General features: G+C 38.7%; 1 protein-coding gene across 3 annotated transcripts; it reads right to left on the bottom strand.

The window, feature by feature from the left end:
- Positions 1–83,926: 83,926 nt before the first annotated feature.
- On the bottom strand, positions 83,927–143,695 carry TRMT11 (tRNA methyltransferase 11 homolog). Of its 3 annotated transcripts, none has more exons than XM_058735181.1 (13): positions 143,567–143,695; positions 136,947–137,012; positions 135,317–135,390; positions 133,875–133,956; positions 133,693–133,785; positions 133,333–133,467; positions 132,473–132,629; positions 123,803–123,883; positions 120,592–120,756; positions 120,068–120,140; positions 119,827–119,958; positions 104,729–104,849; positions 83,927–84,495 (listed from the first exon to the last, which is right to left on the bottom strand). In XM_058735181.1, exons 1-13 carry the CDS (start codon positions 143,636–143,638, stop codon positions 84,364–84,366), a joined length of 1,383 nt encoding a protein of 460 aa, XP_058591164.1. In that variant the 5' UTR covers positions 143,639–143,695; the 3' UTR covers positions 83,927–84,363. The 3 variants fall into 3 exon arrangements, with proteins under 3 accessions (XP_058591164.1, XP_058591162.1, XP_058591165.1); XM_058735179.1 differs by lacking the exon at positions 143,567–143,695 and adding an exon at positions 143,308–143,545; XM_058735182.1 differs by lacking the exons at positions 133,693–133,785; positions 143,567–143,695 and adding an exon at positions 143,308–143,546.
- Positions 143,696–144,179: the final 484 nt, after the last annotated feature.

The following is a 144,179-nucleotide window of genomic DNA, read 5'->3' as shown; positions in this document are numbered from 1 at the left end:
TCTCTCTCTCTCAAAATAAAGTAAAAAAAAAAAAAAATTAAGAAATTTACAGTCTAATAGAAAATTGATGTAAAAAATACCAAACGTGTACAATGGAGGTTCAAAGTGGGGGGGAGATGACACTCTCTGAGGGCAGCAATAGAGGCTTTAAGGAATAGCTTCCACTTAATATTGGCCAAAAGAACATGAGAGGAGATAGGTGTGAAATGCATTGTGGGTGGAGAAAAGACCAGGAAAATGGCACCAAGAGAGCGAGCCCAGATCCCCTCGTCAAATGTGTCAGATATGTCTGAAACATGGAAATCAAACCAGACTTAGGAAAAAGAGTTTGATGACCCAAGTCTATGTCTAGTCAAGAAATAAAACTGTTACATGTATCTTTGGGCTGAGGGGGCTTCCCCTACCTCTTGTATGTGTTTGCCATTGTCCAATTCTAAAAAAGGGCTCAGAAAACATCTCCCTATGCAAAACTCCATCCTACTTGTTTTTATCTCAAATTCAGACACAGCAAGCTACAATACTATCCAAAATCAAACATCAGGTGCCAAATTTCATCTTTTGTAGACATCTTTATGTAGAATTAAAGCCCTTGAACATAAAGGACCCATACATAAGGAAAAGTCTGACAGATCTTTAATTATCCACTGGGAAATTGCTAAACAGCAATACTCAACCTCCTCAGAGGACACCCATATTTTAGGCTTATAACCTTCACACAAACGTTTACTCTTGGATGAGTTTTTAATAACATTTTTTCTGTATCTAAATGTAATAAATGACCACTGTGGAAAATATATAAAGGAATAAAGAAAAATAACCATTTATGGAAAGCCACTAATTAAAATTCTATTCTTTGGGGTGTCTGGGTGGCTCAGTTGGTTAAGTGTCCAATGTCGGCTCAGGTCATGATCTCACTGCTCATGGGTTCAAGCCCCGCTTCAGGGTCTGTGTTGACAGCTCAGAGCCTGGAGCCTGTTTTGGATTTTGTGTCTCCCTCTCTCTCTGCCCCTCCCCCACTCACACTCTGTCTCTTTCTCTCTGTCAAAAATAAACATTAAATTTTTTTTAAAATAATAAAATTCTATTTTTTTATCTACACATATATATTTTATATGCTTGAGATCATATTATTGGTATATTTTATATACTGTTTTAGTCAGTTTTATGGCATAAATTCATTCCCATAGTATTAATTCTCTTATTAATAAACATTTAACTTGTTTCATTATTTTTGCAATTATATATAATGTCCCAGTGAACATCTTTAGGCCCAAATTTGCTCATTGCTGATTATTCTTTTAGGGTAGAGTCCTGCAATTGAAATTATTGGTTCTTTCTATATAAGTACTCTTTATCAACTTAATAAATATTTCCAACTTGTTTTTCCAGAAAGATATTCTCCATTTACACTCAGCTAGAGGCTCATGGGAACATTCCAAAAGTTAACACAGTGCGTAGGCACATCAAATACTTACTCATAAATGGAACCAAGCTGACTCTCACTGGCACACTGGCACTTCATCTTCCATTATGTGCTTCCTTTTTCACCCTTTACCTGCCAATTCCTGAGTTTCCTCATTCTACTTTGTTTCTTTTGTCAAGGGATAAGGTATCTTACGAAGTCAAACACACCAAAGTATCAGGAACTTTCCCAGAGCTATGGCCATATTTTAAAGAGAATGGCTGGAAAGATTTAACCCATAGGAGTCATATGCTGTTAGTGAAAATATAGGGCTCAATAGGGAAAATATCTGGGACAAAAGGCTTAAGATATCTCATATCATACCACGCAGGCAGCTATGAACTTCTGAGGAGAATTGGGCCTGTTCTTATTATAAAGCACAAGCCTCTAGTTTGGGAGCTTTCATTTTGCAAATGGCCCACAGTCACATGCTTATCTTGTGACTAATTGCTTTGCTGAAAGTCTCATCACAAAGGATTCTCTTGGGCCAGGCTTCAGAGGGATCACACAACCAAATGTAGGAAGTGACTAACATACATTTTGACCTAGGAATTTGGATCCAGAACTCTGTGGAAGTAAAGCAAAAGTCTACTTCTATCAACTTGGCCCTTTGGGAAAGTGTATTAAAATCCCACCCACCTAAGGAAATGTTTATAAAGAGATTTGGCAGTCTAAATAGTTGTCATTCTGCTTATTAATGAATAGTGATCTATGCAATTTAGAACAGGGAAAAAGATGTCTCCACAGTGAATAGCTGTTGAAATATGATAACAAGATCTCCTCTGAGCTTTGCCTTATATACAAAGTAACTTCTATAATTTTTCATTTGGTAATTTCTTAGTAGTTGAGATTTCTATTATGGAAAGGAAAAGGAAGTTTTCAAACTCTCCTTAAAGAGTCAAAAGAAAATAAGAAATAAAGTCAGAAAACAATCCATTAGAGCCAAAATCAATTTTTGAGTCATATATTTGAGAGTTTGTCATTTATTTAAAAAACAGGAAGAAAAGAAGTAAATTCTTCCATCTCCCTAGGAGTCAATGTTCATTTTCTAAATGAGATTGCTTCATCAGCATTTTACCCAAACCTGCTAGACACCAACATGACTACAGCTCCATGACTAACACTCCATTCAGATGATAGGCTTCATTTTGACTGTGCATCCCTGTTTACTCCGCATTGTTTTGGAGGATTTTGTTGTGGGCAGGGCGATCTTTCTTTAAAATAAAGGATACACATTTTTTTCTCCTACCAGGAACATTTAGAACTCTTAGTAGATAAGGTAGCATCCCCTGAACTACTACAAACTACTAAGGACTGACAGCCACTTAGAGTGTTATCATTTTCTGAGAGGGCCTGCTGCTGGATCTGTGGGCACTATCTCCACAGTAGCAGGCACTTAGTTGTTCAATGTTATTTGAAGAGGTTTAAGAGGTGCTACAGTTGCTGCATCTCAGGGTTCTATTTTTAATTAGGATGAACTTAACTGGGGTCTTAATCTCTTCAAGAGAGACACTCTCAGGAAACATTTATGGTAAATCTACTGACAGCAGCAGAATATAAAGATAACTCAATAATCAAATTCTCTAAGAATAAAGCACTTTTCCAGAAAGTCAATGAACATCAATAAAAGAGTTGGGGGATTTCCAGGCTCTAAAGAGTTCGGTCTTTGGGGTGGATAAAATGCATATAAAAGTTACACTTTGCAGTACAGAGTGGGAAACTTGGGTTCAGAGAGGCTAAGTGATATGCTCATGGTCACAGAGTTAATAACAGGCAGTGTTTTGACAAGAATCTACATTTCTTGACTACATTTTCATTCATCTTTTCCCTATTCACTGCTTTCTGGTGACATAAATTTTGAAGGGTTTTCTTGTCATTATTTGTTTTGTTTTTCCAATCAGATGGTAGGGTTACAGGTAGCCAACCACATTCCTTTCTAAGTTAATGAGTGGATCTGGGTCCTACTGAATATCAGGTGGATGAAATTAAAATCATTTTTAGAGGTTCAACCTCTGTAAGTTCTTTGGGATCAGAGATATGTATGCATAAATCATCGCTGTATCTTTTGTGCCTCCTAGATTGTCTGGCACATAGTCAATATCCAATAGGTATGGATTTTATTCATTCAGTGGGTGGATGAATGAATGAACTCTATTTTTCTGTATCTAAATGTAATAAATGACCACTGTGGAAAATATATAAAGGAATAAAGAAAAATAACCATTTATGGAAAGCCACTAATTAAAATTCTATTCTTTGGGGTGTCTGGGTGGCTCAGTTGGTTAAGTGTCCAACTTCGGCTCAGGTCATAATCTCACTGCTCATGGGTTCGAGCCCCGCTTCGGGGTCTGTGTTGACAGCTCAGAATTCTATTTTGAATGAATTCTATTTTGGCTATGAAATCAATACAGTCTCCCATGCATATACTAACTTGAGCTTACATTCTTTAGAATCCCATAGAATTCAGATCCAGATTTCTTTATGATCAGCATTTACCTCTACATTCACAATGAAGCTAAAAACTATGAGGAGTAATTGCAAGCAATTCTCCCTCCAACCACCAAGGCAGAGTGGTACAGGAGACTTAGAATAATAAAATATGAGTTTTGATCTTTTTTTTTTTTCAGATATTTAATCAACTCCTTGGGGAGTTATTTTAAAACTCAAATGATTAAAGAAATAATGCTTTTAGCAACTCATACTATTGTCGAACTATTTACTAAAAACCACAATGGGCTGGGGCAAAAAACTGTTAACCCTATATTTTATGTACTCTGAAAAAGTACAAGCATTACTGCTGATGAAAAAGGTGAACCAGATCAAGAATCTATTCTACCGCCTCAACCACTCATGTAAAGCCAGCAATTCAAAAATTCTTGATAAATAGAAATATAATTGTCCCCAAATCAAACTAGTCTCATATATTGGTTCCTTGATTTATAAATAGGAAGACTACGCAATTTATCATCCAAACAGAAACACCATGAGTGAAAGAGAGCCCTGTTAATAAATTGAAACTGCCTGGGCCAATAGAGATAAATTGTGACTCTAGAGGAAGTCAAAATACTACAGCTTGCATCAGGTACATATGAGGCAAAACCACACCTCAAAGTCACTTTGTTTATACTTTAGTTATAGCACTTAGCACAGTGTACGTACCATGGTTGGTTGCTTAAATGCCCAGCTTCCCAACTGGAATGTGAGCTCCTAGAGGGCAGGGAGAGGGTTTCATCTGTCTCCAGCTACCAGCCTGCAGCCTGACCAGTTCCTCAGGTCCTAGGTTCAACAAGGGTGTATTGAATTGATTCAGTAGTCTAGAAACACACAACCTACCTCAATAATACGCTATCTGGGCTATAGCAGACACAGAAAAACAGAAGACATGAAGAGACACTGATGACTCTGTTTCTTGTCCACACCATTGAGAAGGGCATTAAGTCTCTAGTTTAGTGAAAAACCATAGTAAAAGCCAGTGGCTCAAAGAAACAGTGATATAGAGGAAAGTGGGAAGCTAGAGATCATTTGAGGATTTGTGGTAGAAATGACAGATGAGAGAATGCTAAGAAATAGTCTAGATGGAGTTGCCAGCAGCCAGACAGAAACACAGGATAATTAGTAAAGTTCAAGTTTTTAGACAACCAATTATGTACCCAGTGATTGTTATTATTACTACAACAAATGATCGTTGCAGATAGCAAGGCCAGACTATCTGTAATTTATCCCATAGCCAAAATATCCTGGAGGAACTCTTAGCTGGCATCTAGCCAAGCTGTGTCAGTTGAGGGAAGCTCCGTATCTCCACTATGTCAGAACAGAACTGGCTGTTTGAGGTGAAACAACATTCAAGTAGAAAACCCTTAGAATAAGAAGAAAGAAGAAAGAAGGAAGAAGGAAGAAGAGGACGATATGGAGGAAACAAAGAATTTATAGATCCAGGGACCCAAGTAGTTGATGTAACCACAGGAATTATTTCACATATCTACAGGGACAGACCACTCCTGCCATTCCTAATAAATACCAATAAAGGGTTGCTGAATGACATGAATTTATCCAAATCCAGTTCAGGGATCCACCAAATAGCCCACTTCTCCAATAAGTAGGTGGTGGCACTAGGTCCTTAACCAAGGAGAAATGGGAGGATAGGTTAACACTGAGCAGAAAGCAGCTCCAATAACTCAGCAAGTCCCCTGGCAGAATACAACCTAGTTTTAGATTTCTATTGTTTATAGCGAGGCTGGTATGAATGCCATCTCTTATGCCTTCTCATCTTAGTATATAGGAGTTTAGAAAAACATGAAATGGAGTGGAAAGAAACTAAGAACCATCATTCATTAGAAACTTACCCCATGCCAAGCAACATCTTGTATTACCTCACTTAAGATTCAGAACCACACTAGAAATTAGAACTCATTGCCTCTAATTTATATACAAAGAACCAAGAGGCAGAGAAATTACTTGCCTAAAATTTCATATTCTTAGGAAGTTGCTGTATCAGGTGTCTGAACTTGGGTCATTTTGGCCTCAAACTTCCATTCAAAGTTTCCCCAGTGGTCACATGGGTGGGTGATAGGGGAAAGCCTGACTCACTCCAGTCTATCTTTGGATGATGTGCCCTTCAACCCAGATGGCAAACTCCCTGTGTGAGATGCAGAAATACCACGTGATTACTTTGGAAACCTGCAGTTTATTATTTCTTTCTTACTCTTAAACACATGGTGGCCATGGCAGTTGGGAACAAATGGGAGGTGATCTGGTCCTGGGAAAGTGAGCAACCATGTAATTAGAAAAGTTAATATTGTGCAGTTTCCATAAATAATGCACAGCTTACTTTTGTTATTGAGACATTTAATATTGAAAAGTGTAGGGGGTATTGGGGGTAGAAAAAAAAGAGATGATCTGCGGCCCCTGTTAAGGGGGGGGGGGAGGAACTTATTCTAAGAAATTATATCTTTATTTTTGAATGACCTTTACATCCTTAAAAGAAAAATTCCCTCAGGGTTTCCCTCAAAGCTTGAAGGACTTGATTATTTGCTGCATTGGTTATGTGAGTGGTAGAGTAAAACTTCCACCTAAAAACTCGCCTACACTGAGGGCAGTTTGTTATTATTATCCAAGACAGGGAGCCTCCTCATCAAGATTCCTCCCCAAGGGGTCTGAGCTATGGCAGAGGAGGATTAAATGTTAGATCATCCAGCCTCTGCGGTCCCTCCCAGGGTTCTTGGAAATGGCTGCGAACTATCCCTAAGCTAGACACATAAGTCTTCTCACCCTTTCTGCATTCCTCACCACCTGGGTCAAACTCATTTTCTCCTTACCTCCCTTTTCTGGCAACGCATTAGTCAATATTTCTGTTTTAGAAGTATTATCTTTTACCATTTTGTGGCTTTGCTATCTAATTTCAAGCATAAATCCACTAAGCATAGTTGACATCTAATTCCAGGGTCTGTCCAGGGGACCAGAGACATGCAATAAATGTTAAATCATGATGACAAAACAATAGACTCAAATAGCAATATGATCACAATGAAATACTTCATTTTTCCAATTGCATGAGCTCAAAACAGCTTTATACACACACACATACACACATGCAAAAACACACACACATGTGTTTCTATGGTTTCTGTTACCATAGGAAGGGTTTCCATTCCACCCCATTGTATGTTTATATAACACCTCATTGCTATGATCTCTAGGAACATTGCTTAAATTAAACAAACATGTCTTGGGAGAAGAAAGGGATTACAATAGGAAGCTGAAAGGGAGCCGAATTACAGAGGGTAAGAATGGGTGATGATTTTTAAAGGCAATTATTTTGTAAAAAGTTTTATTCTGAAATAATTCTTTAACAATACATATTTTATTTTGCATTCTGATTGTCTCCTTCCACATCCACCCAACTCACTCACCCAATATGGAAAGGAAACCATATTTCTCAGTCTTATGTTATTTCTTGGAAGGGAAACCAGATCAAATCATGCTATGTGTTCTTTGGCCCCAGTAGTGTTGCAAAAGTGATACATGATTGAAGAACAGCTTTGGAAGAGAAAAATTTTCATAAAATGCCCACCTCCCCCCAAATAATAATGCAACCCTAAGGTGAGTGTGGCTTGGATGAGGTGAATATAACTACTCATGCTGATTGCATCACTGCTGATTATGAGCCTCCGATCTTTAACAGCATAAGCTGATCACACTTGATCCAGACCCTGTGCCCTGCCTCTCTCTCTCAGCTGGAATTCTTTGGTTCTCTCCTTCAGCCTCTAAGATCAGTCCAGATTTTATGCTAAAAATTTCACTAGTTCTCTAGTCTCACTCATAGGAGCTTCCATCAAGTCACACTTGGTACCAGCCAAGACCTGACCTGGTTTTATACTCTAATTCTTTATCTTCTGATTTTCTCCCCTGCAGTCCATGCATCTGCTTATTGCCCAGGCCCTTAGTGACTGGGTCCTCATCTGTCTTTCCTCTTCAAAATTTCTTCTTTATCTGCACCACCCCCACTTATGCATCTCCCCAACTCTCCATGATACACATAGCACACACAAGCACGCGTGTGCACGCACACACACACACACACTGATGGACTACTGGTGAATCCAACTGTCTGCTGCCTGGACATATGTCTCTGCCATCATTTAATGTAATCATCAAATATTCACAAACAACACTATTCCTCCACATGAAGAGAAGGATACAATTTCAGATGCCAACCCTTCCAACTTGACCCAATCCTGCTGCAAGGAATTGGGCCTCCAGACCAGATATGAGGTCATCTAGCTCCTTGTCCAATAACAGCACAAAGCTAATTTGACTGCACCCTCTATTCCCACCCCAAGAGTAATTGCTCTAGAAATGGCTCTGCTCACCCATAATTTCAATCTATGATAAAAATCATATTTTGTTTTGACATAGAAATATTTTGATATTCCATTTATCTCATTAAAGGTTCACCAACTATCAAGACATTTTCCCAAGTATAAACAGAATGACTACTTGGAGATTCTGGTGATAGAGATAAGACCTAGGTTATCATCACTTTCCACAGCATGGTCCTGAGGCTTACAGATCAGGAAGCTAGCTCTTTCAGAATACTCAAAGTTGCTTGTGTAATGGGCCTGCTTTGAACCAATTTCCCAGGCATCTGGCATCTAAGTCAAATTTTAACTTTAATCCACTGAAACACTTTAACTTTATAACAGAGAAACTTGTTAATAGTAGGAGTAATGAAATAAACTAGCATCATGTGCCTTCTGACATGATTCACTGAGAAAAACACAGCATTGCTTCAGTGTTCCTCCTACCCAAAGTGTATAACTTCAATGCAATCATGAGGAAACATCAGACAAATGCAAATTGAAAGGCAGTTTACAAAATAGCTGGCCTGTGCTCTTTAAACATGTCAAAATGATGGGTCGCCTGGATGACTCAGTCAGTTGAGTGACTTTGGCTCAGGTCATGATCTCATGGTTCGTGGGTTTGAGCCCCACATCAGGCTCACTGCTGTCAGCGCAGAGCCCACTTGGGATCCTCTGTCCACCTTGCTCTCCACCCCTCCCCAGTTCTCTCTCTCTCTCAAAAATAAATAAACATTTTAAAAAAACCTTTAAGTCAAAATGAAAAAAGACAAAGACACAAACTGTTACAGACTAAAAGACTAAAGAGAAATGGCAACCAAATGCAACATGTGATCCTAGATGGGTCCCTGAATATACACCTCCAAAAATATTTTCATTGGGATGATTGGTGAAATATAAATAAAATCTCTGGATTAGATATTAGTGCTAAATCAGTGTTAATTTTCTGAAGGTAATTATTATAATGTGGTTATGTAAGAGAACTTACTTATCCTTAGAAAATGAACACTAAAGGACCATTATGTCCACATTTATTTCTGAATGGTCCATAAAATAATGAGTATCTACTGAGAGAGAAAAATGACCCTCCCCCCCCAAAGTGTGGTCAAATATTAACAAGTAGGGAAGTCTGGGTGAAGATATATATATATGGGAGTTCTTTGTACTTTTCCATAACTTCTTTAAGAGTATCAATTATCTCAAAAAAATTTACCAAAAATATATCCATAATCTTCTGTAGTGAAAGATGGTCTTTTTGTAGGTCTCAGAATGCCACCCATATCATTTCCCATTAACAAGGCACCTAAGAAGCCAATTCAATTCAATTCCACAAGAGCCAATTGTGTGACCAAGATCCTCTCTGCTCCACTATTCACAAAACTCTGCTACTCCACTTTCTACATTTAACCTTCTTTCTTCTCATCTTCCCATCCTGCTCCTGAGTCTCCTGTGTTACACCCATGGTATCTAAGGCATCACGTTCAATGAACTGTAAGTCAATGTTGGAGAAACAGCAGTGCAGTGGTTAAAGCAGGTTGCTGGGATGTGATTCCTAGCTCTTCTGTTCAGTTAGTGAGTCCTGGGGCAACTCTTTTTTTTCGTCTCTAAAATGAAGGTGATAATAGTACTTACCTCATGATGTTATGATGATTAAATAAAATAAAAATGTGAGGTGCTTGCCACACAGTAAGCATTCAACAAATGTCAGCTATTATTCTTATTAGGTCAAATATATTGAGAACATTAAGGAAATAAGAAAATTGAAGTCTAATAAATAAATAAGTTGGCACTATCCATACATACATGTGTTCACATCACTAGGACACCATGAGCTAGAATTCAAAGGGAAATGTGGATTCGAGCAACTGTATAGCCATGACTGAATTAAGAAATGCCCCAAATTCAAAATAATAGAAGACATGAGCATAAATAAGCAACTTAATTCCATTTTAGGACTGTGACAAATCTAAAACAAAGTGGGAATTACAGGCAACAGCTTAGGGAAAAATGAAACCAAAAAACCGGCACTTTGCCTCCCAGTGGGAGGCTTTAAAAAGATAGGGAAGAATATTTGGTTATGAGACAAAAACATGTGTAACTTTCTCATTTCCTGCTCACGAGATGCTCTGGCTGCCATTATTTAAAATGCTGTGTTGAAGACATATAATAAGAGACTAAGCAGATATGAATGTTCAACAGGACGATTCTTTATGGTTCCTTGGCACCCCATGCCAAACACTAATAAGGTTTACGAGAAGCCAGTGAGCACTGTAAATTGCTCTCCTTCTAATTTGAATCATGCTGCAGACCTCGTTTGTTTCCTGCATGCTGATCTGACAATGAGAGATAAATCTGATAAAGTTCTCTAACTTGGAAAGAGATTTGTTTTCTGTCCAGGGAATCTATCTCTATGAGGAAAAGGTTATTGGGCCTGGAGCCACAGGCAATAATATGTGTACCTGAACCGCCCCTTTGATATCCGGAGTGTTGTCACACAGGATGCTTTGCTTATTCAGCCTTTTTAAAGGGTCCTGAAGGAATGTTTTTGTGCAACCCTCTCAGCCGCAAACTCGCCTGCAGTGAGGTGATTTAGGACTGAAATGTCATTAAGTGAACCATATTTTACCAGCAAGGGCTGGGTGGCCATTCCTTTAGATCCTCTGTCACCTCAAACTTCATTACTTACTTACATTTTTAATATTTAGTGGATAAATAGTTCCAAAACATATATTCTAGTTCATCCCTTGCCGGAGTATCCTGCAAACAGCTCCGAGAAAAGGAAACTGACTTCACCTTGATTTTCAAGTATTTGAGACTGTTTTGCATTCTGACCGTGGTGACAGTCTTGGTTCAATAGTAGTGTGTTACATGACAATTACATGTAGGCAAAGTCAAAACTGACAACTTCCAGGAAGGAAATTTCCCATCTCGTAAAAAGAAAGAGACACCAGACGCTTCTTACACGGCACTATCTTCTCATCCTCTCCTAAAAGCCTGGAATCGCAAAAACTATATTTCAGAGTAACGATATAGCCAAAGTGGTGAGGTTCTTTAGTAAGTATCAGTGACACACTTGTCTTTTAATGCAAGAAACTCAAAATTTACTGTGAAAATCTACAGAAATGGCTAAGTTAAAACTACAATAAATTTTACGTAGGATAATAGTTACAATGCCACAACAGAATCTGAATTTTAACACAAAGTAAACACTACAGCGATTACTGATATATACACCAATATAACTAATAATAATTAAAATAAGTCATAGCTACCATTTATTGAATATTTACTATACGCCAGCACTGGGCTAAGCAGTGGACATGGATGGCTTCTTTAAATCCTCACTTCTACCCTAGGAGATAAGTAAAGTATGACCCCTCATTCTATATATAAAGAGAGTAGAGCTTAGGTGGAGGGGAATATTCCTCCCAAAGTGACAGTGCATTTAAGATGTAGAGCCCAGGTCTCACTCCGGAGCTCAAGCTAATTCACTTTGCCATAACCACTGCCCCACCCCCACCATCCTCTAATTCTGGCCTGTTTCTCCAGCAGCAAACTTTATCTAAGACTGACTGCTAGGGATGCCATAAAGCTAGTTATTGTCTTAGAAAAGCCATCTGGGGGCGCCTGGGTGGCTCAGTCAGTTAAGCGTCTGACTTTGGCTCCGGTGGTGATCTCGCGTTTCATGAGTTCAAGCCCGCATCGGGCCCTGTGCTAACAGCTCAGAGCCTGGAGCCTGCTTTGGATTCTGTGTCTGCCCCTCCCCTGCTTGTGCTCTCTCTCTGTCCCTCAAAAAATGAATAAATGCTAAAAAAAATAAAAAGAAAGAAAACCCATCTGGAGTTTTAGTGAGGAAAAAACCACTAGGATACAAAAATAAAGATGTCAACTGGGCAAGGAATGGACACAGGGAAATTCCAACCTCCCAATGATAGCATGTAAGCCATTTGTTGGAAATTCAACAAATATGTATTAAGCACCTACTGTGTGTGTGGCACTGTTCTGGGCACTTCAATTTATGGGGTAACACACCTCTGGATTGTCTGTATTCATTCAATGCTTTTATCAGAAACCCAGGTATCAGGTTATGAACTAGGAATCCAAGACTCCCAATCCAGTGCAAACCTAGCAGGCAAAACTCAGGAGTGCTTTGGTCTTTACTACCATTGTGCTTTCTCTCCTTTCCCCTAAAAATGAAAATTAGTCATCCACATCCAAATTAGCATATTAAACCTTTGAGGTATATCCTGTTGGTTTCCTAACTACCCTTTAAAAGAAGCAACATGCCAAGAACCATCTTTAATCCACATAATTGGAATGTGTGAGAGCTCAAAGGAACCTTCAAGATTACCCATCTGAACCTATACGTGAGGAACCTGAGGCCTGTGTCTCACAGGAAACCACTGGCAGATCCATGGCTCTAATCATGTCATCTGGACTTTCTTCTTCCCCCAGTGCATCATGCTGACCTACCTCCTGTGTAATCAACCCATGCCCCTTTGCCTGCAGAAGAAAATGAAAAGTTTTATTGTTCCTAATTTTGGATAAGTTGCAATATTGTGGATTCATATAAATTTGCTCACAAATTATACTCAGTAAACCCCAGTGAGCAATTTAAAGGCATGATACCACCACCACCACCACCCCCTTGCTGGGAGGGCAAGGTGATGATGGAGCAGGAGGGAGGAGAATGGGGAAAGCTCATAAATTATGAGAAGCAAAGGAGTGATTTCATCAAAGTGCCAAGCTCAGTCCATGGAATGTTTCAATTGTATAAAATTTATAGTTTTCTGAGGGGGATGATTTACGGGCCCTAATTTTCCACAATAAAAAGCTCAGTGGGGATTCTGTGAATGAAATATCTTTTTAAAAATAAATAAAAAATGTAATTCGAAATGAGGGTCAATGGTGCCACGTCTGGAGAATAACTCCTTCTCGGATCAGCTCCAAAAATGAGTCATGGGAGACAGACCCCATAAAACATGTGTTATTTTAAAAGGCATAGGAAGTTGTATAATAAATAAGCAATACACAGAAAAGCATATTTGATCCAATTTGGTCAATTGGTAGAATTACATCTTTATCATTAGGTTTCAATGAGAAAAGAATAATTGGAAAGAAATCTAAGGATTCTAATGAAAGCTAAAGTATTTTAAAAATAGCAAAAGAAGAGAAAAGAAGATAGAAAAAGAGAAATCTTACTACAAATAACGAAAGAAATGTGCCTTTCATTCAGGAAAGAACAAAATGTAAATATGCATTACTTCTCATAAAGTTGATCAATATGGAATTAGAGCCTAGATTTCTTGAGATAATTCTCCATCCCTTTCCTCAGTGAAGCCTTTCACAAGGAGAACATTACGCCTTTCCTCGGCCCACAGATATAGACAAACGCCAGTGCAGTGAATGAGGGATGGGCATACTGAGTCTCAATCCGATTTCAACCCCACCTGCATGCCAGTCCATTCTTCATCGCTGTGGCTCCATCTCAGCTTCCTGCTAGCAGCCAAACACCCACTAACCTCTATCCCTGCCCTTCCAGGCTGGGGTCCTGACAAACTACCCGGACTTCTCCAACTCCTGTCTCTGAGGGACTGAAACCTAATACAGTCAGATTTTGCCACCCACTCTTGGCTAGATGGCCTTGCATCTAAGGTCAAGCAAGAGAAGTTTGAATTGACCACACCACTTTGGACAGTGACTACCCATAGCAAGTTATCTCCCTCAATACACACCCGAGTTGCTACATCCCAGGCTCAATCCCCACCAGCAAGAACTTGCTGTGTAGCCAAGGCCATCTCACTGTTGATGGTGATGATTTAGTAGTTAGGACAAAAAGATCAGAATCAAGTTTCTGAATTCTATTTCAAGTACTATTATTGATTTTCTAAATGAATTTAATAAAGTATCAAATATTTGTGCATTTCCTGCTCCTCTCTCTTTTGTGACGGATACACTCTAAGGTGGTCCCCTCATGATCCTGACTCTTGTTGTTCAAGCCCTTGTATAATTCTATCCCCTTGAAAGTAGGCAGGGCATGTGACTTGTTTTTAACTAATAGACTATAGCAAAGGTGATAAGATGTCACTGTCATGATTATGTTATATTATGTAGGATTCCACGTTACTAATAGACTCATTCTAAAGACCCTTTGTTGTTGACTTTAAGGAAGGAAGCTGCAATTTTAGAAGAAGGTCTATGAGAGAAAACTATGTAGCATGGAACTAGGGCAGCCTCTAGGAGCTGAGGGAAGCCTCCATTTGATACCCCACAAGAAGCCAGAGCCCTCACTTTTACATTCAGAAGGAAATGACTTCTGCCAACAACCTGAGTGAGCATGAAAGCAGATCCATCACCACTCAAGCCTCCAGATGAGAAGTGAGCCCCAGCTGACACCTCAATTGCAATTTTGCAGATGACCCAGTTAAGACCTGCCCAACTCCTGCCCCACAGAAATGATAAGATAATAAGGGTATTATTTTAAGCAGCAATAGTTACAACTTTAATTCAAATAAACACACAAAAAAATTGATCATAATGTGCATAGCCATGTATGCTATAGAAGACTTTTTTATTTTTTAAATGTTTATTTTTAAGAGAGACAGAGACAGAGTGTGAGTGGGGAAGAGGCAGACACACACACACACACACACACACACACACACACACAGACTCCAAAACAGACTCCAGTCTCTGAGCTGTCAGCACAGAGCCCGACACAGGGCTCGAACTCACAAACCATGAGATCGTGACCTGAGCTGAAGTCGGACACTTAACCAACTGAGCCATCCAGGTGCCCCTAGAAGACTTATTTTTAATCTCTAAGATAAATCCACCAACATGAATGATTTTACATTATGTAGAGAAGGATTAACATAAAGTTAAACACTACTGCATGATAAGTGAGAGTTAGCTAGGGCAGTTCATGTTTATCTGCCAAGTAAATGAGGTACATATAAGTGCTCTAGGTGCACTGTGAGAAGAAAGGTCACAGTGTCCCAGGAAGAGTTTAAGATGGAAATAGAGCCAGTCTCACAGTTCCTGCAGGATGGATAGGGCTTGCTTTGGCAGAGATAAGGAAAACACACTGTGATACAAGCACACCTCCACTAGAGAACAGTTCACATGTTCTAATCTTTGTAAATGAAACTGCCATTCTCTGAGGGACCAATAATTTTATGAACTTACAGTTATATGACCTAGGCAAGTTATTTTATCTTCTAAACCTCAGTTCTCTCTATTGTAATACAGGAATAAAAAATGGTATCTTTCCACAATAAGTTGTTTTAAAAGTCAAATGAGGGGCTCTTGGGTGGCTCAGTTGGTTGAGTGGCTGACTTTGTCTCAGATTATGATCTCACAGCTCTTGGATTCAAGCCCTGCATCAGGCTCTGTGCTGACAGCTTGGAGCCTGGAGCCTACTTTGGATTCTGTGTCTCTGGCTCTCTCTGTCCCTCCCCCATTCATTCATTCATTCTCTCTCTCTTTTTCTCTTTCAAAAATAAACACTAAAAAAAATTAAAAGTCAAATGAGAAAAAGAAGTAAAGCACTTGGCACATGTAAGCACCAGATAAATGTCTGCTATTATCACCAATGCCTCTGTTAGTACTTGCTAGAGGAAGAAAGTGTAGTTCCATAGAGAGCGCCCTGTTTGCCAGATCCCTTGGCCAGCTCAGAGGTAAGCTAAGAGTCTCAGCCTCTCTCCCAACACTGGGCCATTCCAAAGAAATGGTGCTTTCCATTCCTGCTTCCTGGCTTTCTTTCTTAGGCACTTTGATGACCATGGAGATTCCCTGTTCTAAACCATGAGTGATCTGAGGACAAAGGCCTGTCTATTTCATTCATCTTCTTAACTCTCACCAGGTCAAAAACCAAGCTTGGCAGGTATTAAGTCCTCCTGAAGTAGTTTTGGCTTGTGTTTTTGCTTTTTTTTTTTTTTTTTTTTTTTTTTTTTAATGAGGACCTCAGGAGGCTAGAGGGGAGAGAGAGGGAGTATGTGGAGATATTTCTCAAAATTCTAGCCTCCTGGGGTGCCTAAGTGGCTCAGTCAGTTAAGCACCCAACTCTTGATTTTGTCTTAAGTCATGATCTGCCAGTAGAGCCCCATGTTGGGCTCCTTGCTGGGTGTGGAGGCCGCTTAAGATTTCCTTTCTCCTTCTATTTCTGCCCTTCCCCCAGTGGTGCACTCCTTCTCTCAAAGGAATTTTCCTGGGCCAATTAATATAGGTGGTTCAACTTTTTTTTTTTTTTTTTTAACATATCTGTTACCTACCATTTACACATTCTTCTCTTCTTTTCTTTCAGGATCCATCTTGAGAAATGGTCCTTGCTTGAAAGATTCTCCACAGTAACCAACTGTCATGAACAATAATCACAGCACTAACCTGAGGAGATTCCATCAGGTTGTATTTTTGTAATCTGCCACTGTCTCCGTGGGGAGAACATACAATATCTCCATCATACTAAAAAGTCAAATTCAGAATACATTACATCTATTGTATATTTATAAATATGAGGCATATGTGAGTTAGCTGATGGAATTTATAGTCTTCCTGCTGTTCTGCACTGACACTGGAACATAAGTCCCCAGGAGTTTACTGGAATAGTCACATGTGGTCAAATATTACACATACATCTGGCATCTTAGTATATTTGAGAAGCAATGTGTCTATACACAGACAATTGGCATCTGGCTTGAATGTTGAAAAGTATGGAGGGAAGCAGAGATGCCAATATGAAATCAAAGGAAAAGAGGGGCATGGAGAATGGCTTTTCTCCCAACCAAAAGAGAAATGGAAACATTTCATCTCCATCAGATGATTGGTTGTCCAAGTCTGAAAATTTCGTGTGCCTTCAGGCTGCTTTTATTTAAAATTAATCCAGAATGTTGTTTCCTTTGAATAAATTTAAAAGACCTGAAAAACAGACTTGATTTGTTTTAAAAATTGAAGTCCCTAGAAGAAAGATATGGTAGAAAAGGCTTGAGTTCCATCTCTATAACTTACTAGCTGTGTGTCCTTGGGCAAACTGTGTAGCCTCTCCGTACATCAGTTTCCTCATCTATAACATGGCAAAAGGCATACATGCTGCTTGACTGCAAATAGTTGTGATGTAAAATATGATACTGTAACATATATACTCTTAGAAAATATTTGTATCATTAGCTTCATTGAACCATTTTGCAAGTAAGTGTAGTATAAGTTATAATTAATTTCAAAATCATTATTAATTGCAGTAAACATTGTTTTTGTCTGCCAAAGAGCATGTCTTCTTCTGGGAACTGTCACCTCGGTTCCCCTCACCTTCTCCCCCAGCCCAGACTTCACCGGTAGTGTGGGAGCCACCATGTTAGCATAGTACTGGTTTAGCCTGGTCACAGATTATTGGGACTCTGTTCCTGAGGGTTAGCCACATCTTCTCTCAGAATATGTGAAGTACACCCCCCAATATGGCACCACCCCCATAGAGCAAATTCCATTAGCAAAAAAAAAAATTTTTTTTTTGCTCAAGTTTATTCAAATTGGGGTTTTGTCAACTGCCAGAAAGAAAACTTTCTAAAACCAAATGGGAGACAATAATGAGTTAGGGTACAAAAAAATGGGAGGAGAATATTATCAAAAAGAAGGAAAAGTAATGGATAAGAAAGGAGACTGTCTGTGATATCCAATTATAGCTATGGAAATCACAGCATTGTGACTTACTAGTCATGTGGCATTGAGCAAATCACAATCTTAACCCTAATATCCATAAAATGGAATAGGTTTGAAATGCTCATACTACTTGGTACAAATGTGATCCTCTTATTTCACCAAAAATTAATTACAATTAACTCAAGAATCTTATACTGGCTTGGTCTTCCACTTTTCTTTCCCCTGTATCATCTGAGAACACCCAAGAGACTTAAGTAAACCAAAGAGGATGGTCACCTAACTTGAATCCAACAAATGTAAGAAGTGCTGTAGGTTGGCTTGGCCCCTGGAAAGCGGGGACAACTGCCAGCAGCACTATTCCCTTAGCACTCCACTCCACTCCACCCAGACTGCCCAGACTTGCCAGGCACATACTCAGGCAGCCTTTTCCAATCCCTAGTGCCCCACAGGCTCCATGCCCAGACTGGTACAGATGCCCAGCCCTTCCAGGCCCCACAACCACATCTCTCTTTCCAATCCCAAAGATCAGAAGTCTGATTGCTTTCCTTGTTCAATCTCTGGGATTTAAAAAAAAAAAAAAAAGTGCTATTCCACTTTTTCCTTCATTTTGGAGCTGCTGATGCACTACCTTCCCTCACCCTACCTCTTTCCCAGAGTAGCTACCTGGTCTGTCTTCCCTCTTCCCTCCTTGAATGCCTCTACTCTAAGCCTTATGCCTAATTATCCTCCCTCCCCTCTTCCTGGAGAGCAGGAATTGGAAACTGCCCTCATAGCTCAGATCTTGAGACCTGTTTCCCTTTTAGAAAGCTCCTTGAAAATTGGAAGAATATTTTTATTTTTTATGTGTCAAACCACACCCACCACCATCACCATCTAACACCTAGTAAAGTGTCAGGCACATACTTAGTGTTTCAAAGTGTTGAATTTGAACCCGCAAAATCTTTACCAGAGAAGAAAGCCCATTTGGATCTGACATTTCTCTAGCTACCTCCTAGGTCCTGCCACAGTGGGGCTCACTCTTCATGGGCAGGGATCAGGCCTCTTGTTGACCTTGAAGGGGTAAATTATGCTACATCTCCTTGCATTTTTGTTTCTGGCATCATGTGACAACAAAGAAGCATGAGACAGAGGGTGATTCACATGAAGAGCAATGTCTATTCATATCAGGATTTTCAAGTAGAAATAAAAAGGACAACTTCTACCTCCTTTTTGACAACATATTTTGCATTCAGGCTTGATGTTCCACATACCTATTTCATCCGCTACTCTTACCCAAGAAACTTCATTATCTTATCTTTGGCCTTTGTGTCTTCACTGTGAGCAAAGACTTAAGATAAAATATTGCATCACATAGATATTATAGGATCCTTTGGACCTGATATAATTATTCCACATTATTTTATATCTGTAGGTCACTATGGTTATGCTTCAGAAGTGAAAAATTCTGGAAACCTTAATATACACATAAATATAAATAATGTTTCGTTTTTCCTCTAAAACCACTCTTCAAAAATTAAAGAATCACTGTATACTGAAGCTTTCACAAAGCGTCTTCTAGTACAAGGCACTTTCTCAATTGTTTTACTTTGGACAATAAAGAAATATTGACTGAAATTGTATCAGATGATGTATTCACCTGAAAGAACTGATTTAAAAAAAAATGAGATAGGAAACAAAGGAAGTTAATACAGATTTAGCATTATAAGCAGGCCTTTTGAAAATAAGTTTAGTGTAAGTGGTTATAATACAAAAATTACTAATAAAATAAAGTTCCAGTGTCAGCATCATATACAAAATCAAACAATGCTATAACTCAAGTAGTTAGGCAGAGGTAAAGATGCTATTGTTTAAGAAAATTTGATAGGTGATTACAAAGCTCTTCTAGTGATAAAAAGCCACTAAGGTTGAAGATTTATGTGACTCCTTTAAGTGCAATTGTTTCATGAAATGTAGGGGTGGAAAAAAAGTACTTCTAAATCAATATACCATTTTATATATTATTTTCTATAAATATATTGATTCTAAAATCAATATATTATTTTATTTCAAATATGTATAGACAACCAATGAATCACATTATGTTATAGGTACAAATTATCTATTTTATCTATCCCTAAAAGGGTTTATACATCCAAATTGGCCACAAAACTGTTCTTATTATCTTCTCATTGGAGAAATGGAAAATGGCCTCATGGGGGGGTTGCTTCACATTCAGACAAACACAATATATCAAAATGAAGGAAGATTTGATAATATCTACTGTAGTTTTACTGAGGTCTAATCTCTGCTCCTGTCCTTTTTACACTCAGTGTTGCAAAGATGTGGAGAGGATTTCACGATCCTTATAGTGTTTCATTTTCTTTTCTCTTCTCAAAATATGTCCTCCCCCCAAATCTCTTATTATACCCATATTATGTCTCAGATGCCAAAGAAGAATCTGATTTTTCTAACATTCCCAAATATATCTTCTAAGTTTGACTTATCATTATTATTTAATCTAAGTTTCCTCAACTGCAAAATATGAAAAATAAATGAAGCCATCCTCATAGGGTTGGCATAGGATTAAATGAGATGCTTCATATAAAACCTGCCCAGTTGACTTCAATAAATTCTAACCACTATTCTTGTCAGGAAAGTACAGGGATCCAACCTGCCATCCATGAAATTAATCAGAATTATCTGGAAGATCTCAGCATTAAGTCAGTACACAGAAAAGTCTATTATCTGTCTCAATTAGCTCTTATATCAATACATAAGCATGTAGACAAATTTTGAGTAATGCATAAAATTTATTTTCATCTTAACAGGGGACATGCAGAGCAGGACATCGAGACAGAGTTTTGCTGAACAGGTGATGTGATCGGATATAGAAAATGTGCAAGTATAAGCTGAGAAATATAGTGTTAACACTGCACTAAAGAGTATGGCTTTATTGGGCGCCTGGGTGGCGCAGTCGGTTAAGCGTCCGACTTCAGCTAGGTCACGATCTCGCGGTCCGTGAGTTCGAGCCCCGCGTCGGGCTCTGGGCTGATGGCTCGGAGCCTGGAGCCTGTTTCCGATTCTGTGTCTCCCTCTCTCTCTGCCCCTCCCCCGTTCATGCTCTGTCTCTCTCTGTCCCAAAAATAAATAAAAAAAAAAAAAGTTGAAAAAAAAATTTAAAAATTAAAAAAAAAAAAAAAGAGTATGGCTTTATAGAAATCTGGGGAGCTTTTCCCTCCTGAATTTAAAACACAACACATTTGAAGCAGTATACACAAAACCAATATATTCCTGAAGGGCAAGCAAGTGGTAGATGATAAATATCAACAAGTTAAGAATGCCACCAAGTTTCTAGAAATGAGAGGTAACTCCCAAATGAGGGAGGTTGGAAAGCAACTCCTCAGTAGATTTAATCCTATGTGAACAGCTGCCTAACTTATTTATATACCAACTGTGTCTGGCACATAGCTGGTACATAATACATGTTTGAGCAGTTAATGAATGTTGGATGTCTACATTTTTTAAGTCAACTGGTAGTTTAAACCCATGATTTCTTATCCATTCTTTAAAAAATATATACTTTTTGAAACATCTTAAACTACTGACACATCAAAGAGCAAAATGCTATAGGTTTCTGTTTATGTAGGCTCATGAGACATATAGGGAAACTGATCCTCAAGTGATGGCTAGAGTGAAGGACTGACAGACAGATATTCATATTCTTTAGCAGGCTTCTATTAACCACACCATTTTCCAACCTGTCATGCCCTAACCCTTCTCTTCCAACCTTGTATTGAAGATTTCTAGTAAGAACAAAGAAAGGAAGTCACTGTGAGCATGTCCAGGAGAAAAGACATAGAATTGCTACTGGGGAGAGAAACAGGTTGGGGCAGGATGTAAAATGTTGTACAGTACCTGTGGCCTATATAGAGTGATACAAGGTACATTTTTAAGAAGCTCAGACCTTTATAGAACCCAAGGTAACCACCACTCATTTCTTTGCATCACGATCATGCATCTGAAGCATACACTTAATTTAAAGGTATATATATCTAAGAGAAATATACATGATCCACACTGAATAATTCAGAATTTAAGTAGCACCTGAGACAAGGAGACAAATTGCAATGAGGGTAGGGAAGTTTGGCATGGGTGGGATTAGCAGGAGGCTTTGTAGGGAGAGCTTGCCACAAGTATTCCTCACAAAGGAATACTTGTCCAAGGGCTGTGCTGCACCTGACTGAGGAAATAAAGCAGCAGCAAAGACATGGAGGGGAACAGAGATGGAGAGAAAGTGGAAACCAAATAATTCAAAAGACAATTGCCTTAAATTATAGGTTAGAGGACAGGGAAGGCAGTGGGAAGAAAAGAGAGATTTATCTGGCTTCTCGATGAGAGGAAAGAAGGGCATCTCCTCTGGGTGGCCAGCTGAGTCTAGAGGCATGACCCATCGAGAAAAGCAATGAGGAAACTCCAGACAGACCACATGCCCTTCCATTTAGTGTTCTGGAAGAAATTTTGAATAATTCCTCAGGTCATTAAAATCCAGGGAAAATTTCAGGGAAATTATCCTACCCAGCACTTTGTAAAACCACTTACCATAAGAATAAACACAGAGTTTGGAGATGTTTCGTTAAGAGGGTAAGAGGCATTTTTAAGTGCTTTTCTCCACTTCCTCTTCTTACTGCCCACACCCCCCAGCCTTTGCCCCAAGAACACACACATACTAAAATGCAAAGGAAAGGAAGAGTCAGAAATAAGGAGCTTAAACAAATTTTAGTCTTCATAAACCAACTAAGTCTCTAGAGGGAAAAGAAATGAAGATGAAATGAAGAAATCATTGTCTAAGTTCAGATTTTTATTTAATCTCAATTGATTAAAAAGTTTGAGAATACCCAAGATATTGGAAGGAAGGTAAGAAGGGAAGAAGGGAGGAAAGAATGAAGGAAAGAAGGAAAGAAGGAAAGAAGGAAGGAAGGAAGGAAGGAAGGAAGGAAGGAAGGAAGGAAGGAAGGAAGGAAAGCAGGATGGAAAGAAGGAAGGAAGGAAGGAAGGAAAGAAGGAAAGAAGAAAGGAACAAATGAACAAAGATTCCTGAATCATGCTTCAGAAACCATTAAAAATCAAGTTTCACACTCAATATGCATGCAATAAAATAAAGATTATGTCCTACTTTTCAGACAAACACCATAATAAACTATTGCCCTAAGGTAACAAAAGCTAAAATGATATAACTTGCCTCTTTTATTCATCAGCTTGACACATTGAAAACATATTCTCTGGGAGTTTGCTTTCCCTGGAGTATTACTTAAAATAATTAGCTTTTATACTATATGGTCTTCTTGATATACAATGTATCTCCTGTGATGTAAGCATTATTTACTGCTGCTTTTTAGTAGGGATACCAATAGTGTTAACAAAGACAGAGGCTGAGGCAGGGAGTTTACCTTCCCAAGAAGGAAAGTCATTTTCCAACCCAGGTATTCTATTAGAACCCGAAGTTAATAACTTTTCCTCTACCAATGCCATCAGAACATTCCCTTATTTCATAGTCATCACCATCAAATCACACATTTTGGGGAAAACATAAACCCATTCATTTCTATATCTAGTCACCTTTAGTTTTGATACATTAACATCAAAGTTTTATATTGAGAGGGGAAAACAGTCTACAAGTTGGAAAAGTCTGATGAAACTAGTAACATTCCCTGTAATTACAAATGATTCCAGCCATTAACTGTGGTTGTAAACCCCAAACTTATATCTGCAACAGTGACTCACTGCTTTGAATCCTGTTCTCTAAATTTTAGCCTTTCATAGTTCTGATATAATAAGCCTCTCCTTAAGGAAATTCTCCAAGAAAGTTGGATTAACTTAAATCAATTTTATATTAATGGCTAATGCAAAATAACAGGAGACAGATTCCAGATACAACACAAGAATTATTTATAGGATAAATATGATTGTGAAGTTATTGAGCAGTAAAAAGGTACTAAGCTCTTACCATATGCATAAGACCATTCTATGCGTGATGGGGTAATACAAAGACAAAGAAAACCCTTTCCAATTTACAGAGGTTTAAAGGCAAAGCCACCAACAGAAACAATGCCCTAATGCCTATTATCACCATGCTACCTAAAGTATATGATTCTCATGAGAAAGAAATTAAAATCTAGTTTATCTAGGCTTTTTAAATCAGGGAGAGCAGGATCCAATGGTGTAAGCAACTGGCTGGGACTGAGAGGATCAGAGTCCAACCTCAATCTGCTGCCAGCTGAGAGGTGGAGAGAAGCCGATTACAGATGTAGGTAACATCATAAAGGGATCCACAGGATAATATTCCATTATGTAGATCCAGAAAATACAGTTTTCTGGAATTACACAGAACAGTGCAGGCCCCAGAGAAGACTGAAACGAATAAGACTTTAGATAGACTGAATGGCAAACTATAATAACCATTTACCAATTTGCACTAGTGAATCAGGTTAGTTACCAATGAACCTAGAATTCTATAGGTCTACTGGCCTCTAAGAAAGGTGACACCAAAAATCAAAATACTCTACTCTGCCATCAAGAGTTAACTTCTAAGAGAACCAGAATTCTTTTACTGGTTAGACAGAGCAGACCTCTCTCTCTGCTGGCTCATCATTTTGTGCAGAAAAACCTTGGCCTGATAATCAAAGTAACTCAATGTCTTCTGTCAGCTTGACTCCAGTTTTATCTCTTTTTTCTCACATGTTTGCCCATTACCCAACCACCCCCCAAAAAAAAAACAATCTCTAGTCACACAAAAATCTGTGATTCTTTCCTCAACAAGCCATGCTTTCTCATGACTTCATGCCTTAATAAATGGCTGATTCCAGTTAGATAGTTCTCCCCTTATCTCCTCATACTGTAAGAGTTGGATTAAGTATTTTCTCCCATGTGAAAAATGTTCTGATTCCTTCCTCTTGCCCACTTAAACCTGCGCCCAGAAGTCTTAGTTGTTCCCATTACAATGTGTTCATATCTCTGTTATAGCAGGTATCCCACTCAAATTATTTTTGATGTTCAGTTTCTCTCCCCTTCCTCAACCCCTAGTAGACCATGGACCCCATAAGGACAAGAATAGAGACCACAATTCTCAACTCTGAATGTACAGACCTAGCACTTGCTATCTTTAACAAATGTTTGCTGACGGAATAAAGTGAGTCTACACTGAAAGCCAAGTTGGTATCAGAAGGTTACAAGGCAAACAAAGGGAAAAATGCAAGGGAATCAAATATTCCTAATGAACAAAGTCATCCAGCAATTCTAGTATTATGCAGTCAATTCCACTCTAGGACAATATTTCCCACAAGGACTAGGGTGGCCAGAGCTTCCTCTCCCTTAGACTATGTTTGCAACCTTGACAAGTTCCTGCAAATAATTCAACTCTTCATCATCTTCAGTAGACAATATAATGAAGAGATTAGTTTCCAGGTCTGTACTCCTCAGCAAAGACTTGATGCTTAAATGGTCACATAGGAGGGCCAGTCTATTCCAACACATGTCGATTATTAATAGTATCCATTTCCAAATATTACTAGTATGTGACATTCTAAGCACATTGTCCCTAAATTCTAGAAGTGAATGCTAGCTTAGAGGCAGCCCTAACACCTGGGAAAAGTGTGATCTTGAAGAAATAGCTTAACCTCTTTGTGTTTTATGAGTTTACATAGAGTGGAAATAATGTTTTACAATCATCTTATTTTAAACATGAGAAAAATGGGGCCATAAAAGTAGTTACTAGTATCTATGTCTGATTCTTAATCCAGGCTTCTTCACTATATCAAAAAGCAGAAATCACTGAGGATAAAATAAGGCAGAATGTATTGGCAGAGTAAATACACGTGAGAGTTCTTTGAAAAGCTTCTATATAATATACTTGTTATTAAGTAGAAAATAGACCACAGTTAATGTGACCTACAGTGTTCACCCCAAGAATGTTCTTGAACATTCAACTCACACCTACTAATTAAAAACTACAAAAAGGGACCATTGTCTCATTTCCTTCTACATTCAAACCCAGGCCAGGCCTAGATGAGATCCTTGGCATTCTCCATGCCCACCAACCAGGGAATAACCTTTCGTCTGACATGCCTATTATTTCCCCAAGTTTGGGCAGAAAGGCTTTGATTTTCTTTGGTTTTCTTTGGTTTTCCAGAGGTTTTCTTTTTCACAGTGGCCAAATTACAAGTATCAAATCTAGGTGACCAAAACAGTAGTTTTATTTATTTATTTATTTATTTATTTATTTATTTATTTGTTAATATATGAAATTTACTGTCAAATTGGTTTCCATACAACACCCAGTGCTCATCCCAAAAGGTGCCCTCCTCAATACCCATCACCCACCCTGCCCTCCCTCCCACCCCCCATCAACCCTCAGTTTGTTCTCAGTTTTTAACAGTCTCTTATGCTTTGGCTCTCTCCCACTCTAACCTCTTTTTTTTTTTTTTCCCCTTCCCCTCCCCCATGGGTTTCTGTTACGTTTCTCAGGATCCACATAAGAGTGAAACCATATGGTATCTGTCTTTCTCTGTATGGCTTATTTCACTTAGCATCACACTCTCCAGTTCCATCCACGTTGCTACAAAAGGCCATATTTCATTTTTTCTCATTGCCACGTAGTATTCCATTGTGTATATAAACCACAATTTCTTTATCCATTCATCAGTTGATGGACATTTAGGCTCTTTCCATAATTTGGCTATTGTTGAGAGTGCTGCTATAAACATTGGGGTACAAGTGCCCCTATGCATCAGTACTCCTGTATCCCTTGGATAAATTCCTAGCAGTGCTATTGCTGGGTCATAGGGTAGGTCTATTTTTAATTTTCTGAGGAACCTCCACACTGCTTTCCAGAGCGGCCGCACCAATTTGCATTCCCACCAACAGTGCAAGAGGGTTCCCGTCTCTCCACATCCTCTCCAGCATCTATAGTCTCCTGATTTGTTCATTTTGGCCACTCTGACTGGCGTGAGGTGGTATCTGAGTGTGGTTTTGATTTGTATTTCCCTGATGAGGAGCGACGTTGAACATCTTTTCATGTGCCTGTTGGCCATCCAGATGTCTTCTTTAGAGAAGTGTCTATTCATGTTTTCTGCCCATTTCTTCACTGGGTTATTTGTTTTTCGGGTGTGGAGTTTGGTGAGCTCTTTATAGATTTTGGATACTAGCCCTTTGTCCGATATGTCATTTGCAAATATCTTTTCCCATTCCGTTGGTTGCCTTTTAGTTTTGTTGGTTGTTTCCTTTGCTGTGCAGAAGCTTTTTATCTTCATAAGGTCCCAGTAATTCACTTTTGCTTTTAATTCCCTTGCCTTTGGGGATGTGCCGAGTAAGAGATTGCTACGGCTGAGGTCAAAGAGGTCTTTTCCTGCTTTCTCCTCTAAGGTTTTGATGGTTTCCTGTCTCACATTCAGGTCCTTTATCCATTTTGAGTTTATTTTTGTGAATGGTGTGAGAAAGTGGTCTAGTTTCAACCTTCTGCATGTTGCTGTCCAGTTCTCCCAGCACCATTTGTTAAAGAGACTGTCTTTTTTCCATTGGATGTTCTTTCCTGCTTTGTCAAAAATGAGTTGGCCATACGTTTGTGGGTCTAGTTCTGGGGTTTCTATTCGATTCCATTGGTCTATGTGTCTGTTTTTATGCCAATACCATGCTGTCTTGATGATGACAGCTTTGTAGTAGAGGCTAAAGTCTGGGATTGTGATGCCTCCTGCTTTGGTCTTCTTCTTCAAAATTACTTTGGCTATTTGGGGCCTTTTGTGGTTCCATATGAATTTTAGGATTGCTTGTTCTAGTTTCAAGAAGAATGCTGGTGCAATTTTGATTGGGATTGCATTGAATGTGTAGATAGCTTTGGGTAGTATTGACATTTTGACAATATTTATTCTTCCAATCCATGAGCAGGGAATGTCTTTCCATTTCTTTATATCTTCTTCAATTACCTGCATAAGCTTTCTATAGTTTTCAGCATACAGATCTTTTACATCTTTGGTTAGATTTATTCCTAGGTATTTTATGCTTCTTGGTGCAATTGTGAATGGGATCAGTTTCTTTATTTGTCTTTCTGTTGCTTCATTGTTAGTATATAAGAATGCAACTGATTTCTGTACATTGATTTTGTATCCTGCAACTTTGCTGAATTCATGTATCAGTTCTAGCAGACTTTTGGTGGAGTCTATCGGATTTTCCATGTATAATATCATGTCATCTGCAAAAAGCGAAAGCTTGACTTCATCTTTGCCAATTTTGATGCCTTTGATTTCCTTTTGTTGTCTGATTGCTGATGCTAGAACTTCCAGCACTATATTAAACAACAGCGGTGAGAGTGGGCATCCCTGTCGTGTTCCTGATCTCAGGGAAAAAGCTCTCAGTTTTTCCCCATTGAGGATGATGTTAGCTGTGGGCTTTTCATAAATGGCTTTTATGATCTTTAAGTATGTTCCTTCTATCCCGACTTTCTCAAGGGTTTTTATTAAGAAAGGGTGCTGGATTTTGTCAAAGGCCTTTTCTGCATCGATTGACAGGATCATATGGTTCTTCTCTTTTTTTTTGTTAATGTGATGTATCACGTTGATCGATTTGCGAATGTTGAACCAGCCCTGCATCCCAGGAATGAATCCCACTTGATCATGGTGAATAATTCTTTTTATATGCTGTTGAATTCGATTTGCTAGTATCTTATTGAGGATTTTTGCATCCATATTCATCAGGGATATTGGCCTGTAGTTCTCTTTTTTTACTGGGTCTCTGTCTGGTTTAGGAATCAAAGTAATACTGGCTTCATAGAATGAGTCTGGAAGTTTTCCTTCCCTTTCTATTTCTTGGAATAGCTTGAGAAGGATAGGTATTATCTCTGCTTTAAACGTCTGATAGAACTCCCCTGGGAAGCCATCTGGTCCTGGACTCTTATTTGTTGGGAGATTTTTGATAACCGATTCAATTTCTTCGCTGGTTATGGGTCTGTTCAAGCTTTCTATTTCCTCCTGATTGAGTTTTGGAAGAGTGTGGGTGTTTAGGAATTTGTCCATTTCTTCCAGGTTGTCCAATTTGTTGGCATATAATTTTTCATAGTATTCCCTGATAATTGTTTGTATCTCTGAGGGATTGGTTGTAATAATTCCATTTTCATTCATGATTTTATCTATTTGGATCATCTCCCTTTTCTTTTTGAGAAGCCTGGCTAGAGGTTTGTCAATTTTGTTTATTTTTTCAAAAAACCAACTCTTGGTTTCGTTGATCTGCTCTACAGTTTTTTTAGATTCTATATTGTTTATTTCTGCTCTGATCTTTATGATTTCTCTTCTTCTGCTGGGTTTAGGCTGCCTTTGCTGTTCTGCTTCTATTTCCTTTAGGTGTGCTGTTAGATTTTGTATTTGGGATTTTTCTTGTTTCTTGAGATAGGCCTGGATTGCAATGTATTTTCCTCTCAGGACTGCCTTCGCTGCGTCCCAAAGCGTTTGGATTGTTGTATTTTCATTTTCGTTTGTTTCCATATATTTTTTAATTTCTTCTCTAATTGCCTGGTTGACCCACTCATTCGTTAGTAGGGTGTTCTTTAACCTCCATGCTTTTGGAGGTTTTCCAGACTTTTTCCTGTGGTTGATTTCAAGCTTCATAGCATTGTGGTCTGAAAGTATGCATGGTATAATTTCAATTCTTGTAAACTTATGAAGGGCTGTTTTGTGACCCAGTATATGATCTATCTTGGAGAATGTTCCATGTGCACTCGAGAAGAAAGTATATTCTGTTGCTTTGGGATGCAGAGTTCTAAATATATCTGTCAAGTCCATCTGATCCAATGTATCATTCAGGGCCCTTGTTTCTTTATTGACTGTGTGTCTAGATGATCTATCCATTTCTGTAAGTGGGGTGTTAAAGTCCCCTGCAATGACCACATTCTTATCAATAAGGTTGCTTATGTTTATGAGTAACTGTTTTATATATCTGGGGGCTCCGGTATTTGGCGCATAGACATTTATAATTGTTAGCTCTTCCTGATGGATAGACCCTGTAATTATTATATAATGCCCTTCTTCATCTCTTGTTACAGCCTTTAATTTAAAGTCTAGTTTGTCTGATATAAGTATGGCTACTCCAGCTTTCTTTTGGCTTCCAGTAGCATGATAAATAGTTCTCCATCCCCTCACTCTCAATCTAAAGGTGTCCTCAGATCTCAAATGAGTCTCTTGTAGACAGCAAATAGATGGGTCTTGTTTTTTTATCCATTCTGATACCCTATGTCTTTTGGTTGGCGCATTTAATCCATTTACATTCAGTGTTATTATAGAAAGATACGGGTTTAGAGTCATTGTGATGTCTGTATGTTTTATGCTTGTAGTGATGTCTCTGGTACTTTGTCTCACAGGATCCCCCTTAGGATCTCTTGTAGGGCTGGTTTCGTGGTGACAAATTCCTTCAGTTTTTGTTTGTTTGGGAAGACCTTTATCTCTCCTTCTATTCTAAATGACAGACTTGCTGGATAAAGGATTCTCGGCTGCATATTTTTTCTGTTTAGCACACTGAAGATATCGTGCCAAGCCTTTCTGGCCTGCCAAGTTTCAAAGGAGAGATCAGTCACGAGTCTTATAGGTCTCCCTTTATATGTGAGGGCACGTTTATCCCTTGCTGCTTTCGGAATTTTCTCTTTATCCTTGTATTTTGCCAGTTTCACTATGATATGTCGTGCAGAAGATCGATTCAAGTTACGTCTGAAGGGAGTTCTCTGTACCTCTTGGATTTCAATGCCTTTTTCCTTCCCCAGTTCAGGGAAGTTCTCAGCTATAATTTCTTCAAGTACCCCTTCAGCACCTTTCCCTCTCTCTTCCTCCTCTGGGATACCAATTATGCGTAGATTATTTCTTTTTAGTGTATCACTTAGTTCTCTAATTTTCCCCTCATACTCCTGGATTTTTTTATCTCTCTTTCTTTCAGCTTCCTCTTTCTCCATAACTTTATCTTCTAGTTCACCTATTCTCTCCTCTGCCTCTTCAATCCGAGCCGTGGTGGTTTCCATTTTGTTTTGCATTTCGTTTAAAGCGTTTTTCAGCTCCTCGTGACTGTTCCTTAGTCCCTTGATCTCTGTAGCAAGAGATTCTCTGCTGTCCTGTATACTGTTTTCAAGCCCAGCGATTAATTTTATGACTATTATTCTAAATTCACTTTCTGTTATATTATTTAAATCCTTTTTGATCAGTTCATTAGCTGTTGTTATTTCCTGGAGATTCTTCTGAGGGGAATTCTTCCGTTTGGTCATTTTGGATAGTCCCTGGAGCGGTGAGGACCTGCAGGGCACTTCCCCCGTGCTGTGGTGTATAACTGGAGTTGGTGGGCGGGGCCGCAGTCCGACCTGATGTCTGCCCCCAGCCCACCGCTGGGGCCACAGTCAGACTGGTGTGTGCCTTCTCTTCCCCTCTCCTAGGGGCGGGATTCACTGTGGGGTGGTGTGGCCCGTCTGGTCTACTTGCACACTGCCAGGCTTGTGGTGCTGGGGAGCTGGCGTATTAGCTGGGTGGGTAGGCAAGGTGCACGGGGGCGGGAGGGGCAGGCTTAGCTCGCTTCTCCTTAGGTGATCCACTTCAGGAGGGGCCCTGTGGCAGCGGGAGGGAGTCAGATCCACTGCCGGAGGTTTGGCTCCGCAGAAGCACAGAGTTGGGTGTTTGCGCGGAGCGAGCAAGTTCCCTGGGAGGAACTGGTTCTCTTTGGGATTTTGGCTGGGGGATGGGCGGGGGAGATGGCGCTGGCGAGCGCCTTTGTTCCCCGCCAAGCTGAGCTCTGCCGTCCGGGGGCTCAGCAGCTCTCCCTCCCTTTGTCCTCCAGCCTTCCCGCTTTCTGAGCAGAGCTGTTAACTTATGACCTCCCAGACGCTAAGTCGCGCTTGCTGTCGGAACACAGTCCGTCCGGCCCCTCCGCTTTTGCCAGCCCGACTCGGGGGCTCTGCTTGGCCGGCGAGCCGCCCCTCCGCCCCGGCTCCCTCCCGCCAGTCCGTGGAGCGCGCACCGCCTCGCCGCCCTTCCTACCCTCTTCCGTGGGCCTCTCGTCTGCGCTTGGCTCCGGAGACTCCGTTCTGCTAATCCTCTGGCGGTTTTCTGGGTTCTTTAGGCAGGTGTAGGTGGAATCTAAGTGATCAGCAGGACGCGCGGTGAGCCCAGCGTCCTCCTACGCCGCCATCTTCCGGAACTTCTCCAAAACAGTAGTTTTAAAGCTCCTTGACTATGTGTCAACACCAACATGTAAGTTTGCCATATATAAAACAGTCCCAGATACAATGCAATAATTTTAAACAAGACACTTTCCCCTATAAAGGAACATCCCTTAGGGCACCTGGGTGACTCAGTCGGTTTAGCGTCCAACTCTTGATTTCAGCTCAGGTCATGATCTCACGAGTTTCACACTAACAGCTCAGAGCCTGCTTGGGATTCTCTCTCTCTTCCTCTCTCGGCCCTTCTCCTGCTCTCTCTCTTTCTCAAAATAAACTATAAAAAAATTAATAAAAAAAAATAAAGGAACATGCCTCTCCATCCTACTGGACTTATGTTCTTCTTTGACAAAATTTCTATGTCCACACAGGATTTAAGGACAACAGCATGTTCAAAATGACACTTGAGACTTTATTACTCTGAGAAGCACAAATAAAATTAAATGACTATGAATGTAAGAATACTTACCCTAGGCATATTTCACAAAAAAAAAAAAAAAAGTAGTCAGGGCCAAGTTCAATAAGACAGCACTACTATTTTGTTTGCTGATGTCCCAGGTATAACAATCACTTTTTCCATTCCACTACTTGGCTTAGATAACCATGAATCAAGAGCTAACTACTCAAGAGCATAACACCAAAGTCAGCTCAAGAATTGAGTTTCAGAAGCATTGAGTCCTCCTGCTGTTCACATGATACCTTGGAAAAACTCTAAAGATGAGTGAAACAACCTGGATAGTCTACTGATTCAGAAAATTGTCAGTTATTCCGTGCTAGTGTTTAGAAATGTAATTTATTTTTATATATTGACTTTATGTCCTACAAACCTGCTAAATTAACTTATCAGTTTTAGGAGATATATATGTCATACAGGTTTCAAGCTATTCAAGTGCCTGATTGAATGAATTCTCCCATTAACATGCGTTAATTCTATAATTTAAGTCTCTAAGAGAGTTAATCTTATTTTGTTTCTAAGTTCTTTTTTTTTAAAGTTTATTTATTTTGAGAGAGAGCATGTGCATGAATGGGGTAGGGGCATAGAGAGACAGGGAGAGAGAGAATCCCAAGCAGGCTTCACTCTGTCAGTGCACAGCCCAACTCAGAGCTCCATCCCACAAATCATGAGATCATGACCTGAGCCGAAATCAGGAGTTGGACACTCAACTGATGAGCCACCCAGGAGACCCTATTTCTAAGTTCTCAAGTAAGTTCCAGCACCCAACTGATCAGCCAGTACTAGGGCAAAAATATGTCCTATTACCCATATTAGGGTACGAAATGAAACAATCATGGCCAGTGTACTGAAGCAGCAGCACCCCTAGTTTGTATGGAACCCTAATACAGAAAGAAGCAATTACAAGTCCCTTCTAAAGGTCTGCAGACTTCACATCCTACGTATTTATGTTGGAATTAGCTATCGTTATACTCAATTTATCTTAACACTCCAAATACATAGCATGCAGAGAGTATGTAGTGAGGTATGAAATCTTCTGGTGTAGAAATCAAGAAAAGTCAAGTGTATTCTTCTGCCTTTCATGTGTCTCAAGTTCAAACTAAGCAATGTGATGGAGTCAACATGTTAGGAGAAATTACTAATTTGCTGTGTTTTTATTTTACCCACATACCTCAGATTTACAATTGAAGAAATGTGAAGATAACTTATTAAACTCTCAAAATTATACTTGGACTTATAAGGAAATAGTTTAATACCTTCCTAGGAAAATACCTCCCTCTTTCTGCCTCTATTAAATAAGCAATGTGGAAAATATTTCTTAAGAAACAATTCACAGGGAGGGGTTAAAATATAAAATTCCTTTTCACATAAACTCTAACATATAAGAGATTTGAGTGAAGGGTCCAGAGTACATTGACATAAACTTAGAAATTCTGCATGGTTTCTAGAACTGTGTCATTTGGCTCCAACAAGATTGGCAGAGCTCATATACTTTCTGAGTCACCATTTAAGAGTGTGTCATTTTTACTAATTTGTGAGAATTCCTGTATACAGTTGATCAGCTAGCAAATAAATCTTTGGAAGTAAGACCACTGGATTGGTCAATGATTTAGAAATTTCTAGAAATCACCAAGACAAATGCAAGAGTTCACAGTTGCCATGACTCCAAATATCATAACCAAAATAAAGACATAAACAGACATGGACCAACCACTGAGAAGAGTAAAAAGCTCCAGAGTGTTTTCACTGTGCTCTCTGGATCCCCCTTCTAACACATTTAGAAAACCAGTGTGGCACTTGAGTTAAAATTCAAACCAAAAGGGGAGGAGCCAAGATGGCAGAACAGCATGGAAGCTTTTTGTGTGTCTTGCATCCATGAAATACACCCAGACCAACACTAAACCATCCTACACACCTAGAAAGAAAACTGATTGGAGGATTAACACAACAATCTGCACAACCTGAACCACAGAATTCAGCAGGTACGGGCACGGAGAGGTGAACTTGGGAAGCAAGAAGCTGCGAAAGGTAGGGAACAGCTTTTGAGGGAGGAGAGAGGACAGAGACTGGGGAGGTGGGGAGAATACAGGAAAATCACCCCTCCCCAAAAGCAGCTGGAGAGAAAGTGGAAAATTGGAAACATCCGCGGGACTAAACTAAAAAGGGAGAAAGGAGAAAGGAGAGGGTTTAAATTCCATTGAGACCGTAAACAAGGGGAGCGCAAAGGCTGCAACCCCGCAGCTCGATACCTGGCGGTGCTCTGGTGGGAAGGGCGAATCCCCAAGAACAGAGTGGGGTCTGGGAGGTCCTCGGGCCACACGGGGAAAAGCGGTTCCACTGCTGGAAGGACATTTGGTAGAGACTGTTGAAGCCACCTGGTCCCAGCAGACCCCGGAAAGCAGCCACATTCGCTGGTGCTGGAGCAAGGTCGTTAAGGGTGAAGCCTGGTGCCAGATGTGTGTTGTGATTTTCCATAAACCCTGAGATGCTGCTGCTACACTGTCTCGCAAACATTTTCTGGGACGGACTGGAACCTGGCCGCAGTCTCAGGGCACTGGCAACAACAGAGTCCAGCGGGCGTACCTGGGTGCAGCCAATATTTGGCCATTGCGCAGGCAGACCTGCGCAGAGGGGTAGAGCGGGTCAAAGCCGCAGTCCTTCGGAAGTAAGGGGCCAGGGAAAACAGCCGCATCTCAGACAAAACTTGGGAGAGAGGTCTGCCTGGGGCCTGGTCACAGAGAGTGAAGAAGTGGGGAGTGGATGAGAGCTGAAGTCGGAGGATGGGCGCACGATTGCTGATTCGGGAGAACAGACTGAGTGGCTGGGTGGTGCCATTTTTACCGCACCCGCGCATGCGTATACGCACCTACGAACCCCGCTACAATCCACCTCAGTAGGCTAGCAGCGCCATCTAGTGGAGAGAGAGGTGTTACACTGAGCCCCGCCCAACTAGGCCAACATCGCTCTTCAGGAGCACATGTCTCACCGCAGGCTTGGTTTACGGACTATAGAGAGCTACACAGACTGACTTCTAGGGGAAAACTAAATAATTTCAGGCCTACTTCAATCTGTTGGCAGGTTCATCTGTTCAATTTTTTCTTTTTCCTTTTGCTCTTTTACAATTCTTTTCTTTTTCTTGATATAGAAAGATAAAAAATTCATTTTCATTTTCAATTTTTATTAAAAATATCTTTAATTTTTATTATTATATTTTTTACTTTTCTGTAAATTTTTTCAAATTCTACTTTATTGACATCATTTTATTTTAGTCTACTTCAGTGTACTCACCTTTTCAAATTTTCAAAAAATTTCCTTTTATTTCTTTTTTTTCTCTTTTTCATTTTTCTTTTTCTTGAATGCAGAAAGAGAAAAACTTCATTTTTACTTTCAATTTCTATTAAAAATATTTTTATTTAATTTTTATTACTATATTTTTGCTGCTATGTAAATGTTTTCAAATTCTATTCTACTTCCATCATTTTATTTTAGTCTACCACAGTGTATTCCCTTTTTCAAATTTTCAAATGATTTTTTTCTTTTTTTCTTTTCTTTTTATATCTTTTTTTAACCTCTTTTTCATTTTTTCTTTTTTCTTAAATACAGAAAATGAAAAAATGAAAAAAATCATTTATTTTTAATTTCTATTAAAAATATTTTTCTTTAATTTTTTCTACTATATTCTTTACTTTCGTGTATATTTTTTCAAATTCTATTTTGCCCCCATCATCTCATTTTAGTCTACTTCAGTGTATTCATTTTTTCAAATTCTCAAACGATTTATTTTTTTTTTCTACCCCCCTTTTTTTTCTCTAGTCTGTCAAACTACTTTCAACACCCAGACCAAAACACACCTATGATCTAGCATCATTTATTTGATTTGTGTGTGTGTGTGTGTGTGTGTGTGTAATTTTCAATTTTAATGTTTTTTTAATTTCAATTTCTTTTAATTTCGATTTTTCTACCTCATTAATTCCTTTTCTCCCTTCAAAATGACAAAACGAAGGAATTCACCCCAAAAGAAAGAGCACGAAGAAATGACAGCCAGGGATTTAACCAACACAGATACAAGCAAGATGTCTGAACCAGACTTTAGAATCACGATAATAAGAATACTAGCTGGAGTCGAAAACAGATTAGAATCCCTTTCTGCGGAGATTAAAGAAGTAAAAAATAGCCAGAATGAAATTAAAAATGCTACAACTGAGCTGCAATCACGGATGGATGCAGCGGTGGCAAGGATGGACGAGGCAGAACAGAGAATCAGTGATATAGAGGACAAACTTACAGAGAATAACGAAGCAGAAAAAAAGACGGAGATTAAGGCAAAAGAGCAGGATTTCAGAATTAGAGAAATCAGTGACTCATTAAAAAGGAACAACATCAGAATGATAGGGGTCCCAGAAGAGGAAGAGAGAGAAATAGGGATAGAAGGGTTATGTGAGCAAATCATAGCAGAAAATTTCCTAACCTGGGGAAAGACACACACATCAAAATCCAGGAAGCACAGAGGATGCCCCATTAGATTTAACAAAAACCGACCATCAACAAGGCATATCATAGTCAAATTCACAAAACACTCAGGCAAGGAGAGAATCATGAAAGCAGCAAGGGAAAAAAAGTCCCTAACACACAAGGGAAGACAGATCAGGTTTGCAGCAGACCTATCAACAGAAACTTGGGAGGTCAGAAGGGAGTGGTGGGATATATTCAGTGTGCTGAATCAGAAAAATATGCAGCCAAGAATTCTTTATCCAGCAAGGCTATCATTCAAAATAGAAGGAGAGATAAAAAGTTTCCCAGACAAACAAAAATTAAAGGAATTTGTGACCATTAAACCAGCCCTGCAAGAAATATTAAGGGGGACTTTCTGAGGGGAGAAAAGATGAAAATATGTATATATGAAAATAAATAAATACCAAAAGCAACAAAAGATTAGAAAGGACCAGAGAATATCACCAGAAACTCCAACTCTACAAGCATCAAAATGTCAATAAATTCATATCTTTCAGTACTCACTCTAAATGTCAATGGACTCAATGCTCCAATCAAAAGACATAGGGTAACAGAATGGATAAGAAAACAAGATCCATCTATATGCTGTTTACAAGAGACCCACTTTAGACCTAAAGACACCTTCAGATTGAAAGTAAGGGGATGGAGAACCATCTATCATGCTAATGGTCAACAAAAGAAAGCCAGAGTAGCCATACTTATATCAGACAATCTAGACTTTAAAATAAAGACTGTATCAAGGGATGCAGAAAGGCATCATATCATAATCAAGGGGTCTATAGACCAAGAAGACCTAACAATTGTAAACATTTATGCACCAAATGTGAGAACACCCAAATATATAAATCAATTAATCACAAAGATAAAGAAACTCATCGATAGTAATACCATATTAGTAGGAGACTTCAGCACCCCACTCACAGCAATGGACAGATCATCTAATCAAAAAATCAACACGGAAACAATGGCTTTGAATGACACACTGGTCCAGATGGACTTAGCAGATATATTTAGAACATTTCATCCTAAAGCAGCAGAATATACATTCTTCTCCAGTACACATGGAATGTTCTCCAGAATAGACCATATACTGGGACACAACTCAGCCCTAAGTAAGTACAAAAAGATCGAGATCATACCATGCATATTTTCAGACCACAACACTATGAAACTTGAAATCAACCACAAGAAAAAATTTGGAAAAGTAACAAATACTTGGAGACAGAATAACGTCCTACTAAGGAATTAATGGGCCAACCAAGCAGTTAAAGAGGAAATTAAAATGTATATGGAAGTCAGTGAAAATGATAACACCACAACCCAAAACCTCTGGGACGCAGCAAAGGCGGTCATAAGAGGAAAGTATATAGCAATCCAGGCCTTCCTAAAGAAGGAAGAAAGATCTCAGATACACAACCTAACCTTACACCTTAAGGAGCTGGAAAAAGAGCAAATAAAACCCAAAACCAGCATAAGACAGGAAATAATAAAGATTAGAACAGAAATTAATGCTATTGAAACCAAAAAAAACAGTAGAACAGATCAATGAAACCAGAAGCTGGTTCTTTGAAAGAATTAACAAAATTGATAAACCACTAGCCAGTTTGATCAAGAAGAAAAAGGAAAGGACCCAAATAAATAAAATCAAGAATGAAAGAGGAGAGATCAGAACCAACACAGCAGAAATAAAAACAATAATAAGAGAATATTATGAGCAATTATATGCCAATAAAATGGGCAATCTGGAAGAAATGGAAAAATTCCTAGAAATATATACACTACCAAAACTGAAACAGGAAGATATAGAAAATTTGAACAGACCTATAACCAGTAAGGAAATCGAATTAGTAATCAAAAATCTGCCAAAAAACAAGAGTCCAGGGCCAGATGGCTTTCCAGGGGAATCCTACCAAACATTTAAGGAAGAGTTAACACCTATTCTCTTGAAGGTGTTCCAAAAAATAGAAACGGAAGGAAAACTTCCAAACTCTTTCTATGAAGCCAGCATTACCTTGATTCCAAAACCAGACATAGACCCCACTAAAAAGGAGAACTATAGACCAATTTCTCTGATGAACATGGATGCAAAAATCCTCAACAACATATTAACCAACAGGATCCAACAATACATTTAAAAAACTATTCACCACGACCAAGTGGGATTTATACCTGGGATGCAGGGCTGGTTCAATATCTGCAAAATAATTAAGATGATTCATCACATCAATAAAAGAAAGGACAAGAACCATATGATCCTCTCAATAGATGCAGAGAAAGCATTTGACAAAATACAGCATCCTTTCTTGATAAAAACCCTCAGGAAAGTAGGGATAGAAGGAGCATACCTCAAGATCATAAAAGCCATATATGAACAACCCAATGCTAGTATCATCCTCAATGGGGAAAAACCAAGAGCTTTCCCCCTAAGGTCAGGAAGAAGACAGGGATGTCCACTCTCGCCACTGTTATTCAACATAGTATTGGAAGTGTTACCCTCTGCAATCAGACAACACAAAGAAATAAAAGGCATCCAAATCAGCCAGGAGGAGGTCAAACTTTCACTCTTCGTAGATGACAGGATACTCTATATGGAAAACCCAAAAGATTCCACCAAAAAACTACTAGAGTTGATTCATGAATTCAGCAAAGTTGCAGGGTATAAAATGAATGCACAGAAGTCGGTTGCATTCCTGTACACCAACAATGAAGTGACAGAAAGAGAAATCAAGAAATCTATCCAATTTACAGTTGCACAAAAAACCATAAAATACCTAGGAATAAATCTAATCAAAGAGGTAAAAAATCTATACACTGAAAACTATAGAAAGCTTATGAAAGAAATTGAAGAAGACACCAAAAAATGGAAAAAGATTGAATGCTCCTGGATAGGAAGAACAAATACTGTTAAAATGTCGATACTACCCAAAGCAATCTACATATTCAATGCAATCCCTATCAAAATAACACCAGCATTCTTCACAGAGCTAGAACAAATAATCCTAAAATTTGTATGGAACCAGAAAAGACCCCAAATAGCCAAAGCAATCTTGAAAAAGGAAACCAAAGCAGGAGGCATCACAATCCCAGACTTCAAGCTATACTGCAAAGCTGTAGTCATCAAGACAGTATGGTACTGGCACAAGAACAGACACATAAATCAATAGAACAGAATAGAGAACCCAGAAATGGACCCACAAATGTATGGCCAACTAATCTTTGACAAAGCAGAGAAGAATATCCAATGGAATAAAGACCATCTCTTCAGCAAGTGGTGCTGGGAAAACTGGACAGCGACATGCAGAAGAATGAACCTGGATCACTTTCTTACACCATACACAAAAATAAACTCAAAATGGATGAAAGATCTCAATGTAAGACAGGAAGCCATCAAAATCCTCAGGGAAGAAACAGGCAAAAACCTCTTTGATTGTACCCGCAGCATCTTCTTACTCAACACGTCTCTGGAGGCAAGGGAAACAAAAGCAAATATGAACTGCTGGGACCTCATCAAAATAAAAAGCTTCTGCACAGCGAAGGAAACAATCAGCAAAACTAAAAGGCAACCAACAGAATGGGAGAAGATTGCAAACGACATATCAGATAAAGGGTTAGTATCCAAAATCTATAAAGAACTTATCAAACTCAACACCAAAAAAACCCCAAATAATCCAGTGAAGAAATGGGCAAAAGATATGAATAGACACTTCTTCAAGGAAGACATCCAGGTGGCCAAACGACACATGAAAAAATGCTCAACATCACTCATCATCAGGAAAATACAAATTAAAACCAACATTATATACCACCTTACACTTGTCAGAATGGCTAACAGTAACAACTCAGGCAACAACAGATGTTGCCGAGGATGCAGAGAAAGAGGATCTCTTTTGCATTGTTGGTGGCAATGCGAGCTGGTACAGCCACTCTGGAAAACAGGATGGAGGTGCCTCAAAAAACTAAAAATAGAACTACCCTACGACCTAGCAATTGCACTACTAGGCATTTATCCACGGGATACAGGTGTGCTGTTTGAAAGGGACACATGCACCCCCATGTTTATAGCAGCACTATCAACAATAGCCAAAGTATGGAAAGAGCCCAAATGTCCAGCCCTGGATGAATGGATAAAGAAGAAGTGGTATATATATATATATATATATATATATATATATATATATATATATATATATACACACACACACACACACACACACACATACATACATACATACAATGGAGTATTACTCATTACTCATTACTCAGCAATCAAAAAGAATGAAATCTTGCCATTTGCAACTATGTGGATGGAACTGGAGGGTTTTATGCTAAATGAAATTAGTCAGACAAAGACAAATATCATATGACTTCACTCATATGAGGACTTTAAGAGACAAAACAAATGAACATAAGGAAAGGGAAACAAAACTAATATAAAAACAGGGAGGGAGACAAAACAGAAGAGACTCATAAATATGGAGAACAAACTGAGGGTTACTGGAAGGGTTGTGGGGGGGGGGATGGGCTAAATGGATAAGGGGCATTAAGGAATCTACTCCTCAAATCATTGTTTCACTAAATTAAAAAAAAAAAGTAATTTAACCACTACCATCAAAAAAAAATTCAAACTAAAACTAAATCTACACAGAGAATTAAACCACAATAAGCAAGTAATTAGGATTCATCATATCAAATAAAGTTTTCACCAGACTAAACCTGAATCAACTGAATAACTACTTTAACTGGCTATTTCCTATTTCTTGCACAGCTTCTTAAATTTTGAAATCCTATGGCTGCATATGACTTAAATGTTTTTAAGATTCATGAATGTAGGTGATGACTTATTTTTAACTCCTCTCTTCTGGGTAATTGAAACACATGGGAAATGTGTTAACTAAGAAGTCAGAATTTGAGCAAACTGAAAAGATCTCAAGAAATTGCATGAATTTCCATCTGATCATTTTAAGGCCAGAAAACACTGAAGGAAAGCAATCTGTGTGTTATCAAGATGCACAGCATTCTTTACACTGAGAGATAACGGTTTGAGTTTTACTATTTCAACACAAAAAAAAGGTAACTAGTGTTCCTCAGGCTTTTGTGCAAACCACCAAGTTGCCACTCTAGGTCACCATGCTCTTCAGCATGAGAGAAGAAATCTGTTTCCAAGAAAAGCTTTAAGACAGGAGGCTGGATTCAGTTGCCATTTCCCATATTAACCAACCAACACCTATACCTCACATGTATGGATTAATTCTTTCCCAAAGTGGTTCTTTTAGTCACAAACATCCCACAGATGAATGTCAGGATGAACCAATCTTATATACTAAACAGTGATATAAGGATTTCTTGGTATATCAAATTTTAATATTACATAAAACATCAACATTTTGAAAGAGGTAAACTGTCTACATAAGACTAACATCCATACATAAACATTGCTACCAATGGCACTGTAGATCAACTAACTGCTTTCACAGAAGACTTTCTCTTTGTTCAACAGTAAATGTGCTTATCTGCATATTTATACTTCCCTTAAAATTTTTTGGGGAGTGACAGGTTTTCTTTTTTTTTTTTTTAATGTTTATTTATTTTTGAGAGAGGAAGCACACATGAGAGAGCAGGGTAGGAGCAGAGAGGGGGGGAGACAGAGGATCCAAAGTGAGCTCTCTGCTGTCACTGCACCAGGCTTGAACTCGAAGCATGAGTTAATGATCTGAGCTGAAGTCAGATGCTTAACTGATTGAGCTACCCAGGCATTCCAGGGGCTGGGGAGCCGGGCGGGGCAACAAGGGGGGAGGGGGGTGACAGGTTTTCAAATGGAATAGAGACCTAATCAGATCAGGATGAAAGTTTTGCTCAACTTTCACAGCATGGGCTCTCAGGTAAATTTCAGTTTAATGATTCATTCAAAAATGCAATCAGCCATCTATTGAGCACATGCTATGTTCTAGGCACTGGGGATATAGGTTCAAGAAAGAGTCCTCCCCAAAGAAGCTTCTCACCACACAGGAGGGACAAGTGAGACAGGATTGTCACAAAAACTGTAGAAGCTAGAACAGAGAAAGTCATAAGGTACAGCCTAAAGTAGGGAGACATAGGGACAAAGTTATTTAGGGCCCAGGGTGGGAGGGAGATAGGGGTCATGAAAACTGTTCAACAAGAGGAAAAAGGCTTGAGCATCTTGAAGGATTAGCTGGAATTTGACAAGGAGACATGACCAAAAGGAGATGGAGGGGCATGTGGGTAGAGCAGACAGCATGTGCATATTCACAGAGGCAAAAACAGCCCAGCATGTTCAACCAACAGTTGAGCTGTCACTAGATTTAAACATAGAACAGTTGTGTCTAATTTCCTGACAATAAATAAATGATACATTGAAGCCACATTGCTGCTTCTTTCCCAGCCCCTAATATGAAGAAAAAAAAAAAATCCCATGAATTTTCTTTCAATTTCACAGGATCATCCAAAACACATTCTAGTGGAAAGTTACAAACACAATTACAGTAGAGAGCAGACGCAATTCATAAATGACGTACAGTTGAACTTAAATGAAGAGGAACCCCCTCCCTGCAATTTAGATCTTTTCCGTCACTCTTGGATTTCAGGTTAAGCATTTCACTTAGTGTTTTCCTCAGCAGCAGCAGGTGGTAGAAACCATTCCTGGAGCACAGTGTGGAGGTTAAAAGCTTTGAATCCCGCCTCTGTTTCTCAGTAGCGATGTGACTCTTGGTAAGTTACTTACCTTCTGGAGTCTCAATTTCTTTGCGTGTAAGACAGGTGTCATGCAAGCACATGTGTCAATCGGATAATCGGATAATTAAATGAGAATATATGTAAAGAGCTTTGCAGAGAGTACGGCATGTAGTAGGAGCTCAATAAATAATGTAAAAGTCAGAACAAAAAAATACAATGTTGGTCTGTAAGTGCAAGCAAAACTAGGAGTTTACGAAATTGCCCAAATAATCGATCATGCTAATTCTTGAGAAATAACTAGCTATTTTAGATATGAAATAATAATGTGGGTTTCAGATGCAGATAGTTTGAGGTTTGATTTTTCTGGCAAAGTAAGCCATTTCTCATCCCATAAGTGTATAGAAGCAACCTAAACTTCTGTTCTTACTAAGCTCCCTAAACTTCTTGGACTTGGGTTATTGGGTTTCAGTCTATAGTTACCAGTTGCTTATATTATTTATTATAAATAAACGAGTGAACTAAAAGCACCTATACACCACAGAAGGAGATACTGGATATCTGAGAAGCTGAAAAGCTCATAAAGAGCATGGTACACTTACTACTTAGAAGCCCACATAAGCAGTTTTCACGGATATCTTGATTGATTAGCATTGTGGATCGGCAGACTCAACAGCTGATAGGAAAGCACAGTGTTTTTCAACCCTGGCTGCATATTAAAATCACCTGGGGATGCTTTTACACTCCCTTGTGTTTTCTGGTTAAATGGGTCTTAGTAGCAGCCTTGGCATCTGTATTTTTAAAATTCTTCACGTGATTCAAATGTGCATACAGGATTGAAAACCACTAGTGTGGCATAATGCCCACTTATAATTTGGAAAACGAGAGAGAGAGAAGAAAATACTGGTTATATGTAGGACACTTGAGATGGTCACATTCTGATTTTTGTTTCTGTTAATAATTTTGCAAGGGGAAAATTATCTCTCTGCCATTAAGTGTCTTTTGTTTAATTCAAAGTAACTATAATGTTGACTGAGTGCTTGCTATGTATAGTCTACATTGTGCTAATAACTTATGTCAGGAATATTTTTTAAAAGTCAGTGACAGTTGTTGGCAGAGGGAAAAATCTGATTAGGGAGACAGTATTTACACACAAAACCATAATTAGTGATAACTACAATACAATAATATCAACAACAAAATGGGCAGGAAAAAATGGGCACAGTGGTCGAATCCTGGGGATTCGCAGAGAAGCGAATGTTCCCAGAGAAGCTGGGAACAACTGAGACAGGTTTTAAAGTGGTAAAATTTGTAAAAGCAGGAAAGGAAAAGGAATTTCAGCATTTCTTTTGGGGGATGTGTGCTGGGAAGAATCCAGTTTTCAACTCATCTTTCTAGCTGGGCCTATTTATCATCACCTAGTTTAAAAGCATGCCCAGCCTGCCCCTGACTTCCTAGGAGACTCTCCTTTCTTCATAATTTGGTGCTTGTATAGGATATGAACACACACCATGATAAAATGATAGCCGTAGCCTCTTTCTACAAAGGAAAGTCTCTGAGATCAACTTACAGGGAAAAACAAAAACAAAAACAATGAAGCAATCCTGTAAAAATGAGACATTTTTAAACTCCTAAATTTATTTCATTTTCAATCATTGCCCAAATGGGTTTCCTGATATTTTCTTTTCTTAGCTAATGTTCTTTCGTTTATCATTTGTCTTCATTCTACACTCTTGGTCCCTGGATTTGGTTGTGCCCTCTCTTTAACATGTTGTCAGTATGTACTTTAAACTAGATTTTAATATTGGTTGAAGATTTTTCTTCTTTAATTTGTGGTTGGGAAATGATCTGCTCTTTGTTTCAGGTTGTTTAATGTTTTCCAATATAATATTCCTTCTTGTATCCCAGTGGGTTCATTTACAAAACACTTAATGTCATTTGTGTCTTTGAAGAACAGTGTATTCAGTTAGAACAAAAGTGAGTTCCTGCATAGAACTTGTGACAGTTTATAATTGGTAAACTAACTTGACTAGGTTTGTGAACTAATAAACAGTAGGAAACTTTTGGATGTTTACTCTTTTCCTTTTATTCATTAATTTATTCCTTCAGCAAATGTTTATGGAAACATGCTTTCTGTGTCAGGCACCAGGCTAGGCACAAATAAGTCTCAACTCCTGTCTCCAAGTAATTTATAACTCTTTGGGGAGTGTAGAGGAGACAGAAAAATAAAGAGAGCTAAAACACAATGTGAATAATGTCATGACAAAGGTAAGCACAGGGAGCTATGGCAAGCCCAGAGGGAGAGTAGTCCCAATCCCAAGTGGTGCCTCTACTATGGTAAAATCAAAGGGTTTAACTGCACAAATAAGAGAGAAAAGGTCTCTGAAGGCAGAAAAAGAAGTTTATACAAAGGCCTAAAGCCAAGAGATTTCATGAAGATAGTGTATGGAAGAAGTAACTTAAGATAGGACCGAAGAGATGAACAAGAACTAAGTCTGGAAGATCTAGAATGTGGTCCCCAATAGTATGAACTTACCCATATACACAACATGGAATCACTGAAGCACTTTAAGTAAGAGATGAAGGATCTGGCTTAACATGGCTGTGATTTGGAAAACAGCGAGGCGAGGGAAAACAGATGAAGTAGACTCAGTAATCTGAGTGAGAAACAGTGAGACTATAGCTCATAGTCATAGAGATTCGTATGTTAACAAAGGGATGAACTTGAGAGTCAGTTGGAGGTAGAACTGACAGACACATGGAATGCTTTGATGAGGATGGAGAAAAGGCAGTGAAGGATGGCATCCAGGTTTCTAGCTTTAGCAACTACGTGGATGTGATGCCACTAACCAAACATTCCTCTCCTACACTCATTTGTGGCTCAAGTCGTTTTTGCCCAGAACTAAGTTAAATAAATATGCTTAAGTAATAATGGGAAATTAAGTAATAATGGGAAATTTAATTCATTCACAATTCAAGAATAAAGTGGCAAAATTTCATTTGTGGTTATATTTATATGATGTCTGAATTGAGCACGTCTTAATTTAAATCTGTCACTTTTAAGTCAGCACAGAAATTAGAGACTAGAAAATGTACCCTTTTACGATGGGCACTAAGGAGGACCCTTGTTATGATGAGCACCTGGCGTTGTATGTAAGTGATGAATCACTGAATTCTACTCCTGAAACCAACACTGCACTGTATGTTAACTAACTAGAATTTAAATAGAATTTTGAAAGAACAGGCAGACATCACCTTGAACACAGCCATGATGTAAACTGACTGAAGAATTCCACTGTATCAAGGATTGGCTTATTGTAACATACTGACGCCGTAGGCCTTCATGAGTACATGATACACTGAGGCATATTGAAAGTCACAGGGAACAGCTTTTCTCATATTAAATATGTTATGCTACTTCACATATCAAACATTTTTCTAATGTTTGATATGTTTAGAAGGTAAAGGAATTTGAAATGGCAAGAGACCAAAGAAAAATGGTAAAGGTCCTAGCCTTCTTATGAAATAAGAATGGGTAACTATCCATTTCATGAATAACTAAGAAGTCTAGAGCATTTCCTGACCATATGTTAACTGGTGTTCTATATCAGGAATGTGTAAGCTAGTGAAAAACACATTTAACCAATGATGAAAGGTTGCTGAAAATTCAGAAGAGGCAGGTACAGAGTACTATGGAAGTAAACAGCAGAGGACTTCACTTAAGGGATCAAATCTAGTGCAAAGGGTCATAGAAATATCCCAGAGCAAAAGATGTTTATACTTAGACCTAGGTCAACTGGGGTCAGGGAAAAGGGAGAGTGCTCCAGGAAGAAGGAAGGGTTAGAAACTACTGTTGATAAACTCAGTAATGGTGCCTTGGATTGCCTAATCAAGAGTAATGATGAATGGGATATCAGTTTGTCAAGGCCTGAAAGCACATCAGAAAAGCAAAGCTCCGAAAGAAGCTGAGGCTTCCAAAAGGAATGCTCAGCAAAAATCATGGTTAAAAACAAGAAGTGGTTAGGGGCACCTGGGTGGCTCAGTCAGTTAAACATCCAACTCTTGATATCAGCTCAGGTCATGATCCCATGGTTAGTAAGATTGAGCCACTGTCAGGCTCTGAGCTGACAGTGCAGAGCGTACCTGGGATTCTCTCTCTCCCTCTCTCTGTGCCCCTCTCCCACTCATCATGCACGTGTGCACACACTCTCTCTCTCTTAAAATAAAAAAACTTTAAAAAGAAAACAAGTCATTAAAGGAAAGTGATATCAAAGGATTAGGGTGAATCTTTGCACCTGCTTCTGCATTATCTGTTGAAAGCAGTGATCTTAACATTGAAAACTGGAAAATAATTTAAATAAGAGTATATGAAATTCTAAAATGTGAAAACTAAAATGAAATAAGCATCTCATGGTGCCTTTCTAGAACGATGAGAAACCTGCTATAAAGTAGATCAAAAATGACAACAGTTCAAGAATTTTGGAGAATAGACAACACGTTTAAAGACTTGTTTTCCAAATGAATGACAAATTATAAAAAGTGAACATGATAATGATTTAAAGCAAGATTCTACAGGGTGGCAACCAAGTCTTCAAATAAAAGAACACATAAGGAATGGTTAATTGATATTACATTATCACATGTATATTACATACACAATTGATATTAAATTACAATATATAATTGAAACTGCCATAAAATACACAACATATTGATTATATATTACAATACATTACACCACAATAACATTGTCTGTATTAACCAGGGTTCAGAGAAACGGAAGCAGTAGGATATATATATCCAGAATCACCTCTAAGTAGGGCTGTGGAGACGCAGCTATTTTCCGTGGTATCAGCATCATATGCAGAACCTTCTGTACAATAGGCTCAAGATTTTTCTTCCTTGTTCATTTGGTTGTAAGGAACTCCACTGGAGGTCATAGGACTGAATCAAGAGTGAGGAGGCAATGCAACAGGAGTCAACTGTGGAAGAGTCTGAACCACCTGCTAGAGCAACTTACAGATACCTTCTCGACCTGCCCAAATGTCTTATATATCATCTCCACTTGACGATAGATCATGCTGTACACGCCCAACCTTGTGGCTAAGTGGGTCAAACGACATCCGATTCACGAGAGGAAGCTCAAGTCACACAGTCCCTGGTAGACTGCCCATCTATTTCATCCCTAGGGACACCATCCATGATCAAAAGCCACCACCAGAGATCTCCGTAGTTACTTGGTGTCCCATCGCACTCCATCTCTACATGGTGCAGTAGTAAGCCAGAAGCTGTTTTCAGAAGAATAATTACTTGCAGAGGAAGGTATAGATTTGCAACCTAGAGATCTACTTGCCAGAAGCTCCATGCAGCATCCCTATTTGCTATGCACACAGTGTCACTGAATCTGCTGGAGCATAAGGGCAAGGTGGTAGAGCAGCAGGCACTACAGCTGGAATTGCTAGGGTCTTCTCTTCCTCTGGTTAACATTCAAAACTGGCTGCATCATGGGGTTAATTCTGCATGTAGCTAGAAGCAACATATTCAAATGTGGTACACATGAAATTGAAAAAAGTTTTTAAGCCTTCACACCAATCACTGTACCTCTTTTTCCATGGGAGATGACGCAAGGTGCAGGAACTTGTCTTTCACCTTACTCCGGACCACTGAACTCCTTGAAACTGCACTGATGTGGTGGGACTGAATTTCTGTGCACTGAATTTCTGTGGGACTTACGTCCTGCTCTCTTGTTTACATATTTCTTAGTAAGGCATATGATTTGCTACCTCCTGCTTATCAGATCCAATCAAGATAATATTATGGAGAGGACCAGTGTGATGTTTTGTACAATGTCACAACAATCAATTTCTCTTCAAACTACATTAGAGAAGAGAACAGAATTGGTGTGAAGGTCTTGTTGTCTATGTGTGAATAACTGTCGGCCTTGCCAGACAAAAGCAAACTGCTTCTGACGGTCTTGGCATATTGGTCTGGAGTAAAAGGGATTATTCAGGTCAGTAGCTGGATTTCAAGTTCCAGGGCCTTTGTTGATTTGGTCCAGTAAAAAGACCACATTTGCGAGAGCAGCTGCAATTGCAGTTACCAACTGTTTGATTCAGTCATTCTCCAAGATCCACTCAATGTCTTCACAGAATGATCATGTCAGTTCAATGGTCACGTGATAGGTATCATTCTGCACCATTCAAGTCTTTGACAATGGCACTAACCTCTGCAATTTCTATCAGGGATGTGATATTGCTTTTGGTTTACCACATGTGTAGGGATGGGAAGCTCCAGGAGTTTCAATTTTGTTCCTTCTCCCATAATGGCCCTTACTCCATGGGTCGGAGAGCCAATGTGCAGTTCCTGACTACTGGCTACTATAGATTCAGGAACTAGGAAAATAACCACAGCATGGTTCAATTGACCAAATGGGCTCACCATTAACTAAACTTGGGCTCAGACTTCATCTGTCTCCTGGCCACTGAAAATTCCCATTTTAACTGGTGGGCTACAGTAAATAGTTTAGGTCACCAGAATTAACATAATTCAGACCCAGTGTCTAGTAATTCCAAAACGATCTAGGTATTTCCTTTTCCACAGTGCACATTCTATCAAATGGCTTCCAGTTCCTTTTAGAAAAGACTAGCAGGAAGATTTATGGTATTTACTTGAGGCAATAGTGGTTTTTTTCCTAAAGGGGATCTGGCCTTTCCTTCAGTCCAGAGGCTCTCCATCTGTGAATTGGCTTGGGTCAGGAGACTCGGTAAATGCACCTTACCCTCCATTGTGGCAATTCAAGTCATGTTTTTGGCCACCAGAACTACAGCTTTTCTATGTTATATATCAAGCAATGCTCTAGTAGACTTCCCATCTATTTCATCCCTAGGGACACCATCCATAATCAATAGCCACCACCAGAGATCTCTGCAGCCCAATGCACTCTGATGATTACTATGCCCCTGTTGCTCTCTACAGAAACTTAGAACCTCAGTTAAAAGCAAAAAAACAGCAGACACACACACACACACACACACACACACACACACACACAATATCATGGCGGGGGGGGGGCGGGGATGGAATTTACCTATCTTGTCCTGGGATTTTCACGGTAAAAATGATTCTCTCTGGAGAAATTATAGCATAAGCCTACCTCATTCAGGTTTGAGGTTCTGATTTATTCTACCTTTATGGTCCAGGGACTCCCCCCGTTGAGAAATTAACAAGCAACTATACCTTTCTAAGGTCCTAGTTTGCTCACCTGAAGACACACATAATAATATTCACCTCTCTGAAAAGGTTATTTGACAACACATAAAAGGACATTGCATAACACAGAGCACGTATCAGCTGTCACTAGTATTTTAGGACAGAAGACTGTTACACACCACTTCTGCATGCTAACGTGCACCTCAGCCACCACACACTGTCCAGAGAAGCAGGTCAAGAGCACACGAACTTCAAAACGTCCCAAGGTCAGTTTCTGCCACTTGACTTCTCTGAAGCAGCTGTTCTCCCTCAAGTTGACTGAAGTCATGTACCTTTGGCTCCTCCACTGGGGCTACGTGCACACCCTTGATGCTGGCTGAGCTTGTCTTCAAAGCAGCTTGACTCTCTAACCTTAAGTCAACTTAGCAATCCAGGGCCTATGACAAATGCACGGTATGGACAATGTTACGGCAGAGGAGCCGCTTGATTTATTGTGCCTGATGAAATCGAAACCTCCTCACATCATGGGAATTAGTGATGGAATTTTGAAAAGAATAACAAAATGAAATCAGGAACAGAAGAAAAAAATGCCCCGGTCCAACTCAAAAAAAAAAAAAAAAAAAACAACAAAAAACTTTCTAATAAAAAATGCAAACCAGATGCAGTTAGAGATGACTGATAATTAAGGATGATAAATGACTAATGTTTTCTATTGAATTATCCAGTGCACACTATTGTTTCTACATGAGGGAACAATTTACATATGGCTGCTGGGCTATCTTTTTACCTAAATTTGATTTCACAGGCAATTCTCACAATCCCAAAGTGCTCTCTTCATCACTGAGTCCTGTACTTCCCTCAGGAAAGTGACTATCTTACCTTTTGGAGATCTCTTTTGTAAGAATAAGAAAGGATGGGATACATTATGGATAGACATTCTTTCCAATGAGCATAACACTTATGCAATAAAACCACAAAGTAGAACACAAACATTGTTTCCTCAGTGGGAACAACGCATTAGCGCGGAGCTACCCATATTCCCACACCACCAGTCTATCTTGGGACTAAGGGTGTGTGTTTTTCAAGCACATGTAAGGGGTGAGGGGCACAATCAGTGATTCAACTTTCTTAAATCCCAGAACAATCCCTCACTCTCGCCATCATTTATCATGACTGCAGCCTGTTTTCTGAGCTCCTAGAGAGTTTTAGTCTATACAACATTAACATACTATTAATAGGATACTGCTTTTTACTAGCAACCATTGTTTCATCTGTGCTAGATCATCTTACCAACTACAGTGTGAACAAGGTAGGGACATGATCTGTTGCTGCCATTCCCTTAATACCATGTGAGCACGAAGAGTATCCTCAACAGATACTCAGTAATTACTTGACAAAGGATATTTACTCCTTTATTAGGATTACACTGATATTCTTTTTTTTTTTTTAACTTTTATTTATTTTGAAAGAGAGAAAGAGCATGAGCAGGGGAGGGGCAGAGAGAGAGGAAGAGAGAGAGAGAATCCCAAGCAGGCTCCACACTGTCAGCACAGAGCCTGATGCAGGGCTCAAACTCACAAACCATGATATCATGACATGAGCCAAAATCAGTCACTTAACTGACTGAGCCACCCAAGGTGCCCCAGGATTACACTGCTATTCAGCTGAAACAACTAGCTTCAGCCCAGACTTGGTTTATGTCAACATCAGGATTTTTTAGACATGAGGTGATTGTGTTAATCACAGAAGGAGGGTCTTAATGAAGGACAGGCTAATAGTCAAATGATCAACCTCCTTCCAATCCTAGAGAATCCTACTTAAAGCTTAACATTAGCTTTTCCCAGCCAAAGTTGCTATATATCAATTACTGTCATTTGCAGTTGTCAACTGTGTTGTTATATCTTTGGTCTAATGCAGGGAAGAAAATAATGTTTTTATAGGTTGAAGGAAAATGAGCCCCAATCCGGGAAAAAAGTAAATATCTTCTAAGAGGAAATTTGATTGCTCCCACCCACCTCTCCAGGACCAGTAACTTTTTCTATCTAGTCAGTAAGAGGATTGGGGTTTAATATACCTTATTACCTGAGGATATTCTATGGGGAGGGATTTAGGGGATTTTTCATGTGGATTCTGATTCAGTTCATTTAATTATCATGGACAATAAAGCTTTCTTTACATTTGCTGCCTTGTTTATAAAAGAGGAGGAACTCTGCTTTCCAGATAGATGTTTCTAGCAAACTTTGACAGAATCAGATGAAAAGGAAAGTGATTTGTTGGAGTCCCTTATCTCATTTTGGATGTCCACATGTCCCATTTGATTTCCTAATCACACTCTTCAAAGCCCAGATGTTGCACATCTGGAACAGAGCAGGGTGGACACTGTGTTGGTGACAGTGTTAAAGAAGACACCCTTCAGTTCCATGTCAGACAGCTAAATGCTCTGTTAGTTTTAAATTTTAAAAATCGGCCCCATAGGCTCAATTTCTTTTGGCTCCTGATATAGAGCACTAAATAAAAGCAAATAATTAATCAGCCTATGGGGAAGAAAGTAAGCAAATATGTGATTTAGATACTGAAGTTACAACAGTTTGGATCACCAGAAAGTTGCTGTGTATCTTTTTTTTCAGAAGTGTTGGGTTAAATAGGACAATTAGGCCAAAGCCCTCCATGCACTCTGCAAAGGGATCTATACCCTTGAAGTGCCATGGCCACTGAAAACATTGCTCAGATTTATTTTAGATATTTGCAAAACCTTCTAGTGACAAATAATCTGAGTTTTGTTGAGACGATAAGGAATGAAGATGTGTTTCTCCTTTACTATTCTTGAAGCAGATTTAAATATTTGACTTGTTACGAGTGGAAATGATTAACTGGCAAAATTAAATCCATTGTTACTCAGATAGTAATCAGCCAACTGGTATTTATAAAAACTACTAATGGTTGAACTAGGATTAGAAGAAATGCATATAGGACAATTAGTCACTTCTTATTTATATGGTATCTATTTTTAAAAAAGTAACAATTCTTCAATGTTAATGTGAAGGTTACAATTATTAGTACTTTCTTAGGTAACTTCTAGTTATTCGGGTTAAAAGGTAACAGCTAGTTATTTGGGTGTAAGGATGCTGTTTTGAAGTTTTGTCATTATTTGGGTTTAAAGACAAAGGGGTATAAAGATGCAGGCTCTTCTCTCTTAGCTGCAAGTTACAGAAGCACAACTCATCCTAGCTCAGACTAAGGGAATACATGGCTTACATGACTAGGAAAGTCAAGGCATGAACTGGCACTGTTTGTTCCAGGCATTCAATCAAGGGCATCCAAATTCTTTTTTCTGTTGGCTTTAAAGCATCTTTTTTTTTTTTTTTTTTTTTTTTTTTTTTTTTTTTTTGGCTTCATTTTTAAGCAGACACATCCACTGGTGGTCCTATACTGGCACAGCTATTGACATTATAGGCATACATAGCCCTTAAAGCTAGGGAGATCTGAAGGAAGGGTTCTCCTGTGTCAAGGCCATCTCTGCTTGGCCAGGCTTGGGCGCATGCTCAACTCTGGAGGAAAAGGAAAGGTCAAGCCAAAACTATATGAACCAAAATTAGGAGACAGATGGTTCTCATGAGCAAATGTGGTTCTGCTACCAGAGGAAATAGTACATATCCACTACGTATGTCCTCTTGTCCTCAGTTTCTCCCCACCCTATCAACTTTGGTAGCACACTAAGCAGGCAGAAAAAGGGGGTGGATGGGATGTCATCTCCCAGGAGACTGTGGCAGAAGCAGTTAATGCTTGCCAACCATCCACATGTTCATATACATGCCTCAGCCTCTCCTGCAGTTATCTTGGGCCCTGTGATTAGATTTGGCCAACAGACTGAGCCACAGTGACATGTGTCACTTCTAGACCAAGACAATTAAGGGCCATGTGCTTTCTCCATCTTCCTCCTCCTTTGCAACAGTGACCTTGGCGACTCTGTGGTTCCAGTGGGATGACTGGCTACTAGATGGAAGAGGACTCTCCAGCCCAAACTGGATTCCATGCAAGCAAGAAACCAACTCTATTACATTAAGTCACTGAGACTTGGGGAGTTACCTGTTGGAGCTGGTAGAGGCAATTACCCTACAAATACATTACTATTTCTCAGCGTCTCTGTGGAGATAAGTAGTGGTTAAATAAAGTCTTATGGATCTCACATAGTCATTTACTCTCTGACTTCTTTAACATGGAAATTTGAAAGTTTCTTTTAAATAGAGACTGAGAAGCAGTCGTTTCAAGGTTGTCCTGCCTTGTGTCTCCATGATTAATTTGTTGACAGTAAGTGCTTTCTTTATACAGAGAACATAATTGGCATTTCAGACTTACTTTAAGAAGCTTGATTCCCTAAATAGGATATTCTGTTTGCATTAAAATGAGTTTTTGAAAAAGTTTTTGAATTTTTTGAATTTTTCTAAAATGTACTATTCGGGGCGCCTGGGTGGCTCAGTCAGTTAAGCGTCCGACTTCAGCTCAGGTCATGATCTCGCGGTCCGTGGGTTTGAGCCCCGCGTCGAGCTCTGTGCTGACAGCTCAGAGCCTGGAGCCTGTTTCAGATTCTGTGTCTCCCTCTTTCTCTGACCTTCCCCTGTTCATGCTTTCTGTCTGTCTCAAAAATAAATAAATGTCAAAAAAAAATTTTTTTAAGTGTACTATTCCTTTATCAGCCATTACTTTTTTTTCTAGTTAAGAATTTTTTTTTTAATTTTTAAAAAATATTTATTTATTTTTGAGAGATAGAGAGAGACAGAGCATGAGCAGGGAAGGGGCAGAGAGAGAGGGAGACACAGAATCTGAAGCAGGCTCCAGGCTCCAAGCTGTCAGCACAGAGCCCAACGCGGGGCTTGAGCCCATGAACTGTGAGATCATGACCTGAGCCGAAGTCGGACACTTAACAGACTGAGCCACCCAGAGCCCCTCTAGTTAAGAAATTTTTGATGATGGAACATTCCCATGAAGATCAATTATTTTTATATACTTAAATAAATGAAGAAATGGATTGAATGAATACTAATGTATGGATTTTTTCTGGCAGCCAGTCTTGAAAATAATTCTTTAAATATTTGTTCTTTGCTTTTGCTTCTTTCTCTAAAGTCTGGCTCAGGTGAGATCCAGTTAATTAAAGATTATACCTAATAAAGTTCCTACTTATCTATGTTTCATTGTAATATGAAATTGAGAAGTTGTCATTTTGGATGAATCTTCTCTCTGATTGAGGAAAGAATGTGTAAAAAATTAATTCTTAAAAAAAATCAATGAAAGACATTTTACATTGTAAAAAAAAAAACAGACATTGTCCCAGGGGCCTGACAGCAAAAAAATTCAGTGATAACTCCTGGACCCTAGTGTCTTTTTTCTCCACTTCTGCAAATTTCTTTTAGCTATAGGTAGTATTCAAAATACTTTAGCTTATATATTCCCATCCCCATCCCCAACCCAGAAGTCTACTTTGATGAGGAAAATCTAGATACCACTTATCCATTCAATAAATAGTATATTCTTATAATATAGAATGAAACTCATGCCCTGTGTTTAAGGAGGATGTGGTCCAATGGAGCATATGCTAATGGACATTTACGGTGTAATAAGGACTAAGTGCAATGTAAGCCACAAGCACAGGAGCACCCACAGCAAGAGCCTAGAGAAGGAGGAGAAGACGGCTCAGTTTCACGAAATGAGTACCAGGCAAGTTACATTTCCAAAGTGGTTGATGTTGTGACTTTATGATTCATATACCCATTTGAAATGGATAACAAGAGTGGGTGACTAATAATGTCTTATTAGAGGATTGCATTTATTAACTAAAGAGATAAACTAATTTGCCCTGACATTTAAAAATAAAAAAGTGAAATTATCAGGGGGCACCTGGGTGGCTCAGTCGGTTGGGCATCTGACTTCGGCTCAGGCCATGATCTCACAGTTTGTGAGTTTGAGCCCCGCATTGGGCTCTTCACTTACAACACAGCGCCTACTTGGGATTCTCTCTTTCCCTCTTTCTCTGCCCCTCCCCTACATGCACTCTTGCTCTCAAAATAAATAAACTTTTTTTAAAAAGAGCAATTAACAGTATGCATTTGGTGTGTTGAATCTAGTGATTCAGATTGCATTTTAAGAAAGAATAGCTTCAATCTCTCATTGGAGTCTTCATCAGGAGAATGGAACAGAGTGCTCTGGGAGAGCACTGTTCTCCTGTGCTCAGAGTAGGCAAAGCTCCCTCTGAGTTACTAATCAACTGGGGTCACAATGTCTCTGCTATGATACAAAACTGCTTTTTCAACTATATTCAGACCCAGTCATCAATGGCTACTGGGAAAATCCTTCCAAAATGACTTGGGGCCAGAAGTTACTCCTAAAAATCCTATCAAAGGAATACTAATAGTCTTCATGTAAGATCTCCCATCAGTACATTCAACATTTATAAAGATTGAGAAGGACAAATAATTTGTCCTCCAATTCTGTGTAAATCCTAAAGCACCTATAAAATGTATAAAACTGTGATTACTTCTATTTATTCAAAAGACACTATTTAATTTATGACTTCTTGGCACCAACTGTAAATTTAAAATTAAATGTTTCAGGGGCGCCTGGGTGACTCAGTCAGTTAAGTGTCCGACTTGAGCTCAGGTCACGATCTCGTGGCTCGTGGGTTCTAGACCCACATCCAGCTCTGTGTTGACAGCTCAGAGCCTGGAGCCTGCTTTGGATTCTGTGTCTCCCTCTCTCTCTGCCCCTCTTCCTCTCGTGCTCTGTGTGTCTCTCTCTCTCAAAAATAAATAAACATTAAAAAAATCTTCTCAATTAAATGTTTCATATTTTGATTTGCCATTTGATTTCTTGATTTCTTATTTGGGCCATTGTGCAGTAGTGTGTCGTTTAATATTTACGTATCAAATATTTAATATTTTTTAAAAGTATTAAATGTTTAATATTAATATACTAATAAAATAAATTTTCCAACTCAGCAAGCATTTTTTGAACATGTACTAAGTTCAAGACATTCTATTAGGCACTGTGGAATATACAGGCAAGAACACAAGTATGTGACTATCAGAAATAAGAGTGTTTTCTTTTCAGAATAAGTGCTGAATATAACTACTGGGCTTCCCTATGTTATGGCTTCTACATCTATATGAGGATCACTCTAAGAGGCATGCTTTGCATCCTGAAGAACAGCATTAGTTCTTCTTCAGAGCTCCCCAGAAACAGAAAATCCCCACCAATGCTTCAGGCAAAGCAGATCCCACTCAAACTGGAAGGGACAAAGAAATAAATATTTTTCTTAGCTGAGATCCCAGCAGACACTATTAGATATAACACGGTGGTTCCTAAACCTTCACTGAACTAGGTACAGGAGATTCATGGAAAAAAGACACTAAATAGTGCTCACGTCACATAGCTGGCTAGCACTGAGCTGGGGCTGCAAGTCAGACTCGAATTTTGGTACATGCCCCAGCAGCAACAGCAGCATCACCTGAGAACTTGTTGGCAGTGCAAATCTCAGGCCCCATCAAGACCTACTAAGTCAGAAAGTCTGGCCCAGGGCCCCACAATCTGAGCTGATACATGCTGAGGTTTGAGGAGCACTGATACGCCATGACATGGAGAACTTTAGCTAAGATGGGATTTTCCCAGCTGCAGCCATTATGTACTGAATCTGCCCCGATGCTATGGCTTAATACTGAAAGCCAATTATAGTGTGACTTCTAAGCCTATATATTTTCCCCTGACTCTTAGAAAAGCTCACTTTAGTTTCTGAGAAAAAAAAAAAAAAGAATTCTCCTTCACTGATCAGTATGCCAGCTTTTATTCTTAGAACCAGGCCTGCATTGAATTATTTGCAAAGATCTCAAAGATCTTTAATATCCTACCAACACATGGGAAAAGAAACCACTGACAATGTGTCAATGCTTTTTTTTTTTTTTTTTTTTTTTTTTTTTTTTTTTTTTTGCTTTGCTTTTCTGTGATTGAGTAACTGAAAACAATTCATAGCTTTTGCAATCCTGAGCTCTGTAGACTCACAGGAGATCTACTAAAAATGTCATAAACTCAAAGCAATTTGGTACAGGAAAATAAAAATTCAAGCTATCACACGAATACCAATGGCCCATTCGGTTTATGATTAAAACATGACGTGTACTTTCATTATTTTTACAGCTAATTAGAAAGATTTATCAGCAACCAAAAGAAGCCAGAGGAAACAGCACTGCACACTGTGATTAATGATAACCAGTCCCTACTTAGAGTGGAAAACTACTACACTCCAAACACTCATGTCTGGCAATGAGAATGACTGTAGCGGCTGAAAGCAAAGAACTGATCAGAGTTGAGGACATATTAAGGCCATAAATGATATTCATTTACCCATTTCTTCCATATATCCTTCACCAGTTCAAGCCCTATCAACCCCACAAAGCTTTCTTCGCTGGCATTTTATTTCCTTCTCTTACAACCCAAATTACTGTGGCCTGTGCGGTATGGGTAGGGCTGAATTATCAAAGTGGTGGAAGCCGGGCCAGCTTGGCCTTTCCACTTAGATGGGTGGCATTGGGCAAGATCTTAGTCTAAGCCTCGGCTTCCCTATCTGAAAAATGTGGTGAATAATACTACTAAGATCACAGAACTGTTTTAAGGATTAAATGTGACAAAAATTATAAAAATGCTCAGCATGTTGTTTAAGTGAATGCTGAATGAGTGGTAGTGTTATCTTGCATTATTGTTCAAATTTGGATTATGTGTGATGACGTCACCAACCAGAATATAAATTCCTGCAAGACAAGTACTAAGTCTATCACCTCTAGCAAAGAAGGTGGGAAGGAGAAAAGGGCAGAAGAGAAAACCATTCAAACTCTCCCACCAATTGGCCAGTTCCTAGAATTCTACCTTTAGAGCTTCATTCCTTTATTTTAGGTTTCTGACCTCATGAATCCATCTGATTTTGCAAACGCCTCTCCTTTAGGACAAATGCAAGATCTGAAAGTCATTTTTTATTCAAATTTCGGACAAAGAGAACATGTGAGAGTGCCAGGTATATAAAAGGGGACAAAAAAATAAAAAGAGAGTAGGTGTCTGTACCAAAAGGACAAGCCTCACATGCTTCCAACGTTCTCTAGACCCCAACCACTAGCAGCAAACTGGAAACCAACTTTCTCTAATTCTGAGATGGGAATCCTAGACAGAAAGCAAAAGAAGTGAAAGTCCCTTCATTCTCTGATGGGAAGCACATCTCCGTCACTGTCTCCAGAGATCAGTCTCTCTTTCCTGATTAAGTTTCTTTCCAGAGAATTCAGAAAAGGAAAGGGAGTCCATGGCCACTTAATATGTCATCTGTGTGTTTGGTTTTATTTTGATTCATATGGTTCTGCTTTGTAGGACCCTCTAATTGTCCCAAATTCCCCCAAAGAGACCAATTGGGAAGTAGCTATATCTTAACTCCTCTATTTGATTTTTTAAAAATGAAGGTAATTCGGGGTGCCTGGGTGGCTCGGTCAGGTAAGTGTCTGGCTTTGGCCCAGATCATAATTTCATGGTTCGTGAGTTCTAGCCCCACGGTGGGCTCTGTTCTGACAGCTCAGAGCCTGGAGCCTGTTTTCAGATTCTCTGTCCCTTCTCTCTCTGCCCCTACCCTGCTCACGCACTCTCTTTCAAAAATAAATAATTTTTTTAAAAAAATTTAAAAAAAAAACTTAAGATAGTTCTAACAGGGCATTTTGACAGCCTTTTTGCTTCAATGAAACCAGAAAGAAACCTCCTTCATCTACAGAAACCAAAGGTATCACTATTATCAATCTCTCCCCTCATATACACAATTATAGCCTTGATAAAACAAAAGAAAAACTGTTCTTTAGAAGTCTCCAATAACCAGAGAAGATGATGTATCTGAATGCCAGCAGGTCCTGGATGACAGGTTCTGAAACAAAGACACCCTGCTGGCAACAGCAGACGGATAGTTCCCATGATGAAACTGTTAAAAAAGGGGAGTCTGGGTAACGCACAGCTTTGCAGCTTGATAGCTGTCTCCAGTTGCAGGTCTTGGACAAAGGTCCAAAGCAACTAACCCATCAAGAATACCTAGGAAAAATTCAATATTGGAGTTTTGTTGCATTATTTCAGAAGTTTGTTTCATTTAGGAAAATAAATAGGAACCAGAGAAACCCAAGTGATTATAGCTTTGGGGATATTTTCAGAATTCTCTCAGAAATAGTAAAGCTAAAAACAAGGCACAGTCACACTTGGCATTTTAATGGCTGCTAACGGCTTTATCTCTATGGCGTCACAGACACATCTGCTCAAAAGAAATTCCCTCTCTCTGATCACAAACTACCAAGCCATTGGTCTACTGCCGCTTTAGCACACTGCCTAATGTCACAATCTAGTCCCGCTGTGTGTTCACCTTACAGGTGGTTAGGGCCAAGCAAGGGAAGGAGAAATGTAACTCATGTGCGTTTTCTGTGACTTGGCATTGTTTGGGGTAATAGAAACCCTTCACTTTTTCAGTCACCATGGAACCAGAATGACTGGATTTCTCCAGCTTCCAGGTATACACCTTGAAACCTTAAATTGCAATGACCCCAGTTTCTCCCTCCCCAAATCAGCAGACTCTTGTCTTTTCCAAAAATCCCCAGATATCCCCCAAGTGGCCCTGGAGCTCCCTTAGGTTAGGAACTCTGATGGCTCTCGAGCCTTGACAACTCTACAACTGCTGTTGCAGAGATTGGTTCCTACAAAAGCCAGTACCAGACTGCTGCCGCGGCCATCAAAGCTGCAGTGCACTTGAACTGGGTAGACCTAGAGTACTGTCTCTCACAAAGTGAGAAGAAATCATTCCTCTGGGATTCACTTCATAAAAATGGGGGGGGGGGGAAGGGAGAATGAAAAACGTCTTCTGGCCAAAATTCTAGCAGACCTTTTCGTGGAACCTGACAAGGTGATTTAAAAACTTACAGGGAGGGGTGTCTGGGTGCACCAGTTGGTTAAGCGTCCAACTTTTGAGTCTGGCTCAGGTCACGATCTCTCAGAGCAGGGAGCTCCATGCTGGGTGTGGAGTCTGTTTAAGATTCTCCCTCTCCCTCTTCCTGCCCCACTCCAAAAAAAAAAAAAAAAAAAAAAAAAAAGAAAGAAAAAGAAAAAAAAAAATTATAGGGAAATGCAAAGAGTTAAGAATAGCCAAGATGCTTTTGAACAAAATGAAAAAGAAAAATAGGATGACTTTATTTTCTAGACATAAAATATCAAATCACGAAGTGCCTGGGTGGCTCAGTCAGTTGAGCGTCTGACTTCAGCTCAGATCATGATCTCACGATCTGTGAGTTCGAGCCCCATGTCAGGCTCTGTGCTGACAGCTCGGAGCCTGGAGCCTACTTTGGATTCTTTGTCCCCCTCTCTCTCTGCCCCTCCCTAGCTCATGCTAGCTCACTCTCTCTCTCTCTCTCTCTCTCTCAAAAATAAACTTTAAAAAATTAATTAATTAATTGATTAATTAAAAATCAAATCACATTCTAAAAGTTAGTGATTAAGACAGTGTGGTATTGGCACAAACATATACGATTATATGAACAGAATAGAATAGAAAAGAAAGCCCTAAAACAGACCCATACATATATTGTTACTTGATTTGTGGCAACAGTGGCACTGCAGAGCAGTGGGGAGTCGATGATGTTTTTGATAAACAGTGCTAGGAAAACTGGATATCCTCATGGAATAAACATTAAATTTGACCTCCCTAACTCACACCATACATTAAAATCACTTCCAAGTGGATCAGAGATCTAAATGTCAAAGGCAAGATAACAGAGTTTCTAGAAAATAATATAGGAGAGTAATTTCATGACCTGAGGCAGGAAAACATGACATTCTTTTAACCGGACACATAAAGTTCTCACCATAAGGAAAAAAAAAAAATTGTTTAATTTACAACAAAAATGAAAACTTCTATTTACCAGACAGTAATATTAAATAAGTCAAGAGCCACCAATTGAAGAAAGACTCAAATTCAGAATATTTTTAAGGACTCCTATGAAGCAATAAAAAAAAAAAAAAAGATAGACAACCCAATAGAAAAATAAGGCAGAGACTTAAAAAGACACGTCACAAAGGAAGACAAATGATCCGAAAACATGGGAAGGAGTGGTCACCTATCAGAATCAGGAAAATAAAAATTATAAACAGTATGTGATGGATACACAAGTCTGATACACTAAAAGCCACTGAATTATACGTTCTAAAGGAGTGACTTATCTAGTATGTGAATTATATCAATACAACTGTTACTAAAAATTTTTTAACGCAACAAAATCAGTTACACACCTACCAAAATGACTAAATATTAAAGATTCTGTATTGGTGAGAATACGGAGCAATTAAAATTCTTAATCATGCCTGGTGGGGAACATAAATTAGTACCACCACTTTGGAAAGTAATCTGGCATAATCTATTAAAGTTAAAAATATTCATGCCTATGATCTAACAGGTCAACTCCAAGGTATAAACCTAACCAAATGCATGTAAATGATCACCAGGAGACTTGTAAAAGAATGTTCACAGAGGCATTATTCACAAACGCCAAAAACTGTAAATATTGCAAATGTCCATCCTCAGTAGGATTGATAAACACTGTAAACTATGGTATTATGCATACTTCCAAGCACATGAACAAACTTTAGCTACATGCAACAATATAGATGAATCTTACCAAAACAAAGGAAGCTACTAAACTATCATGTTTAAAGATGCACTCTTAGGCAGTAACACTATAAGGTAAGAATGAAGTGGTTCCTGGAAGTCAGGATGTTGATTACACTTGGCAGGCACCGTGGCAACAGGGTTGAGAAGGTGGTACATGGAGAGCTTCCTACTTGTGCAAGTTTCTCTTTCTTGTTTCAAGTGGCAGTTACATGTTTACTTTGTGACACTTTATTGAGCAATATATTTATGTTTTATGCATTTTGCTACGTATATTTTACAAAACAGTATTTTCTTTAATTGAAAAAGTGAAGTTGTAAAGGGAGTTGCCCAGGCACCCCAACATTCCCACCATTAGGCAGTGCACTCTCGTTTTTGCCGTGCTGGTGTAGCCGACGTCTTGGCTGTCCAGGGAGAGGGCACCTGGAGCAAGCCTTACCCTGCTGCACCTTGCCCTCTGCCTGCCCTCGGGGCACGCCTGGCAATTCATCTAGGGCTTCCAGCATCTCTAGGCCAGAGAACTGAGTATCCAGACAGCAGGATTATACTCCATCCACGAAGGCTTAAGCCTGGACCTATGATTCCCTCATAGGGTGAGGCTGGGGAGGGTGAGTTCTGGCCCCAGAGCACCCCTTCCTCACTCCAGCCTAGGACAGAGGCCAGCCTTGATCCTGGCCTGCAAAGTGCACTTCTTCCAGAGGTCCTGCTGTCGCAATCTGGCTCCCTGGAGCCATCAAACAAGAAAGGGGTTCAAATCTGAGCCCACTTCCCTCAGAGGTTCCCATTCCCATGTAAATGTCAACAGCTGTACAGGCACAGGGATCTATCTCCCCAACTCTGCCCAGCAGCCGGTAAGCTCCAGCCATCCACAATCCGAGCACCTATCTTGGCGTCTATCCCTTTATACCCCTGAGAAGCTCATGAAATAGGGACTATTATCCTCACTGTAAATAAAAGGAACAATTTCAGAGAAACAATGCAATTTGCTCATACTGTGTGGCTGAAGCAGAAGAAGAATTTCTATTATTATCTGTTGAATACGTACAGTGTGTCAGGCACCCTTCTAAGCACTTTATTAATTTTATAATGCTCACAATAACTCTATGAGACAGGTACTTTGATTATTTCTATTTCACAGTTAAGAACACTGAGACACAGAGAGGACCAAGTAATTTTCTCAAGGTGTGAATGCAGGCGTCACATTAATCCAAATTTGCCCCAGCCCCAGTTTAGCCAGCAGGTGCCCAGAATTCAAGGGTGAGCTAACCAGTGTTCATTTTTGGAATCTTCAAATGTATCAGGAGAAGAGTGCTACCAGTGAATGAAGAAACACTAACAGGAAATGGTTTACACCACCTGATGGCTGGGTTCCATGTGGGCACCTCAGGCCAGTGGGACTCAGCTCTGCTCCCACCCTGCCTCCACATTGGAACAGCCATGTAGCTTCCCCAGGTCCTTCACACCAGTTTAGCTAACAGATTCCCGTTATAATAGGTCATCTTGAGCTATTTATTAACAATTAAAAAGAGAAGCTCCTGATTCAATTACTCAGTTTTTTAGAGCTCTTTTCATGGGCACATTGTTCATGTTTTGATGCATGGGATGTTGTGGGTGGTTTCTGTCTTTACAAAGCACCCTCCCTAACCTTTTGCTTTCTCCTTTGGTATCTTCTTCCTCCTCTAATCTAAGTGATGACTCTGCACATCTCTGCTGGTGAGAATCTCAGCATGAATCTAGATGCTCCTGGACTTAAAGCTGGGGCCCCATGGCTGCCTGGGGGATCAGCCTCCACTTCTAAAGTAAAAAGCAAGTTCTGTTCTAGTATCAACTAATTACAGCTAATTATCCTTTTTAGCTACCCCTGCTCTGCACCAAAAGTACTAAACAAACATAAAACTAGGCTGTTAAACAAATGATTAAGAGACAGAACCTAAACCACCGGACCTCCTAACTTACATGATTTTCTTGGCCTGCAGAAACCATGTTTCTGACCTTGTGTTTGCTCTCAAAATAGAATTTGCACTTCACGGTTTATTGAGTATTATTATCTTGTCAGAGACTGTCACAGCTTATTAAATACACAGTTTCAAAAGATTGCTTCTAATCATTAATTGCAACTTCTATTGTATATGGAGGCAAGTCAATTCTTTCTTATGAGACTGCCTTTCCACCTGCAGAAAGCAAGTCAATTGGGAAACGAGATCTAACAGGTTCTGCCTCAGTTTCCCCCACACAAGATCAATCCAGAAGCCCACGGCTTTGAGCTACTACAGCAGCAGTGTACTGAAGGTATTCTCATTTCCATTTTGAGAAGAGGAAGAACTAATCCTCCTGGAACTGTTCACATGTTCTTAAAAGGGGTCCAGAGAGCTCTGGTTTAATCCAGGTATCAGCTGGCACACAAGCGGATTTTCAGGTACACCAGAGCCAAGGATCCCAGACTGTTGCATGGGCCCTTTCTCTCTACACCACTTGCCCACTTTTGCTTAGGCGCTAACACCAGCACTCAGACCTCACCCCGACTTCTCTTTCCCCTCATGCTCATAGACCACAACTTCTTCCAAAGTGTCCTCTCCAGAGGCTGCCACCATTTCTCTCTTTATAATCCACTGGCTAAAGGAGACCAGCAGTGACTGCTGGTCACTATAATGACCAGGAAGTCACTATAATGACTATAATATCTTCAGGAAGATTATAGCATATAGTACAGTAAAGCAACAGCCAGGTCAGTGGGATGAACTCCCTCCTCCCGGGGTTCCCCCTCAGCCCACCTCCATATGCTCTGACCTGACATTCCAGCCCACTCCTACTCCTACATCTCTAACCTCTGTCCTATTCTCATGCAACATTCAAGTCCCAGACCCAGAAGGCTCCAATCCTCCCAACTTTCTGCCCTGGGCTGTAAAAGGTTTTGCTCAGCAATTAGCTACTTTTTCCTTGACTCAGAGTGATTTCTGATGTCATGAAGAATGACAACTTCTGTGTAGAGACCTTTGCCTCTCAGAGCATGGCCCACGGACCAGCAGCATGCAGCTCCACCTGGAAACATGATGGAAATACAGAATCTCAGGCCTCATCCCAGACCCATCTGCATTTTCACAAGATCCCCAGGAGACTCCTCGGCATGTTAAAATTTGAAAAGCTCTGGTCTAGAAAACAGAAAAGTCTGTTACAAGTTCAATTTATTCTTTTTTTTAAATCCCCAACTACAGAACATTTTTACAAAATTAAACAGAACTGTTACAGAAATCTTTTCTTAATTTAAGTTCCATTGAGTTGGGTTAATAAAAAATAAAAGCTAACAAGACTTTTCCTGCATTCTCAGGGAAATTTAGTATTTCTGCATAGTATAACAAGGTTGAGTCTAGATATCTAGTCTTTGACATATATTCCGATATTAATTTACACACAAAGTCCACAGAGTCTCTAATATATTTTTAACTAAAAATAACCTTTTCCATTTTTCATGTTATAAAAGCAAAACATATTTTAATAGAAAAATTAAAAAAAAAACATATAGGTAGAATGAAAATAAAACAAATCAATAAAATAATGGGGCACCTGGATGGCTCAGTCAGTTGAGCATCCAACTCTTGATTTTAGCTCAGGTCATGATCCCAGGGTTGTGGGATTGAGCCCTGCATTAGGCTCCACACTGAGTGTAGAGACTGCTTGGGATTCTCTCTCTCTCTCTCTCTCTCTCTCTCTCTCTCTCTCTCTCTCTCTCTCGTCTCTCCTTCTGCCTTCCTCTCTCTCTCTCTCTCTCTCTCCCAAAAATAAATAAATAAATAAATAATCAATAAATAAAAAATACAACCACGCAGAGATGACCACTGTAAGACATTAGAATACTTGCATGTGTAAGTAATATTACTATAAATAACATAAAATGTAATCACATGGTACATACCCTTTGTTTCTCAATCGTGAATACATGCGCATTAAATATCAAGCTATAATATTTTTTTAATGGCTGAAAGGTACTGTTTACTTATTTAAGACATTAAATCAACCAGTGTTGTCTCAGAATCCATTTCTACTTTTTTTTCCAATGTCACTTTAAAAATAGAGCTATATTGTTAATTATGTCCTGGGCTTGATTTAATCAATTTTTTATAAGGCAGTATTATTTACTATTTGATCAGTCTCTATCGCCTTCAATCCTTTGTGTTCACTGATAAAATTAAGAAATTCATTTGTGGGAAAGATATGTGAATTTTTACACAGTTCTCTAATTAGATAAAACTAATCTGATAGATTGCTAAGTTATACATATGTTCTTTCTTGTCCTGGGGCTAATTTTCAACTTGCTTAGGCTGTACTAAGAGTACCTGAAGTCCTAAGTCCTAAGTTTAAAAACTAATAATACACTGAGGTTAAGGCCGAAGTTGCCACAGAAGTGGCAAAAGACTACCTGTGTTCTGATAATGACTGATCACAGATACACACATATATAAGAAGGATAACAAGGCAAGGAAGAAAAATTATAAATAACATTTGAAAACCTTAAAATGTTTCATACCTGGCTACAGACACAATCCAGCCAACAAAACAGAGTGGAAGGTTGTGGTGATTCGTAAGTGCCTTCTCTCCTCATTAAGAACAAAATTGGTTTTCCACAACATGAACCATATTTAGATTCCTTTGCTCAGCTGGGAGCTTGGGTTTGAATCAACAGAAAGGAACTCTGGCTACCTTGGGCAAATAAAAATAGACTCTATTATAAGAAGATGGAAGAGTGACAGAAGAAAAAGCTAAAAGCCAGGCCTCAGGCAGGACAGCAATCCAGAAGCTCTGGGATCTAGGTAGCAATGGTCCTTGCAGCTAGCATGATAGAGTAAATGAGTTTTAGCCTCACAGTCTGAGAGCATCCCATTGCTGTGGTCACATACCGACCCCTGGTCATTGGAGGGGAGAGCACCTTGAATGACAGTCCCACTAACCTGCAAACCTCTGACAAGGAAGTTATGAAGTGAGGAGGAAGTAGGTGTCTGGGCAGGTAAAACCAACAGCTGCCCACAACAGCCACTGCCTTCCAACACTGGTACAAAGAAGGACACTAACACACTTGAGTGTCAGACTGAACTGGTAACAGGCATCCGTGGCTGAAAAAACTGACTGACCTTTAGTTCGTTCTGAGAACTATGAAGCAGAAGAATAAAAAAGCCTGTGATTTACTGATGCACCATAAATGGATTCAGAGAAAGCAGACCATTTTAGTTTATATAAACAAATGATTAACCTTGATAACAAAAGTTTAGGAACTATGTTAATGACTTTGGTCATCTTTCTTCGCTGCCAGCCAACAATAGTTGTAACATGTGTGATATTAATGGAAGTGTGGTTTGAGTTTGGAGCTGTGCTTATCAAATTTTAATGACCATATTAATCACTTGGAGACCTTGTAAAGATGCAGATTCTGATTCTGCAGGCCTGGTGTGGGGCCTGAGACTAGGCATTTCTAACAGGTGCTGGGGTTAATTCTGATGAACAGCAAACTAGCAAAAGCCTGGGGCTCCCTGCCCCCTTGTGGATCACCCGTGGCCAAGATCTCCTCTCTTATCACTCAATCCCTCATTCGGCCATCCCGCTTCTCTCTAGCTAAAAGTAACTCTAGCTTCTCTACTCAAATACTCTAGTTTCTCTCTAGTAACAAGAGGCCACTCTTTAGGCAAATTTAGAAAGATTTAGTGAGAAAGAAGATTAAAACTGCCCACTAAAATGAGCCTTGTAGATTTCATTTATACAAGTGCAGTGGACTGAATGTTTGTGTGCCCCTAGAATTCCTCTGTTGAAATCCTAACCCCCAGTGTTTATTAGGAGGTGGAGCCTTTGGGAGGTAATTAGGTTATGAGGGTGGAGCCTCACTTATGGGACTATCGCCCTTGTAAAAAGAGTCCCAGAGAGTTCCTTTGCCCCTTCTGCCATGTGAGGACAACCGTCTACGAATCAGGACCAGGCTCTCACCAGACACCAAGTCAGCCAGCATCTTGATCTTGAACTTCTGAGCCTCCAGAACTATAAATAATAATAATAATAATAATAATAATAATAATAATAATGTCTGCTGTTTATAAGCTACCCAGTGTATGGTATTCTATTAGAGGAGCCCAAACAGACTAAAACACCAAGTGATCCCATTTCCCTGAGCACAGAAACTACACAAATAATGCATCAGTCTTCTGACCTGAATGAAAGTAGACAAATGGTCTGTGTTGCATTCTCAAAATGCTGCTATACTCAGAAATCTAATACACTAACTTAGCCTCAGCCCTTAAAGTGGGTCATTGTCTGTCATCAGAGTTGGGGGATTTATTTCCAGTCAAAAAAAAAAAAAAAAGGAAAACTTTGAAAAGAATCTATTGTATGCCTTCTGGACAGAGCCCAGGCCTTGTCCTCGCCCCCAGCAGTGACTGGCCACATCCTGTAAGCAGGGCCAACCCAAAACCTCTGGATGCCCTGAGGTGCTGCTATCTGCACCTTGTCACAGATGCCCTGAGTGATGGAGCAAGAAGTGAATAGCCAACCTGTACTCCTATCTCCCTTGGCCTTTCTTGCCTAAAAGGAGAGGTGGGGTCACCGCATACACCCCCTCTGGCATTTCACTTCCCTTGGTGGACGGCTTAAGCTGGAGAGCCAGCGATAAGATAAAAGTAAAACAGAAACAGCAGATGTCGGGTTCTGGGGCAGAGCCTTATTTTTAGAGCCTGTAGGTAATAGCATAGCTAACCTTTAGGGGGAAATAATTCCTCAAATTTTTAAATTTGAGTTCTTGACCCAAGAAATTGAATAAAAATCCTGCAACCAGGTCTAGGTTGGGTCTACAGCATTCAGAAAGGAAGAAGAAAACAAAACCTGTTCAGAAGAGTAAGAGTTACAGTGCATTTGAAATAAATCCATAGGGTTTACATAATCTTTCTCTGGTTTTTGATGGTCATTTTACGATCATTTTTACTAGAATGCTCATGAGTGGAGGACTCATGAAAAGGCTACTGTCAGCACAAACCATTCCCACATACATTTCCATTGGCCATGATTTCTTTTTCCTTCCTTTCCTCCAGATAAATTTTCTGAACACTTTTAAGAGCTGTCTTTGGACATGACAATGTACAATTCCATGTCAATGGAGGCCTTTGTAGTTTTGTGAGAGGAGGATTTAATGCCACACAACCAGACACTATGATTAGGCACTGAGAACACCAAGAGGAATGGGCCAGAGGCCTTATTCTGGAGACACCTACAAGAGGCAAGAGCTACTGGCTACTGACAGTAGAGTAATGGTCAGAAATGCAGATCTCATCAGTCAGATGTGGATTCAAATACTACCTCTAACATTACTCACCACTAAACTGCTCAACTTGCTTATCTCTATGAATTTCCATTTCCTTATCTGTAAAGTGACTATAATTCCTAGGGCACAGAATGGTTATATAGATTAGGTAATATGTAAAAAGCATTTATCACAATGTCAGCCTATTAACTATTTAGTATATACTGTAATTATCATCAATAGTATAGTTCATCGAATCCCCTTATTCCCAGCCTCTGACTTCTACTCCCTAACTGCTTTTCCTACTATTTACAAGAGCTGTCATGGCCACATAATGCCTGGTCCAAAATATATTGAGAGGATATAGATAAGCACCTTGAACAATATGATATACTCTAGGCTTACACCACCTCGGGGATCTTTCTGGGTCCAGTCTTAGAAGTGAACAGGAACTTAGAAATCTAGTAACTAGGGGCACCTGGGTGACTCAGTCAGTTAAGCATCTGACTTCGGTTCAGGTAATGATCTCACAGTTCATGAGTTCGGCCCCATTTTGGCTCTGTGTTGACAGCTCAGAGCTTGGAGCCTGCTTCAGATTCTGTGTCTCCCTCTCTGCCCCTCTCCTGCTCATGCTCTCTCTCTCTCTCTCTCTCTCTCTCTCTCTCTCTCTCTCTCTCTCTCCCAAAAACAAACAAACATTAAAAACAAAAAATGAAATAAATCTAGTAACTAACCCAATTGGGAGTAGAGCTATTAACTGTCCCATCTTTGGACATCGACAGGGAGACAGACTAGTACGAATAGAGAGCAGAGGTGCGGGTTCAAAGAACTGACACATCCAGGAAAGTATACAAGACACAAGGCAGGCTCCTAGAGTCACAAATTCCAGCCAGCTCAGTCCTCTGCATTAGGCCTATCTTTTTGAAATATCACTGGGGTGATGGAACTGCCCAACTAAGCCACTCAATCCTTGCCCGCCCTGTAGCAAAGATGCTCTTGTAGAAACACTTTTGAAGACAACCAAGGCAATAATAAGGAGGTAATCTCTTAGGCCACTAGGTCTTGACCTAGGTTCCTTGAGTTCCACTGTTGTCAAAAACCTAAAACCACCTCACATACAGATGGTGTGTTTGACTGACTGATGGAAATGGTGTAAATGACATATGTGCTGTGTTTTTCCTGGAGACTAATTGCTACCTGGACAGAAGGATTTTAACTATTTTAATAATTACCAAACCTATTACAAAGCTCCTGGTGTCTGTGCATTTTAAGCAACTTGTTTAACCATGCTTGTTTGGTTCATCAGTCACTGTGATTCCTCTTAGAAACCGACAAAAAAGCCACCCATCCCTTCCTGTCAGTGGATTACTACAAACTTCTCCTCTGATAGAGAAACTAATAGGATCAGTGTCTCTACCCAGACATCCCAATATAATTCACTAAAACACACTCTTAAAAGTACCTGATTTTTCCCTGATACACGGAAAATAAGTAACTTCAAACACAACCTAAGACATAAGACTTCAATTCCCAGCATCCAAAAGTCAAGATGACCATAGACACCATTATTAGATAGTTACCTGTGGAGTAACCTTTATTTCTTGCCCCAGAAGACTGAAGAAGAGTGAAAAGGGAGAGAGGAGGCAGAAAAGGCTTGCCAATTTGGATACTCCACCTGGTTTCTTGGGGCTTTGCTTAAGCTACTTTATAAAGGAAAAACAATGCTCACAAGTTTATCATTTACTGAGTCTCTGCAAATTAATAATTGCCTCTTTAAACAGGAAAGGCCTAAAAAGGGCATAAGCTTAGGATTCCTTTGCTAAATTGCACCAGAGTTCACTGACTAGAGGACATTGGTCTCTTCCACATTACTACAGGGCTCTCTATCTGGCACCACACAAGACTCAGTGGGCCAACCCAAAATTCCTATCTGCACTAGACACAGCCTTTCCGGGGCTAGGTGTGGGCACACCCAAGTGAAAGCCTGCCTTATCTCTACTCCTTGCTTCCTATCTTCTGTGGATAAACAAGGGCTCCAGCCCCAGGCTATCAGGCCAGTTCCCCTTCACACTTGCGCATTTTACTGCACATGAAGTCTGCATTCCTTCCCAAAGTACAACTTCCTCTGAGGTAAATGGCAAACTCTGCCTCCAGGACGATGTGGACATTAATCTTGAAGTAACAATCCTACAGCAGTCTTGTATGCTCTCCCAACTCACACATTTTTCAAAGTAGCCTTGACCATATCTTTCCTTGATTGGAAACCACTCTAAGAACCAGAAAGGAATCAAGCAGCCCAAAAAATAAGCCTCAGATGACCCCAAAGGTGGCAGATCAGCAGCTACAAAAAGAGCCACATTCTTTGCTCAGTTATGCATCTAGGAGAGGCCACCCCTTCAGGGAGGTGATGGGAGAACTCAACAGAGGATTTGAAAACTGACAAGAAATAAATCCACCTTTTATCCTCCCCTGTTGGGCCCAGTACCCTGTTCACATACATCTCTTCATTGGAAGCTTTGAAATCAAATGAAAGAGTTTCTCAGGCAACAACCTGCATGATTCAAGTCCTTCCCCTGACAAACATGCCTGATGGGTTTAGCTTTAGGTTTTGGGCTTTCCTTCCCCTTTGGGCACAATTTTTCCAAATGCATTATACACATCATCGCAATGGATTCTCATTCTAAGGGAGATAGCTAAGGAAACATTACTATTATTATTTTTATGTTAACAGTGAGAAATAGACACAAATGAATTAAGAGCTGTCCTGATAGGACTGGGATAGTCCCTCTGACTCCTGGTCCTTTGTTCTTGTCATTACTCCACACGGGTGTTGCAATTATGGCTTCACATTTGGACCATCCTATGTTATCTGACATTGAGCTAAGTCATCTGTGGCAATGGTTGTCTTCAGGGCAGGGAGCTGGGCAGCTGAGGGACCCACTGAGAGGGAAAGCGGGGAGAGAAGGAAACTTTTCACTGGATATACCCTTTTGAACTGCTTTGAATCTTAAGCCATGTAAATTTATTGCCTATTCACAAAATTTAAATTAAAATTTTTAAAAAGGGCTGCAGAAATTTATAGAGGAAGCATGAAAAAAATGGCTGTAGAACTTTATAGGCAGAAACACAAACATTTAAAGAAAATGGCTAAGACATGAAAAGAAATAACATGCACTAAAGGAGAAAATTTTTCAATTCCTTTAAGATTGATTACATCCCCTCACCCTGCCTCCCCACCATTCCCAACCTTGTTAGTATGTCACCCAGAGAACAGTATATTGAAAGTGTACAGTCTTTTGGGGTTTTTTTAAGGTATCAGAGACGGAGACTCAGAATGAGTATGATTGTTTTTCATAATTTAACAAAAATTCCTTTAGCCAAAGACTATGTGTAGCTTTTCAGCCTAAGAAACACACCTGTATCATGTTTGTATCCAGGGTAGTGGGTATACATCAGGTATGCAGTAAACGTTGAAGGAGAGGAAAGCAAAGAATAACAAAGAGAGAGGGTCAGAGAGGAAAGAATGACAAACAAGGGCTACAGGCATCCCATCCTTCTTTCCCTCTCCTTCTCATTATTGGTGAATTCTTTTTAAGGTCATCGGAAGATGGTGACTTAAAAAAATGCTGGATGCTCTTAAAACTTCAAGGGCATGTTGAAAGGGAAGTGCAGGGGTTCTGAGCCACTTTCCTTCAGGGAACACTCTGTGTCTCAGAAGACGGAACAATGGACCTCACTGAAAAATTCTGAAATAAGCAACAGTGTTCAAATCATGAATCATTCTTTTTTTTAATTTATGACAGATTCTTTGAGGTTGATCAGTAAAATATCCTTTATGTATATTGCTAGGGATTTCAAAATCATGACACTTCAACAGCTCATTTGTCTTGTAGTAGAGAAGCAGCTCCTGGAGACGGGGCTTGTGTTTGTCCTTGGAAATAAGGACAAACATGAGTTGGCAGCCCACCATCCTTATTTTCGTCAGCTTGCTCTTCTGCAGGCCTATACCGTCAGCACTATGTGAGGAATGAAATCAATAAAAATCGTCTCCTTCATTGCAGAAGGCCAACTGGAGACTGTTTCTTGGCTCTGGAGCAAGTATCTGTCAGTCAGGGTCAGGAAGGTTTCTGCTGCATTTATCCAGGAAATCTCTTACACAGTGTAACTGGGAACCTAAGGCGGCTTTGAGATGAGGAAACTAAGGCTCCGGGGTAGTAATACTCAGGCAGCATAAAGCATATGGCTCATCCAACTCAGTCATTAACTGAGACCCAGAACCAAGAGAAAAAACAGACCCTAGAACAGTGGCAAAGCTATAAATCCCAGGACCTTATTCTCAAGGAAGTCAAGCACCTCAGCCACAGGGCACCATTTTGGAAGAAGCTAAAACTTCCTGAAGAGTCCTTGATGTCATCATCATAAGAGATCAAACATCATGGGGAGGGAGATCCTCCTATGATCAAGTCCAGACTCTGTAGCAAGGCACAGAAGTCTTATATGATCTGGCCCTCATTTTCTCTCCAGCTTCATTTCTTCTCTTCATCCAACACATTTAGCTGCAGGCATATGAATTACTTGAATTGTATCTAAATTGTGCTTTTTCAGATGCTAACCCCTCTGCCCGGAACCCCTCCCTCCCTCACCACTGGACTTCATCTGGCAACTTCTACTCCTTCCTCAGGAGTCTACTTAGATGCCATCCTCTCTCAGAAGTCTTCCTTTACCCAATCCTCTCCCAACTATATGTTTTAAATGTAGTTTTATAATTATTCAGGTATGGAAAGACCAACATAACAGAAGACAATTGCCACTAAAAAGTTTGTTCCTTGAAGTTCGCAAAAGTAGAGGGCATGCCTTGCGACGCATGACCACAAAGGGTTAGCTGGGAGACAGAGTGGGGCAAAGAGAAAATGTGGGCAAGAGCCTTTACTGGAGTTCCCATGGGAAAGGATGGGCAAGGCCGGGGAAGTAGGTTTGGGATTGACTAGTTTGAATCATTACAGTGGGCTCTGGGGTGTAGGGTCTGTCCCTAGTTGCCTGGTACCTGTGCCTGGAATTATTAGGACAGAGGAACAGTGGCCCAGAGTAGAATAGAAAGGAGGTGGTAGCCTTTGGACTGCTTAATTTGCATAGGAAAGGCACTCTTGCAGGCGTCCCTTTCTACCTCTAGGAATTGGCTGGTCCTAGGGGAGCAGCCTCTCCCGGGTCATCAAGGTCCCCCAAATCAAAATATCAGAAACACACAGCTAATACATACTACCACTGTTAGAAGTGGTTAAGTTCCTCTTATACTCATCCTAGGCTTACCCTCTGAAAAGACTGACCACTATTTTAACTAACTACTTACTACCTCTTTGTTAACCACCACCCCTGGCCCCTGGACTATAAGGTCACTGAGGACAGAGGCAGTGTCCTTCTCATTGTTGAGAAAGGCAATGAAGTACACAGAGATCAGTTTTACAGTATTCAAGGCCTGGCCCTTGGCTCTGACACAGTAGGTGAGATCACCTACTGCAGGGATGAGTCTCCTGGGCCACTTACCGCTGGTAGAAATGTCAGGTCGTCCCCCCAGAAGCCTTATTCATGACACATTACTTGCCCTTCATCTTTCATTAGGAACCCACTTAGCGTCATGAAAGGTCTTCTCTTTGGATTCAAAAAAGCCAGACTGAAGGCAAAATAAGTTCTGTTGTTTTCAGGTTCTTAATCTGTTTCTCCAAAACTACGTGAAAACAAGTTACCAAAGATAAAATAAAAAATAAATTTTTATTCATTTTAATTTATTTTGCTCCAAACGATAAGACTGTTTGTAGAATTAAATGTCAAGGGACTTTATGACATTTCCTGGCAGAATTTCTGCGTGAGGCTTTGAACCAGTTTATTCCAAATTAGTAGGAGCTTCAGAAAAGGCTTTTGGTGGGTCCACAGCTGGAAAGAGGTTTTGTCATGAACTCTGCCAAATGTATAAGGATATATAAAAAAGGGCAGGGGGAAATTAGGATTTTTGGCTCAACATTTTTTAATAAATGAAAAAACAAACAAAACTCCCGATTTAATTAAGATTTTCCCCATATTCTGGCCTACCCTGTAATTTTTATGTCACTGCCCAAAAGCTATTATGTAGTTACTTAAATAAGAGAAAGGAAGGGGAAGTATTTTTAATTTTAAGGGATAAGGAGAAGAGAGAAAAAACTCTGAGTTTTTCTTTTTCCACATCCTGAGTCCAAACAGTAGTTAGCCTGGGTATTTCTTTAGCAGGTTTTCATAGAGGCAACTAACAACAGCTTGTCAGCTTCTTTAAGGCCTAAATTTACCACATAATATGCTAACTTCTACAACAAATGGAGTACATCTACCCATCCAATTCGGGCAGAAGCACATCACCCCAAAGCCAGTACTGTTCTCTAAAGCTTCAAGTAACGCAACAGAGTAACTTCATCTCATTAGTATTTTGACTAGAAATTTTTTCGTAATAAACTTGGAATTGCCTGATTCAGTCTCATGAACATTGGATTGTGCCAATTCTTTTTGCTAAACACATATATCATGCAGAGGGAAGAAATACGACAGAATGAACTTCAGAGCTGTGCGGTGTATCTTAAGTGGTTATTTGTCCCATATAGGAGTCTTCTGCTCCTCACATATGCCATCACTGTCCAACTTTCGTTGTTCATATTTCACAGCCTGTTGTGCACTTCTCCAGGTCTGTTCAATCAGCTCCTCATATTCAGTATGTCTAAACCTAAAAGTATCCTATTTCTGCCATTTTCTATTCCAGTGCGTACCATGCCATCCACTGAGTCCCCCACTGGAACTCTGGACATCATCTGTTATTCCTCATCCCTGTACTCCAATCAATCACCAGGACCTGCTCATTTCACCTTCTAAATATTCTCCAATCAACCCTTCTACTGGTACTCAGTGATCTTTACATCTCTAACCTGGATGACTGCATCAACCTCCTGACTAGCATTGCAACTTCTAAGATTCTCTCTCTCCATTCCAAACCACTACCACTGAAGTGACAGTCAGACCAAGCCTGGTAATACCACCTTCTCACTGAAAATCCTGAGGTAATTCCCTGTCTTTCCTCAGTGTGGCGCAAGGGCAGGGAGAATACTGAAATCCTCCTGCTACACTTTCCAGCCTTACTTCGTTGGTTCCCAGTTCACACTTCACACTTCAGTGGCTCTGAATTATATGTAGCTCCCCCACATACCACACTCTTCCTATGCCTTGGCATCAGCCAATCACCAGCAGGCAAGCCTTACAACATATATAGCAGGAAAAGTAGAGTAACACATGCAATTTGTACAGGGAACAGCAGTTACCACTAAAATAAAATAGAAATTTTGTTGTTTTCTTTTTTTTAAACATTTTCTGAGATCTAGAAGAAAATGTAAAGAAAATTAAAGGTAATAAGAGTTGGAATTTTTATTTTCTTGCTTTGACCAGAAAGAGGAATCCTTTTGGACTAGATTGTCACAGCTCCCTCTTTGGTACTGGTTGTGAAAAACTTTCCCTGCCTGAAACTCAAGTTAGTAATTACCAGAGACAACTGGTTAAGACTTTGGTGTCTGACATAGGACAAAACACTGTACTATTCAGAGCTAACTTTGGAGCAATGTACTGAGCCTTTCTGAGAAGGCTTGGTCAAGGACTGCCAGAGAAAACATGGAACAAATATAGAGAAAATTTCCAAAGCTCAAAAATTCCAGAAGTCTCTGGATGGCAGGGAGCATGGTAAGTCTATCAAATACCTTGACTATCAGCCCATGGTTGAGTGGCTTTTGCAATAAAAGGTATACCACCATTGTCATACCAGATGGTCCAAAAAGCCAAACACTTGATACAGATTACTTTGAAGGGCTAAAGTGGTATGGCTGGAGTCAACTGATTGGACTGGAACAGCAACACCGTAACCTGAGAAAGTGTCAACAGCAGTGATGCACAACCAATAGCTTTCTCAGAGTGGGGCAAAGATCCGAAGTAATCAATCTGCCAGGAACATGCTGGACAATACCCCATGCAATGTGGCCTCCTAAACCGCAAGGCAACCAGGTCACTTTTGGCCAGGAGTCACAAGTCTGGCACCAAATGGTAGCTCTGCATCAGAAATACAGTCCTTCATTTTATGTCCCATCTATAATGGTGGATGTGTTTGAGACAATGACAGATCCAGACAACAGTGATAGCCATTTGGTTGGTGCCAGCTCAACCAATAGTTTTATTCTAGTTGGGTCTCATCAGAAAATGACCCATGTAGTTCTGTCAGCAGCCACAATCTGTTTCTACTATTTGTAGCTCCTAAGGAAGGTATCTTTAATCTATCAATCTCTAGTTTCCCAACTGACCAAACCAGAGGTCATTAGCAGTAGCCTAAGAGTCAATAAAAATATAACAAGGCTCAGCAAGGAGGGTAGTAACCGGAACTATGAGAACAGCTTTGTGTTCTGCCCACTGACCTGGCCAACCACATCCATTTCCATTTCTGCACATGTAGCACTGAGATAAGCAGCCTTAGCAGCCCACTGAAGACCACTGGGCTACAGCTGAGCCAATCCAATAGTGAAAGGGGTAGCAGGTGTTTGAAGGAATCTCCTAAATGCAACCTAAATTATGAATCAAAGATGACATTGGGCCAGCACCTTTGTCTCAGGCAGTGGTAGGAGAGAGAAAGTTTTCCCCAAATGTATAGCTGCCACTTTTTCACATAAATCCAAGATGCCACTGGGGCTAAGCCAGTTGCACTTCTGAAAATGCCAATTATCTGATGAGCTAGGCTTGTTGGGTTCTTCTCACCTTGGTGAGAGTCTCTTTCATCTGCTCCACAATGGAAACAGGAGGTTGATGGCTAAGGTGTTCAGTTTAGACAAAAGTATAGTAGTTTGCTAATAGTTTTTACAGAAGGGGGAGGGGCACAGGAAGTGGAGATACTATCTCTGTTTTTCAATCGTGCTCCCACATCCCCAGAGACAGTCAGTACCTCCTTAGATATATAGAGATGCAAGATACCTATGGAGAATTATCTCCCCATAAGTAGAAGTTGTAGAAAAATGAAACACACACACACACACACACACAAAAAAAAAAAAAAAAAAAAAAAAAAGGAGAGAGAGAGAGAGAAAGTTCTGATGTTTGTGCTGGCAGAACTCAGACTTGTGTGAGATCCTCCAGTCTGTTATTTATAAATAAATACATATTTAAGGAGCTTTCAGATTTCTAAAGCTCACCAATACTGGTTTTGACCATCTTGATCCACTTCACAAACTTACAACACATTAAATATTTGCACAGTCCATCAAAACCCAACTCAAGTACCATTTACAGTCTTCAATTCTTCACAAAATTTTCTTCACAACATTTTTTTTTTAATTTGACCAACTTCATACATAAGCCCAGTTAATCTTCACTGCTGAATATTAGACAAAATAGAGTTCTTCCAGGAAGGCTTGATTAAAGGAGAGATTTCAAAGTAACAGAGGTCAAAGCAGATTCCTTTTTTAGGCAATTCAGTTTGACATCACTGCAATATTATCTTCGTAGGAACATTCAAATTCTAGGAGAAAAATATACTGAGTATGTCCTAATATCGCAAGAAATAAGGCTAGCAGTTACGGAAAGTGAAGCTGGCTTATCTTAACATTCATCTGTTAAGCTCCATTTTGTTTCATGACCCAGGCTTCTTAAGAAACTGCCATGACAATTTAGCCTCCATTCCCCTAAGAGCCTGTCTTCAATGGCTCAGAAGAAAGGGATAAGAGCCAAATTCCAGGTTGGTCTCAGTTATGTCTAAACGTCAATTTGCTTATCCCACACAGTGAAACATATGAACATCCTGAGGCAGACCTCTGTTAAGGGAATAGGGTCAGGTTCCCTGGTAAGCTTTTTCACCCCAAAGGATAGACAGGAATGTGCTGTCTCTATGATTCTATGGCTAGATAGAATCACAGATATGTTTATCATTCCATTACAATTCTTTACACTCTAGACCTTATGTTCTCAAACCACTCTGTTTTAGAGAAGATCTCAATGTTTTAGTAAAGTACAAACATCATCAGTCTAGTGTTATTGTGTCCATGTGTATGTTCTGGATTAAGGCACTTTTTTTTGTTTGGATTACAAACCACATTACTTGATAAATATCTGAGAAAAATGGGAGTGGGTGAGTTGGAAATGAAAGTAAGACTTCACTTATTTTATGAATACAATCCTTCTAAGAAAAAAGATTCTTACAAGTGTTTAGTTTTCTAAATAACTTTATAATGGAGCAAAACCATGCTTTTGTAAAAGGAGCCAAGGTCCTTATTCTGGTATAATTTATTCCCTTTTGGTCAAACAGGAAAATCAACAATGAGGTCACCAATTTTCTCAGCAACACTCACCTCCATTTCCACCCCTATAGTCCATTAATGAATTTATTTATTTATGCCTTGCTTCATCAACAAAGAATTTTTTTCTTTTCCTAGAAGAACCATTAACATCAGCTTAGTTCCATTGTGCTTTTTTAGGGAGACTAAAATGGTGTAGAAAGATCATTTCCCCCAAAAAGTGCCACATCCAATTTCCAACACATAAACATCATGTTTAATCCCATATTTCTTTGGATTAGCAATACCTGATAACACTTCCCGCATAGGATGTCAGTTCTTCTAACTCAGAGCAACTGAGGTCTTTGATTCAAGAGCCAGATTTGCTTCTATTGGCATCTAGATAATATAACCTTAATATCTAATTTCCTGATGTTAAAAAAGTCAACCCCCTGCCCTGCTTCTTTAATTGAATTATAATAAGAGTATCTCAAAAGCTGTTTCTAAGTCTCAAACTTTTAAAGCAAATTTTTCATCCAGTAATACAAACATATTCACTATGATGCATCTGGTAATGTTAACTCATACTCGACTTTCCCTACCATACTTGAAATAAGGTTCTTTTTAGTTATAATCACTGTTTTTAAATATGAAGGGAATCTCAAATTTTAAGACAGTTTTCTCCATAAGAAAACAGTGGTAACACTGACTTACCTCCCAGAATTTCATAGAGTCTGAAATATTTTATTGCTCAATCTTTGTATTTAAAGAATTAGTCATATGGACGTTAGAGGCAAGCTGGCCAAAACCTGGGTCACAATGGGCAGGAAGTGGCTAAGAAATTTGTAGCAGATTTTAATTTTTTTTTTTTTTTTAATATGCTGGCCACTCTGGGTAGACAAAGACCATCTGCTCCACTATTTCCTCCCAGCTATCACAGGAAAAAAAAAAAAAAAAATCCCCACCAGAATGGAGAGGAAAGAGTTTACTTCTGATGAAACACCACCAAGGTACCCATCTGGATTTTATGGATATTTAATATATACCAGAAAAAAGTTACAGATTGTGCCATATTATAAACATTAAATAGACCAGCCGAGGGACCACCTAGGGTTCATACACAGATTACACTGCAAATTCATACTACAGGACTATCCAAAATGCAGGCACTTTTCTAGGTGACATTTATGCCGGTAAGTGCATAAGGAACACACATAAAGCAAAGAACTCCTGGAGACAATCTGATAGAACTTATGCAGAAAGGAACAAGATCCTGACGCCAGAAAATGAAGTCTCTTTTTTTGGCAGAATAAGAGGAGTTGGGACCTCTGCTCTAAAGTCAAAATTGGTTGAAATTTCCACTTCTGGGCACCAACTTTAAAATAACTACACACATTTAACACTCTGAGCCGAGTGACATTTCAAGAATAGGACACTGAACATGATGATAAATATGATGAAGAATTAAAGATTAGAAGACCTCCGTTAGTAGTAATAAGAAATAATTTGAAGTTTCTTTTTTTTTTTAATGTTGGATAATTTTTAAGGACAAAGTGACTAAAATTCATGTTGTAATTTTTCCAGAACTATTTGGGCTATTTTTTGTGATAAGCAAAAAACGGGGCAAGGCTACAATCTCATGTTCCAAATTTAGTCAGCTACCAAGTTGCAAACTCACCCTCCATATAACCTCAAAAAATTTTAAATAAGATGGTTTATAACAGAAATACTGAAAATAAATTATCCTTGAATACTTTTAGATTTTACCCAGTGTACCACAAATCACATCCAGAAACCCAAACAAAACAATCGCTGAAATGTTTGAGATCTGCTGCTGAGATTCAGGGTAGCGGGACAAGAAAAGGAGAGAGAACTACAAGAAAAGGAGAGAGAACTAAGTGGATGCCCCACCACCACCACCACCCCACCCCCACCCCCCCCCACCCCCGCTTGGGCAGCACTGGTCTTTTGGAGGTCCTAAGCCATGCAAATTCAAATGGGGAGTCCATAAAAGCCTGCAGTAATACTAAAGTAATAATAATAATAATAATAATAATAATAACAGCATAAATAAAAATAGGCTATGGTTAGAGGAGAGGATCAGTTTACTGCCACCCTGCTGAGGTACATTTGACCACCAAAAGCAGGAAAGCTATTAGCATCCTGAATTAATGGGTAGAGTGGTTTTCAAACAAGATATTTTCATGATGGACACACTGTAGACTCAGCAAAGTTTCTCCTTCAAGAAAAATATAGCTTCTATTTCAAAGAGCTCTGATTAGGCCTAATACCATTAGGGAACCATCAAGGATTTGTGTTGTTGTTACTGCTTTTAACTATTGGTTACTTTCTAAACCAAAAATTGTGGGTAGTTAACTTGACCAACAGTCAAGTTCTAGGAATGCAGGAGCAAGTCCAAGGTACAGACGAGCTTCAGATGTGGACAGGCCTCAAGGAGTTGGGGAGCTTTTCAGGTTGCCAGGTCTTAGCCTTTCCTCTCATCACCGTTATGCTATCATTACATACTAGTCTGGAACTTATAAATAAAAATTCATTTCCTTCATCACATCCCCCTTCCCCAAAAGCACCAAATACACCACCATTTTAGGGATCCTCAGTAAACTTTATTAGTGGCACTGTAAATCAATTACAATCAGAAACCAAATTAAACAAACCTACTAAACGAATAAATTCTCAACCATGGTTAACTGCTTGTAACATATCTGGCAAGTATCTGTTTAAAAAGTCAACAGTATCAGTTCCCCTTGCAAATTAATTAACAAAAATATAACTGTTTTCAATTTCCATAATACTTCAAAGTACAAATATAAATTAAATATGGTTCCAAAGACTACATACGACAAAACAGTCTATAAAACAAAGCTAATTGTAAAAGAATTGTTCAATTTACTTTGTAGCATTTCGTTATATAAAAGTATTTAAAACAGTATATGTTTTCTATATCATACATGGAAGTTCACATCCAGATGTCTTTTCTGTTAAATCCTTAGTCTTTTTCCATTGTCAAAATCTTCATTTTCACTCTTGGCTACATTTCTCTTCCTTGGCAATTCTTTTTGTTACGCCACTGAAATATTTCTCACGGAAGGAATTATGACCTTGGTATGGGAGAAAGTGATCACTTAACAGATGTGAATACTGGTCCCGGTTCTGGTTGGTTGGAAAATATAAAAAACAAAGATGTTTGAGTTATTTCTTTAGTTAGCTTGAAACCAAAGCAGCCATTTACTTTAAGCAAAATCCCGCTCTCTGGTGCATGTTTGTTTTTCTTTATTATCTGAATTAGAAATACACCACCATTCTATATCTGTATCCTGCTTGGGTATCCAACAGTGTTCTCAACTGCTTCACTTTGTGTGATCTGTACAACAACCCTCTGCACAAAGAGAGCAAATACTTTCACTGGGAAAACAGAGATCCAGGGAGGGCACAGAGAACAGCCCCAGGCAACACAAGTTCAGACAACCACATACATCTTCAGATCCACAGTTCAGCCGAAACTGAAATCACCCATGACAGTAAGAATCCTCACACATGGAAGCTTCCACTCCAGAGATACTTAACAGCAGTGATTTATGTAATGTCCTACAGATAGAGAAAACTATTTGGAGGCAAAACCATATTCAGTTCATGACGTAAACTATTTCTGGCAACTTTACCACAGTAGATGAAGATAAAAGTTAAACAAGCGATTTCCACACTCTCAGACTTCAGAGGCAGGTAAGGACTAGCGCTCAGACGGATGTTTGGACACTGGAAATAGAAATCTGGGTCGGAAGGTTATATTTCAGCTTAGAAAATTGAGGGCTAATTAATCTTCCCATTCAATTTCACTAGTCATCTCAAACTGTGAAAAAAAATCTAATTAGAAATAAAATCTCTCTTCCTATGTACTGTAAAATCAAATTCTATTGCATGTAAATTGATGTGATTTTGAGAACAGATATAAAGACATAATTCGAAAATATGAAGCCTAATTTTTTATCCTGGTTTCGGTATCAGAATGATATCTACAAATATATCTGGAATATAACAATCTTCATATATTTTTATATTTTTCCTTATTCCTGTATGAAATGAGTATCTTCATCCTCTTCTTCATACCTAATACTTAATAAAGCCTAGGTGTAGCCAAAATAAAATTATGTCGGCTGATTTGTTTATTCAGAAACTATTTTGTCAGAGAATTTCTTTTTAAATCACACAAAATCCAAACTATTAAACATGTCCAGATTTCCTGATTCATTAAAAAAAGGAAAAGAAAAAAGGCCTTCATTGTGGTCCCCTTCCGCCATTCTGTGCCGCAGCCTGCGGGGTTCCATTTCACGTATCCATTGGATTCTGAACGCACTCTGTTCCTAGGAATTTTGTCGGTTCATTTCTCTTGCTCTCTTTGCTGTGAAGGCTTCATTCTCTTGTGGGTGTCTTTATTATCTTTTTCATGGTCTCAGGAAGAAGGTGGGACAACCTGTATTGTCAGCCCATCGCCTTGGACTGGAACCCCTTTCCCACACTCCTGCTGTGCACACTAGCTCCCCATTTGCTGAGTACTTCCGCAAGCTCTGAAGGGGATTATTGTACAGAAAATACTACCCTATAAGATTGTAAAAAGTTACAACTTGTGCTTCTCGGCACAAGCAGAAAAACTACCATGCCTGAGGCACTTTAACTGCGTAACCCAATAAGAAGAGGTATAGGGCTACTTACGTGCAGGCACTGTTCCAAGTAGTTTATATACACTGACTTATTCAATCCTTACAATAACTGTGTAAGAACAGTACTGTAATTGTCTCCATTTTACAGATGAGGAAACTGAGGCACAGAAAGGTTAACTAACCTGCCCAAGGTCACACGACTCGAGTAAAAATAAACAAGATTCAAATTTTGAGCCCTTAACCTTTATGCCTTCTTGCTTATCAAAAAAACATAAACCATAAGAATAAAGGTGGAGTACCAAATTTAGAAAATAGGTAGCTACTTAAATTTTATGACACTAAGTACATTACATACTTCTGCAAGCACATGAAAACATGCCAATGGTTACTAACTCCAGGCTATGTAATTTGCAAAAGATGAAAGATAAAGTCTATCAGATCAACCTGTAGGTACATAATTAACGAACACCTAATGAAACATGGCATTTACTAGATATTTATTATGGGCCCCAAACTACACAAATGTTTTATATGAACTACCTAATATAAACTCATCTGCTCTAAGAGATAAGTACACTATTAACATCCCTTACGGCTGAGGAATTATAGAGTACAGGCCCAAGATAACAGAGCTGGTAAGTGGCAGAGTTAGGATTTAAACACAGGTCCATTTGACCCCTGATACCATACTCTTAACTATAACATAATGAGGTTTTCTCCAAGAGTTAACTTTTTCCTCAACTCAAGAAGGAGTATCTCTGGGGCGCCTGGGTGGCGCAGTCGGTTAAGCGTCCGACTTCAGCCAGGTCACGATCTTGCGGTCCGTGAGTTCGAGCCCCGCGTCGGGCTCTGGGCTGATGGCTCAGAGCCTGGAGCCTGTTTCCGATTCTGTGTCTCCCTCTCTCTCTGCCCCTCCCCCGTTCATGCTCTGTCTGTCTCTCTCTGTCCCAAAAATAAATAAAAAAACGTTGGAAAAAAAAAATTAAAAAAAAAAAAAAAAAAGGAGTATCTCTGGCAATAAATAGGCGATAAACTAAGGCTTTGATAGCTAAGCGGCCTACCCACAAAGCAACAGAACTAGATCAGAAGTACTATTAACTTCGTTCTGGCCACTAAGAGGATTATTTCAATGACACAAAATCTTTATAGCAGGAGGACAAATAAGGAGCCACGAGGATGCCTGAGGGATACCATACCCCCAAGGGGCACAGTGGACTTCAGAGGAGGACTCCGGTCTGGTCCACATCTCAGGACTGTACGCGGGGCAGCAGCAATACAGAACAACATTCCAGCATTTAACCTTGGCTTGTGCATTTCAACTTTCATCAAAAGTCTGACTGAAGGGTCATCTGAAAGGAAGGGACATGCCATTCAACTACCCTCCAACTTCTGTCCTTCTATCAAGAAAGATCACTAGAAAACCTGTCTACTTCCTGAGCCACACTAGCTCACTCCTGGCAGAAATGTTGCTTGGCTATTTAAAACTCTGTCCAGATTGTCGACATCTCCTGCTGCTTTACTCCTCCCCACAGCTCCCTGCATCACTCTCTACCTAGACAAGGAAATCAGAAGCCTGGGTCAAATGCCTCTCCCTTTTCCTGTCACATTCAGTCAGTCCAAAAATCTTTGATTCTCCACCCTAAATGTCTCAAATCCACTTCTCTTCACCCACAACTCCAGTACTGGCATCTAAACTTCCTCATCTCTCCTTTTTTTCCCCTCAATGGTCAGTTGCCCTCTCTCCAGTGGCTCCCTCTCCAGTCTATTTTCCATACTGAGACTAAACTCAACTTGTTAAAATGCAAATCTAATGTGCCAGCATTCCTGGTTAAAATCCACATGGGTTCGAACATTCCCCAATTCTGAGGCTTTCCCCTTAATGTCTGGGAGTTGGACTCAACTGCACATCAGTTTGCTGAACGTCCTCTCAGTTTCCTCTCCCACACAGGAGGAATCACAACACCAGCTGGCAGTGAGGTCCTTCCCAGCTCTGCCTTCTGTCTTCTCTTCTCCCTGTGACGCCTCCAGGCCATGCACCACCACCTCTATGTTGAAATGCATGGCAGACTACTTTGGGGAATGTTCTGGAGCACGCAGTGGTGAGGAGGATAAGATAGATTCCAGCATTCGGGCTCAGTAGGCAGCTGAGGACGGGCTGGAGACTGACTCAACTGGTAATGGGCCTAGACAACAATGCTGCCAAGGACGCAGTGCACCTGAGGAAGCAGGGCGTACAGAACACAAAAGCTGAAACACAGTGGGAGATAGGGTTCCTCACAGACCAACGAGACAGCTTAACCAAACAGCTGGCCTTTGACCTAAAGGATATAAAAAAGACAAACTGGTGATAAAGAGCAGAGAATATGATGATCAGAGTAAGGGAATGGAAATGAACAGCAGGAGCCTGGAAGATCCCATAGCGGTAATTAAAACCTATACTAATTAATGGCTATCAAGAAAACATATACTACCTATGACATACTTATCTGGGTAGTTTAGATCACAAGATTTCCTCAGAATAGAGTAAAAGTAAAATAAGCTCCTAACAGACCTTGTGTTCAGTGGTACAGAGACCCAGTGGCAGAGAAATATGTGCTACTGGAAAAGTTAGGAACGTCTATAACCTTAGAAATGCAACCTCTGGAGGGGGGAAAAAATCCCTATTCATCTTTATCTCTCAGGGAGTAGGGAATAATTGGTATAAGGAATGTGTATGGGTCCTGTGCTGGAATGCCTCCTTCTACAAGGCTGATTGTGAAATAAAACATTTGGAACAAAAACTCCTGGAGAACCCAAAAATTCCAAATCCCTTGTGCAGTCAGAGATCTGGGAATAGCCGTTCCAGTAGCGAGCAGCCTAAGTCCCGCTTCAGGGTAAGCGAGACACTCCAGGGACTTGGGCTACCGTTTTCACCTAAGTGGAAAAGTCATGGTTCATAAATGTTCCATATGAAACATTTAGTGTATCTATAGTCTACCACATATTATATCAGACATGTAAGTATCATATACCTATGAGTAATACACACTTAAAATATACCCTTTCCATAAAAAATATACTATTTGCAACTGCTCAGAATTTAAGTTACCTTGACGCTGAAGAAAATGGCAAACTCGGTAGGTTTTTTTTCTTTTTTCTCTTTCATCCTATCTTTAGTTTATCAGGGCTCACACTTGAGATGATGATATTCAACTCTACATATTTTTCATCACCTTTTCATGACTCTTCTCTATTCACATTCCCTGCCCATCTCAACCAAGAATATCTGCAGATTTTTTTTCAACTCCGTATCTCGAAGGTCCAAAGTGTTTACTTAAAAGGAGAAGAGTATCCTCAAGCAACACAACCATTGATGTCCCTCATAACTCAAGCTTGCGACAGTGTCTGACTTCTGGTTTCTCTAACACTTTCAAACCTGCCTATCGCTATCAGTCATTACATCACCTAAGTAGCATAAAGTCTGAGTCCTGCCAATTTTTAGTAAGCCAGAAATGCTTCATGGAAAATAAAAACACACAAAGAATTAGGAAATGCCCAGAGAGAAAACTATGGCAGTGAATGATTACAGATTACCTTTCCCAAATTTAATTAGTAGTTAGTAGTAACCTACTAGTAGGTTAGTAGTTACAGGAGATATGAATAAATTATTAAGATTATTGATTACACTATGTTTTAGACACTCACCATTTTAAAAATTTTATTATTGAAGCACAGTGTATATACAGTTTCAGGTGTTTCAGGTTTCAGGTGCAAGAGTTTCAGGTGTACAACACACTGATTCAGCAATTCCATGTATTACTCAATGCTCATCACATTAAGTGTAGTCACCATCAGTTACCACAAAACATTAACAATATTATTGAGTATACTCCCCACACTGTACACGTCCTCACTGCTATCTCTTACTTATAACTAGAAGTTTGTACTTCTTAATCCCCTTCACCTATTTTGCTCATCCCCCCACCCACTTCCCCTCTGGTAACCACCACTTTGTATATTTGTTTTTTGGATTCAACGTATAAATGAAATCATATAGCGTTTGTCTCTGACCTATTTCACTTAGCATGATACCCTCTAGGTCCATCTATGTTGTTCACAAATGGCAAGATCTCATCCTTTCTTATGGCTATCCATTGTGCATATATATCTTCTTTATTCGTTCATCTATTGATGGACTGTCAGATTGCTTCCGTGTCTTGGTTATTGTAAATAATGCTACAATAAACACAGGGGTTGCATATACTTTTCAAATTTGTTTTTGTTTTCTTCAGGTAAATACCCAGTGGTGGGATTATTGGATCATACGGTATTCCTATTTTTAATTTTGTGAGGAACCTCCATATTGTTTTCCACAGTGGTTGCACCAATTTACATCCCTACCAACAGAGCACAAGGGGTCCCGTTTCTCCACATCCTCACCAACACTTGTTATTTCTTGTCTTTTTGATACTAGCCATTCTGACTGGTGTGAGGTGATATCTCATTGTGGTTTCGATTTGCATTTCCCTGAAAATTAGTGATGTTGAACATCTTTTCATGTGTCTGGTGGCCATCTGTATGTCTTCTTTGGAAAATGTGTATTCAGGTCCTCTGCCCATTTTTAATCAGATTGCTTGCATTTTGTTTTTTTCGTTTTGTTTTGTTTTGTTGTTTTGTTTTTTGGTGTTGAGCTATAGAAGTTCTTTATATACTTTATATATTAGCCCCTTATTGAACATATCATTTTTTATAACAGAGTTTCTACAGGAAAATTTGTACTAGTCTCAGATGGCTACATAATGGAAATATACTGCTTTCAGACCTATCACTTAACCCTGTAAGACAAACAGCATAAATATGACAATACACAAATTCTGATTCAAGAAATAACTTATATTTACAACTATGTGTTTTACAAAAGTGAATTATTTTTTGCATCTTTTCCTAGAAGATTGTTATCTAAATTTTGCAGATAAGGAAATGGAGGCTGAAAGAGTTTAAATAATCTGCCACCGATAAGCCAGTAAGGAGCATTTGTAGAACTGTAGCCTGGACCAGACTTCAAAGCCCATGCTTTTTCCATTACACTTCTTTTTTTAGTGGAAATTATATCAAAACAATGGCTAAAGAGTTAACTTCCCACATGGTAGATCAGTGGGTCATTCAAAATGGAACTTGACATTTAGAAGACATTCCTCACAGAACAGCAACATTATGGTAGCACATATTTCTGATCTAAACTTTTAGACAGAACCCCTTTAACCACTGTCCCACCCAACCAATTTCCTGTCCTATCAGTACTGCTAATTCTAAACATAAACCACTTGAAGAATTTTAACACACTTGCCAAAGAAACCAAAGGAAGACTTACAACTGGTAGTGTACTTTTATGTGTACACTGCCCTCTGCTGGCTGAAGTAGGTAAAGCCTTCTCTAGAGTACTTCCTAATGTGGGTAAATGGCAGCTTAAAGCCCAGCTGACAGTCAGTCCCTCACTGTTTGTGAGTTCTGCTTGCTGTAAACACCTACAGTCACAGAGCACCAACATGATCGGGATGGCCATTTTACTTCAGGTAACATCAGCATTTATCCACACCGTTTCGTTTTTTAAAGAATGATGTGGAAATATAGAAATACATATCCTCTTTGGTGATTCTAAAATGTATCACTTTGTCATCTATGCCCGACCTAGAACTGCAAATTATTCTCTAATAAAAGAAAGAAAAAGTACATAAACTAGACATTGTTCAAGTTAATCCTTATTCAAGTTAATTATTTTTTACAACTCTACATCAAAAGGCTAAAGACATTGAAAGTACTTCAGCTACTTACAATTAATGTTAATGTAAATGGGAACAAATTCTCAAGAAAACAAAATTGTATGTTTTGCAGTAACTTTTGAAATGGACACTTTAAATGGAACTAATGACACCCTGAATTATACTGAGAATACACACATGTAAGAGTATTTCTCAAACGGAGCCTCACAAACTGCTCACACTTTATTTATTTTTTCTTTTTTAACGTTTATTTATTTTTGAGACAGAGAGAGACAGAGCATGAACGGGGGAGGGTCAGAGAGAGAGGGAGACACAGAACCGGAAGCAGGCTCCAGGCTCCGAGCCGTCAGCCCAGAGCCCGACGCGGGGCTCGAACTCACGGACCGCGAGATCGTGACCTGGCTGAAGTCGGACGCTTAACCGACTGCGCCACCCAGGCGCCCCAAACTGCTCAGACTTTAAAGGAACTAAAGTTTCTTCACTGAGAAGTCCACATAGGTAACACTACCCTTCTAGTTAGTGCTTTCTCCCCGAAACTTGCCATTCTTTGTTATCATCTCCTCCGCAAACAGCAGGAAGGTGTAAGGATTTTCCACAATATGGTGATTCGGCTGCTTTTTTGGTTTGTTTCTCGTGAGAAATGAAGCCTAGGTACCAGGGGACTGAAATGTTTTTGTAACACTGATTTTTGAAGAGTGATGTCAGGGTAATGACAAAATCCCATGTACTTTCAAAGAGAAAACTTTTAGTTAGCCATAACTGTTCTTTCTCTTCCTTCAAATGGATGATTTAAATATTGCTGAATTGGATTGTTTTTATTCTAGAAGGGCCTCAAATAATCCCTGAACAATTACTATTCATTAAGTATTTGTTGAGTTGAGCAAAACAGGCAAGATCTGTGAATTCACAGGGCTTATATGCTAGTAGAAGACAGACATTAAAGACTGTCTGCCCAAACATATACTTACAAACTGATTAAACACTGGGAAGAGTTACCATAATATGAGACACCCAGCTAGATGGGGTGAAGGTGGGGTGAAGAGTATGGACAAAAAAAGCTTCCCTAAGGAAGGAACATTTATCTGAGACCTAAGAGTCTCAGGTGAGAGGGCATAAGAGAGGAAACACAATGTGAGAGGACTCTGAAACTAAAAAGAGATAAATACATTCTGGGAACTGAAAACAGGCCAGTGTGGCTAAGGCCTGGTACACTAAAGCGAAGGTGACACACAATGAAATGGCTGAGACAAGCCAGAAATAGATCAGGCTGGCCTTGAAGGTTATGTGAAAGATTCTGAATTTTATTTTAAATTCCACAGAAAGTCATTGATGACTTTTAAGCAGGGGAGCTCCATTATCTATTTACATTCTGGAGTCAGACACACTACCAATGTGTCATGAGATCACAGGTAAGAGCTTACCTATTTACATTCTTAAAGATCCTCTGGCTACTGCATAGGAAATATAACAGCAGGAGAAATCACAGAAGCAGGGAAACCAGTTGGGAGACTATTTTCAATAGCCCAGGAAAGCACTGTCCTCATGTGAAAGGGGGAAAAAAATGCAGGAAAACTATCATCCACTCATCTCAAGCCAGATTTCTGGACGCTATCTTAACTCTGGTTGCCCTCAGCCCAATTATACAATCAGTAATCAAATTCTGTCATATCTACCTCCCTCCAAACTCTTAATTCTATTAACTCCTCTACAATCTCCACTTCTACCCTTCTTAGTTTACAGCTCCATCATCTTTGCACCACCATGTCAGAAGCCTCTACATTGCTACCACAGGTTATCTTTCCACAACTCAAACTCACCTGCATATTAAAGCCCAGGTGACTTTCATAAAACACGAACTTCTGCCACTCTCCTAACATCCTTCATGGGCTTGCCATCACCAAAAGGATCAACTTGAAGTTCTTTAGTATGTAAAGACCTTCAACACTAAGCATTCTTTGGTTTTCAACTTCCGCTCCAACCATTCCTCCCCCAAATACTTACTATTTCAGTCGTGCTAAAATACTTCAGGGCTCCCTGAATGGTCCACAACCCCTCTCATGCCTCTGTACCTTTGCTTAAAATGTTGGCTTCCTCTCTCTCTCTCTCTCTTTTTTTTTTTTTTTGATGTTATTTATTTTTGAGAGAGAGAGAGAATGAGCAGGGGAGGGCAGAGAGAGAGGGAAACAGGATCTGAAGCGGGTTCCATGCTGTCAGCACAGAGCCCGATGTGGGGCTCGAACTTGCAAACCTTGAGATCATGACCTGAGCCAAAGTCGGAGCCTCCCAGGCACCCCAACTGGCTTCATCTCTTGACAAGCACCATTTCCTCAGGTAGATGCTCTCCGGTGTTCACATAGCACCTCGCACAGGTCACTACAGAACCGAACATATGAGATTGGGATGGGTTGGGTGACCACTTCTCTCACTGTGCAAGTACTCTAAGGATAAGGACTATGACTTAGTCTCTTTAGCCTCATCACCTTACACAAATGGTCCCATAAACACAGGCCGAGTGATGAAAGCCAGGGCTTTCCCCTTAGGGAACATGTAATCAAGTCCAGAAAAGAAAACATACAAAAATATGAGAAGTACATGAATATAAAAATCATTAAAAGGCACAGTTTTCTTACTAATTTCTGACAGCACCTTTTCCAAAATTTCACCTGTCCTCAAGACCTTAGATTACTATGTTTATTCACTCCGAGCAAAAACTTAAAACCTCCTCCATTACAGAGAAACAATGAGTCATCAGGCATGAGTTTCCTCAACTTCCTTGCCCCACCATCCTCTACTATAAACAATCCCCTAACTTTACCTCTCACACCATCCCCATCCACATTCTGAGTAAAGCCAAAGTTCTCTCTCACTGTGTCCTTTTACTGCCAAAAGAGTTACTTTTATAGAAACCCCCAAACTTTGATGAAAATAACTGAGAGGTAATCATCAATGTATAACATTACCATTTAAAAATAAGGGATTTCCCCTAGAAAAGTGTGAGTTTGGAGATGAAATTGCAGAAGTTCTACAGCCATTCAGAAGAAATCCAAATGGCTTCTATTATAATTACAGGTTAGGTTCAAGTTGTCCTTTTACTTACTGACAGTTCCTGATAATGAGATAATGATTTCTTCTACCTCACTAGTATTAACCTTAAGCCATTTATATTCTCAGAGTGACAGTAGTTTATACAAAACAGCAGTTTCATTGCAAACAACAGAGTACAAATGGCTTATGAAACTTATTCTATGATCAGTGAAAACCAACAATGCTGTCATCATAGTGAAAGCCACCAAACTAACAATGCTCATCTGATTTTGTCAAGAAAGACTCACTCCTGTATTCCTGAAACAGATTAAAGCTATGATACACATTCTTACATAAGGTGAGAGGAAGAAAGCAAAGAGATGGAAGAGAAAAACATTGGGTAGATTTCCTTTCTTGTAATCAGTAGAGTTAAATGAAAGGTAAATGACAGTGTTGAATCTAACAGGCCTCAGTTCAGCTTCGGGGTAATTACCCATGTCCGGCTTTTGTTTAAAAATCCTGCTCCCCTTATCAAAGCTTCCCACTGTTCTACATCTGGTACTGGACAGTAGCTATAGAAACCACTTGTGCTAAAGTTATACAACTATAAACAGCACTAGGCCATTTCCAAACCAAGGACAAGCAGGTCAAAAGTCTGGCATCCAATACTATTAAGAAAAACCTCTAACATTATTCTTAATGGGAACAAGGTAAGGTTGGAAATCTTCATCCCTAAATTAGGTATTCATATATAATCTGTACTTGTAAAAAATTTCATTACTTTGCAAGATATTAAGTTACCTAAAGTCTATTAAAATACTTTAATCCATATTAAAATATTCACTGAGTTCTGAAAATGAGTAACATTTAATGATTCAACTTTGATATCCGGCACTCAACACATAACTTCTTTCTAACTGTAAAAAGACCATCATGGATATTTAAGCTATTAGGATGATACAGCCCTATATGTACTTTTTTTTATTTAAAAAAACTGTTTAATGTTTATTTATTTCTGAGACAAGGAGAGAGAGACAGAGTATGAGCAGGGGAGGGGCAGAGAGAGAGGGAGACACAGAATCCAAAGCAGGCTCCAGGCTCTGAGCTGTCAGCACAGAGGCTGACATGGGGCTCAAACTTGTGAACTGCGAGATCATGATCTGAGCCAAAGTTGGACACCTAACCAACTGAGCCACCTAGGAGTCTCTAAGTAGTTTCTACATGCCTACCACTAAAAATACATTAACTTTATAAAATTCAAAACTTAACTTCGAATGTTAAAATAATACAGGGCCAACACACCAGATAAAAATGTTATGACAACTTACTAGTTACTATATCTAAAATACTTAATAAAAACTAAGTAAGTCAGTAGCAAAGGATGAAAAATAGAGCAAAATATGCATTGGCATGCACACACATACTCTTCCACTTTAAACTGGAGACTATTCTTCTCCTAGCTGACTTTTTTAAATTGTCACAAGCCATTATGAGAAAAATTAACAAAAATACATATGCATTTATGTAAAGATCAAAAAAAAAGCAAAATTACTTGGCTTATGGATCATTTCAATACTAGTGATAGTATGATGGAAAGCAAGAAAGTGATTACCATACTAGTCAGATTAGTGGTTATACCTGCAAGCGAGGTGTTTAGGATCAGAAATAGAGGTGCTGACTGCTGTTTAACCCTAACCTTGGTGGTGGTTACACAGATGTTCACTTTATAATTACTCATTAAACTGCACACTAAGGTTTTAGGCAAAAAAATATGTTGAAAATCTCACAGTTGTATTCCTCGTGGGTCATGGGGAGGGAAGAAGATGTATGTTCATGTTTGAATTTGAAAACCACTAGGAAGATAATTCTAAGTTACGCATATAATAGAGGATAAAAAATACACACACACACACACACACACACACACACACACACACACAAAATACCAACTATAATTGCCATTCACCAATTTTAAAGGAAGCCAGAGGATCATGCAGATTCCACACATAAATTTCCCATTTCCCTAAACCATTCATACCTTAGGACTCCCAGATTGTATTTTGCAACTGATTGCTAAGATTCTATAATATAATATCAGTATGTTAAAAACTGTTTTACTGTCATAGCTTGAAAATATGATCATTATAGTCAGAGCATAATGGCAGATGCTCTCTCTACCTTTAGAGAACTGCTTTTTCCTGCAAATAAAAGAGACATATCCTAGAATCCAGATATCTTAAATGATTACCTTCCTGGAGCAGGTAGGGGATAAACTTTTGCTTTTTCTTGGTTTACCAGAAACAATTTAAAACCATTATGAGAGTATTGGGGCGCCTGGGTGGCGCAGTCGGTTAAGCGTCCGACTTCAGCCAGGTCACGATCTCGCGGTCCGTGAGTTCGAGCCCCGCGTCAGGCTCTGGGCCGATGGCTCGGAGCCTGGAGCCTGTTTCCGATTCTGTGTCTCCCTCTCTCTCTGCCCCTCCCCCGTTCATGCTCTGTCTCTCTCTGTCCCAAAAATAAATAAAAAATGTTGAAAAAAAAAATTTTTAAAACCATTATGAGAGTATTAATAAAATATCCAGTTTGTTTGGCAAAATCACTTACTTGCAGAAGTAGAGAAGAAAAAAAATCAAATGATGACCTTTAACATTTAAATTCAAGGAAAAGTACCATTAGCAACTAACGTAAGTCATTCAGAACAAGATAACATGAGATACATAGATGACCATCGTCCTTAAAACTTAATTCAACATGACATGCAGCATCACCAGGCTTTTATCTACTTTTACAAGCCTTCTTCAAACACCAAGTCAAAACATAATTTATAGATAACCCAAATAGTTTCCTTCTTACTACAAAAAATAATTTTTAAAAAGACTCTTCTTTCTTGGTCTTTCTCCCCCCACCCCCTCTCTTACATATGATTTGATGGCAATGAACACTGTATCTTATTAATACAGACTTAAAGTTCATGTCTAACTGCCAGATTCTTACCAGATTCTAATTACCAGTGTCACCTGGTCTTATTTTTCCCACTGATAAATGAAGTAGTGTCTCCTTTCTACCAAGCATTATATGATTGAAATACTTCACACCTAATCTCTAATTTTTCATAGCTCTAATCAAAAGGAAAATATCCACTTTCCTGGCATGAGATAGGAAAAAAAAACAAAAAACAAAAAAACACCTAAAATATTTCAGAAAGAAAGGCCAGCCCGGAGAAACCATCTTTAATTCAAAGAGCTGCCAAAACAACTAACAGCACTAATCCTGAGAACAGATAAAGCATAACAAAATATGCACAAGCATTATGTCAGCAAAACACCAGTTTATGATTAGCAACACTATTAATCATTCTAATATGTAGACTACTTATGGCAAAGACTAATTTCTTCTACTTCAAGCCATCCCTAAGTCATTTTCTCAAAGAAGTGACCTTGGTGTCTCTTCCCTTCCTTCCTCATTTAAAACATGTTATATTAGTGGTTCTCTCTCCATAGCTTCAAAATTTCTTGGTACTTAAGTCCCTCAGTTTTGGCCACCCTCCATTCTGATTAATGAAGCATTCATCAGCTTCCTGTTAGTGGACTCTTCATTCAATCCAAAATTTAAAAAATGAACATTAACCCTCAGCACCTGTCACTATGACCTCCCAACATTCCCTATTTTAAATCATCAGAATTACACTGGCTAACTGTAAAATTACAGCTGATATACATAACTTTAGTCTAAACTAGTGTCCATATAATATCTAGAATTCAACTTATCTATACTTCAGTACTTCCCAAATCACTATAAGGTATCAATCATGTCAGGTAAAGAAACCACAAAACAAACAGGGCACCTGATGGCCCATTTAGTGCAAAGGCAACTTAAGATACTCTTTTTTTTACACTTAAACATACTATAGAGTAGACTTTAAAACCTGCATGTTTAAGAAAAGATTTCAAGGAAGTCTCAAAATGGGCTACTTGGGTACTCTTTCATCTGTCCAAGTATACTGGTAGAAAAGGCGGACAGTGTGCTGTTACAGGTGACTTTCACTGAAGATACAACTATGACACTGCTATTACACTGGTCCGCTCTGGACATGTCTGAAAATCAGCATTCTTTTCCTAATGAGTTTTGTATGAGAAAAATGTTTTATAGAAGCAGCCACTGTGAACACAACTATATATTGCAGCATCGACTACATGCTGGATCAACAGGAAAAATGAGTTCTAGTAAAACAAATCACATTCTACCATGGCCCCATGAACAGTGAGGAAAAGTGATCTTTAAAAGAAACTAGAAATATGCCACCCAATAGTACTTGCCTTTTAACCTTAGCATATTCCAAAGGTAGAAACATGTTTTGGTAAAGAGGCAACATGATGCATAACAAAGGACAAAGAATTTCAAGTACAAAGAGGAGTTTTGGTCTCAACTGGGCCACTTCCCAGTCTCTAAAATTAGCAAAATAATGTGCTTAAATGGATCTGAAAGTTTTGTAAACAATAAGCAGCATAAAAGTGTTGTATATACGTATGTGTTTATAGATACATGCAAGTATGTATATGTATATATATGTATATATACGTACATAAATGTATATATACACGTATATATAAACACACATATATACACACACCCTTTCAGAATATATCAACAGGGAATAATGGCTTCTCTTATCAGACATCTTCATTAATATGGGCAGCGAAAATTTTCTTCTTTGTTACTAATGCCCAATAAGCAAGTCTAAAAACTATAGTCAATAATGAAAAGACACAAAGTTTTATAAAATACCCACATTCTTTAGACAGTTTTTGCATTTATAACTTGTTTACATTCTAAAAGGGGAGAGGGAGAACACTTTATAACAAAATGTATTAAGTAGGCCAAAAGTTAAACTGAGGTTAAACCTAACAAGTGACAAACCAAAAACACAGAGAGACAGTACACAAGAGTGTAAAAATCTAAAATTAAGTCTTTCATTGCCAAAATCAACAACGCTGAACAAGACTGAGAATAATTTGTTAGATGCATATGAGAACAGTTTGACAGTTTTATGTCATCACTTGCATTATAAAGGACTAGGATCTTGCTGCAATTATACACAGTCCTCTTCGTACAAACAGAACATAGAAATGAAGTGATTAATTAAAAACCAAATGATTAATTTAACATGACAAAGTATTTTCAGTTGTAGTACACTGCATACGAGTGAAACTCACTGATCAAATTTGATCTTATGAAGTGAAGACTGCTTCAAGGCACCTGAGTGGCTCAGCTGGTTAGGCATCTGACTCTTGATTTCGGCTCAGGTCACAAGTTCGAGCCTTGTGTCAGGGTCTGTGCTGACAGTCTGAGCCTGCTTGGGATTCTCTTTCTCCACTCCCACACTCACATGTACACATGCTCTCTCTCAAAATAAGTAAACATTTTAAAAAATAAATAAAATGAAGACTTTCAAAAAATTACTTGAGCATTAGGCTTTTCCCTTATTTTTTTAAATAAATTTGGAAAGGACAAGAGTAAAATAATAAAAACAACCAAACAAAAATTAACACTGCCTTTATAGGTTTAAAAATATCTAAGGTGAGTGCCTTTATTTATCATTTTTATGTAGAAGATTGTCAGAAACATCCTTAGATCATTCTTTATTTCTTCTTCCAAGTATCAAATAAACTGCTTAGAGAAATATTATAAATCTGATAAAAAATACTGGAAAAAAGATTTTCTTAAATAAATTAAACTTACAGGAAAGCAAATGTGACATTGTTGACAACAGGTCTCAATTTTGCCATTAAGATAGAAATGACTGATGGGGCACCTGGGTGGTTCAGTCGGTTAAATGGTTTCAGCTCTTGGTTTCAGCTCAGGTCATGATCTCACAGTTTGTGGGTTCAAGCCCTGCATCGGGCTCTGCACTATCACCTTAGGATTCTCTCTCTCTGCCCCTCCTCTGCTTGCTCTCTCTTTCTTTCTGTCTCAAAAATAAGTAAATAAATTTAAATAAAAGAAAAAAAAGAAAAGAACATTTAAAAAAAAGATAGGAATGCAAGCTGGTGCAGCCACTCTGGAAAACAGTATGGAGGTTCCTCAAAAAACTAAAAATAGAACTACCCTACGACCCAGCAATTGCACTACTAGGCATTTATCCACAGGATACAGGTGTGCTGTTTCAAAGGGACACATGCAACCCCATGTTTATAGCAGCACTATCGACAATAGCCAAAGTATGGAAAGAGCCCACATGTCCATCGATGGATGAATGGATAAAGAAGGTGTGGTATATATATACAATGGAGTATTACTCGGCAATCACAAAGAATGAAATCTTGCCATTTGCAACTACGTGGATGGAACTGGAGGGTATTATGCTAAGTGAAATTAGTCAGTCAGAGAAAGACAAAAGTCACATGACTTCACTCATATGAGGGCTTTAAGAGACAAAACAGATGAACATAAGGGAAGGGAAACAAAATAATATAAAAACAGGGAGGGGGACAAAACAGAAGAGACTCATAAATATGGAGAACAAACTGAGGGTTACGGGAGGGATTGTGGAAGAGGGGATGGGCTAAATGAGTAGGGGGCACTAAGGAATCTACCCCTGAAATCATTGTTGCACTAATTTGCATTGCTAACTAATTCGAATGTAAATTTAAAAAAACAAAACAAGTCAAAAGAAAAAGAAAAAAAAAGACAGAAATGACTGGTTTATTATGTGACCCCATTAATGATGAAAGAATCCTTTCTCTATATTTTCCTCTGACAATGTTTCAGGCCATCATAACCATTATATGGTCCAAGTACTATTTATGGAGGCCAAAAAGAATGCTGATGTCATTCATTTTACTTCCTAACATCAAGACTTACAACTATAAAATCCACAGATAATATTTCTATTTTTTACATGTATTACTCATGTGCCTGGCACATAAATGTTAGTTACTGTTACTATAATTAGTAACTCAAATAATTGCATTAAGTGCTGTAATTTCTAAGAGCTGCAGTGTTACTAATTTATCAAACGCCTTACTTCCCTCAAAATACTAAAAGACGAACGTATACATGAGAACTGACTGAGACAGCGTGAAAAAAGCAGACTCTAACATGCAACAGACATTTTATTCACTGTGATAGATACTAGTAACTGTTAGTTATGGACAGAATTGTGCCCCCCCAAACTCATAAGGGCTCATATACTAAAGCCCTTACTCCCAGAATAACTGTAGTTGGAGACTGGGCCTTAAAGGAGATGATTAAAGTTAAAGGACATGGGAAGGGTAGGGTCCTAACCCAACAGGGCCGATGTCCCTGTAAGTAGAGACAGACACCAAGAATATACACACACAGTGGATACAGCAAGAAGGAGGCTGTCTGCAGCCCAGCAAGACAGGCATCATCAGAAACCAAACCCGCTGGCACCTTGACCTCAGACTTCCAGCCTCCAGAACCGAGAAAATAAACTTCAGTTATTTAAGCCCCTCAGTCTGTGGTATTCTGCTATATCAGCCCAAGCAGACTAACACATAGTTCACTGAAAAAGTTGGTAAAAGCAGGAAAAAAATAAAAATGTTCTGTAAATATACTGAATATCTTAACTTGAAAAACTGTATATTCATTTATCAATCTTTTGATATAGAATCAAAGATTTCCTACAAAGATTTCCAGTTTTGGCTTCTGTAAAATGATGCAAGAACTTAAAGACTCTTACAAAGCAATCTGGGTACAGAAACCTAGATTCGGATAGCTTTTTTCTAACCTTTTATACTCATCTCACCCATTCCCAGTCCAAGAGTTTTATTTAGCAACTCACTTTATCCCATCTTTCTAAAGTATTCCACTTAGCTTTTATAGAAATGACAACTTTATTCTCACACTCACACTTCACTGGAATAACTAGCATTTAATTACATCACATAATTACCATAACAAATATAACCAGCATAAACAACTCACAAAACAAACACAACTGGCTCATGGAATACAGACAACTCAGCTGGTAGGTACAGAAGCACAGAGATATAGTAGAGATCAAGCAACTCACCAGCTGGAAGTATGCAACATGTTACAGGCATAGGTGCTAGTGTTTTAGGACAAAAATGGCCAGTATTAGACAATCAACGGAGTTTGCGATGGAGGTTGGTTAAGAGGATTTCTATTGTATATCCAAATACATTTTACCCATCAAAAACTGTCACTTAGGAATGTTGTCATTGTGCCAAACAATATGGAAACCCCTCTTTTAGAATTTCTGAATCTGCCTAATGTTTTAAATGTTCAAGGGTAGATCATCAATCTTGGAACAGGATTTGATTTCCAAAAAACAACAATTAGGTGATGGGTCTGCTATAAAATGCGAGCACCAAAGTCCAGTAATAAAATTCAAAGAAAAGCAAAGTGTCACTATATAGCAAAATAACTGTTTAATATTATTTCTTTAAACGTAAATCTAAAAATTTCAAGAATATGCTGAATAAGTACAACATAAATATAACAAGTACAAGATGCCACCCCAAGAATATCTATCATTTCAATATAAAATTCTGTTGTTTTAAAAATGACAACCACTTAGGGGCGCCTGGGTGGCTCAGTCGGTTAAGCGGCCGACTTCGGCTCAGGTCATGATCTCACGGTCTGTGAGTTCGAGCCCTGCGTCGGGCTCTGTGCTGATAGCTCGGAGCCTGGAGCCTGTTTCAGATTCTGTGTCTCTCTCTCTGACCCTCCCCCATTCATGCTCTTTCTCTGTCTCAAAAATAAACAAACATTAAAAAAAAAAAAAGACAACCACTTATATTAATTATATCGCATTTACCTATACATATATATGTATGTAAACACACACATACAACCCCGTTCCTGAGTGAACACAAATCAACTATTTATATACATAAGTAACTTCACTTTCTGAAATGCCCCGATACTGAAGCCTGATTAATGAAGAAACTTTATGTCACACTGAATCTTTTTTAGTAATTAAAATAAATCACTAAAGTTTGTGCATAAAGAAGTAACATAATGGATGCAGTGTTTTAGAAAGTCATTTAACAGTTAAGAACTAGAGGTGTGAAAATTGGAAAAGATAATTTAGGAAACAACCAGAACAAACGAGGTATATGATAGTAAGAGTCTAAATTAGAGACAGATAGCAAATGGAAATTAAAAGGACAAAGGACAAAAACAAGAAGTCTATAATAATATATTCAAAAAGCACTTTACAAATATTAGTTTTCATTACTGTGAAAGAATCCATAAGCTGTAAATCAGATGAAAAAAATCAAATGCAGAGTAGAGGTGAGTATGACAAAATCTTCGGGCAGTAACACTGTTCTTTCCTGCTTATTGTACAGATCAAAAACAAAGATGGGACACACTCAAGGTTAGTGAATTTGGGAAAGCTGTGGTTGTCAATCCAGATAAGTATAGCTGAAGGAGCATGTTGTAGATTTAATTAAGCTTCATTATGAGGCATTATTCATATCAATTCTGATCTGGATATGAAATAACAGATGTTTTGTTCTTCTCAAGAATTGTGTGTGTGTGTGTGTGTGTGTGTGTGTGTGTGTGTGTCAGAAAGAGCACATGCATTGAGTCCTAACAGATGAGAGAAAATGACTTTGTCCACTATATAAAGTGACTTTTTTTTTGCAGAATAGTCTTCAATCAAGTAGGTTCTGCTTTGGAGGAAAAACGGTAACTAGTAGATTGCTAGTTAGACAATAGTTGTTTAATTAAGTGTGCTGTTTTTCTTTGTTTAACTGCATTCGTGACAAAGATGAGAAGTTAAAGTCAACTTCTATTTCTACTCTGCTATTTAACTTCTATATCCAATTCCTACCCTCTAAATCTCACCAAATGTCACAAAACTCTTGAACTTCAAACTCAATTACAGGAAAACTAGAAAATTCTCTTTTGGATTCTTCCAGAATTTATCCAAAAAATACTAGGATAATTTACCTCAAATGTCTTCACCTTTTCCATGGTTATCAAGCGCCTTGCTGTGTGACTGGAAAGCTTCTGCTCACAGTTGCTAATGAGTTGCAGGCAAGGGTGCCAGGGTACCATCTCCTCAGTGTATCTGAAGAAAGCACAGCTGACTTTTAGGAACACTCATATGTGCACCCCACACAGGATCGTCACGGGGTTATCCACTGTGGTATGGATGTCCTCCCACTCCACGCTCTACATATTTTATTTTACATATACTGACTATATAATCCATAAACAAACATTTTACAAAGTACTTTAATATTACATCTGAAAAAAGCAGTTTAATTTTTTTTTACCTGTGGCCTGAGACTAAGAGACAGTGAAAGAATGTTTTACAGAAGAACACAAAGCATTTAACGATTTGACGTTAACGAGACAAGGATTCCACCCTAAAGGGTCCCACAAGAGCACATAAGACAGAAATATATTCTGTAACAAACAATCCCTTGATATGCATGAGGGACTGACTCATCTGGAGATTTTTACGAATTCCCAAAGAATAAAGTCTACTCGGCATATATTTTCCCTATAAAATGAAGTGCTCCTGCAAAATTTTAATGGCATCTTGAGATCTCTATTACCTTTGTAAATACAGGAAAAGTTATTTGTAAGATTATTCAAATAAACTAGCAATAAAATAAGTACCACATGGTCACCTTAACCATGGAAGAAATCAAAGCCACAATAATGAGCAGTGGTGATTGCTGCTATGCAGCCCAGGTACCACGTGTATGGAGGTGATGACACCTAGAAAGCAGGATAGTCAGGCAGCAGTAGTTCTGAACCATCTGACAGGTTGTTGGCATCACTCTTGGCAGAAGAAACAGGTGACAGATGAGGGGGAAACAGCTATGGAAGAATGCTGAAGAACAGCAGGGGAGGCACTCATTAGGTATGGGTACCATTAAGAACACTATGATGCCTAGTTTTTATTTTTCCTTTGCAAATCTTTTGCCTTTCTAGATAACCTCTGCAAACATTTATTATATGGGAAATTTTCAAGTTCTGGTCCAAAGTGGGAAAGGTGCCAATTAGCACTTCCCATAAAGGACACCATCTCAGCTAGCCCATTCCAATGCATCAACATGGTCTTCACTACCACTCTTTTACTGACTTCTCTAGGCCCTCTGACCTTCAATGAGCTCTCCCTCATTACCTCAACCACATGCTCAAAACCTTCATCACCCACTTACAAAGCAACATTCATAATGCACTTCACTGTATTATCAGTGGAAGGAATTCCCTTGAAGTCATTCTCTGCATCCTTCCTTAAAGCTCTCCAGTAGGTAATGACCATTTCACATTTTGCCTTATCTAACAATTCTCTAAAGTTCACTATCTAGTCAGAAATGTTGTCTTTCTCCTAAGATTAGTTAATATCAAGTTTGGGAGTCTTCATACAAAGCATTTATGATATGGAGACATACATTCTACACCATGGTTAACAGAAAAAAAAAAAATATATAGCCTTGACCTTAAGCTTGAAAAAGCAGAGTTTGTAGATGTCTAAAATAGTATGTCAAACTTAGTTATGTACCTTTTTTTAAAGGAAAAAAATCTTATTTCCTGGCAGAGTTAACTTAAAGTATTCTTATTAAAATGTAACTTAAAGATATATAAGCATAAGTTAGATATAAAGTCCATATGCTTACATTCTTTAAACACCTATAAAACCAAAACAAATTTACAAATCAAAAGTACAAAACCAATACAATTTTAACTAATACTGATGACAGGAATGATGCTAAGCTTGTGAAACTAAGTCACCAGGCCTTTGGCTTAAGAGCAGAAAAACATAGTTATGTGTTTTATATTACCCTTTTTGACTTGATCTTTAAGTTTAAGCATGAAAGAACATCATTTGGGTTATCATTATCATGAAAAAGCTTGTTTTTTTTTTAAATTTTTTTTTAATGTTTATTTATTTTTGAGACAATTTGTGAGAGACAGAGTACAATCAGCAGAGGGGCAGACAGAGAGAGACACAGAATCCGAAGTGGGCTCCAAGCTCTGAGTTGTCAGCCCAGAGCCCAACGCAGGGCTTGAACCCACAAACCGTGAGATCATGATCTGAGCTGAAGTCGGACTCTTAACCGACTGAGCCACTCAGGCTCCCCGCCCCATTAACAAGCTCGCCTTGAATCACTACCCTACTATACTAGGACCAATTTAGCTGTATACTCCCAAAATACCATGCTAAGAATTTTAAAATATCAACAAAAAATTCTTTTTTTTTTAATGTTTATTTACTTATTTTGAAAGAGTGCATGTGAGCAGGGGAGGGGCAAAGAGGGACAGAGAGAACCCCAAACAGGCTCCGTGCTGTCAGCACAGAGACTGACACAGGGCTCCATCTTATGAACCATGAAATTACAACCTGAGACAAAATCAAGAGACACTTAAACTGACTGAGCCACACAGGTACCCCCTAAAATTCTTTACTATAGATTTACTAATATATTTTATACCAACATACTTCAATGAACTGTTTGCAAAGTGTTAAATAGGAGCCATAAATCTGTACTATGCCTGGGTTATTATGATAATATGGTATGCTATCTTCGTTTCATTTCTATTACTATACCCCTACAATCCAAACATCTATTTAAAACCTAAATCAGCCACAATAGACAAGTCCACAGAGGTAGATAAGTGGTTGCCAGGGGCAGAAATAGTGGTGACTGCTTATGTATATGGGGTTTCTTTAGGGGTGATACAAATGTTCTGGGATTAGAAAGTGGTGATGGTTGCACAACTTTGTGGATGTACTAAAAACCATGGAGTTGTAAACTGCAAAGAGGTGACTTTCATGATATACAAATTATAACACATTATTTTTTTTAAAGCAAAACCAACTGTGCATAGGCCCCTAGCTTTTCCATAAATCATGACACTCATTTTCCTATGAATCTTCATGCCTTAAGCTATTTCCAAATGTCACTACAATTTCACCTCCCATTTGAGAAACAGATTTTGCACTGATTAGAGCACTCACTGAAAATAGCTCAAGGTATCACGTTTTCTTGTTTCCTAGTTAAGAGATGAAAAACATGTTTTCTTTGCTGCTCTGAGCCACTCCAAAACTCATTTTACTAGAGTTACTGTTTATTCCCAATATAAAGCAAGCCATCATGCTATATGCCTTAAACTTATACAGTGACATGTATCAATTATTTCTTCAGTGAAACGGGGAAGAAAAATGTATCCCCAAATCCTACATTGGGGCATACTTTATAAAGCTTCTTTACTTTATCAACATTTTTATCACAAGCATTAGCAGCGGGATTTCTATTAAAGGGCATCTTTTACAAAGAAATGCAGTTTGTGATCACCTCAAGAAAGTTATCTGTGTGTAATGCCAGTAAGAAAACAACACAATATGGAGACATAAAGTCTGAGCAAACAGCTGAACTCTGTAGCTTAGCAATTCCTAGAATATCAAACACACATGAGTTGACATTATGTCATCCAAACGATATTAATGACATAGATCTTCGGGGTCACTTGCAAGTAGCTGCAACTCTGAATAATAAACCCATAAATACCAACAGTTTACAGTAATTTTATGTGGTCAGTCTCTAAGAGTGATAAGAATAAACTACCAAGAGCACAGATCAAAGATTAATTCTACTAAGAAGGGTTGGAAAAGTATCTCAGAGATGGTGACAGTTAAGTCAGACCTTGAAAGATTACTAGAATTTTATCAGCAGAGGAAAGAAGAAATGGTTTATCAAGCAATGGGCACAGAATAAACAAAGGTGAAAAGATACGAAGTGTACAGAGCATCTTGATGCTGGCAAAAAATCCGACATGCTAGAGTGGGGGAAAAACTATACCCAAGGAAATACAGCCAGTCTGTTGAGTAGCAATTTCTTCACTGCAAATGGAAAATCCTTTTTCAATCATCAGCTCTGACAATTCCTTGCAAATAATTAAACTTTTGAAGGTAGTACTTTATTTTTATCATGTCTTATACTTTTAAAATGCCCTGGATTTTGGGGCGCCTGGGTGGCTCAGTCGGTTAAAGCGTCCAACTTCAGCTCAGGTCACGATCTCGCGGTCCGTGAGTTCGAGCCCCACGTCGGGCTCTGGGCTGATGGCTCAGAGCCTGGAGCCTGCTTCGGATTCTGTGTCTCCCTCTCTCTCTGCCCCTCCCCCGTTCATGCTGTGTCTCTCTCTGTCTCAAAAATAAATAAACGTTAAAAAAAAAATTTTTTTTTAAATAAAATAAAACAAAATAAAAATAATAAAATGCCCTGGATTTAAAGAGTAATGCCTGAACTTGATTATAATATGTAATTCTTATTTTTAAACTTGAATTGTGTAACAGAATTTGATTGAGTAAATGAATTCAGTAGTAGAACTAAAGGCCTATATTCAATAGACCAAAAATACAAACATTTTAAAATTAAGCTGTGCTCGGGGCACCTGGGTGGCTCATTCGGTTGAGTGTCCGGCTTCAGCTCAGGTCATGATCTCACAGTGAGTTCGAGCCCTGCATCGGGCTCTATGCTGACAGCTCAGAGCCTGGAGCCTGCTTCGAATTCTGTGTCTCCCTCTCTCTCTGCTCCTCCCCGACTCATGCTCTGTCTCTCTCTTTCAAAAATAAATAAAAACATTTAAAAAAAATTTTTTTAATAAAAATTAAAAAAATAAAATTAATCTGTGCTAATGTATTTTAAAATGAAATCTTTGGGGCACCTGGGTGGCTCAGTCGGTTAAGCGGCCGACTTCGGCTCAGGTCATAATCTCACGGTCCGTGAGTTCGAGCCCTGCGTCGGGCTCTGTGCTGACAGCTCAGAGCCTGGAGCCTGTTTCAGATTCTGTGCCTCCCTCTCTCTCTGACCCTCCCCTGTTCATGTTCTGTCTCTCCCTGTTTCAAAAATGAATAAAACGTTAAAAAAAATAAATTAAAAAAAAACTGACTTTTTAAAATGAAATCTTTATTCTTAAAAAGCTATATTGTCAATACAATATAACCAAACAAATTCTAAATTGTTTAATTTGGAACCAAGAACATTATTTCAAACATTTCTAGATGATTTTAGTCTTAAATTCACCATAATATTGTGCAATTTTAAAAAGAACAAAGATTTTGGATGACATATAGTACAGAAGTAAAAATAATTTATTTCCTAACACAAGACAAACTAAGTTCATTAATAAGTTAACAGTAATAATAATTAATATTTCATTAGTAAGGTCACTTTAGGCTAAAGAGAAGGAGATCTTCCTCTTTCCAGATGCAGCCTGAGGTGACCTCTGAGAATGGTTTTCTATTCACTTGAATAGAAACCCCTACAAAATCATGCAAATCAAGAGGTTCAAATCATCATGTTCACTTTAAGAACACATGTGAAACTTCCCAGGCCATCAAGGGTTTGCATATCTGAAAAGCCACCGAGTATTTGAAGGATGTCACTTTGCAGAAGCAATGTGTGCCATTCCATTGCTACAATGGCAGAGTGGTAGGTGTGCCCAGGCCAGAAAGTGGGGCTGCACACAGGGTCAGTGGCCTAAAAAGAGAGCCGAATTTTTATTGCACATGCTTAAAAATGCAGAGAGTAATGCTGAGTTTAAGGGTTTAGATGCAGATTTTCTGGTCATTGAGCACATCTAGCTGAACAAAGCCCCCAAGATGTGGCATGGAACTTACAGGGCTCACAGTCAGATTAACCCATACGTGAGCTCTCCCTGCCACACTTTCAGTGAGATGATCTCTTTTCAGTGAGATAATCCTTACTGAAAAAGAGCAGACTGTTCCCAAACCAGAAGAGGAGGTTGCACAGAACAAAAATATACCCCAGAAGAAACTGAAGAAGGGGCACCTGGGTGGTTCAGTCAGTTAGGCAACCAACTTCGGCTCAGGCCATGATCTCATGGTTCATGAGTTTAAGCCCTGCATCGGGCTCTGTGCAGACAGCTCAGAGCCTGGAGCCTGCTTCAGATTCTGTGTCTCCCTCTCTCTCTATGCCCCATCCCCACTTGCATTCTATGTCTCTCAAAAATGAATAAACATTTAAAAAAAATTTTTTTTAAGAAGAAACAAAAAATTATGTCCCAGGAGTAAATTCTGCATAAAATAAATGCAAATAAAAGTAAAAATAGAAAGAAAAAAAAGTACAGGGAGGGTAAAACAACAGAAGCCTAATTATGAACATTAGAGAACATGGACATAAATTTCTTGAGAGATAAAGTCAGGGAAGTAAATACCATAGTAGTCTTCCCATGTGTGCATCAGACACATACCTAGATGAGAGCTTTCCCTTGATAAACATCTAGGGTAAAAAAAAAAAAAAATGTGATAAAAGCATGTATCCCTTTTCTACTTCTAAAATATCCCTTTGGTTATATGCATTTGGAAATTTCTCATTGTTGAAAATTATTAAAATTGAGAAGTCACTGAAAAAAATATCCAATGTCCATTTGTAAGGTCTTTAGAAATATTAAAAATACTTAAAAGTACCTCCAATTTAATTTTGTATAAAGAGAAAGGAATAAATAAAAGAACTACAAAAGATATTCTTAAGCACATTCAACTTGAATTATAATTAAATACAAAACAACAAAATAGTGGGCAGTCAGAAATGCCAAAAAATAATAAGTACACAAAAACTAATGGGAATATTTCAAAAGGACAGAGGAACCACCTCAAAGTAACTCCCACTGATCAAATCTGAGACAATTTGAGCAACAAAATAGTGACAATAATAAATTATAGCCCAGTGAATAATACAAGCATCCATAAAAGTATAAATTAAGCACTCCATAAAAATATAAATTAATAAATTAGTAAACAAATAGGGGAAGAAGGGAAAACTCTTCCTTACTGTAGAATGCCAACTTAGAAATGTAGAAGGAGTGATGGAACAGAAAAGTCATCATTATGGTGGTTGTAAACAATGGAATTGACAATGTGAATAGTGACTGGATGAACAAGATAGTGATGTAATAATACTGGGATATCTCCCCTGATGAAATACTAATCAAAGAAGAAAATGATGGCTCACAGTGGAGAAACCTGACAGAGAACAACAGGACTAGATGATCAAATTTAAGATCTCTAGTAGCAGTTAACTCTGTGTGCCCCACAATGCGGTGCATAAAAAACACAGTATAATTTTTGTAGTATTCCTACCAAGATCATTACCTGAATCTGGTCCTAAAAGAAACATCAGATGGAGGGAGACATCAACAGGAAGATGGCGGCATAGGAGGACACTGGGCTCACCTCATCCTGCTGATCTATAGATTCCACCCACATCTGCCTAAATAACCCAGAAAACCGCCGGAAGACTAGCAGAACGGACTCTCCAGAGCCAAGCGTAGACAAGAGGCCCACGGAAGAGGGTAGGAAGGCCGGAGAGGTGGTGCACGCTACACAGACTGATGGGAAGGAGCCAGGGCAGAGGAGGGGCAGCCCTCCAGGCAAGGCAGAGCCCCTTGAAAAAGCAGAGGGGCCAGAGTCCGTGAGTTCTGACAGCTAGCGGGACTTAACATCTGGAATGTTAAAAGTCAACAGCTCTGCTCAGAGAGCAGGAGGGCTAGAGGACACCGGGAGGGAGAGTTGTCGAGCCCCGGGAGACAGAGCTGAGCTTAGCAGGGGAACAAAGGCGCTGGCAAGCGCCATTTCCCTCTCCCATCCTCCAGCTGAAATTCCAAAAGGAACCAGTTCCTGTCACCAAACTGGCTTGCATTGTGCAAATGCCCAACGCTGTGCTTCTGTGGATCCATCCCTCTGATGGGCCTGCCTCCCTCCTGGTGGTGCAGGGGACCACCATCAGCAAAGCTAGCTAAACCTGCCCCTCCCGCCCCTGCGCACCTTGCGGATCCACCCCAGCTAATATGCCAGATCCCATCGAAGCAGCGCCACAAGCCTGGCAGTCTGCAAGTAGCCCAGACAGAGGCCACACCACTTCACAGTGAGTCCTGACCCTGGGAGAGGGGAAGATAAAGCACACACCAGTCTGACTGTGGCCCCAACGGTGGGCTGGGGGCAGACATCGGGTCTGACTGTGGCCCGCCCACCAACACAAGTTTCTCTGGACAGCACAGGGGAAGTGCCCTGCAGTTTGGAGCTACCGCAGGAACTACCAAAAATGATGAAATGTAAGAATTCTCCTCAAAATAAACTCCAGGAAGTGGCGACAGCTAACGAATTGATCAAAAACGATTTAAGCAACATAATGGAACAAGAATTTAGAATAACAGTCATAAAATTAATCGCTGGGCTTGAAAAAAGCATAGAGGACAGCAGAGAATCTATTGCTATAGAGATAAAGAGACTAAAACTTAGTCATGGGTAACTAAAAAATGCTATAAATGAGGTACAAAATAAAATGGAGGCAGCCATAGCACAGACTGAAGAGGCAGAGGAAAGAATAGGTGAATTAGAAGATGAAATTATGTGGGGCTCCTGGGTGGCTCAGTCAGTTAAGTGTCCGACTACAGCTCAGGTCATGATCTCACAGTCCGTGAGTTCAAGCCCCGTGTTGGGCTCTGTGCTGACAGCTCAGAGCTTGAGCCTGCTTCAGATTCTGTGTCTCCCTCTCTCTCTGCCCCTCCCTTGCTCATGCTGTCTCTGTCTCAAAAATAAATAAAAACATTTTTTAAAATTTTAAAAAAAGAAGATAAAATTATGGGAAAAGAGGAAGCTGAAAAAAATGAGAGATAAAAAAATCCAGGAGTATGAGGGGAGAATTTGAGAACTAAGTGATGCAATCAAATGGAACAATGTCCGTATCATAGGAATTCCAGAAGAAGAAGAGAGAAAGGGGCTGAAGGTGTACTTCAACAAATCATAGCTGAGAACTTCCCTGATCTGGGGAAGGAAACAGGCATTGAAATCCAAGAGGCACAGAGAACTCCCTTCAGACGTAATTTGAATCGATCTTCTGCAGGACATATTATAGCGGAACTGGCAAAATACAAGGATAAGGAGAGAATTCTGAAAGCAGGTAGGGATAAACAGGCCCTAACTTACAAAGGTAGACACATAAAGGGCAGTAGCAGACCTATCTACTGAAACTTGGCAGGCCAGAAAGGAATGGCAGGAAATCTTCAATGTGATGAACAGAAAAAAATATGCAGACAAGAATCCTTTTTCCAGCAAGTCTGTCATTCAGAATAGAAGGAGAGATAAAGATTTTCCCAAACAAACAAAAACTGAAGGAATTCATCACCACTAAACCAGCCCTACAAGAGATCCTAAGAGGGATTCTGTGAGTGAAATGTTGCAAGGACCACAAAGTACCAGAGACATCAGTACAAGCATGAAAGCTACAGACATCACAATGACTCTAAACCCCTATCTTTCAATAATAACACTGAATGTAAATGGACTAAATGCGCCAACCAAAAGACATAGGGTATCAGAATGGATAAAAAAACAAGACCCATCTATTTGCTGTCTACAAGAGACTCATTTTAAACCTGAGGACACCTTCAGATTGAAAGTGAGGGGATGGAGAACTATCTATCATGCTACTGCAAGTCAAAAGAAAGCTGGAATAGCCATACTTAGACAAACTAGACTTTAAATTAAAGGCTGTAACAAGAAATGAAAAGGGCATTATATAATAATTACAGGGTCTATCCATCAGGAAGAGCTAACAATTATAAATGTCTATGCGCCGAATATGGGAGCCCCCAAATATATAAAACAATCACAAACATAAGCAACCTTATTGATAAGAAATTGGTCATTGCAAGGGACTTTAATACCCCACTTACAACAATGGATAGATCATGTAGACACAGGATCAATAAAGAAACAAGGGCCCTGAATGATACATTGGATCAGATGGACTTGACAGATACAGTTAGAACTCTGCATCCCAAAGCAACAGAATATACTTTCTTCTCAAGTGCACATGGAACATTCTCCAAGATAGGTCACATACTGGGTCACAAAACAGCCCTTCATAAGTATAAAAGAATTGAGATCATACCATGCACACTTTGAGACCGCAATGCTATGAAACTTGAAATCAACCACAGGAAAAAGTCTGGAAAACCTCCAAGAGCATGGAGGTTAAAGAACACCCTACTAAAGAATGAATAGGTCAACCAGGCTATTAGGGAAGAAATTAAAAATATAAGGAAACAAATGAAAATGAAAATACAACAATCCAAACGCTTTGGGATGCAGGAAAGGCAATCCTGAGAGGAAAATACATTGCAATCCAGGCCTATCTCAAGAAACAAGAAAAATCCCCAATACAAAATTGAACAGCACACCTAAAGGAAATAGAAGCAGAACAGCAAAGACACCCCAAACCCAACAGAAGAAGAGAAATAATACACAATACAGAATCTAAAAAATCTGTAGAGCAGATCAATGAAACCAAGAGTTGGTTTTTTGAAAAAATAAACAAAATTGATAAACCTCTAGCCAGGCTTCTCAAAAAGAAAAGGGAGATGACCCAAATAGATAAAATCATGAATGAAAATGGAATTACTACAACCAATCCCTCAGAAATACAAGCAATTATCAGGGAATACTATGAAAAATTATATGCCAACAAACTGGACAACCTGGAAGAAATGGACAAATTCCTAAGCATCCACACACTTCCAAAACTCAAACAGGAAGAAATAGAAAACTTGAACAGACCCATAACCAGCAAAGAAATTGAATAAAGTCAATTCAAGAAATTGAATGAAGTCAAGCTTTCACTTTTTGCAGATGACATGATATTATACATGGAAAACCCAATAGACTCCACCATAAGTCTGCTAGAAAGGATACATGAATTCAGCAAAGTCACAGGATACAAAATTAATGTACAAAAATCAGTTGCATTCTTATACACTAATAATGAAGCAACAGAAAGACAAAGAAACTGATCCCATTCACAATTGCACCAAGAATCATAAAATACCTAGGAATAAACCTAACCATGCTGAAAACTATAGAAAGCTTATGAAGGAAATTGAATAAGATACGAAGAAATGGAAAAACATTCCATGCTCATAGTAGAAGAATATTGTTAAAATGTCAATACTATCCAAAGCAATCTATGCATTCAATGCAATCCCAATCAAAATTGCACCAGCATTCTTCTCGACGCTAGAACAAGCAACCCTAAAATTTGTATGGAACCACAAAAGACCCCGAATAGCCAAAGTAATATTGAAGAAGACGACCAAAGCGGGATGCATCACAATCCCAGACTTTAGCCTCTACTACAAAGCTGTAACCATCAAGACAGCATGGTATTGGCACAAAAACAGACACACAGACCAATGGAATAGAATAGAGACTCCAGAATTGGACCCACAAAAGTATGGCCAACTAATCTTTGACAAGGCAGGAAAGAATTTCCAATGGGAAAAAAGTCTCTTTAACAAATGGTGCTGGGAGAACTGGACAGCAACATGCAGAAGAATGAAACTAGACCACTTTCTTATACCACTCACAAAAATAAACTCAAAATGGATAAAGGACCTGAATGTGAGACAGGAAACCATCAAAACCCTAGAGGAGAAAGCAGAAAAAACCTCTCTGACCTCAGCGGCAGCAATTTCTTACTTGACACATCTCCAAAGGCAAGGGAATCAAAAGCAAAAATGACCTATTGGGACCTCATCAAGATAAAACCTTCTGCACTGCAAAGGAAACAATCGACAAAACTAAAAGGCAACCGACAGAATGGGAAAAGATATTTGCAAATGACACATCAGACAAAGAGCTAGTATCCAAAATCTATAAAGAACTCACCAAACTCCACGCCCAAAAAACAAATAATCCAGTGAAGAAATGGGCAGAACACTTCTCTAAAGAAGACACTTCTCTAAAGACATCCAGATGGCCAACAGGCACATGAAAAGATGCTCAACGTCGCTCCTCATCAGGGAAATACAAATCGAAACCACACTCAGATACCACCTCATGCCAGTCAGAGTGGCTAAAATGAACAAATCAGAAGACTACAGATGCTGGAGAGGATGTGGAGAAACGGGAACCCTCTTGCACTGTTGGTGGGAATGCAAACTGGTGCAGCCACTCTGGAAAACAGTGTGGACGTTCCTCAAAAAATTAAAAATATATCTACCCTATGACCCAGCAATAGCACTGCTAGGAATTTACCCAAGGGATACAGGAGTGCTGATGCATAGGGGCACTTGTACCCCAATGTTTATAGCAGCGCTTTCAACAACACCCAAATTATGGAAAGAGCCTAAATGTCCATCAACTGATGAACGGATAAAGAAATTGTGGTTTATATACACAATGGAATACTATGTGGCAATGAGAAAGAATGAAATCTGGCCTTTTGTAGCAATGTGGATGGAACTGGAGAGTGTGATGCTAAGTGAAATAAGTCATACAGAGAAAGTCAGATACTATACGTTTTCACTCTTATGTGGATCCTGAGAAATTTACCAGAAGACCATGGGGGAGGGGAAGGAAAAAAAAAAAAGGGTTAGAGACGGAGGGAGCCAAAACATAAGAGACTCTTAAAATACTGAGAATAAACTGAGGGTTGACAGGGGGTGGGAGGGAGGGGAAAGTGGGTGATGGGCACTAAGGACACCTGTTAGGATGAGCACTGGGTGTTGTATGGAAACCAATTTGACAATAAATTTCATATTAAAAATAAATAAATAAAAAAGAAACATCAGATGGACCCTGGGAGGGTCAACCTTTAGAATATACACTGTATACTCTACAAAACTATCAAAGACACAAAAGAAAAGAATGGGGACATATTCCAGACTGGAGGAGAATGACAAGATGGGTTAATAGAGCACATTTTCTCAGATGGACTGCAACTGATGAAATGTGAATAAGGTCCATGTACTGAACAGCAGTGATTTCCAAACTTGGAGGGTTGACTGTGGTTTGACAAGAATGTTCTGGTTTCTGAGAAGTACAAGTGATGGGGCATTACTATCTGCAACTTCTTAGTTTCAAAAAGGATGAATGACAATGGGTATGTGATTATGCAATGAATGAGAAAGGAGGATACAGTAGATGACATTAATGGTTGGAAACTCTGGATGAGGGGAATTTTTTGTGCTACATTTGAAACTTCTATGTAAGTCTGAAACTATCTCAAAATAAGTTTTCTAAAAATTTACTGCTGGAATTCAGCTTATCTAAGGCAGGAACCACTTTTGTATAGAAAGAAAGAAATGTGTTCTTCTCTGAAAATATTAATAAAGATCTGGTACCTGAGATCTGGTAAACTGTTAAATTAAGTGAACACAGCCCTGAGAATAAGGAAACTAATTAGCTAGCTAGCTAGCTATTAACTTTAGACAAGTCACTTCATTCCTTGGAAGTAATTTTCCTTATTTCTAAAATGAAAAGATTAAATGAGATTATCACAGGTCAGTGTTAAGAAGTCTGGGCAGGAATGTATACAGTCTTATCAGCTGATAAACAAATGCATGACTTAAGTTAAGCCATGGTAACTTCCAACACATTTATAAAACAAAAACCAGCACGGCTTCCAACAGCTGAAGGACCATCCGCCATTTTGAAAAGACAGAAAGTTAACACTGTTCTAAAATGCTTTCTATATAATTATGTATAGCAGATACAGGAACTACAAAATTTTTTAAAAATATTTCTATGGCAGATTGAAGAAACAGCCAAATTTTGAACCTAATTCTAAACTATCTTTGAAACCTAAAGATGCTGTCTTATTCAAGATATCTTGTGTTTCATTGTTGTTATATACAGCTGTTTATAATTAATAATTACTGAGTAATAAAACCCAAACCAACAATATTGAACATAATCAGGGCTTTAAATATATGCACAACTTTTATTTTGGTATTAGCTTTTAACAAAGATGTTGTGCCTGGGTGGCTCACTCAGCTGAGCATCCAACTTCAGCTCAGGTCATGATGTCACAGTTTGTGAGTCCAAGCCCCGCACTGGGCTCACTGCTGTCAGCACAGAGCCTGCTTTGGATCCTCTGTCCCCCTCTCACTCTTCCCCTCCCGGCTCATGCATAAAAAAATACAATACAATACAATACAATACAATACAATACAATACAATACAATACAATAAAAAAGATTTATTGCAGGGAGCCTGGGTAGCTCAGTCGGTTGAGCATCCGACTCTTGATTTCAGCTCAGGTCATGATCCCAGGGTTGTGGGACTGAGCCCTGCATGGGGCTCGTCACTGAGCATGGAGCCTGCTTAAGATTCTCTCAGGGCACTTGGGTGGCTCAGTCTGTTAGGCATCTGACTCATGATTCAGCTCAAGTCATGATCTCACGGTTTGTGGGATTGAGCCCAGTATTAGGGTCTGCTCTGACAGCATGGAGCCTGATTGGGATTCCCTGTTTCCCTCTCTGCCCCTCTCTCTCTGCCTTTCTCTCTCTCTCTCTCTCTCAAAAAAAAAAAAAAAAAAAAAAAAAAAAAAAAATATATATATATATATATATATATATATATATATAAGATTCTCTCTCTCTCTCTGCCTCTCTCCCATGCACACATGTTCTAATTAAAAAAAAAAAAATTACTGCATTTAAGGTGATCATAATAGCCAATAGATATTTAAAGCTAGCTAGTAGTAGATGAATCACTCCACTAAGCTGTTAAAAATTACCTATGTTTGTGGCCTGGCAAAACAGTTACTGAAGAGCTATGATTTATCAGACACTGAGTTAAAAATCGTATAAAACAGTGGTTGGCAAACCTTTCCTCTAAAAGGCCAGACAGTAAGTACTTTAGCCTTTGTGGACCACATATGTTTCTGTAACATGTCTTTCTTTGTTGTTGTTTTTTTTATTTTTTAACAACTCTTTAAAAATGTAAGAACACAGCTCAAGTGCCTTACAAAAATAGGCTGAGGACCACATCTGGCCCACAGGCTATAGCTTGCCAACTTCTGATATAAAATAAAAAGGTTAAAGCAATTCAATAAGAGAAAAGGGCTGGTTTTATACACATATGTAGGTAAACAAAGACTGTTATAAACATTAAACACAAATATATTTACCCTGAATACAACTGGAAATAGGGGGAAAATATACTAGATATACAAATACCATAACGAAAGTGAAATTAAAAAATAAAATTATTTAACATTACATACTCTGGTGTGTATACTGGTAACCAATAGACTAGTCTTCCACCTAATACAAGGGTCTCCGCTGCAAAGTTTAACAGGTCAAAAAACATGTCACTCAGATGATAACTCAGGGAAACAGGAACATGGCTTTCTGGACTAGAAAAAGAAAACAAAATTTCAAAATCTTAGGCTTAAACTATGCTAATTAAAAAGAACAACATGCTCTTTTCAAAACAGTAACCTATTGCATTTAACTGTCACTTACCATTTTTCGATCCCCTTTGGTATTTCCTTCTGAGAACCTGTTCTTCTTGTAGATTCTCTGATACCATATGGGGCTAGGCAAAAAACAAGTAATGTGGTCAAAAGTCACCTAATCACCAATGAGGCGCAGATGGACATCATGGGTCTCCAGAGTGACACTCAAGTAACGCATTGCTGCCTATAAAATATTCCAGCCAAGAATACAAAACACAAGGAAGATTCTACTTAAAACCGTGGGAGGGCCAGCAAACCAATGTGTTCTTCAAAAATGTCAGTGTCATAAAAAAGAAAGGCTGTGAAAACGTGACAAACTAAAAGAGGCCTAAAAGAGATTACCAAATGCAATACCTGATACTAGACTGGATATTATTGTCCCAGAGGGAAAAATAAAGAAATATGAAGACAGTAGAGGTAGGGAGAAGACAAGGCTGACATTCTTGTGTGTGTTGATAAGTTTTGTATTTTAAGTGTAAGTGACTTTAGGGAACTAATTCTACTCCTACTTTTGTATAAAAATAAACTTACGATCAGTGATGATTGCATCAAAATATGTGCCCTTCCTCCAGGAAGGTTTAGATGCATCTGAAACCAGGACATCAAGGTAATACTTCTCTAAACCATACTGCCGAAGATTTGCCCTAATGTTTTCATCTGGTCCTCTCCATTTCTGGTTTTTCCTACTAGCCTTTCCTGAAGGGAAAGAAAAAGGAATACAGAAACTAAATCAAATAGAGCATTCTTACTTCTTGTCATTTAGCTAGAAGTAATTTTTAACTCCTTTACACCTATATTTACAATAAAACTTGTTCAAGTTATTAATTTTATTTACATAAACTTATTTTTATTTCCATTTACTACAAAAAATATTTTGAACAGTAAAACATACTTTCTACCTGATCTTGTTCTGTCACCTTTCAAGTGAAACTGCCTTAAAACACTCATTCAATACTTACCAAACTCAAAGCATATACAAGTAAGATACAGAGCTGAAAAGAACATGGTCCTTTTCCTGCAGGAGCAAACAGCCCCATATAGAAATAGTGATGAATCAGATAAATGATAAATGAAGAGAGCTAACTTGGGAAATATGGAGTTTTAGGACCATGGAGAGAGGAAGCAAAATGGAGACATTACAGAAGAAAAGTTAAAATGAGGATTGAAGGAAGAAGTTCAAAGTTCTGGTTTAGGCATCACAAGTGGATGATGACACTGTTGATTAAGATCAGAAAAACCAAGAGGAAAACAAGCTTAAGGGAAAAAATGAGATTTACTTGAGATGTATCAACCTTGCTTATCAGCTACCTATAGATCATTCAGAAGGAGCTATTTAGTGGGTACAGGCCAGAATATATGCACTTAAAGTTAATCCTGTAAGAACGAATGACATTTTTATTGACCTAGGTGGCAGTTATGTGTTTGTTCTATAGTTATTCTATTTTTATACACTCTTCTGCATCTTATCTACTTCACAATAAAAACAAAATTTAAAAATCAAAAGAAGAAGAATGACATGACTCTGAATAACATGCACTGTGATAGGAGAAGTGGTCAAAGAGAGATGCCTGGAGAAAACATGTTAATACAGGTCAAAGAAAACTGCAAGGCCTTAAGGAGCCAGAGACAGAACAGTCAAGCAAGTACCACCTGATGAGATCACTGTCTAGGAAACCAAGGGAGGTTTACAAAGGTCAACACTGCCAAATGATGTAGATCTGTGGTCCTACTAAGAGATTTCAGCAGGCACAGAAGTTAGAAAATACTGGGCAGAAGACAGTGAGAGATGAAGAAAAAGAGACAGCAAGTAAATACCACCTTTCAAGATACACTTTGGCAAAAGGAAAAGGAAAATAGTGGCAGCTAGAGGGCTCCTACAGGAATAGAAAAGGTTTTGTATTTTTAAAATAGCAGAAATTTGAGAATATTTCAGAGTATAGAAAGAGATTATAAGCATAAGAAACAAAGGGCCTATTTAACAGCATCTGGGATAAGCTCTGAAAAAATTCAACCTCAATCAGAATTCTATACAAGTAAACTGAAAGGTTATAAATAACTTTAAACATAATTTTCAGGGGCGCCTGGGTGGCTCAGTCGGTTAAGCGTCCGACTTCAGCTCAGGTCACGATCTCATGGTCCGTGAGTTCGAGCCCCGCGTCGGGCTCTGGGCTGATGGCTCAGAGCCTGGAGCCTGCTTCCGATTCTGTGTCTCCCTCTCTCCCTGCCCCTCCCCATTCATGCTCTGTCTCTGTCTCAAAAATAAATAAAAATGTTAAAAAAAAAATTTTTTTTAATAAAAAAATAAAAATAAAAAAAACATAATTTTCATAAATAAGAATTCTATTAAATTATACAGGACAATCCCCTTAAAGCAAACATACTGCTTCTACTAAAAGCTAACTAGAATAATTCTTAACACTCTGTCTGCTCTAACATATTGCCAAGAATATCTTTTTCTGGATAGCCCATTTAGGTGAACTTAATATAACCAATTTTCCTTATGATAAATATACTAAATTCCTTATAGTCAAGTTAGGAAAAAAGACTGTTCATCAAGCACAATATGTCAAATATTTTAGGGGGGAAAAAAGTATGGTAAATTCTTACCAATACAATAACTTGAGAATAACTGGGTGACAAACAGAAAAAGGGTGTTCAAAAGGCTGACTCTAGATACAATAATTGAATACCAACATGAACAGAATTTCAAAATCATCAGTGAAACTTGACATTTTTAGTACTATTCAGGTAATATGGAAATATTATGGAATATGGAAGTATAGAAATTTTTCCAGTTTGATTCAATTCCACCCAATCACATACATACATTAGCAAAGTGTCTAGATTTCAAAATAATTTCCAAAATTGCCTCAAAAGCAAGCAAATATTTGTCTCAAGTTAACCTCAGTCTAACGCAGAATCTTCTAAGTTACTATCACTTTAACTGTTTCAAAGATATTTTGGTTGGTTATGAAATTAAAATCGATATAGTATTCAAGGACTAGAAATTAATCTAGTATTCACACAATATATGATTACTGAATAAAAAAATGGTGACAATCTTTAAAAAGAAACTGTATGTTTTATTAATATGGACAGGCTGATTAGAAAATGGCTTGTTTTGGGCGCCCGGGTGGGCTCAGTTAGTCAAGCATCTGACTTCGGCCCAGATCATGATCTCATGGCTCATCAGTTCAAGTCCCACATCAGATGAGCTTGAGCCCTGCTTCAGGTGAGCACAAGCCCCGCTTAGGGTGAGCCCTGCTTCTCTCTAGCTCTTCCCTCTCTCTTTCTCTCTCTCTCTCTCTGCCCCTTGCTCACTTGTGCCCTCTCTCTCTCTCTAAAAAATAAATAAAATGGCTAGTACCTCTCCAACTTCTTTCCCAACTCTAAAGTTCACAGCCTTGTAGTTTGCCAACTTTTTAGAAATCTCTTACTATAAAACAAAGGGGAAAAAAATCTCTCTTACTAAAACCATAAATACCTCTGAGGGGAGAGCTCTTCCTTAACCATCTTTGTGTTACCCAGGAGATCACTTTGTACATACTGGATCACTTCATAAAAAGCAGATAACCAATGAAATCTTACTGTTTGGAAAAATAAGTAAAACTACATTATATCACAACTCTGTATCTTAACACTAAAGATAGATGTATAATACCATATATACCTGTTTAATTATTACAAAGGCACATTTGGTACAAGAACAAAGACTGTAACACTGTCTAGAACCTCTACTCACCTAGGCCATGAACTGTATTGTAGTCTATGTCTGTCCCACATACATATGCACCAAAATGAGCAGATGCTATCAGAAGGCCACCTGAAAAAATCACACAATTATGGTCTTTTAACCAGAAAGTCCCAGACTGTTTCTTCCCCTATTTAATTTGATCCAGAGTCTTACTGACTAGCTGTAGGCAGAGTACCATAGAGTAACACTGGTCCTGACTATATTTAGCAGGCCTCAGAACTAAAAAAACAAACCCCAAAGCTGTGCTCATTACAATGGTCACAACATAGGGAATTAATGCATGTCCTGGCATCATTACTCTAAATGCACTACTTAGGGAAAATTACTTTTTGATCAAAATAATGTATGTTTAGACATCTTCATCTGACTTTGAGACATCTATACAAAGCATCTTGATCCTTGCTTACAAATGAGCACAAAAGGCTGCTACATAAAGAGTTGGCAATAAATAAATTCTGACATTTGGGCTCAATTCCCACTGAAATCAGGGTTTCAAATAACTAAAGAGGGCATAATTAATATGTAAGACATTAATCCCTACAAAAATTAAAATGTTAGGACAAGAAATAGTTATTCCTGTAACCAGTGAAGCGATAATCTCTTTTTTTAAACTGTAAAAATGAATTTCTGAATAACTATTATCAAGCATACACAAAAATAATACAACTTTTCTGTTTACTTCGTGCTGTGATCAAAGTTAGAACAAATATCCCAATGCGATTTGACCAGACTAAATAACTTGTTAGCTGTGACCAGCTCACATACAAAGAAAATCCTAATAAAGATTTAAAAATTAAAGGAAGTCTTTAAAAAGTAATAACATTTTTAAATTGTTTAAGAAAAAAGTCACAAAGTTAAATATTTTAATAACTGTACTTCTCATTGAACTTTACTTTTTAATCATCCAACGTAAAATGCTCTTTGTCCTAATAGCTATACTGTAGAAAGGCGTGTCAGTAAAACGGACATCAGAAATATATTCTTAAACTATGCACCAACTCAGATAAGGGAAAATAACTATGTATTTTCCCTTATATCCTTTACAAAGGTCATCTCTAACACGAGGATGGGTAGTGCCTCCAGAGGGTCAAGATCTATAATTGAATGGTGTTCCTTCCATAGCCATTTAAAACACAGTCTGGGAACATGTACTTAAATATACTTTGCTTGTGAAAAATACTGTAACTGACTGCTATTACTGAAGTCCATGAAGAAGAGAAATGAAGGACTAAAAGTACAGCAGAAACCAAAACCTAGGTTCCCTCATACTAACTACCAGAAGCATTTGTGTGAGAGGTAAGCTATGACCTTACTACTCTTGCTCTATAAATGGAACCGTCCATATTTAGGAAAGATACTGTATTGTGATGACTTGGAATTCTCACAAAATCACTTCACCCAAATTATGAGGAATTACTACAATTCTGCCAATTAAGGCAGATACTCACCTAGAAGAACTAGTTGCCAAGGGGAACAGAAAAGCTTTCCTGTGCTTCCTTAAACAGAACCTTATCCATTTGCTTAGAGTGTGTTTTGAGAAGAGCCAATTTAGAGCACACTGCTGGAAGGAGATGGATAATCCGTTAGACGGCATCTGTTAGTTAACTCCGTGCCCTTTAAGCTTTCAAATTTTAAATAAAATCATTATAAATTAGTTTCTCTGAACTGGTCACTGGGTAATCACTGTTAATCATCTAGTTGTTTTCTCAATTAAATTGAAGCATTTTTTTTTTTTTTTTTTTTTTTTGCATTTAGTTCTAGTCCAGTTGGAGTTTCCTTGATGCTTTCTGGTGGAAGGGGTGATAAAGGAGGGGTGAAATGGTGAGGGAGCAGGTAATATGACTCACCCAATTTCTTACTATGCTATCAAGTGTACAAATACCACAAACTCAGTGTTTGAATATTTGCTTTCTTAAACTGTAACCACTTTAAGGTTAGGACAATATCTTATAGGCAAAAGGACACAATAAGTGGAACTTCTTTATAATACAGAAATTAATGTATGACTTTCATCGTTAGAGATTTAAGTGAAAAGCCTCATAAAAGTGTAGAAATGAGAAACTGGGATTTGGTTTTGCTGAAAGAAAAGGAGAGAAAGAGGAAAAATGAAGTGCAATTATATCTACTTTATCCTTTTTAAAATAGAACTCAAATCACACCAGCTGCCTAAGCAAAAGGATATCGCTGGAAAATAAAAATTTTACTAGGTAAGCTATTCAGTCTACAAAGAAAAGGAAAAGGAGACTACAAAGTGTTGTGGACAAAAATGAGAAGGAAGCAGAGACTCTTCCATAGGTTTATAGGGATCAATTATCTCTTCCTTCCTTTTCTCTTCCCATGACTAGGACAGTCAGTTTCCCAACACCTGGGACCTGTGTCTATCATTCTGCAACGATGAAATTCCAAAAGGAGCTACACCCCTTTCCCTATACTATGGGTTATCTGAAGGTAGAAGCAGCCAAGGAATACTTAATAGTCTCTTGGCTATATTCTCAATTACCATAACAGCTGACTTACTTGAGATGGAGGAGAAAAGGAATCAAAAGTGTATCTATGAAGCTCCATCCTAAAATCACACCACAGCTACCTAGAACAACTGGCAGACACTTGTGCCAATTATTTTCATTACAAAGAATTAGATGTTCGTGATTTTAACTCACTTTCTTTGCCTGTTGTCACAATTGTCAACAGTTGCAAATTATGAGTATCTTGGAAATTAGCCAAAGAAGGGAATAGAAAATGAGCTCATGGCCAAATTGTTTATCATCACCATTCAATACTGGCTATATCTAACATCTTTCACCAAACAGGCATCCATGCTTCTAACAAAATAATAATGTAAAAATAATAACCATTACAGTTCACTGAGTGTCTACATGCATCAGGCAACTTCCTAAGAATTCCATATACATGTATTATCTGACTTAACCTCACAATGTATTACTATTACCATTTTATTAATGATGGAACTGAGGCTCAGACAAGTAAAGAATGCTGCCCAAAGTGACATAATAACTGATAGAGTAAAGATTTAAACTCATCCTATTTGCTTTCTCTATACCATTTAATTTCCTTTGGGGTCAGCACCAATTGAAATGACATATATACTTAGCTTACCAATTAGATTAACAAAATTAAATTTGTTATCAAACAAATAAAGTAAGTAAAGGGGCACACTCAGTTAATATGACTTGTATACCATTCACAACTCTTATATATCACAGGCAGGCTGGTACCATTATAGTACTCAACATATTCATGCTCATCAATCTTGTAGCTGTGCTCATATTAGAACAACAGGACTTCCTAACTTCCTAACTACTAAGAGGATTGAGCTGGCCAATGATACATACCTTCTCTCTTGGGAAAAAAAATGGAGATACACAACTTTTAAAAAATCTTATTAAGGGGCATCTGTGTGGCTCAGTCAGTTAAGCGTCCGACTTTGGCTCAGGTCATGACCTCAGAGTTTTGTGAGTTTGAGCCCTACAGTGGGCTCTGTGCTGACAGTTCACAGCCTGGAGCCTGCTTTGGACTCTGTGTCTCCTGCTCCCTGCCCCTCCCCCCGCTCAAGCTGTCTCTCTCTCTCTCTCTCTCTCTCTCTCTCTCTCTCTCAAAAATAAATAAACAAAAAAAAAATTTTAATCTTATTAAAATTAAACTCAACATATTCACTAAAATGAACAAATAGTGTGCTTCTGCAGTTCATACTGTCATCCTAGACAACAACAGCAGACTGTCTCAAAGAAAAAGGAAAGGCATTTAGGCAGGAAAAGATTATGCTCTCCTTTCAGTTTCCCAGAAACCTTCTACTCTGTAACCTTGAGAAAATCACAGGTCATGAGAAGTCAGTGGATAAAGCATTCGGGAATGCAATACATTTTAATTCTGTGCTTTTAAAATGAGAAAAGATTGAATGCACTTGACTTTGTTTTTAAATACTAGAAAAGGAAACATAAGGATAAAAATATCATCAAATACTTTGTGAAAACTATGGCCATGGAAGAGGGCACTGGGCTACTATTTCTGCAATCCTTCAGAAGGTACTACCCATCAGTGAGACAAAGGCCCAAGAAAGAGGACAAATGATACTTAGAACTGTGTCTATTCACAGTTATGGACTATCACCAAGCTAAAACTAAAGCACCTAAAACTAAAGCTCGAAATCTATGCTTAGATTACAAACACAAATTACAAAAATATATTTTAGCAGCATTTTTTGCAAAGATCTTCCTCTTTGCAAATTTCCATTAATTGTCCTATGTAAACAGTCACATGACCAAGATATCCTAACCACTCTAAGGAGCTGCTCTAAAGCAGCTTAAATTAGAGGCAGGTCTCCTTGCCTCTTAACAACACTGAAGGTAATCAATAGTTTGATTGCTGTGGCAGTTAGCATTTCATTATACACCCAACCTCATATACATCAAGGGAAAGGAAAGAAATTTTACGTACATTAGGAACTCTGTAAACTTTATGGTGTTGTCTACATATTGTATACATATTAAGTATTATGTACATGTATGTATCTCAAAGACTTCTCAGTTCACAGGAAAAGTTCAAGAACAAATTAAGGATTAATAAAGGGTTTAACATTTGGAAAAAGAAATTGGATCCATTCCTCATAGTATACAAGAAAAATTCCAAATAAACCAGAGATTTAAAAGAAAAAAATTAAAACTATAAAAGCACGAAAAGAAAAACATAGCTAGATTCCTCTATATAACTTAGATGCAGGGAAAACTTTTGAATGGCAAAAAAGCAATTACTTGCAAAGTTAAATGGCAAATGGAAATAATATATTTAATTTTGTATGTGTGTACATATATATGTATATATTTAATAATTTATACATTTTATATACATATGGAGAACAGGGGTAAAAAAGGAGGGTGCCTAAGTGGCTGAGTCAGTTGAGAGACTCTTGATTTTGACTCAGGTCATGATCCCATGGTGGTGAGACAGTGACCCCCTTGCCTTGGGCTCTGCGCTGGGTGTGGAGCCTGCTTGGGATTCCCTCTCTCCCTCTTCCTCTGCCCCTCCCCCACTCGTGCCTGCACACCCTCTCTCCCTCTCTCAAAAAGAAAAAAAGAGAAAACAAACAAACAAACAAAAACAAAAACAAAAAACAAAACAACAGGAAAGAAGAGGGAGGGCTAATGTCCCTAACATACAAAATACTTTCAAAAATAAAGAACAAAATGTCTACATAAAAATGGACAAAAGAGAGGAAAGATAATTCAAAAAAAGTTAAAAAAGTGGCCCCTAAAAAATCAAAGATTATTAAACTTCACTCATAAGAGAAATACAAAATAACACTACATCAAGATAACATTTTCATCCAACCGACTGGCAACACCTGAAAACCTGGAAAATGAACCGTGCTGGTGAGGCTGTGGGAGAACAGGGACTCTCATATGCTGTTGGCAAGAATATAAAATGGCACAATGGAGAGGAATTTGGCAGCATTTAACAAAACTACACATGCATACATTCGTCAACCCAGCAATCCTACTTTTAAGAATTTACCCTAGAGCCACATCTCCAACATTATGCAAGTATATATTCAAAAGATTATTCATTGCAGGCATTATTTATAACTGTAAAACACTGGACACTCCCCATGTCCAAGTATAGGAGACCATTTGAATAAATTATAGTATGTACACCCATGGAGTACAACTATAAAAAAGAATGAAGACAATCTCTGTGAATTAACAGAAAGTGATTTCCAGGAAATACTATTAAGTGAAAAAAAGCAAAGTTGTGTAAGAAAAAAAGTAGAAATAAAATGTACATATATCTGCTTATCCTTAAAAAAAAAAAAAATGGAGAATCAACTAAAAAAGAAGTTGGTTATCTACAAGGGATTGGGCGGGGAGGAGGGTGGAAGAGATAAGGAGGGGAGTGACATCTGTCTGAGTACACCTCCTGTATAGTTGACTTTTGCAAGCAAATTGAGCTTCTACATATTTAAAAATAAATCAACAAGAATGGAAGGAGGTAAAAATCTAAAACTGAGGGCAAACAGAAAAAATGAACTCCGAACTGATTTGTAAATGAAGGGGAAAAAGAAGCACCATATTTGACTTTACTGACAGTTAGGTGAGGTAGAGAACTGAATACATACCCCAAAAACGTATCATTTTGATAGCGTTTTGTATTGTTTTGCTTTGCTTTTAGAGGTATGAACCAAGCAATTTTGAAGCTATTTTAGATGCATGATAGGAATCAGCAAAAGAATAAACCTGTGCATGGTGAGCAGAAACAGGATTCTCACTGAAGAAGAAGGCACATGTAAAAATGGAATAGGAATAGGCAAGAAAGAAATCTGTCAGCATAGACCAGAATTTGCAGTGTACATGAGCATGTAGGAACATGTATCTGCATACACATTTATACACATAATGTGCTCATACACACACAAGTGTCCTAGCTTCCCGGCTGAAAGAGTTGAGAAACAAAGATGTCTAGCACCCAGACCTTGGTAGTCTCTAATCCCATTTTCACTAAAAGAAACAATGGTTTCTTAGAGAAATGACTGATTCCAGGATTTGGGCAGGTAAAAAAATAAGCCAGAAAGTAAGAAAGTGCTCAAAAATAAAAGAAGATAGAAACGTGTCACAAAGATCCAGTGCAAAAGGGCTCTCACTTGGCAAATGTGGGACAATTTGAGCAACAAAATAAGTAATAAGAAGAGAAGAAAGGGCTCTTGCTTATAATAAAATGAGTGTCAAAGGGTTATTGTGCGGGGAATGCTGTTATTGGAAATCATCCCTTTGTAACCATCAAAGTTAAGACTGGTTCAGGCAAGAATCATCAATGAGTGCTAAACCTGACAACCTGACAGGGGTGAGGGTGATTTAGATGTGGAATACAATATTTATGTGGTTTTAACATGTCTCCCTGAAAAAACATAAAAAGAAAACAAATAATAAAGCAAAATGAGGCCAAGTGTTAATAATAGTTTAATCTGGGTCAAGTATATGCCAGTGTTCTCTGTTATATTTTTATTCTTAGATCTTTACTATAAGTTTGGTATTATTTCCAACAAGAGTTCAACAAAAAAGTGGGGAGAGGGAGCGCCTGGGTGGCTCAGTCAGTTAAGCATCCGACTCATGATTTCAGCTCAGGTCAAGATCTCACAGTCATGGGTTCAAGCCCCGCATGGGGCTCTGCGCTGACAACATGGAGCCTGGAACCTGGTTGGAATTCTCCCCTCCCACCCCCTATCTCTCTTCCTCCCTCCCTCCCCTCCCTCCCATGTGCTTGCTCTCTCTTTCTCTCTCAAAATAAAATAAACTTAAACAAAAAGTGGGGGGAGGCACTTAGGATAATGAAGAAAGAATCAAACAGGTAATATGTTCGATGTGGGATATATGGAGACACTGGAGGAGTGGGGAAGAGAGACTCACTAGCAGATTAATTCAACAACAAACACAGAAAATCATTCCAAGTTGGAAATCTCTTGACTTTGATACTATTTCCTCCTAATCACATGTGGAGACATTCTTCAAGTTAGTTTATGGTATAATAGTTGGCCGACAGATCCTAATACAGATAGGATAGCAGTCAAGGGCATGAGCTTTGGAGTTAGACTGCTTAAGTTTGAATCTCATGAAATTTATACACTGTATAACCTTAGCTAAGTCACATAACCTCTCCCTGTGCCATAATCTCCTCAGGAAGATTTTTTCTTTCTAATTCAACAACGTTAGCTATTGCATCAACACTGCTTCCCAAGTTTCTGATGAGGAAAGACAGCTACAGGGAGAAACTCCAACCACAAATATAATTTGTTCCTACATAATCTGAATTACAATGAATTTAGCCAGACAAACCTAAATGCTAGTATCCCCTAGGCATGAATAAGACCCAGCAAAACACGGGGTGAAGCAGGAAAATGTCTTCACAGAGCCATATGAGGTAAATTTGGAATTTTAAGTCTTCTACACACAGTTAATTATCACAGAATCGGAAACAGGCTCCAGGCTCTGAGCCATCAGCCCAGAGCCCGACACGGGGCTCGAACTCACGGACTGCGAGATCGTGACCTGGCTGAAGTCGGACGCCCAACCGACTGCGCCACCCAGGCGCCCCAATTATACGGACATCTAATCAAGTGTGTACAGAAAACCCAGATTGCAGCCTCAGCAGCCAGGCTCTAGCCCATTGGTAATTAGTCACTTTTCTTACTTTCACACTTACTTATAGACCTCTACAAACCAAACCAAAGATAAGACACATTACCCATTTTTTTCCATGTAAATATATGGTTATCAGTTTTAAATGATGAACACATTTTTTTGTCTTGTCACTCAAGTCTTTTTTCCACCCAAGAGTTCTCCTACTTAAATAAACTATATAGCTGTAAAACACTTCCACAGTGCATGGTATTGCAGTGGACAGTATGCTTCTCCACCTAGTGGCTTACCTGGGGAAAAAGTTCACAAAATTGTATCAGCATTATCTTTGAAGTGGTGAAAGTGTTACATACAGGGCTATCACACAAATATGTGGTTGTCTCTTAGCCACTGTCTTATGATAATTATGATTATTGTCCAAATGTACTAATCTTTTAGCAAAAATATTACTATGACCTTGACGAATATAGACAAGTAACATCTATGCACTATTTTAACAGTTAAATAAAAATACCTGTTCCAACAAACGGATCAAAGACAATATCATTTTCTTTCACTTTTCCATGGTTGGCCATAATAAATGATAAACCAGCATCCATGCTTGTATTTCCAATAAAGTGTCTCTTTTTAACACTGTATGACTCAATAAGCTCTCTCTGTCCATCTGCAATCTAGATCAGAGATTCTTCAAATTAGTGTAACTGCATAACAGAGTTAAGATCATTATTCACAATAAAACCACAGGATCTGAATGATAAGAACTTCTTTCCACTTACCATTGCTCTAAACTTGTTCCTTTAAAAACTGTAATTGAAGTGATTATGGACAATTACCTTGTATTTTTTAATGGTTGCAAATGACTTTGACTTTTCAAACTAAATTTGCATTGAATTTGAATGCAATAAATCCAGGGGTTGGTGGTGAATAAACTTTAGCCACCTCTTTTTTTTCTGCTAAATAACAATATTCTGTAACATAAGGCTCAGCTTCCATTACCCACTTACAGCCTTAGGGGAAGTGGGCAGAACTGCTCTGCAGTAATCTCGTTTCTTTTCAGTAGGCAAGCTCAAATTCGAGAGCTCCACAAAGGAGATCCCTCAGCTATCACAGCACTCTGCCTTCTCTCTGCTTAAAAAGCAATTCAGACTTTCAGACAAGTCTTACATTATTTTTCCCCCATATACCACCTCCTACCTAGACCCTGTATCTAACAAGCCTCTTGCACTTCACAGGAATCTCTGAAAAAACAAACAGAACACATAACCACATATTTCCCACTGATTTTAATTCACACAGTAGTTCTGAGCCTTCGAAGGTCTAACATTAAGCTTTTAAAGAAACGATCTGAAATAGGTAACAAGAACACCTGCTTACCCATCTACCAAAATAAATATTATGTGGATTCTCAGGGATGCAGTTTGGATCCAAGCCATAATCCTCCAATATAGAGAATATATGCTGTGGCTTCTTTAAATTCACTTTTCCTTCAAATGGCAGAAATTCAAGTGCCTAAAAAATAAAAGTAATTCTCATGTCTCATTAGAATAGTAAAGGAAAAATAGTGCTTACAGAATAATACCTATCTTGTAAGTTTGATATCAGCATTAAGACAAAACATGAAAATGACCTAGCACACAGTGTACTACAAAACAAGCACTTAGCAGAGCTGAGTACTATCACCTATCAACAGCAGCCAGACTACATTTGATTTTGATTTTAGCTAAATTCACTTACATCTATTCGTTTGACTTTTTCTTCTTGTGACAATGTTTTATTAAATGTGTGAATCTTTATTTTATATGTAGAATCTGAATGTAGGAATGGAACCTAAAATAAAAGCAGATAAATTCTTTTAAGTTTAGTAGTTCTACAGTATATATAAATATACCTATATAAAACCACATTTCACTACGCACCATCTTCTCCGCAGGGTAGTTTTTAAGAGAACTATACAGCTCCTCCGGAGATTTTCCATGACCCCATAGTTCAAATATGGACCTAGGAAATAAATGATTAGTACTAAATTCAGTAAAGAAATCAGCTCGTGCAGTAATATATAACAATTACTTCCCTAGTTCGTTATGCTTGCTCCACTAATACAATACAGTAATACTATTAGCTGTATTTTCTAAGCTAGAAATAATGTGTCCTAAAAATCAACATAGCTTTAGTTCAAATTACACAGAAAAGTTTCACTTTGCACAGAAGGAGGGAAATTTAACATGAGTCAAGATTTTTCCAGGTTTTCATCATTGTATTCTTATACTAGAATACAAATCATGCAGTAACATCATTTATTTTAGTGAAACAGGTGAAAAGGTGCAGTAAATCCAATTTTCCCAAAGTCTTCTCCATAAGACAAAAAGAAAAAAGACCAGCTAAAATGTTAATATTAATAATACTTAGCTAATACTAACATTTAGTAACTAGTAGTTACTCTCCTAACAATTACAAAAAGCAAATTACTATATTAAAAAAAAAAAAAAATCCAGGGCACCTCGGTGGCTGTCTGACTTCGTCTCAGGTCATGATCTCACGGTTTGTGGGTTCAAGCCCTGCATCAAGCTCTGTGCTGACAGCTCGGAGACTGGAGCCTACTTTGGATTCTGTGTCTCCCTCTCTCTGTGCCCCTCCCCATCTTGCGCTCTGTGTCTATCAAAAATTAATACACGTTCAAAAAAAATTTTTTTTAATCCTAAAGCTTCCACCAATTTCCAGGAACATTTAGACAATTACAAGCAAATTTCATACAAACATTGCAAGCAAGAATTCATTGTAATGGAACTGCATTCTACAAAGTAGCACAGTTTTGTGCATCTAAATTCAAACTACTTTGTAACTGTAATTAACGCTGCCATTAGGATTGAGAATATTATCCTTTGAAAATGAACTCTTCCTTTCCTTTCCACACAAGAGATGATAGTCAGGATTCTGCTAACAAATAAAATATCAAAACATATTTTATGGCAGTCCTCACTTTTTGTCATTTCAACTTGAATCAGCTCACCCAACTAAAAGCCATCTAGATTTTGTATACTTTGGTTATAATTAAATGTGGCATTTATCCTCTAAAATAACAGCATTTACATCTTATACCATATTCCTGTTTATACAGAAGTTTAAAAACATTATCCCAAAATAATTATTTATGCATTGCACCACTAAGATTCCCCCACCCTGCTTCAGCAGAGAACTCCCTGTTCTACCACCACCATCCAGTGGCAAATTCATGTAACTGCAAGCTACAGTGAGCTCCCCACAACTAACCCCTTCTATTCTCTGCCACTAGAACAAAAAAGGACAGAGTAGTGTAAGTATGGTGTACAACCTGCAGGAAAACATTATAAGTTTCTCTTACTTGGCACACACTGTCCGTTTCATTAAGTTTCTGGCAATATCTTCAGAGGGAATGCTAAGAATCCAAAAAGGAGACTGAAAAAAAATAACAATATATACAACTTACTTGTAACTGGTTTTATGGCCTCATATGCTTCTATTCAAGAAGTCAATAAGGAGAGATTCCTATCTGCAACTTCTATGTAAGAATACCTGATCTGACTCTAACCAAAATAAAAATTGCTCCAATAGTAAAAAAGTGAATTATTTTAACAGGTTATTTGTTAGGATACTAAACTACAGCATCAGAACATTTTTATAAATGACTATAAATGCAAAGGTCAGCAAATACACAGTTAAGATTAATTCTGTATTTGTTCTCTTATGTATTTTGACCAAAATAATTAATGCAAAGGATGCATATTTTACCCCAAACTATAATCTCAGAATTTTTTTATTATTATCATTCCTTATAATGCAGCTATTTTATTTTTAACTTCTAAGTAATGTATTTCTTGAATGATCCCTCTCTTTTAGGTAGTTGTGGCCATCTGAGTGGATAGATGAGGAACTCTGAAATAACTATGATGGAAAATCATAGGGTACGTTATTAAATTATCATTATTTATTATTTTATCTAAGGAAAACAGTTCCAGGTGCCCCAGGAGGGTTTACCAATCCCCTGTCTCAACCCTCAAGATTAAGGCACTTTTTATCTCCACCCAAATAACACCTTGCCAGAACACATAAACACAAAGCAGCCTCCTGACCTCAGTTCAACACTTTCACCCAATTATATCCACAATCTCTCTCTTTTCCGCCTCCCTCAATACACGAAAGTCAATCAGGAGTAAAGTCCAACTGTAGCCGACTTTCAACTAAGTTCTCTCATTTTTTGGAAGAAATCCTCCCTTCCATACCCTGTCTTTCTTCTTCCAATATTTATACTAGTCTACAGAAAAATTTCAATGGAAATATTATATAACCCTGTTAGTGATGAAGGCTACATAGCAATATGTGCCTATTAATAATTAATAATATCAATCATATGTTAATAATTAATATTAATAATATCAAGTGAAAAAGAGACTTCAGAAGTTCACAGTATTGGAACTGAAGGGGAAAAAGCATATGAAAAGAGACTGGAAGGTAGTACCCTCAAATTATAAGTCATGTGAAAGAAGAATTGTCAATGACTTTTTTCTATTTTCCAAACTTCTCTAATACACTGATAAACTATCAAATACAAAATACAAATCTCATCAATTCACATTCTCATAAATGCACAATTTTAAATTTTTAAATAATTCTCAATATGAGTCTGAAATTCCACTAAATTCTAAATTCTAATCATACCTCATCAACGGAAAACAGCCCTTTTTTTTCATTTAAGGGACAGATACCCATTATGGTACAGATGCTGAGCTAAAAAAACTAGTAAACTAAATGAATATTGAAAATAAACTTGAATGACTTTCCAAAACCACAACTTTTTTCCCCAAAAGTATGCTTTTTATTTAATTTCCCCTAGAAACAGATACAAGCAACTATACAGATATAAATTTAAGATTTGCAGTTTTTCTCTTCAAATACAAGGTTCTACTTATAAATATGTTGTACATGGTCTAATGAAAAATATAAATTCAACTTACCTTTCCATAAGTTTCCTGATTACTGGTGAACTGACCTCCAAAAAGTGAAAGCAAAGACTTTATTTCCTATATTGAAAATATTATAGAAAGAACACATTTTAACACAGGAAACTCAAAGCCTATTAACAGATATAGGTATAATTAGATCTTTTTAACGAGTGGGTTGGTGATCTACCCGAAGCATTTAAGTGTCAACACCAGACAAATTACAACTCTAAGCTCTGAAAAAATTTTACAGCCACACCATGGTAAATAATTTCTGAGAAATTTTAGACAAGAGGATTGCCAAAAGACTTGGTCAGAAAATGCCTGATTTTAGAAAATATTAGATGACAAAAACTATAGATTAGCAAATCTGACAACTGATCAATAAAATGAATTAGTAAACAAATGAGTTGAGGATTTTCAGACAAGAAATAAGTGATTAACCAGGAAGCATCACTGTGGATTCATTAAACAGAAGTTAATAGCAAGTGAACTTCCTCTTCTCTCTGGATAAAGTTGTAGAACTAGAAAGAGAACACAGTAGCTACTTTAAAAACATCGGGAATGCAAAGCTGAAATCTGTTCAGATAGTATGTATATTCCATGAAGCAATCACTTTGTATTGTTAAATACAAGAGGACTATACACATTTTACAATTTGTACTGCTAACAAATTTACTCTCCTCAAATAACATAAAGCAGGTAGAATCCCACTGGTCTCTGTAGGTCTTATGGAGGTAACCTAATTAGAGATGTGTCCCCTCTGCTGGGTGCCTACAGTCCCCTTTCATCCCAACTACAAGGTGCCTTGATCACCAAGCTCATCATGAGCCACAGCCACCATGAGACAATATACCTAGACCACCTACATCCTCTACTTCAAGACCAAAAAGAATGGAAGGTTTGAGCAACTCATGCTTTTCTGTTTTTCCTTTTGTCTATGAAATAAATCTTTTTTTTTTAATTCCTGGTAGTAGAAGGAGCTAAATTCAATTGAATTATATGGAAAGACTAAGAACTAGTATAGTCTATCAGTAAATCATTGAAAGTAACCCAAAAGTCATTTTGCAACATGGGTGATACACATTTAAATAGGAGGTATCACTGGACTTAGGAGTCAGATGGCACCACAATTTTATTTTCAGCTCTTCCAAATAGGGACCATATGGTTTTATACAACACTTCAGTCCTCCAACTCTTAGTTTTCTCACGTGTAAAATGGGAATCATAGCTACCTCATAAAATAAGCAGGTCTGGGCAACAGGCGCACAGAAACGAGGGTGTTAGTAAAGGAATCAAGATGATGATGACCACAACACTAAAGTCCAGTACCTCAAGAAATCAAGCAAGACTGACAGTTATAATTCTTAAAAGAAAAAAAAATGAAGTTCCAGATTGAGTTACTTTGGTCTAGAATGATTACTGTACATTCTATATTAAATCATATTGTGAGGTCAGCTTTACATTTTTTTTTAATGTTTATTTTTGAGAGAGAGAGCGAGAAAGAGGGAGACACACAATCCAAAGCAGGCTCTAGGCTCAGAGCTGTCAGCACAGAGCCCGACATGGGGCTCAAACTCAGACTGCAAAATCATGACCTAAGCTGAAATCAGACGCTCAACTGACTGAGCCACCTAAGCACCCCAAGATCAGCTCTACGTTTAAAACATCAAAATTTGCTGCTCCTGAGATATCTTGTTAAAAATTAGTAACAGGCTGGGGTGCTTGGGGTGGCTCAGTCAGTTAAGCGGTGTGAGATCACGCCCTGACTGGGGACTCTCTGTGCAGAGCCTGTTTAAGGTTCTTCCCCTCTTTTTCCCTCTGCCCTCCCCTGCTTGTGTGTGCACTCTCTCAAAAAAGAAAAATAAATAAAAATTAAAATTAAAATTAAAAAAATTAAAAATAAATAAAAATAAAATAATAAAATAAAATAAAATAAAAAAGTAACAGGCCAAAAACCCACAAAGGTTTTAAAAAACACTTAAAATTCCTACTTTGGAAAAAAAAAAGTGAAGGATTATTGAAGTTTAGGGCATAGCATTAGCTCTACTACCTAAAACTTAAGCAATGACTTAAAAACAAGATATGATGACCCAAGTTTCAAATTTACGAGCAAAAACTGTATTAAACTACTCAATCCATTTGGAAAAAGCAAAACACAAAATCTTTACTCTTCTTATGGCAAATTGACTTTTCTAGTTGGGAATTTTTCTCCATTAGGAACAAAAGAATTTATATCAGATATAAAAATACAGCCTGATCTGGGGCATGCCTGATGCATTAATTCATACGAGATTTTCAGTTCTTTTAGTCACTCACTTTTTCATACACTTAGTTTGTTTCAGAGCCAGCAATAAAACCCAGATGTCTACTTTTAGCACAACAAGGCAGGCACCAACTAAAATTGGCCCTGATTAACTCTACAAAGGTAAAACCGGACCACACGTACATTCCTAATCTCTCATTTTAAATCATAAAGGCAGCTACTCATTGCAGCTTTCCTGCTTAGCAGTTCTCATACAGTAGACTGACTCAAAAGTGTTGACAGACCTTCTGATTCCCTTCCCCAAAAGGATCCTTTCACTCAATTCAATACTTATTGAAAAACTAACATGTGCAAGGCACTAAGCTATGTAAAGATAAACACACATTTTATCCTCAGAGAGCTTACAGTCTAGTAGAACAAAACATTCAACCTGGTAACTGAAATGTAAGGTGTAAAACAGTGAGTGCTCAAAAAGGTATTATATCAGAGTTCAAGAGAGAAAAGATTACTTCAGTTTTAGAAGTTTTCACGGAAACTGACTTAAGCCCGTAATACAGGGAGAATCGGTATAAATGAAAGAGGACTTCCACTTCCACTGATGGCAAACTAGGTAATTCATATTAAGCCTTCTGAGAAGAACTAGAGAAACCTGGCATCTGTTTGAAGGCATAGAGACATTATAAGAATTACCAAACCAAACTTCAGGAGAAGCCAAAAATCCCAAGGTGCAGCCACTTGCTTCCTGGGGCATTTATCAATTCCAAAAGCAGCTGTGAGGGTGGAAAGTGTTTTTGACAGCTTAATGGAGCTACAGAAACAGAAGAATATTGGGCCGTCCATGGAGAAGAAAGATGGTTTGATAAACCAATCAGTCTGGACTGAGATCCCCAAAAGCTACATACCAGAGGAGCATGTGTGAATCAGAACAGAAACAAAACTTAACACCAGAAAATGAGTTCAAGTCACTCTAGATCATTAATGTTCCTATATTTAAGAGGATTTACATCATCCCAATCTTCATGTTATTTCTTCAAATAACTTTACAAAGACATCTAGCATATATTTAAAAATAAGCCAGCACCCATATGAAAAAGAACCAAGAGAAACAATACACAAAGGTAGCATACCCACAGGACTCCTTTTATCATATTTAACTATGCTTTCTATATTGAAGGGGATAAAAGACATAATTAAGAATTTTATTAAAGGATAAAAACCCATTAAGGAAATTGCAAATTTGAAAAAGAAACAAGTAAAAAAATAAACCTAAAATAGACTAAATACACGGGTCAATCTCAATGAATATTGACTACGTAAAATCAATAATAGATTGAACACTGAAATAGGAAAGGGCCACCAGACAAAAGGCAGCACAGACCAAAGCACAAAACTGAGGGCATCATTCAGGGAATGATAGGGATTCACTTCAGGTCTCACTGTGGTGGGGAGCTGGAGAAGTGGGAAGGAGGGGACGTGGGGAGAGACAGAGAAAAGAACCATGCAATGGTAGGCTAATGCCAGACTAAGAAGTTTCAGCCCTGGGACAATGAAAATGTAAAACAGAACTGAGCTTTTTGAGAGATTAAATTGGCACTACGGTAAGACAATGACTAAGAATAATTTAAGAGAAAGAAAAGAGGTAAAATGTGCAAGTACTGGGGATGCTGTTAAGACTGCAGCCTAGCCACCCATTCGCACTTGTACTGCCTGCCTATGGAGCACGCACCCTCTTTGGCCTCTATTTCGACTTCAGTATCCTCTAAGTGATATCCTCTCTCTGGTACTCCAGAATTCTCTAAAACACCAATGATTACTGGTCCCTTACTGGTTTTAAAAAGAAAAAAAAAATGTCATTTCCTGCCTTAAAAAAGAATCAATGGCTCCCCATTAAATCTAAAATAAGATCCAAATCCCTTGTAATAGTTTCAAAACACTCCAAAATCTGGATCCTACCCATCTCTCCAGCCTCACTGCCCATTACTTCATCCCCACTCCCCACACACCCCACACCACCAGCATAATCAATTCCCTCCATGCCTTTACACCTGCTTTTGTGTCTTACTGAAGTGGGCTTTCTAGTCCTCTTTACCAACAATTCTTTATTAATTAATATCTATTAAAATATTACTTCCTCCATGAAGCTCTACGCCCTGCACCCCTATCTTGCCAATGCACAAGCCCAGCAAAACATCAATCCTGAATCAATGCCACAGTCTCCTTCATAATTCCTAAGGCCAGTGAATTGAGCACAACTGAAGAAAATCAGAGACTCTCAGGCACAATTATAAACACATGATCTTCACCCTCAGCTGGATTTTCAGCATTTGCTCTAACAACTGTGTTCTCAATTTTTTAACCGATCAGCTCCCTATTTTGCTCTCAATGACTATTTTAAATTAAACTATTCTTCTCAACTTCTCCAGCCAACTGCTTGGTCCCTAATCTCTCAAGAAATAATCCTGACTCATTCATTACCTAGAAAGCAGACCTTCTGGCAGCCACCCCACATCCAAACTAACTCTCCTTTGTAAGCTGTCTCCTTCTAGTGAAAGGCCAACACCCCCCACTGTGTCCTTATAGCCATTCTCCCCTTCTCTTCAGCCTACAAACTTTGCTTGACCCTAGGCCTCCCTCAAACTGTTAACCAATCTCTTACCTTCCCTTCTTACGCTCTAGACTGCTCTGGAGCAGTCTATCTCTCCTTTTTTCTCAGCGACCATTAAACCAAGCAATCTAGCTTACCCTCCTAAAATTCTACACAACAGCTTAGTAAAATTCCTAAAAATTTACCCTCCTGATTTCTGTGCCCTCACAGTCTTCCTATTCTGATACTTGCCTATCCTCTTCATGACCTCCTTTTCTCACTTCCCCTCCATATCAGTGCTTCCAAGCACCTCCATTTGGCCCATCACTCTTTCGACACTGTGCTTTCTCTAAATAATTTCACTTTCCCTCCTAGTATTCATTTACTACCAGTGTTCATATGCAGAAGCCTCCCAAACATTTATTACCAGTATATTGTACTCTGTGCCTACTCATATATTCACTGCCCAGTCATCTCCACTTATTACACAAACACATCAAATTTGGCATAACCAATATTTAAATCTTTTATCTGCCTGTGCTCTACATTTTAAATGGAGAAGCTCTTATAGGCACCCCACGAGTCATTCTTAATTGGCCCCTGTTCCCCCCTCTCCCCATATTCAATCATCAAGTCCTGATGATTTCATCACCTAAATATTTTCTCAGTCTATCCCATCCTCTTACCCCCTGCTAGTTCAGGCCTCCTTGATCTATTAATAAAACTATGCCAACAGACTCATAACTGGTCTCTGATTCTAGACTCAAATTCCTCTTAAATCTGTCCTCATTATTGCCGCCAAAGTGATTTTTAAGGAAAAATCTATTGTCACTTCCTAGCTTAAAAATTTTCAGTAAATTTCCCTTACAAGCTAAATACATTTTCTCTTCCCTTCCAGGGTTTTCAAGGCTTTGCATTTTCTGGCCCCTATTTGCCTCTCCTGCTCTCTTCTTGTCACTCTCAGCTACATATTTCATAATCCAGTAATAATAAATTGTAATCCTAATTTACTTACTTCTCTGCTTGGCCTGGCTAACTCATATTCATACTTTAGTTACTTTCAAGTGTCAAATGGAAGCGATCTTAAAGACCAACATCCTCCACTCCACAGGTGGATTAGATTCCCCTTCTATGCTCCCATACTTCCCTAAGCATCTATCAGTGCACTTACAAATGTTATTTCATAATATGTTTTCACATCTGTTCAGCCCTTAGCCTAAACAGTAAGCTCCTTGAAGACAGAAATAGTCCTTTTCATCTTTATATCCCCAGCGTCCAGCACGTGCAATTACAAGTACTCGGAAAATGTTTCTTGAATGAATAAAACACTTTTTCCAACTTCTCCATTATCTAACTCCTACCACCTACTACCACCATCAGCAATCCCACCCTGCCACACGGGCTCTGACCTACATATTTGCCACTTAAAACACCGCCCTGAGCATTTCTACTGGCTGTCTCTATTCTCCGCTAGACGAAGAGCTCCCGAAGCAAGAGGACCGGTCATATTCACCTAACTCCAATACCTGGCGCATGGGTAGAAGAATGAATGAAAATATTTGGCAAGGCTGAGAGAGTGCGTCTTGGACTTCTTTCTCACACATCCTCCGCCAAGCTCAGATTCTTCCTAGGGACCGAGGGACTGCGGACCCGTGATATCCCCGACAAGCACACACCCCCGGGTCCCTGCTTGCTCAGGCTGGGACGATCGCCGCCGCCCGCACACCAATCCCCACCGTGCCGTCCTCTCCCGTCCTTAAGTTGTGGAGGTCGCTGCGGGCTCACCGGCAGGCGGAACTCCAGGTGCTCTTGAGCCATGAGCAGCAGATATCTATTCAGGGAGCACGACAGCGCCATTGCAGCCGTCCAAGGTGCGCCTGCGCGGCTCGCGCAGTTTCCCACCTTTACTCCTCCCCCTTCTCACAAAGCCTTTTCCGCTGAGGCGGAGCCTGAAGGACCGGAAGCGGAAGCTGGGAGAGGTGGGCGCTGTCCCGGGGTTCCCGCATGGGTACTTTCAGCTTGGCAGCTGCTGGAGGAGCAATGTCCGCTTGCGAGGTGCTTTCTGGTTGAGTGCCGGAGTACGAGTAGCTGGTGTGATGGGCCGTGTTGTGCTCAGGAGCAGGTTGTGTTAACACAAGTAGTTTCCATGGATCCTCCCACCAGGAGCGAACTTTCAACCTTCTCTACAATTCCAATCCTCGTTCTTCGAAACTGGACTGGAATTTCACCTTATTACTTCAGACTTCTCCAACCACTCCAAGATTGGACGACCTGGACCACTCATCTAACGTGCAGTATACTTTTTGTATTTTTTCAGTAACTTCTAAAGGATACATAGCATCTGCGCCAACTACAATAAGCTCTTGACCTAGACCATCTTTTATGGTTCATTCTGTAC

This window comes from Neofelis nebulosa, chromosome 6, assembly GCF_028018385.1.
Source record: "Neofelis nebulosa isolate mNeoNeb1 chromosome 6, mNeoNeb1.pri, whole genome shotgun sequence".
NCBI lineage: Eukaryota > Metazoa > Chordata > Mammalia > Carnivora > Felidae > Neofelis > Neofelis nebulosa.
Note: the sequence above shows the minus strand (reverse complement) of the source record. Positions and strands in the feature narration are given on the sequence as shown.

What these genes read in the sequence shown, in the direction of transcription:
- TRMT11 (XM_058735179.1), bottom strand. Translation starts at nt 143,385, where the DNA reads ATGTGTGAGAAAGAAGTCCAAGACGCACTCTCTCAGCCTTGCCAAATA. An exon ending in ATCAGGAAACTTATGGAAAG is followed by an intron (nt 135,391 to 136,946) that starts GTAAGTTGAATT and finishes ATTTTTTTTCAG; the next exon opens with TCTCCTTTTTGGATTCTTAG. An exon ending in AAAAGGTGAAGACATTTGAG is followed by an intron (nt 84,496 to 104,728) that starts GTAAATTATCCT and finishes CCAACCAACCAG; the next exon opens with AACCGGGACCAGTATTCACA.